The 144,179-nt window shown below is 35.3% G+C and overlaps 8 protein-coding genes and 1 long non-coding RNA gene across 19 annotated transcripts; 4 read left to right on the forward strand and 5 right to left on the reverse strand.

Annotated features, from left to right (window-relative positions):
- Window positions 1–26,766: 26,766 nt before the first annotated feature.
- Window positions 26,767–29,826, reverse strand: LOC140839437 (uncharacterized). 2 transcript variants are annotated; one of them, XM_073206134.1, is made up of 5 exons: window positions 29,488–29,826; window positions 29,285–29,398; window positions 27,829–28,077; window positions 26,904–26,976; window positions 26,767–26,803 (listed from the first exon to the last, which is right to left on the reverse strand). In XM_073206134.1, the coding sequence occupies exons 1-4, from the start codon at window positions 29,657–29,659 to the stop codon at window positions 26,918–26,920; spliced, it is 594 nt and encodes a 197-aa protein (XP_073062235.1). In that variant the 5' UTR covers window positions 29,660–29,826; the 3' UTR covers window positions 26,767–26,803; window positions 26,904–26,917. The 2 variants fall into 2 exon arrangements, with proteins under 2 accessions (XP_073062235.1, XP_073062236.1); XM_073206135.1 differs by having other exon boundaries at window positions 26,767–26,976; window positions 27,829–28,056; window positions 29,488–29,816.
- A 13,287-nt stretch (window positions 29,827–43,113) lies between these two features.
- Window positions 43,114–44,239, forward strand: LOC140837912 (uncharacterized). The gene is made up of 4 exons (XM_073203990.1): window positions 43,114–43,322; window positions 43,426–43,498; window positions 43,591–43,791; window positions 43,896–44,239. The coding sequence occupies exons 1-4, from the start codon at window positions 43,250–43,252 to the stop codon at window positions 43,912–43,914; spliced, it is 366 nt and encodes a 121-aa protein (XP_073060091.1). The 5' UTR covers window positions 43,114–43,249; the 3' UTR covers window positions 43,915–44,239.
- Window positions 44,240–52,301: 8,062 nt separating this feature from the next.
- LOC140839438 (uncharacterized) lies at window positions 52,302–58,762 on the forward strand. Of its 7 annotated transcripts, none has more exons than XR_012119728.1 (5): window positions 52,302–52,482; window positions 52,579–52,634; window positions 53,442–53,672; window positions 54,208–54,891; window positions 58,668–58,762. XR_012119728.1 is itself a non-coding variant. In XM_073206139.1 (5 exons), exon 5 carries the CDS (start codon window positions 54,210–54,212, stop codon window positions 55,767–55,769), a length of 1,560 nt encoding a protein of 519 aa, XP_073062240.1. In that variant the 5' UTR covers window positions 52,303–52,482; window positions 52,579–52,643; window positions 53,452–53,537; window positions 53,616–53,672; window positions 54,208–54,209. The 7 variants fall into 7 exon arrangements, 6 of the variants coding, with proteins under 6 accessions (XP_073062240.1, XP_073062241.1, XP_073062238.1 ...); XM_073206139.1 differs by lacking the exon at window positions 58,668–58,762 and having other exon boundaries at window positions 52,303–52,482; window positions 52,579–52,643; window positions 53,452–53,537; window positions 53,616–53,672; window positions 54,208–55,769; XM_073206140.1 differs by lacking the exon at window positions 58,668–58,762 and having other exon boundaries at window positions 52,303–52,482; window positions 52,579–52,643; window positions 53,452–53,531; window positions 53,616–53,672; window positions 54,208–55,769.
- On the reverse strand, window positions 55,740–60,495 carry LOC140839439 (uncharacterized). Its single transcript, XR_012119729.1, has 3 exons — window positions 60,365–60,495; window positions 57,740–59,267; window positions 55,740–55,867 (listed from the first exon to the last, which is right to left on the reverse strand). It is a non-coding gene; the product is annotated as an uncharacterized lncRNA (long non-coding RNA).
- Window positions 60,496–71,008: 10,513 nt separating this feature from the next.
- LOC140839206 (uncharacterized) lies at window positions 71,009–74,208 on the forward strand. Its single transcript, XM_073205839.1, has 3 exons — window positions 71,009–73,074; window positions 73,243–74,120; window positions 74,186–74,208. The coding sequence occupies exons 1-3, from the start codon at window positions 71,009–71,011 to the stop codon at window positions 74,206–74,208; spliced, it is 2,967 nt and encodes a 988-aa protein (XP_073061940.1).
- Window positions 74,209–94,716: 20,508 nt separating this feature from the next.
- Window positions 94,717–95,779, forward strand: LOC140839207 (WUSCHEL-related homeobox 11-like). The gene is made up of 2 exons (XM_073205840.1): window positions 94,717–95,288; window positions 95,598–95,779. Exons 1-2 carry the CDS (start codon window positions 94,757–94,759, stop codon window positions 95,777–95,779), a joined length of 714 nt encoding a protein of 237 aa, XP_073061941.1. The 5' UTR covers window positions 94,717–94,756.
- Window positions 95,780–99,128: 3,349 nt separating this feature from the next.
- Window positions 99,129–100,318, reverse strand: LOC140837913 (heavy metal-associated isoprenylated plant protein 45-like). 3 transcript variants are annotated; one of them, XM_073203991.1, is made up of 3 exons: window positions 100,181–100,318; window positions 99,967–100,042; window positions 99,129–99,596 (listed from the first exon to the last, which is right to left on the reverse strand). In XM_073203991.1, the coding sequence occupies exons 1-3, from the start codon at window positions 100,229–100,231 to the stop codon at window positions 99,277–99,279; spliced, it is 447 nt and encodes a 148-aa protein (XP_073060092.1). In that variant the 5' UTR covers window positions 100,232–100,318; the 3' UTR covers window positions 99,129–99,276. The 3 variants fall into 3 exon arrangements, 2 of the variants coding, with proteins under 2 accessions (XP_073060092.1, XP_073060093.1); XM_073203992.1 differs by having other exon boundaries at window positions 99,930–100,042; window positions 100,181–100,271; XR_012119505.1 differs by lacking the exon at window positions 99,967–100,042 and having other exon boundaries at window positions 99,389–99,596.
- Window positions 100,319–101,708: 1,390 nt separating this feature from the next.
- Window positions 101,709–105,626, reverse strand: LOC140839440 (protein PLANT CADMIUM RESISTANCE 10). 2 transcript variants are annotated; one of them, XM_073206143.1, is made up of 4 exons: window positions 105,443–105,626; window positions 104,305–104,532; window positions 103,434–103,660; window positions 101,709–102,041 (listed from the first exon to the last, which is right to left on the reverse strand). In XM_073206143.1, exons 2-4 carry the CDS (start codon window positions 104,474–104,476, stop codon window positions 101,874–101,876), a joined length of 567 nt encoding a protein of 188 aa, XP_073062244.1. In that variant the 5' UTR covers window positions 104,477–104,532; window positions 105,443–105,626; the 3' UTR covers window positions 101,709–101,873. The 2 variants fall into 2 exon arrangements, with proteins under 2 accessions (XP_073062244.1, XP_073062245.1); XM_073206144.1 differs by lacking the exon at window positions 105,443–105,626 and adding an exon at window positions 105,278–105,387.
- Window positions 105,627–123,551: 17,925 nt separating this feature from the next.
- LOC140837914 (protein PHYTOCHROME KINASE SUBSTRATE 4-like) lies at window positions 123,552–125,314 on the reverse strand. The gene has a single exon (XM_073203993.1). It carries the CDS (start codon window positions 125,285–125,287, stop codon window positions 123,707–123,709), a length of 1,581 nt encoding a protein of 526 aa, XP_073060094.1. The 5' UTR covers window positions 125,288–125,314; the 3' UTR covers window positions 123,552–123,706.
- Between the last annotated feature and the right edge of the window lie 18,865 nt (window positions 125,315–144,179).

The following is a 144,179-nucleotide window of genomic DNA, read 5'->3' on the forward strand; positions in this document are numbered from 1 at the left end:
CCAGTACTCTGTCAAATGTTCTTGTTGTCCCTGATTTTCATCATAATCTCCTTTCCATCTCAAAATTCACTAAGGACCACCATTGCTTTGTCACTTTTTTTCCCCGATTTTGTGTGTTTCAGGGCCTATCAAATGGGAAGATAATGGGGATTGGTAAAGAAAAACAGGGACTCTACTACCTAAACAACTCCAGCTTGACATTTCTGGATGCACCACCTCATTCCTCTTCACATGTTTCTAGTTTCCCTATGTATAGGTCATTACTTTCTGCTATTAATCTTGATGCTACACCTACTGCTATCAATAAGGAAACACTATGGCACCAACGCCTAGGACATATTTCTTTAACTAGAATGCAAATGTTGCCTTTCTTATCGATTGATTGTCATTTGTCCCATTGTCACATTTGTCCTCTGTCCAAACAGACTCGCATTCGGTTTCCTAATAAAAGGTCAGTTGATTCTTTCATGGCTTTTCAATTGATTCACATGGATGTTTGGGGACCCTTTCATACACCCACATATAATGGGGAACGGTATTTCCTAACCATAGTGGATGATTATACAAGGGCAACTTGGGTATACTTAATGCATTCGAAGCTTGATGTTCTTCCCATGATTAAAATTTTTCTATCCTCTGTTAAAACCCAATTTTCCAGTACTGTTAAAGTAGTCCGCACTGACAATGCGATGGAATTCTTCCAACGTGATTGCACTGCTTTATTTCATGACTTAGGTATTATGCACCAAAGTTCATGCCCTTACACCCCCCAACAAAATGGGCTTGTTGAGCGAAAACACCGTCACATTCTCAATGTTGCTCGTTCATTAAAATTTCAAGCCTCCTTACCTAACAAATACTGGGGTGATTGTGTCCTAACTGCTGTTTACCTCATCAACCGTACCCCTACACCTCTTTTATCCAACAAGACACCTTTTGAGGCTTTATTTGGTGTCACTCCTTCTTATTCTCATTTACGCATATTGGGTTGCCTCTGTTATGCTTCCATATTGCCTCGAGGGGATAAATTTGCTCCCCGAGCCACTGCTTGCCTTTTTTTAGGATACTCCAATTCTCAAAAAGGGTATAAAGTCCAAGACTTAGCCAATAAGAAAGTGTTTACTTCTCGGGATGTTGTGTTTCATGAAACTCTCTTTCCTCTATCCCACCTTCGCCATAATGAAGCTATTTTCCCACCTCCAGTCGTTCCTACACCTGTGGACACACCCACTGTTGATTCGTTGCCCCAAATACCACAACTCCTTAGTTCCCTTCCTGACACTGAGCCTCCTAGACGTTCCACTCGCATTTCCCGACCACCTCTTTGGTCTCAAGACTACATATGTTCCTCTACCTCTTCTTCTTTGCATCCTATATCCCAGTACCTCAATTATGATCAATTGTCCTCCCCATACAGAGCCTTTCTTTCGAACATCTCTACCATCAAAGAACCTACATCTTACCATGAGGCTATACTCGATTCCCGTTGGCGGTCTGCTATGGATCTTGAACTACAGGCGCTGGAAGCCAACCATACATGGGAATTAGTTGATTTACCACTCGGTAAGGTTCCTATTGGAAATAAATGGGTTTACAAGATCAAATATAATTCTGATGGTAGTGTGGATCGTTATAAGGCTAGACTTGTCGCCAAATGTTACACCCAACTTTTTGGCATAGACTTCCATGACACCTTTTCCCCTGTTGCTAAAATCACCACTGTGCGGTGTCTTCTTACTGTTGCTGCCATGTTCCATTGGCATTTGTATCAAATGGATGTCACCAATGCCTTCCTTCAAGGAGACCTTGATGAGGAAATTTATATGGTGCTTCCTCAAGGCTTTCGAAACCAGGGGGAGGATTGTGAGGGCTTTCGAAACCAGGGGGAGACTTGTGAAGGTTTTCGTAGACAGGGGGAGAACAAAATGGTTAAAGTATGCAAACTAATGAAGTCATTGTATGGCCTAAAACAAGCATCAAGACAATGGAACATTAAGTTTGCATCTATCATGAGGAGGGCTGGTTTCTGTCAATCTACACTTGATCATTCACTGTTTGTCAAGAAAGATCAGGCCTTTATTACCATTTTGCTGGTCTATGTTGATGACATAGTTATAACTGGTAATCATCAAGCTTCGATCGACTCATTAAAGCAGCATCTACACAAAAATATCAAGATCAAGGACTTGGGAATGTTGAAATATTTCCTTGGCATAGAGGTTGCTAGATCAAAATGTGGGATATGCTTGAACCAAAGGAAGTATGCTCTGGAACTAATATCAGATGCAGGATTGGGAGGTGCCAAAGTTTGTGACACTCCCATGGATCAGAACATCAAGCTTACTTCGAAGGAATTTGATGAAAGTGCAAGGAAAGATGCTGTTGATGATCCTTTATTGACTAATGCTAGTGAATACAGGAGATTAATTGGTAGACTTATCTATCTCACAGTTACACGGCCAGATATATGCTATGCTGTACAGACATTAAGTCAATTCATGAACAATCCTAAATCATCGCACTTGGAGGCAGCCTTAAGGGTGCTACGATATTTGAAATCTTCACCCGGAAAAGGAATTTTGCTCTCAGCACAATGCTCACTATCTCTGGTGGCTTATTGTGATTCGGACTGGGGAACTTGCCCCATGACAAGAAGGTCTGTTACTGGATATTGTGTTAAACTTGGAGACTCATTACTGTCATGGAAAACTAAAAAGCAAGCAACGGTATCGAGATCATCGGCTGAGGCAGAATATCGAGCAATGGCCAATGCAACTTGTGAAGTAATTTGGGTGGTTGGAATCTTAAAAGACATGGGAATAGACTTAGCACTTCCAGTGGTAATATACTGTGATAGCACCGCTGCTTTGCACATTGCATCCAACCCTATGTATCACGAAAGAACGAAACACATCGAGATAGATTGCCACATAGTGCGAGAAAAGATATGTGACAAGTTGATCAAAACTTCTCATGTCTCAACGGAGGAACAACCAGCGGATTTGTTGACCAAAGCACTGGGAAAAGGCCAACATCAGTATTTGGTGTCCAAGCTTGGAATGATGGATTTGTTCCAAGCTTGAGGGGGAGTATTAAAGTTGCAATAATATTTATTATAAGCGTGTTTTCCTATTCTAGCACTTCTTCCTTGACTTAGTATAAATAAGCTTTGTTCTTTACTTGTATAGCAGCGGGACTACATCTTTTGATTCAATAAACGGTTTACAGCAGTGGGAATTTCCCCCCATATCAATTTCCTTTTCTGTCTTTCAACAATGTGTAAGATATAATATCAATAACGTTGAGGCGGATATCCTTTCTATGAAGCAACTAAACAGGATGTCAATGCCAGTTGTGCCATTGAGCCTGCAGACATGAGGAGCCAGCCAGCTCGAGTACTGTTGCCAGGTATATCAAATATATTTCCCATGCATTTATCACTTGAATTTGATCGATATCTTGGGATATATAGGATGTTTGTCTTGATTTAATTACAACTTTTTTTGTCTGGACGAAACCAACAAATTTATTTCACGAGGAAAAAATATATTTGATAATGAACCACGCAAGTAGTTACAACAATATCAAATAGGTTAATTAATCGAATCCAAGTGTATGCTGTTAATAAGGCCTTGTTTAACCAAAATATGAATGTTGGGGAATAGTTACTCCTACTTATGCCGCTAGGCCGGGGTATACATGGATCAAGCTCTTGTTATAGTGGTTCTGAAGCAAGGTAGACAGTGGCGAAGCTAAAAATATTGCTCTGCAGGAACTAGAATTTTAAAATCTAAAATCTTTTAATATTTTAAATTGATCTACCTAACTAATATCATATTATTCCAAAATTATACAAAATTTAAATATAATTTTTCAAAAAAAAAAATTGGATCACCCGAGTTATATGTATGTGGGTCCGCCACTGTAGGTAGAGATGTAATTATCTGATGGAGTGGACAAAGCTCTCGATATAGTTGTCGTGCTCCGAACTCGAAACTGGGTATCGACAACATTTTCGAAATCATTACACCTATAAATATAAGCTGAAGCTCAGTGAAGACGATGATGAGAGTTTACGAGTGAAAAGAAGATGGCACACATATTGCATATCAGCTTACAAGAGAGAAACAATCAGTCTAGAGGAGACACTTCAATGTGTTATCAGCATAGATTAGAAGCATATTTTCCTCAGTGTGTGAGAACACCTTTTGGGTAGTTTTCAGAGATCAATTCTCACACACACACTCACCACCATTCAAATCCCGTCATGCACACAGACCTAAAACATGTGTATTTAGTTTTTCTCACATAGACGTTAAAGAAGTGTTGGCTGGAAGATGCTGCCTTCAGTCTAGTCTATGTGTTCAGTTAAGCAGTAGTATAAGTCCTAGTTAAGTGAGTTTGTACAAGTAGTTGTATAAATCAAAGTATTCTAGTGGATCCTACCCGAGGTGGTAGAAGGGGTGATGTAGAAGCAGTTGAAGTCTCCGAACATCCATAAACATATCTTGTGTATTTTTCTGATTAATTTTTGTTTTCAAACTGTTTGGATTAGTTAGAGTATTTGTCAGTTCAGTTGTGATCACCATAACTGAACTAATGAATGCAAAAACTAATCTTCCTTTTTTTCATTTAAAAGTATCTCATAAACTTGCATCTTACCCTACGACTCTCGAATAAAATAAAATGACTTGCACTTATCTCCACGACTTGGGACATGACTCAGCCTTGACCAACAGCCTAACACACTGTCCATAGCCTTAGAATCACCTCTAGAACATCTCCAAACCATCTCGAAACAAGAAAAACAACTCTAGACTCTATTCGGCCTCTTTTTTGACATGTTTGGGTTCTATATGACTCGGAACTTACCACGGCTCAAACCAGCCCTAGACCATGAGCTTAGACCCTAAACAAGTCGCTGATATGGTCCTTACCAACTTAGGTCTCATGTGGACGTTGTGGAGCAACCGGCCGTGACATGCCCTTGCGTGCGCTTTGCACTCGTGCTGCACCTTTTTATCTCAAGCTACTTTCCTACCTGAAAAGCCCATAAACGACCAAGATCAAACCACCTTAAAACCCTAAGACGCGGTCCAAACCCTAGCCACGAGCCATAGCCCAGCCCGACCTGCCCCAACCAGCCGAAAACCAAAAATAGCCCCATGCGTACACTGCGGCAGCTTGCACTCCACCATTTCTTTCGCGCGACCAGACCACTTCCTACCCTTCAGGAATGATAAATAACTTCTAAACACATCCTAATACATCCTCATAGACATCAACAACAGCCCGGACGTTCCACATGAAGACTATGCTTCAAAAACTCATGGAATTGCAAAAAACTTGTGCATAAAATTTCAGCATGTAAATAAACGACATTGATTCAAATATTTCATGTAGGAAAATATTTTTCATGCATATTTATCATTAAATAACATTATATAACAAGATTGATGCATAAAAGAAAGGTTTAAAACATACCTTCGCGTTTAAACGCTCGAATAAACGGATATCGGCGCGAGGGAACATCGAGGATGAACAAAGGACGATTGCTAGACGTTTTCCTTGCCAAAAACTTGTGAAAAACCCCAAAATATTGAAGGTATGTGTGGAGGCTACTTGGAGGCCAAACCCTAGCTTTTCACTTTTTGTGTGTGTTTTAGTGTGTATTTGTGTGTGTTTTATTCTTTTATTTAAAAAAAAAACCAAAAAAATCGAATTAATTAAATACTAATTAAACAAATTTATTAAATCTTAACATAGTTTAATAAAATATTAAACAACATGCCCTGGAATAAAATCTCTTAATTATGGAAATTTGGTAATATTATATTTAAATATTTTAATACATCTAATAATTTACATTTGACTTTAAAATACCAAAATTCATAAATCATTTAAAATAAATAATTTCTTGGCTTAAATGAAAATATAACATTTAAATTTTAACACCTTCATCATCTCCGGTCTCCTCTCCTCGGCCAAGCATGTAATATTCCTCTGAAAATCTTAAACTCGAGAAATACAATTAAATCCCAAGAAAATAAACATATAAATGTTTAAAATAAATTAAACATATTGAATGCATCATTCAATCTATTTAATCATTTAAATTAATTAACTTACCAAATTATACACGTGATTTACTTTTACTGGTTTTTGGACCTTACAATTATGTATATAATATCTCATTTTTCGATACAATTCTCCAAAAATTTTTTAGTAAAAAAATATTACGTGAAAACCAGCAATCCCAAATGAGCAGTACCCGAATAATTTGAAATTTATCGACATATTTAGCTAAGACTATTGTTTTTAAATTTTGTACCTTTTTGTATATGAAGTTGACATTATTCTAGCATTAATATATATGGACCATTGCTTCCAAAAATAAGATAAGATGCAATTAGAAATCGTAGAGGCTCCCATGTGAAATTGTCTGGATCACATTCATCGCTTCAAATCATGTTAAATTTGATGCATGGAAAACAAAAGGAAAGAGTACGTCCCCTGTTTTTCTTCGAGCAAGTTAAAGATGACTTTTTTTGGCTAGACATGTCAATTAATGTCCACTATCTTAACTTATACATTTAAACAATTCTTACTGTCACTACAAGAACTTTTTTTTTTCCGCGGCGCAACATTAAAAGCACTCCGTTATTAATATTATGAAAGGCATGCATATTCATATGTGCTACTGATATTATTAACTTGGAAAAAAAATAAACTTTCTCGGCAAGACATTAATAGTAAAATCACGCCATTAATACTATTATTAACGATGTGCATATTTACGTGCGCAGTGAATACTTGATGCAACCGACGACGTGCAAAAATAGACAAGTTGCAAATGGTTTCATTTAATATCTACAGTGTGTTATATGCTGCGAATGACACTACAAGAAAATATGCGCACAATTTTATTTTTATGATAGATTGCAAGTATTTAGCTTGGGAAAGCTAAAATTAAGAACCGTGTGAAATCCCCTTTTTCTCTGATACGCGTGCCCAACCCTTCATCTCCGATTTCTCTCATGGCGCTTCAAGTCTGGCATGGTTGCAGATCTATGTGAATCCACGAAAAAAAATTGGGAGTGGCGCTTAGCGTACGAAGAAGAAATCGGGAAATGGTGTTGTCCGTAAGCAATTAGTCAATACCAATTAATTTCAACATCTTTTAATTGTACAACGTGCAATGTGCATGCAGAAAGTCGTTTACTCGTCGCAAAAAGTCATTTTTGTTGTAGTGACTTATAAAAAAAAGATTAAAAGAGAAAAAGGTCATAGAAGGGAAAAAAGAGAGAGTTGGAATAGAGTGATTCAAATCTGGGTGTCAACGAATGCCTAAAGCTTTTGTCCGTTATTAAGATACATGTTATTTTTCTATTATTTGATAGGGTCATTTAATTATATATATTCAGTTTCTCGAAAATAACATATAGCTAGTAAGAAAAATTTAAAAAAGATGGGGGGTTGTGGCTCTCCTTGACCCTATGTGGATGTATCCCTACAAATAAGCAATATACAGTGAATTTAGTGGATTCGAAGAAAAAAAGAAGTATAACTCCAAAAACTTTTAATTCGGTATATGAAAACTAAACTTTGATAAGGTACAAAATTAAAATTCAAAACAAACCAATTTACCGGACTAAAATTGATATTTTTCCCCGATAGATACTATGATGAAGAATCGAGAGACAGACGTTCGATTATCTTTGCCTTACTTTCTAGTTTCTTGAATTTAAATGTGTTAGGCTTGGATTCGGGTCTAAGCCAAAGTCTTGTATTGAGTTTGGTTAGTCAAGTTTCTACTAAATTCTTGTAATCTTGTAACCACAAAATGCATTTTACCCTCTTATCATCTATGAAAAAGAATAAAACCATATTTCAATACAGATTGAGGAGAGTCGTTCCTATCAAAAACAAAACAAATTAAATAGTAAGAGATCAAAAATTAGTTCACCCTATTTTTCAATGAGTACCGAGATTTTAGTGTGTATCTGGGAAGATCGCACGCAATATGAACCAACCTGCAGTGTGCCGTATAATTTTATCAGATGATTTTTATCTACGGATGTGGCTTCGTACCCGTCTTACATGAATCACAGAACTGAACTCTAATTTATGGCCACAACCACATTTTTGCCTAACCTCAGATAGAGACATATGATCGAAGGAACTTGTATGAAAGACATACGAAGATGTTATGCGCGCCTATCAAGAATCTAGGAACCCATGCACGTGTGTTGCATTAAATTCACGTCCCCATTTCACAATCCACACATGGATGTGTGAGCTGCCTATATTTGTTCCATATCTCTGTCACATCATCCAACTCTTGAACCCGTTGGACGTCAGAGTACTTAGCTCCAAGTTCTTTTTTTTTTTTTGAAGGAAAACTGATTTATTTATTCAAGCTTAAATATTTCTTCCACACTTCTGAACAATCGGGTTATACCTTTAGCTAAAATTTTGATTTAATGTAACTATAAATTTCAAAATTTATATTTGACGCGAATTTCCATAATGTGTATTAAAGTTGCAATAATATTTATTATAAGCGTGTTTTCCTATTCTAGCACTTCTTCCTTGACTTAGTATAAATAAGCTTTGTTCTTTACTTGTATAGCAGCGGGACTACATCTTTTGATTCAATAAACGGTTTACAGCAGTGGGAATTTCCCCCCATATCAATTTCCTTTTCTGTCTTTCAACATGGTATCAGAGCCTCAACTCCTTTGGATTTGATTCTCGGATTAATCGATCGTGTTCGATCGCTTCTCTTTCTCATTCTCGGTGAATTTCTTTTTCCTTCGTATATCTGATGGCTTCGTCCTCAATTGATGTTTTGGATCCATTGTATGTTAGTTCTTCGGACATCCCAGGGATCAATTTGATCAATGAACAACTGATTGGCACTGAAAATTACGGGATCTGGAGTCGCGCGATGCAAATTGGTTTGCGAGCTAGGAATAAACTTGCTTTCGTAGATGGGAGCTGTCAGAAACCAGATCCAGGATCAAATAGGGTTCTCCAATGGGAGAGATGCAATGCGATCGTGCTCTCTTGGATTATGAATGCAGTGTCGAAGGAAATTTTCAGTGGAATCGTATACTCAACAGATGCGAGTGTGGTATGGAACGATCTCCGTGAACGATTCGACAAGGTGAATGGTTCACGCATATTTGCCCTTCACCGAGAAATCAATGGTCACATGCAAGGTAGCAGCTCAATTTCCACTTATTATTCCAAGTTGCGACAATTGTGGGATGAATATGCGTCTCTTGTGACACTGCCTATATGCGCTTGTGAATCCTCTACGAAATTCATTGCCTTCGATCAGCAACACAAACTTCTTCAATTTCTCATGGGACTCAATGAAAGTTTCACTCATATGCGGAGCCACATACTGATGATGGATCCCCTTCCGACTGTTGGCAATGCATTTGCTATAATTTCACAAGAAGAGTCTCATCGAAGTCTAATCAGTGTGCCTCCCCAACGGGTTGAACCTTCTGCATTCTTTTCTATCCAAAATAAAAAGAAGACCGACATTCGATGTGAGTATTGCAATATGCTTGGTCATAACAAAGATACTTGCTACAAACTACATGGTTATCCATCCGGTAACAAATTCTACAAAGGACCTTGGAGAGGAGGAAACCAGAGATTTGACAGGGAAGGATCTGATAAAGGAAGGGTGATGGGCAAGGCAAATGCTACTGTTGCTGGTATTGACAAAGTTGAGCACCCCAATATGGCTCCAAGTGCAGGTTCATTCTTTTCACCCGATCAATATGCAGCCATTTTAAAGCTTCTGGAGAAGGAACAAGTTACTGGTAATCAGAATGATGTTGCTGTGAACATGGCAGGTACTGATCTTACATGGATTATTGATTCTGGTGCTAATGATCATATGGTTGGTCTTAATGGATTGCCTCATGTGACTAGATCCAATGTAGATGCCAAGGGGTCGATACAATTGCCTAATGGTAGTGCCATTAAAATCAGTAGCTTAGGTATCGTCCCCATAAACCAAACCAGTACTCTGTCAAATGTTCTTGTTGTCCCTGATTTTCATCATAATCTCCTTTCCATCTCAAAATTCACTAAGGACCACCATTGCTTTGTCACTTTTTTTCCCCGATTTTGTGTGTTTCAGGGCCTATCAAATGGGAAGATAATGGGGATTGGTAAAGAAAAACAGGGACTCTACTACCTAAACAACTCCAGCTTGACATTTCTGGATGCACCACCTCATTCCTCTTCACATGTTTCTAGTTTCCCTATGTATAGGTCATTACTTTCTGCTATTAATCTTGATGCTACACCTACTGCTATCAATAAGGAAACACTATGGCACCAACGCCTAGGACATATTTCTTTAACTAGAATGCAAATGTTGCCTTTCTTATCGATTGATTGTCATTTGTCCCATTGTCACATTTGTCCTCTGTCCAAACAGACTCGCATTCGGTTTCCTAATAAAAGGTCAGTTGATTCTTTCATGGCTTTTCAATTGATTCACATGGATGTTTGGGGACCCTTTCATACACCCACATATAATGGGGAACGGTATTTCCTAACCATAGTGGATGATTATACAAGGGCAACTTGGGTATACTTAATGCATTCGAAGCTTGATGTTCTTCCCATGATTAAAATTTTTCTATCCTCTGTTAAAACCCAATTTTCCAGTACTGTTAAAGTAGTCCGCACTGACAATGCGATGGAATTCTTCCAACGTGATTGCACTGCTTTATTTCATGACTTAGGTATTATGCACCAAAGTTCATGCCCTTACACCCCCCAACAAAATGGGCTTGTTGAGCGAAAACACCGTCACATTCTCAATGTTGCTCGTTCATTAAAATTTCAAGCCTCCTTACCTAACAAATACTGGGGTGATTGTGTCCTAACTGCTGTTTACCTCATCAACCGTACCCCTACACCTCTTTTATCCAACAAGACACCTTTTGAGGCTTTATTTGGTGTCACTCCTTCTTATTCTCATTTACGCATATTGGGTTGCCTCTGTTATGCTTCCATATTGCCTCGAGGGGATAAATTTGCTCCCCGAGCCACTGCTTGCCTTTTTTTAGGATACTCCAATTCTCAAAAAGGGTATAAAGTCCAAGACTTAGCCAATAAGAAAGTGTTTACTTCTCGGGATGTTGTGTTTCATGAAACTCTCTTTCCTCTATCCCACCTTCGCCATAATGAAGCTATTTTCCCACCTCCAGTCGTTCCTACACCTGTGGACACACCCACTGTTGATTCGTTGCCCCAAATACCACAACTCCTTAGTTCCCTTCCTGACACTGAGCCTCCTAGACGTTCCACTCGCATTTCCCGACCACCTCTTTGGTCTCAAGACTACATATGTTCCTCTACCTCTTCTTCTTTGCATCCTATATCCCAGTACCTCAATTATGATCAATTGTCCTCCCCATACAGAGCCTTTCTTTCGAACATCTCTACCATCAAAGAACCTACATCTTACCATGAGGCTATACTCGATTCCCGTTGGCGGTCTGCTATGGATCTTGAACTACAGGCGCTGGAAGCCAACCATACATGGGAATTAGTTGATTTACCACTCGGTAAGGTTCCTATTGGAAATAAATGGGTTTACAAGATCAAATATAATTCTGATGGTAGTGTGGATCGTTATAAGGCTAGACTTGTCGCCAAATGTTACACCCAACTTTTTGGCATAGACTTCCATGACACCTTTTCCCCTGTTGCTAAAATCACCACTGTGCGGTGTCTTCTTACTGTTGCTGCCATGTTCCATTGGCATTTGTATCAAATGGATGTCACCAATGCCTTCCTTCAAGGAGACCTTGATGAGGAAATTTATATGGTGCTTCCTCAAGGCTTTCGAAACCAGGGGGAGGATTGTGAGGGCTTTCGAAACCAGGGGGAGACTTGTGAAGGTTTTCGTAGACAGGGGGAGAACAAAATGGTTAAAGTATGCAAACTAATGAAGTCATTGTATGGCCTAAAACAAGCATCAAGACAATGGAACATTAAGTTTGCATCTATCATGAGGAGGGCTGGTTTCTGTCAATCTACACTTGATCATTCACTGTTTGTCAAGAAAGATCAGGCCTTTATTACCATTTTGCTGGTCTATGTTGATGACATAGTTATAACTGGTAATCATCAAGCTTCGATCGACTCATTAAAGCAGCATCTACACAAAAATATCAAGATCAAGGACTTGGGAATGTTGAAATATTTCCTTGGCATAGAGGTTGCTAGATCAAAATGTGGGATATGCTTGAACCAAAGGAAGTATGCTCTGGAACTAATATCAGATGCAGGATTGGGAGGTGCCAAAGTTTGTGACACTCCCATGGATCAGAACATCAAGCTTACTTCGAAGGAATTTGATGAAAGTGCAAGGAAAGATGCTGTTGATGATCCTTTATTGACTAATGCTAGTGAATACAGGAGATTAATTGGTAGACTTATCTATCTCACAGTTACACGGCCAGATATATGCTATGCTGTACAGACATTAAGTCAATTCATGAACAATCCTAAATCATCGCACTTGGAGGCAGCCTTAAGGGTGCTACGATATTTGAAATCTTCACCCGGAAAAGGAATTTTGCTCTCAGCACAATGCTCACTATCTCTGGTGGCTTATTGTGATTCGGACTGGGGAACTTGCCCCATGACAAGAAGGTCTGTTACTGGATATTGTGTTAAACTTGGAGACTCATTACTGTCATGGAAAACTAAAAAGCAAGCAACGGTATCGAGATCATCGGCTGAGGCAGAATATCGAGCAATGGCCAATGCAACTTGTGAAGTAATTTGGGTGGTTGGAATCTTAAAAGACATGGGAATAGACTTAGCACTTCCAGTGGTAATATACTGTGATAGCACCGCTGCTTTGCACATTGCATCCAACCCTATGTATCACGAAAGAACGAAACACATCGAGATAGATTGCCACATAGTGCGAGAAAAGATATGTGACAAGTTGATCAAAACTTCTCATGTCTCAACGGAGGAACAACCAGCGGATTTGTTGACCAAAGCACTGGGAAAAGGCCAACATCAGTATTTGGTGTCCAAGCTTGGAATGATGGATTTGTTCCAAGCTTGAGGGGGAGTATTAAAGTTGCAATAATATTTATTATAAGCGTGTTTTCCTATTCTAGCACTTCTTCCTTGACTTAGTATAAATAAGCTTTGTTCTTTACTTGTATAGCAGCGGGACTACATCTTTTGATTCAATAAACGGTTTACAGCAGTGGGAATTTCCCCCCATATCAATTTCCTTTTCTGTCTTTCAACAATGTGTAAGATATAATATCAATAACGTTGAGGCGGATATCCTTTCTATGAAGCAACTAAACAGGATGTCAATGCCAGTTGTGCCATTGAGCCTGCAGACATGAGGAGCCAGCCAGCTCGAGTACTGTTGCCAGGTATATCAAATATATTTCCCATGCATTTATCACTTGAATTTGATCGATATCTTGGGATATATAGGATGTTTGTCTTGATTTAATTACAACTTTTTTGTCTGGACGAAACCAACAAATTTATTTCACGAGGAAAAAATATATTTGATAATGAACCACGCAAGTAGTTACAACAATATCAAATAGGTTAATTAATCGAATCCAAGTGTATGCTGTTAATAAGGCCTTGTTTAACCAAAATATGAATGTTGGGGAATAGTTACTCCTACTTATGCCGCTAGGCCGGGGTATACATGGATCAAGCTCTTGTTATAGTGGTTCTGAAGCAAGGTAGACAGTGGCGAAGCTAAAAATATTGCTCTGCAGGAACTAGAATTTTAAAATCTAAAATCTTTTAATATTTTAAATTGATCTACCTAACTAATATCATATTATTCCAAAATTATACAAAATTTAAATATAATTTTTCAAAAAAAAAAATTGGATCACCCGAGTTATATGTATGTGGGTCCGCCACTGTAGGTAGAGATGTAATTATCTGATGGAGTGGACAAAGCTCTCGATATAGTTGTCGTGCTCCGAACTCGAAACTGGGTATCGACAACATTTTCGAAATCATTACACCTATAAATATAAGCTGAAGCTCAGTGAAGACGATGATGAGAGTTTACGAGTGAAAAGAAGATGGCACACATATTGCATATCAGCTTACAAGAGAGAAACAATCAGTCTAGAGGAGACACTTCAATGTGTTATCAGCATAGATTAGAAGCATATTTTCCTCAGTGTGTGAGAACACCTTTTGGGTAGTTTTCAGAGATCAATTCTCACACACACACTCACCACCATTCAAATCCCGTCATGCACACAGACCTAAAACATGTGTATTTAGTTTTTCTCACATAGACGTTAAAGAAGTGTTGGCTGGAAGATGCTGCCTTCAGTCTAGTCTATGTGTTCAGTTAAGCAGTAGTATAAGTCCTAGTTAAGTGAGTTTGTACAAGTAGTTGTATAAATCAAAGTATTCTAGTGGATCCTACCCGAGGTGGTAGAAGGGGTGATGTAGAAGCAGTTGAAGTCTCCGAACATCCATAAACATATCTTGTGTATTTTTCTGATTAATTTTTGTTTTCAAACTGTTTGGATTAGTTAGAGTATTTGTCAGTTCAGTTGTGATCACCATAACTGAACTAATGAATGCAAAAACTAATCTTCCTTTTTTTCATTTAAAAGTATCTCATAAACTTGCATCTTACCCTACGACTCTCGAATAAAATAAAATGACTTGCACTTATCTCCACGACTTGGGACATGACTCAGCCTTGACCAACAGCCTAACACACTGTCCATAGCCTTAGAATCACCTCTAGAACATCTCCAAACCATCTCGAAACAAGAAAAACAACTCTAGACTCTATTCGGCCTCTTTTTTGACATGTTTGGGTTCTATATGACTCGGAACTTACCACGGCTCAAACCAGCCCTAGACCATGAGCTTAGACCCTAAACAAGTCGCTGATATGGTCCTTACCAACTTAGGTCTCATGTGGACGTTGTGGAGCAACCGGCCGTGACATGCCCTTGCGTGTGCTTTGCACTCGTGCTGCACCTTTTTATCTCAAGCTACTTTCCTACCTGAAAAGCCCATAAACGACCAAGATCAAACCACCTTAAAACCCTAAGACGCGGTCCAAACCCTAGCCACGAGCCATAGCCCAGCCCGACCTGCCCCAACCAGCCGAAAACCAAAAATAGCCCCATGCGTACACTGCGGCAGCTTGCACTCCACCATTTCTTTCGCGCGACCAGACCACTTCCTACCCTTCAGGAATGATAAATAACTTCTAAACACATCCTAATACATCCTCATAGACATCAACAACAGCCCGGACGTTCCACATGAAGACTATGCTTCAAAAACTCATGGAATTGCAAAAAACTTGTGCATAAAATTTCAGCATGTAAATAAACGACATTGATTCAAATATTTCATGTAGGAAAATATTTTTCATGCATATTTATCATTAAATAACATTATATAACAAGATTGATGCATAAAAGAAAGGTTTAAAACATACCTTCGCGTTTAAACGCTCGAATAAACGGATATCGGCGCGAGGGAACATCGAGGATGAACAAAGGACGATTGCTAGACGTTTTCCTTGCCAAAAACTTGTGAAAAACCCCAAAATATTGAAGGTATGTGTGGAGGCTACTTGGAGGCCAAACCCTAGCTTTTCACTTTTTGTGTGTGTTTTAGTGTGTATTTGTGTGTGTTTTATTCTTTTATTTAAAAAAAAAACCAAAAAAATCGAATTAATTAAATACTAATTAAACAAATTTATTAAATCTTAACATAGTTTAATAAAATATTAAACAACATGCCCTGGAATAAAATCTCTTAATTATGGAAATTTGGTAATATTATATTTAAATATTTTAATACATCTAATAATTTACATTTGACTTTAAAATACCAAAATTCATAAATCATTTAAAATAAATAATTTCTTGGCTTAAATGAAAATATAACATTTAAATTTTAACACCTTCATCATCTCCGGTCTCCTCTCCTCGGCCAAGCATGTAATATTCCTCTGAAAATCTTAAACTCGAGAAATACAATTAAATCCCAAGAAAATAAACATATAAATGTTTAAAATAAATTAAACATATTGAATGCATCATTCAATCTATTTAATCATTTAAATTAATTAACTTACCAAATTATACACGTGATTTACTTTTACTGGTTTTTGGACCTTACAATTATGTATATAATATCTCATTTTTCGATACAATTCTCCAAAAATTTTTTAGTAAAAAAATATTACGTGAAAACCAGCAATCCCAAATGAGCAGTACCCGAATAATTTGAAATTTATCGACATATTTAGCTAAGACTATTGTTTTTAAATTTTGTACCTTTTTGTATATGAAGTTGACATTATTCTAGCATTAATATATATGGACCATTGCTTCCAAAAATAAGATAAGATGCAATTAGAAATCGTAGAGGCTCCCATGTGAAATTGTCTGGATCACATTCATCGCTTCAAATCATGTTAAATTTGATGCATGGAAAACAAAAGGAAAGAGTACGTCCCCTGTTTTTCTTCGAGCAAGTTAAAGATGACTTTTTTTGGCTAGACATGTCAATTAATGTCCACTATCTTAACTTATACATTTAAACAATTCTTACTGTCACTACAAGAACTTTTTTTTTTCCGCGGCGCAACATTAAAAGCACTCCGTTATTAATATTATGAAAGGCATGCATATTCATATGTGCTACTGATATTATTAACTTGGAAAAAAAATAAACTTTCTCGGCAAGACATTAATAGTAAAATCACGCCATTAATACTATTATTAACGATGTGCATATTTACGTGCGCAGTGAATACTTGATGCAACCGACGACGTGCAAAAATAGACAAGTTGCAAATGGTTTCATTTAATATCTACAGCGTGTTATATGCTGCGAATGACACTACAAGAAAATATGCGCACAATTTTATTTTTATGATAGATTGCAAGTATTTAGCTTGGGAAAGCTAAAATTAAGAACCGTGTGAAATCCCCTTTTTCTCTGATACGCGTGCCCAACCCTTCATCTCCGATTTCTCTCATGGCGCTTCAAGTCTGGCATGGTTGCAGATCTATGTGAATCCACGAAAAAAAATTGGGAGTGGCGCTTAGCGTACGAAGAAGAAATCGGGAAATGGTGTTGTCCGTAAGCAATTAGTCAATACCAATTAATTTCAACATCTTTTAATTGTACAACGTGCAATGTGCATGCAGAAAGTCGTTTACTCGTCGCAAAAAGTCATTTTTGTTGTAGTGACTTATAAAAAAAGATTAAAAGAGAAAAAGGTCATAGAAGGGAAAAAAGAGAGAGTTGGAATAGAGTGATTCAAATCTGGGTGTCAACGAATGCCTAAAGCTTTTGTCCGTTATTAAGATACATGTTATTTTTCTATTATTTGATAGGGTCATTTAATTATATATATTCAGTTTCTCGAAAATAACATATAGCTAGTAAGAAAAATTTAAAAAAGATGGGGGGTTGTGGCTCTCCTTGACCCTATGTGGATGTATCCCTACAAATAAGCAATATACAGTGAATTTAGTGGATTCGAAGAAAAAAAGAAGTATAACTCCAAAAACTTTTAATTCGGTATATGAAAACTAAACTTTGATAAGGTACAAAATTAAAATTCAAAACAAACCAATTTACCGGACTAAAATTGATATTTTTCCCCGATAGATACTATGATGAAGAATCGAGAGACAGACGTTCGATTATCTTTGCCTTACTTTCTAGTTTCTTGAATTTAAATGTGTTAGGCTTGGAATCGGGTCTAAGCCAAAGTCTTGTATTGAGTTTGGTTAGTCAAGTTTCTACTAAATTCTTGTAATCTTGTAACCACAAAATGCATTTTACCCTCTTATCATCTATGAAAAAGAATAAAACCATATTTCAATATAGATTGAGGAGAGTTCCAATCAAAAACAAAACAAATTAAATAGTAAGAGATCAAAATTTAGTTCACCCTATTTTTCAATGAGTACCGAGATTTTAGTGTGTATCTGGGAAGATCGCACGCAATATGAACCAACCTGCAGTGTGCCGTATAATTTTATCAGATGATTTTTATCTACGGATGTGGCTTCGTACCCGTCTTACATGAATCACAGAACTGAACTCTAATTTATGGCCACAACCACATTTTTGCCTAACCTCAGATAGAGACATATGATCGAAGGAACTTGTATGAAAGACATACGAAGATGTTATGCGCGCCTATCAAGAATCTAGGAACCCATGCACGTGTGTTGCATTAAATTCACGTCCCCATTTCACAATCCACACATGGATGTGTGAGCTGCCTATATTTGTTCCATATCTCTGTCACATCATCCAACTCTTGAACCCGTTGGACGTCAGAGTACTTAGCTCCAAGTTCTTTTTTTTTTTTGAAGGAAAACTGATTTATTTATCCAAGCTGAAATATTTCTTCCACACTTCTGAACAATCGGGTTATACCTTTAGCTAAAATTTTGATTTAATGTAACTATAAATTTCAAAATTTATATTTGACGCGAATTTCCCCGGATCCATAATGTGTAAGATATAATATCAATAACGTTGAGGCGGATATCCTTTCTATGAAGCAACTAAACAGGATGTCAATGCCAGTTGTGCCATTGAGCCTGCAGACATGAGGAGCCAGCCAGCTCGAGTACTGTTGACATGGTATATCAAATATATTTCCCATGCATTTATCACTTGAATTTGATCGATATCTTGGGATATATAGGATGTTAGTCTAGATTTAATTAAACCTTTTTTGTCTGGACGAAACCAACAAATTTATTTCATGAGGAAAAAATATATTTAATAATGAACCACGCAAGTAGTTACAACAATATCAAATAGGTTAATTAATCGAATCCAAGTGCATGCTGTCAATAAGGCCTTCTTTTACCAAAATATGAATGTTGGGGAATAGTTACTCCTACTTATGCCGCTAGGCCGGGGTATACATGGATCAAGCTCTTGTTATAGTGGTCATGAAGCAAGGTAGACAGTGCCGGAGCTAAAAATATAGCTCTGTCCGAACTAGAATTTTAAAATCTAAAATCTTTTAATATTTTAAATTTATCTACCCAACTAATATTATATTATTCCAAAATTATACAAACTTACATATAAATTTTTAAAAAAGAAAAATTGGGTCACCCGAGCTATATGTATGTTGGTCCGCCACTGTAGGTAGAGATGTAATTAACAGATCGAGTGGGTAAAGCTCTCGATATAGTTGTCGTGCTCCGAACTTGATTTATTATGAATTTCCGATAAAGTTTTTGCAACTAACGAACTCAAAACAACAACGGAATTGAAATCTTGGTTCCAAAAGTAAGCTGAATAACCAATAACAAACTTCCAGCAACGGCAACAACGTTATTGTAAAATCCCGATTTTTTTTATCATGATAATATTTTGTATCAAGATTTTCGAGATTTTCAGGATTTGTGATTTTTGGAATTCAAGAATAATATCGTGTGTATTTGTTTCAGAATTTGAGATAGATAGAATTTTACCGGATAAAGATTTAAACAAGAAGATGACTTAATCTTGGAACCAAAAAAAAAATCTTGAGGATTTGTCAAGGGATTTTCGAAAATAATAGGGGAGAATATTAAGTGATTTTCGAAAATAGTAGATAGAGGGAAAAGTCTACACGATAAAATGCAGCCTTGGGAAAAATTTAAAAGTTTAACTACCGGGGTTTTAGGAGAATAATCAAAATTTGAGTTGTAGAAAAATACCACTAAATTTTGGATTTAAGTAAGCAAATTTGTGGGATTTTAGAAATATAATTTTTATTATTTTAGGAAGTCAAAAATCTACCGAATATTGGGAATTAGACACAAAAGTCGAAATTTCATAGACTGAGCAAGGCTTAATTTCGAAAATTAGCTTGGATATAATTATAAATTTCGAAATTTAGGATAAAGAATAAAGGTAGATTTGATCACGATTTTAGATGAAGATTTGATTCAGAATCAACGCGATTTGATACACGATCAGGATAGCAGTCAACCCCTATAAATAGGAGGGCATGGATCTCGAAAATTCACACCATTCTACACCTCATATTTTCGAGAAACACACCTAGTTTCTTAGGATTTTTTTTCGTGCACGGCGAAACGCTGCCGCAGTCCAGCCACCGGAGTTTTACGTTTTTCTTCAAGAAGCTTAAGGTAAGTGGGCTTGTTTTAATGTTGAATTTCGTGTGATGCATTTTCGGTTTTATTAAATTTCGGTCGAGTACAATTCTTCTTCTACCCCTTCTGGTTATGTATTCTGCATGAGTTTTATGTTGACACTGTGAGGATCCAACTTGATATGGGAGGGAATCCCAACTATGACATGACCCTCATACGGTGGGGATATAACCGATTCGGCCTCGCCCCCTTAGAGGAATAAAAATTAGGGACTGACGTCAGTAAACCATTGAAAGTAGAGGAATCTCAGTGTCAAGTCAAGTATACGAATGTGATATGAGTCAAAGTATGCATGGTGTGTGTGTGTATATTTTCGAATTGTTATATGCATGTTGTTGTGTACTCGAACGGCCCCCACTTGCTGAGTATTTCCCAAAATACTCACCCCCCCTTACACCTCCCCAGATAAAACTGAAGATAAATCAGAGGAACAGGTCGAAGAAGAGGAGTCGGACCAGTTTTGGGGCTGGTGAAATTATTATATTCGATTTATGCTGCAAGATTTAAGGATTTTAGTTGGTTTATTTTATTTGTAAACGCTTCCGCAATTTATTCAATTTATTCAGTTGTAAAGACAGTGGTTGTTTTTGGCGAATTTATGAAATAAACTGGTTTCGGTTTATACTGTGCTACGAGGCTTGTCGTTTTTCGATTTTGTGATTGATGAGCGACGCCGGTGTCAATCCCGAGTTTCGGGGCGTGACAGTTATGTTCTGGTCCTTTATTTTGTTTTCGTTCTTATTTTCTGGAAGGAGTGAATGAGTGATTTCATGAGATTTCACTTATGGAAAAAATATATTTTATTTTTAGTATTAAATTTGTATATCAACCTCGTAAATTTAATAAAAAAATTCATATTTAATAAAATATGATAAATTCACACACTTTATTTTAATATATTTTGAGAAAGTTATGTACAAATCAATTAAATATTTTAATACTTAAAAATGTTTTTTAAGCTATTAAAAACCTTGTTTTAAATATTACAAGTTTAATTTATCAATATTTGGTCAAAACCTCATGTTGGAACATTTTATGTTCGCAATCTTGATTTTGATGTTACGTAAGTGCGAAGAAACTGAAACTGATCAGGATTCGAACTGGTGAGTTATCGAGTCAAAACTGAAGCTATGGAAGAATGCAAACTGGAAGTACCCACTGATTAATCAAATTGAACCAGTTCAATTGATGAATCGTAAACCAGTTCAACTGATTGTCCAGCTGATAGGTGGTTCAGCAGAAGACCTTCAGATGCCTGGTCAGCTGATGAAGAATTCAACTGATGAAAAGCCCAGCTGACTAGTTCAACTGAAAGAGTGAAATCAGTTCAACTGACAAGTCAATTGATTTCACCAGCCCAACTGAAGATCAGTTCAAATGACCAGTTCAGAGCATCAGTCAGAACCAATCACTTGCAGAACTCGACAAACTTATTCAATGGGATCCAGCTATGCACAAAGGTATCCAAGAACAATAATAGACGCTGCATCAATGTTTAAAGCCTAAACGTTCCAGAATGGCTATCGGAAAGTATAAGACGCATTTCGAGGAATATATTCAAAATGCAACAGATACAATAATTGAGTCTCACCGTACGATCAAGCTTCGCGCCTATAAATAGAAGATGAAGATCAGTGCAGATATGATGAACAAGAGGTGGAAAAATAAGAGAAAAAAGAAAGGGCACACTTATTGCATATTGGCTTACAATGAAGCAATCAGCCCAGTCGAGGGAACACTTAAAAGTTATATCAACTTAGTGTAGAAGCTTATTTCTCTCAGTGTGTGAGAACACCCTTCGAGTTGTTTTCAGAGATCAGTTCTCACACACACGCTCACCACCACCCATATACCGTCTTGCACAAGACGTAAAACTTGTATATGTATTCTTTGACACTTATACGTTAAACAAGTGTTTGCAGGTTATTGCCTTCGGTCTAGCTATTATTTCAGTTAGGCAGTGTGCAAGTCCTAAGCTAGGTGAGTTTGTACAAGGTGTTGTATAAATTAAAGTCTTTTAGTGGATCCTATCTGAAGTGGTAGAAGGGGTGACCTAAGAGCAGTTGAAAGTCTCCTAACATTCATAAACATATCTTGTGTATTAACTGTTCAACTGTGTTTCTTAAACTGATTTGATGAGTTCAGTCCTGTCCATAGCTGAATTGATAGAATCCCGAACTGATTCCCCGTATTTCAGCTGATCAGTTTACAAAAGTCATTAATTTTCAAAATCTTTCAGTTTTTCTTATCAAAAGATTACTTCGAATGTTTTCCGCTTAATTTGAAACCAAACTCGATCTAATTCATCTGTGTATACATTCTTAGAACACGCGCTATTGCAGCTCATTGAGAATATTGTGTTTGAAGCACCCTCGCAGGTGCCCTCACACGATCCATCACCTCATGCTGAAATTTTTTACCAAGAAAAAAATCAAACTGGAGTATCAGTTGCTGATAGATGTGGAGGCCAAGGGATTATTAGCTAAACCAGGATCTTTTGCTGCTTTAAGTGTTGAAAATTTTCAAGTGACGATGGTCATAGTCAAAGGTATAAAGATCAACTGGTCCTTCATTCTATTCAACACTATGAAGAGTATGGTGTAGCACACTAAGAGATCATTCGGTTTTGTTGTTCAGTTAAGGAAGTTGTTTGAGAATGGTGGAATTCCACTCAATGTAGCAACAACTATCCACAAACCCAAAATGATGAATGCACATAATATCATGGCTTTAAGGCCCAAGAATATTTCACATGATAGTTTGTTGAAGGTCTAAAAGGAGATCGAAGAAAAAATGACTCCATCTAAAAAGTCCAAGGCTTTGAAGAACAAAGTCTGTCTTCCTCTCATGCTTAAAGCCAGGAGGAAGTTAATCACTTATGAAAGTGATTCTAATAAGATACTTTTTCCATTAATTAAGAAGGCTAGGACAACTAAGACAAAACCAGTTTCCACCCCAGGCAAGCTAGCACATCTGTCTATGGGAAACACAAAAGAGAAGAAGGAAGAGAAAAAGATTGTGCTGAAGCAAACTGAACTGACCAAAACTGATTTCAAGACAACTACTCTTAAAGCAACTGACAAGGAAGTTTCTGTTAAGCCTGCAAAAAATCAGTTGTTCCACCTACCATTCTACCAGAAACACAACCGAAGGGTGTAGTTATTCAAGATCCCATTGAGTATACCAGATCTGGTTTGGTTTAAAATATTCTTCCAAAGGGATAGAAAGGAAAGACAAAGAGAAAATGGTAGAAACTGAGGAGCCCATACGATTGTCTGCAGTACAAACTCAGATTGACTTATTAATGGATGAAGTAAATGAGTATGCTGATACCAACTGCATTTTTTGTTGAATAATATTAGTTTAGGTAGTCACTCCTGCTCGAAAATTGAAGATGGATGAAACTTTGAAAAAAATCATTTTCCTTGATAAGATTGTTATGGAAGTTGTGGAAGCAGCAGTAGTGGCTCACGCTTTGGAAAGAAGTGAATACTTATTCTATTGATGAGAAACAAGAAGCTGAATTTGATTTGTGAATAACTGAAAAAGAACTATGATCCGACCTGCCCAACTGCTCACGTGACATAGCAACATTTACTCGGTTGGATGTGAATTTAATCTCCTTCTAAATGAAAGTAAAATTCTAGGATATGGATCAACAATTATTCATACATGTTGACCCCAAAAGCAAGAAGAATTCCAAGGACTATCAATATCAATAAGTTCAAAGAGTTTTCTTCAATACAAGTCCAAAAGAGTTCAAACTAAGCTAGAATATCATTAGTTTGGCTGAGCCATCAGTTGACTCAACTGAACCCACAATCAATGTAGCACTAGAAGTTCAGCTGAGGAATGCATCAGTTGAGGATGTTTCTTTACTCAATGTCGATGAGATCCCCAAGACTGTGACTGAATATATCACTAAGGATTTTGAAGATGGCAATGAGAAAACTGATGCAACATTTATGATAGTCAAAGAACAGAGTTTGGTAGCTTCTGATCAAGAGAAACATATGATAGTCTCAATTGAAGTGGAGTTTATGCACGACACCGTTTCATTTTCATAATCACTTCCATCACCAGTTCAATCAGATGAAGTCCCAATTGCTACAGTCACAAGCCCTGAATCATTCTTCATTTCTAAATCAACGAAGGGTCAGCTTGCTCCGAACCAATCAATGGTTGAAAAGTCGGTTGAAATGGAAAATCAAACAAAAATCATTACACCAGTTAGTAAAATGTCACTCCATCAGCTGAACCAATTGCAAATACTTCTGTAGAGTAAGTTTACCTTGCCAAATCAAGTCATGAGCTAATCATCTTTCCTGATCAAAAAGCTCATTTGATTACCGATTCACCTGAATTAGAGCTTGGAGAAGAACTTACTTTGGATAACATTATGTCAAATCTAACTGAGATCAATGTGTTGCTTACACAAATCAAGACATGACAGAGACCGGATGCAACTAACGTTGAAAATATGAGAGACAAGGTATTCAAAGAGTTCAAAGACATATCTAAATATGTCAAACACATTATTTATCAAGCAGTCCATGACAAAGAATTGTGTTTCAGCATCACAAGTATCCATTTCTCGTTATGCTCTTACATAGAAGATGAATTTAGTGCATGACAGTTTTAATTCGAAGATAAACTCAGTTCACACCCAGATCTCTGCCAAATTCGACACGATGTCTATACAAATGACTTTAGTCGTACATATTCTACAAAGATACAAAAAGAAGTAATCCTCAAGGGCAAAACTGATAAATCTAAAGATGAATCGTCTTCAAAGAAGTTAGACAAAACTAGGGAAGACAAAAATAGTTGTATTTACATCTATCAATTTACAGAAGTTTTACTTCAGTATTAGTTCATCAGAATTTTATATCGATACAAATTTTAAATACAGTCAAGTGAACTTATTGCTTGATTTTGTCAAACACAAAAAATGAGTAAATTGTTGGATCAGTTAAGGTTTTGGGGTTAAACAAATTTGAAGGCAAAACCGAAATATGCAAAATTGAAGTAACAAATTCAATGAGTTAAACTAAATTACTTAAAACTGGACTAAGTTGAGCAGAACTGACTCGGACCTAAACTGAAATATATCATAATAGTTTAATTAGTTTAGCAGCTATCTTCATTCAGTTTTAAGGACATCAGATTACATCATAAGGTTAAACTGATCTTTTTGATAAGTTTTTCCATATCCTGCTGACACAAATAGTATCAATAGCATTACACTTCGTAATAATTAAGTGAACGGATATTTTGCAAATTGCTTGTACCATGCAAATTCTTCTATAGTATGTCTTCCCAAAAATAAGAAGATGCGACATAAAGGCTTAAATTCTCCGAACATCAAAAAAAACTTGCCTACCTCACTTTCATTTTAGCATTCAATTTATATAATCAAACTATGATTTGATTTGTTCATTCAATTTACATTGTCAATCCATTATTTAATTTTTTTAATATGTCAGTTTGACTTCTTTTCGCATATATCAATTGACGTTGACAATCGAGAATACACAATTAGTTGTCAACCCGACTAGAGTAATTTTTTTTAAAAAAGAGTGTTTATAAACTTTTTATGAAAACACTTCAATTGATGCAAATAATAGGAAAGAAATTTAAAAAGAAAAATAACGGCTACTTACTAAGTAGGAAGACAACTTCCCACTTGCCTATACAATCGAGTTACTGGACTTCATTGAACAGACTTTACATGAGGTTAAAATTTCCCCAGACATTGAAAAATATGTTTTTAAGTAATCAAAATTGGATGCCCGAATATTTTGTTTCGTGAAAAATAAAAGTCTAATTAAAATATATACGTAACATATAAACTGTACTTCAATTGGAAGAATAAATACCTTAAAACTATAAGTTCGAAAATTTTCCTCAAGCCGGTGCTTTAAAATTGAAGCGTACCGGCAGTATATATATATTAACAATATTTCTCACGGATTCGAAGCCCCGTAAAGTAAACCCGAAATTGAGACAAGAATCCCCTATTTTTTTGGGATTTTTTTAGATCCCCAAAATACTTCGATGCAAGTATAGAGATACTATCTCAATCTCGAAGCTCGTCTCGATAATATCGATATTAACATTAATAACAGAGACCGAACATTAGTTTTGTCTCACCCCTTGTACGACTTGAGTTCGAGTCACCACCCTATGGATTAAGATTTTTTTTTAAAAAAATAGTAAGTTTTTGTACGACTTGAGTTCGAGTCACCACCCTATGGATTAAGATTTTTTTTAAAAAAAATAGTAAGTTTAAGATTCAAGAACCCTCGAACACACAGTCTCATTAATACTTTTGAAAAGAAAATAGGGGCGGAGACGAGGATTTTATTACTTTTGAAACGAAGATAGGGACGGAGAGGAAGATTTTATCCTCACTGGTTCGGGATTTAGGCGGGGACAGGTTTTCCTTGACGGGGATGAGAAACAGCTCGTCTCGCCACGGCCCCATCCATGTGTGTACATAATGAACCACTTTAAACCACGCTGACGACAACGCGAACAAGTGAAATACACCACATCATCTACCAAACATAGAATTGCAAAGACATACATTAAGGACACAGATTAGAGTCTGAATTGAGGAAATCACTTCGTTATGCATGTATCAGAAGCGAATCACACCTAAAATAATCATGTTATGCATGAGTTCGCTCGATCGCGATTTTATGCGTCTCTTTCTGAAACAGCCCTTTTCCTGCATCAGAAAACACCACACATAAACCTCGTAAAAACGCAAGTTTTCATATTTTACAATCAAGTATAAACACGATTAGTGGTCGACAATTTGCTTTTCATTTATACTGGTAAGCTCCATACGCCAATGCCCAATTACGGAAGATGGTAGAAATGGAAAATTTTCAGTGGAACCAATAATAATAATAATAATAATAAAAGAACGTCCAAATCGCATGGGGAAACAAAGACAAATGAACCCAAAAGCACGAAATCAAGCATTGCACGCTAAAACCACTGGGCTTCATATGTTAACGTTGAGCATAAAACTGTCACTTCTCCAGCATAGTTGAAACATTTTTGCTGCAGACTCAACCAAAAAAAAGAAGCATGTAGTTTGAAGTTTTGTTGCAACTATAAATAGCTAGCACAATGTCAAATGAATACGAACCCTGCCAATCTCGAATTGAGGAAGATCGAATTACAGTCAAATAAACATAAATGTCTCGCAATGAGATCCATCGGGTGAATCGTCTTTACCAACAACATTCTAACCATGATATCTGCATTTGATACTGTTTACGTTTTTTGGTTACGAAGATTCAAATACACATAAACCCATCGATCCGTGTAAAATCAACCAGTAGCTTAACCATTTCATTCATCTTATGTTCAACAAAGTAAACATAGGCATTACCCATGATCACAAAAATAAAAACAAAGGAAATTAGTCACTACTTGTCAAGAATGAAGTCGAAAAAATATGTTCAAAAGCCAATTTTTTTCCCATTATATACAAATATATCAGCCATAAATCTCTGGCAAACAAAACAATTATAATATCCACAAAAATTATCACTAACGTAAGACTTGCCTGGTACAGACATAGGGCGGCAGTTTTGGTGAACCCCATGCTTGACCCTTTCCTTCGGCGCAAGTGCCCGTTTAATAGCTATTCGCCTCGTGGAAGCATAGGAGTCATCACGCACATTCTCTCTCAAGCTGTCCATCCCGTTTCCAATATCCAGCATAGTTTTATCACTGCTTTTCCCAATCAGATCACAACGCACACTAGGGTCTTCCTTTCTATGAGAATGCACTCCTAATGTACAGAGCAGGAAATCTTCTCCAAATGTAAGAATCAAGAAAAATATGAAACTAGACTCTTAGGATATGTAAAAACCTCCCTAAAATATTAAATAACATAGTCGAATGCTAATTAAGTGGTTCGCAAACTTGCTGGTAGCATTATCCCATGTTTAAGGAAAAAGAACCAAACTCAACATGTTCCTGTTAAAGAGAATTAATTTGCAATTTGACTTTGGAATATGGAGTCTATGCTTTGGGAGGATGAAGAGCTCTTAGAAATAGATGAATCTCCTAGAATGTTTCAAGGCTTCAATAATCTTACACCTCTTTGTATCCAAATCAGTCCAGGGATTTCTCCTAAAATATATACGTATGTGCTTGTCGTCGAGGTGGAGAAAGGTGCAGAAAACACAAGTAAAAAAAATACTAGCAACCAAAAAATGTGCTAAAGTTTATCAATAAAATAAAATTTCTTCCTACCATTGCTTCGAAAATCCGAACCCAAAATTTCCTTATATCCTACATCTAACACTTCATGCTATGAACTGAGATCATCCACCAATGCAAGAACGTTATTCCATCCTACCCGCAAGTTGAACACGATTGAACTAGGTGCTTTCATTTTTAAGCCATTTTACGGAAATCAAAACTTGAAATAGACTTTGACGTGCAATGTTTTTTTCTTCTTCCCATAAACAGAGCGTTCAGCAGTCGGATCGGTAATAAATTGGAAAATATTTGGTTTTATAAAATGCTTCACACATGGTTCTAAAACACTAATGGTAAATGCTTTTAAACACCACACAATATCAGGTTTTAAAAGGTAGCTTCCGGGGTAGACCCAGAAACCTTTGGAAGAGATGGCGGACAAAGCAGAGGAAGGCAATATGATGTGATATGCGCTAATAGGCTCCACCCCTGACTGTTTTTCATTTACATGGACCAAGAAATTTTAACACAATTCTGAAAAAAGAGCACCCTAATATGATTTTTTTTAAAAAAAATCAGATGCCGGATGTCAAAATTCGTTAGCCTGGCCTACTCCATATAGATTTCAGGTCCACTACCCAGTAAATCACCCTTCCAACAGATTGCCTAGGTCCTGCATACGCTTCTCATTCATGTTCATTATGCGCATATATATTACTTAAAATTAAATTGGACTTTCAAAGGAAAGCTTCAGAATTTCTACAATCACATAAGTTATCAGATATCAAGAAGCATCCTCAATCCAATTGCACCTGTAGGAGCACTTGTAGTTTCCACAGCGGAATCCAATACCATCGGGGCATACATGAAGCAATCACATTTCAAATACTTGTCACGTTTCTTAGTGGGTTCACCCAATCTTTCACCTACAACAACAACAACAACAACAAAAACATTACAGCGAAAACAGAAACTGAACCGAAGCAAAAAAGGGAGCAAGATTCAGCATCTTTACCCAATGAAGCGGGTGAAAATGTGGCAGACGATTGAGGAGAAATCAAGGGCGAAAACATATAGGTGTCCGATTTCATGTAGTTCAAGAATTTCCGGAAAACAGTTCTCAGTCTTCTTCTTTTGTTGCTACGCTTGATGGGTTTCTTGGCATAGGACGCAACTTTCATGGTCATCGTTAAAGAACACAAAACACCAACTTGGGTTGCTTCGCAGTCACAGAAGTTCGAGAGGAATGGAAGACAAACGAGGAACAAGGAATGGGAAATAATCTTTGTATGGAGGCGGTTGTTGACATGTGTTCAGTGGACAACGTTTTACGTTGTACGGTTGACAGGTGCCTCGAAACTTTTATTTGACCATTTATTAATTGGCACATGATACTGCCATTTGTCCTTTCAGAAAAAAATACCACAAATTATAAATTTAATAAAAAAAAACTATCGAATTTTTTTTTTTTGGAATGGCATCCATTGAAGATGATATAATCAATTGTGGTCTTAATTTAAGTCGTTTTTTCAAATTAAATTTTTAACTATACCAAGATATAAATATATTTTTAAAACTCTATTCTCACCAACCATCATCAAATTCTCATTTTATTTTTTTCTCCGACAATCATATTGACTCATTGATATTAATCGTGACAAACTCTGAATATTAGATATGACGAGTTCAATTTCTATCTTATTATCTTCTCCCATCATAAATCATATTGACTCGTTCAATTGTGGGTGAAAAAAGATAAACCTTAGATCCCTCATTGTGACTAATTTTCTCAAAAATTTGTACCACTATGATTTGGTAGTTCGATATAGGAGTAGACCTGCAGTGACATTTGAGGGAGGTCGAACTTTGTTATAGGTAAATGGCTTTCTTGCGGGTATGTGATTTCATTTCCACAGAGCATACCAACAAAATAAAAAGTGGAAGAACATGTCGATGCTAATTAAAAATTGCATCCTATTGCTTGGGAATAGTGGATTCTGAAAATGAGTCAACATGGTTGTGGTTTATACATGCCAAAGTTGAAAGAATAAATGGATGACTTCAACTAATAGGTATTTATATTCGATAGACACAAGAGTGTTGCTAAAGCCATAAAAATGATATTTTACAGTTGAAAAGGAAAAACATGTCTTGTCACGAAATAAATAGTTTTTTTTTAAATTATTATTTTTACGTGAATTTTGACTTTTTAGACTAACATTATTTATGATAAGATTTATATTAACTTTAGATACAATTTTTATTTAAAAGAGTTTATTTCTTAATAAAACTCTAGTTTACATGTTTTGTAGGTATTTGTTCAAGGATTCCTATCTAAGGTCTACAGAAGAGATGACGGCGAGAGATAGAGTAAGGAAGAAAGAAGAACATGTGTGTTTCTTCAGAAAAATCAAGTGATGGAGTCTCATCATGTTTTTGTTGTTTGTCGTGAAATATTGAAGACATTCGAGGTCAATAATTAATTAAAGTGTAGATCAATAATTGTTTATTCTACTGAATTTTGGTTTACAGAATTTGTATCCATTGTGTTTGGTTATTTCTGATGATTGAAATTTAGGATGCAATTTGATCTGTCAAGGGAATTAGCTTTTTGTTATTCATAGTATTATTTTGGTATGTAATTAAACTGGATATCTTTTTAATGAATTTTTTGCTCTGAAGCACCACACAAGTATGTTCACTTTTTCATAATTAGTTGCGTCTTGATTTATTTACCTAAAGTTTTGTGTATTAAATTATTATGTTACATGTTGTCTTTAAGTGTTACAACACCACATTCAACACTTAAATCTAAAACACACAATGCCTCAAATATATAGTGTGAGAACCCGAATTCCCAGCATTTCAGTAGCAATGCAAAATTTCCAGCAGAAGATAATATTTTCAGAAGCTGGTATTTTTCCAGCAGACATGTATTTTTCCAGTAGACAGAATCCAGCAGCAGCAGCACGAAATTCCAGCAGACAGTTACCAATTCAGCCATGACTTGTAACTGAAGCATTTAACACGGAATAAAGATTGTTAATGGCAGATTATGGCCATTAATAGGGAGCCTAACAGTCAGATTATGGCCTATAAATAACACCTCAAGTCTCTGAAATTGGTGTTACACAAATTCTGAGTTATCTCTTGAATTTTCGAATTAAGAGGGTGCTGAATTTCGAGCAGTAGATCCAGTAGCGAGGCAAGCATATTTCAGTAGATTTCAACCCAACCGAAACTCTAGCAATTTACAGTAAGTGGGCTTATATATAAATATCTTGAAATCTGTTTGATAATTCTGTTTTAAAGTTCAGTTTCTGCATGATTTCTGATATATGATTTTGAAGCACTGAAACTCCCTAGTGAACTAATGGTAGGAATATATATTCTGAACATTTCTGAATTCTGATTCTGATTCTGATTCTGGCCTCACCCCTTAGAGGAGAGAACATATAGGGGACTGATATCAGTTTAGCCATGAAATTCACTAACGTGTTCAGTGCTTACCAATTCTGATTTCTGATCTGAAACCTGAAGTTTCTGAATTCTGATTTATGTTATGAAATACGAGTTTTTCTGTATATTACTGTATTACGGTTTCTGTATTAAAATGATGTTCGAAAACTGGGAGTTATTCCCGCCCCCGCTTACTGAGTGACAACCATATCACTCACCCACCAAACCATTCCAGATAAGAACGATGAAGAAAGGCTAGAAGAAGAGGAGCAGATCCAGTTCTGGGGCTGGTGAAGAAGATTATTGTTTTCAGTTTATGTTATGTTATGTTAGTTCCGCTGTATCTGTTAAGGCAATGTTATGATGTCTAGTTTTACATTTCCGCTGTAAAACATCAGTATCAGGGTTGTAAGAGACAATTGATTTACTTCGTATTATGAATAAAAGACTGGTTTATGAATTCTGTACTCTGAGGCTTGTTGTTTTCGAATGTAAATTTGAGAGCAACGCCGGTGTCAACCAACCCCCGTCCCGGGGCGTGACATATAGTACTTTTATGTTAAAAAATTCTTTTAATTGGTATCAGACCGACATTTGACGTAACTAAGTGAAACTTTGGTTATTTTTGCTTAACATGAAAAAAAAAAGTACTATGGATGTGCCACTTGTCAACAATGCGCTTCAACCACCAATTCTAGATGGATCCAACTACGATCTTTTACTACAAAAAAACACTTTTACAGAAACGGTTTTTTTCAATTTTAAGATAGGTTTTTAGCCGCTCCAGCACTTGTACCACCGGCTGCAAAAGCGCTCTTCTTATTGATGACCTTATATCTTATAGAAGCGGTTTTTTCAACCGGTGGTACAAGTTGAAGAATCGCTTCTATTGTTTATTTTAGGTGCGGTTTGATAATGCTCGTACCCATAACATATTTACAACAGTTTCAAACCGTTTTTGTAGTTGTGTATTTAGGAACCGTTTCAAAGTGTTCTAAAAGGCGTGAAGTGTAAGAACGGTCTTACACCGCTCCTACATGCCATGGATATAAGAGCGATTTGCAACCGCTATTGGTGTTGCCAATTAAAGTGCGGTTTGAAACCAATTGTACATATTGTGAATATTACAACGGTTTTGGACCGCTCCCGGCTGTGCATTTAGGAGCCTCTTCAAAGCGTTCTAAAAAGAGTGAGGTGTAAGAACGGTCAATCACCGTTCCTACACGCCATCAATATAAGAATGCTTTGCAACCGCTACTGATGGTAGCAACTGAAGAGCGGTTTGACACCGATCATACACGTCGTGCATATCACAACTTTAAGAGCGGATGCAAATCACTCCTATATGGCATCAATATAGGAGCAAGAAATATATGACCGGTGTCAAACCGCTTTGGACACAATTTGAAATAAGAATGGTTTTTCTCCGTTCCTATACGTTGTCAATATGAGAATAGTTTTCAACCATTTCTAAATCTCTGAATTTAGGAGCAGTTGTAAACCACTTTTGAAAAGATACTGGACGTATGAACTTCTTGGATGAAAGACTGGATTCTGAGTTTTATACATAGAAAACATTTTAAATTTTTACAATTTTTTTTTCCGATCAGGCACCTTGCTAAGTTTATGTTTATAACACTTCGTTAAATTTTTTTGAATTCTATTATATTACTTGGATTATAAGTTACTATTTATTGTTATATGTATTGTAAACTCAGCTCGGGCTCGAGACAGAATACTTAGAGGCAAAAGTGACAGGTCATTTCATTGAGACTTAAGTCCTAAACTATTACAAGGAAAACAAATTTTAAAAATAAAGATCAGGGCTCCTAGGTGCTCGCAGGCTCTTCCTTGGTCTCATCCACCTCAGAAACCGTTCCCTCCTTGGGCATATCCTAAATGGCCTTTACTAGATTCCAAATAACCTTTATCCTGATATTGGACCAAATATCCACGAAATACCTGCTCGAAATATTCGACTGTCGTGTCTAAGCTAAAAGGTTCGAACTCTTTTGACTTTAAAAATCATCTATTTTTATTGTTCCAAATAGCCTCTGTAATGCCCGGTTACTCGTACAAATGATAATAATGCGTTTATGTCGTTTATTATGTAGTTATCTAGCTCGTTAGATTCCACGTGATGATTGAAGTATCAATATTGAGATTGAACATGACTTTTATATTCCCATGGTATATTGAGGATGAATATATGTCTAAATAGTTAGAGTAAGATGTGTAGGTGATGATAGTGTAATGGAAGTTGTGGGAAATGAGATGTAAATATGGTAGTTCGTACGGGTTTTAGCATAATGATTTGAATATTGATCCAAATTGTGTGAGGCCTTAACCGTTAGAAAGCTAAGATATAGTGCTACAACTTTCACGTTTTGGGTTTTGTCCAAATCATTGTGGAAGACAAGCCAAAAACGCCCTGAAGTGGGTCGTGTGTATCGTCACTCCTACAATGACACATGTTAGGAGAATGGGAATAACTTTTTACTCAGACCTCCAAATGACCTGAAACCAGTGGGAGATTCAAGCCAAGACATAGAGCTACAACTTCCTAGTTTACCATTTTTTCAGATTATGAACGGAAGAGACGTTTCCGGAGCAATCTTCGATGAAGTAGCGCGCAGAAGCAGAACAGGTGGCGCCCGAGCGCCGGTGTATTTGAAGTTCAGTATTTTTCCCAAACATGTGGCGCCCGAGCGGTAGAATATGACCGCCCGAGCGCCAGTGCACCAAAATTTTACGTTTTGGACAGAACATTCCGTGCTCGAGCGGTAGAAAACTACCGCCCGAGCGCCGTCTTTCATACAAGAAGATAAGTTTCGAATTTCTGAGCCATTGTATCAGTTCTTTCCCCTTTCTTTCACAGCAAGGCACGAAAGAAAAACTTATAATCTTCCTCCAAAGCTCTCTTTCTTCATTTCCTTCATTGTTTTGAAGTGAGAACTTAGTTCTCCATCACAAGAGCATCATATAGGTGTAAGTTTTCTTCTCTTTTAGTTGTTCTACATGTAGAGGAGTGATTTTCACCTAGTATAGATATAGTGAATGGATTTTTGATATATTTGACAGCATAGGAGCGAGATACATCGTCTCAAACAAGTATTCGTACGCTTGGACTGTAAGTTGGCATGTTCTTGAAGTAATACATGAGTAATATTATGAATTTCAAATGCATCTCATTGTCTATTGATATATGTACATTGTTAGTATGTTTATTGATGAAAACATAGCACCATATTCCATTGTTATGTATTAAATATGTAAGGAACTCATGAATATTGATGATGGGTGCTATGTCATGAACAAGAACATGAACATGAAAAGAAAAGGATTGATTTACATGATATAGAGCTTGTTGACATCATGGGTGGTTTTAAGTCCACCAAAGCTATTGGCCAATATATGTTCATGGGGCGTGGGGTTGCCAAAGGTTGCTCCCTGACGTCCAACACAGTAGTAGCTATATAATAAAGCAAGCACAGTAGTACAGGTCAACTAATGAGGCTTAAGTACAAAAATGAACATTGAATATATGCTACGGTATGACATGTTTTTAAGATTCATTGTTGATCACGACTTGATATGTATGTTCCTTCGATGCATATTGATACGTACAAGTACCAACTTATTGAGTTTATAAACTCACATAGCTCATGTATTACAGGATCAGGTAGTGAAGATGCGTAGGATGTCGGTTCGCCAATGGATGCTAGTGACGTGCCTCACCTCGACAAGAACCGGGCTTCTTATTGTATAGCTTCCGCATATGTATTATAATGAATTGAATGTCAGGGTTTGAAACAAGTTTTACAATGTTTATGTCTAGGGGTATGATGGTACAAAATATGTTTGTGTGTAAGAATACGATTATATATATATGGGTTGATGTTGTTGCTTGGTTTGGGCTTATACAAAATATAGGGACATCATGCCAAAATTTTTACAAACCGTCAAAGTGATGCCCCTTGTTTGATTTGATTCATAATATAGTTATATCATTCAAACCTTATTTTGATTATGGTAATTATGCTAAGTATAGAGAAAGGGTGTGAAATTTTTATGGTATCAGAGCCCACGGTTCTTTGATAGGGAAGACACACTGCACTTCATCCACATGGAGAACTCGGCAAGTAAGTATCTTTGTATCCCATAGTTTATGCTAAGTTATGTGTCTATGTATCCTACATGTAGGTTAAGATAAGCAACGATGCCACCGAAACGTAAAGTACATGAGGGAAAGTCATCTAAGGGCAAGGCCCCAGCAATCGAAGGTGAAGGTAGTGCGCCACGACCTGTAGATGACTTCGCCCAATTACTCCAACAACAAGCAAAGGTCCATGGTGAACAAATCCAGCAGCTACTGGAGATACAACGGACTACTCATGAACAGGCACAAGCTCAAGCCATAGTACACAGACATGTGCATGTTCAGACAGACGTATATGATCGGTTTCGACGTTTGAATCCTCCGGAATTCATGGGAAGCACCGATCCAGCAGTAGCAGAAGAGTGGATTAAGTCATTGAAGTCCATCTTCTCCTACCTTCATATGGAAGATGTTGACAAAGTGACTTGTGCCATCTTTTTATTAACAAAACATGCAAGAATTTGGTGGGAGAGTGCAAGGTCGCATTACCGGTTGGACCATTGACATGGGAAACTTTCAAAACTGTGTTTTACAACAAATATTTCAGTAAAGACGTACGAGCCAAGAAAGCTAGTGACTTCTTGAATTTGAAGCAAGGGACCATGTCAATGACGGAATACATACAACAATTCGAAGCTGGAGTCCAATACGTACCATATATTGCACAAGATGACACCAGTAAGGGCGAACATTTCATGCGGGGACTTCGCTCTGAAATTAAGAGAGATGTAAGGATGTCGAAAGTTGCTACATACGGGGAGATAGTAGAAAGAGCACTTATGGCAGAACAAGATGAACATGACATTGACAGGGACAGGCAACAACGAAGGCAGCAATACTTTCAGAAGAGCCAAGGAACAGGACAAGGCAAAAAGAATGATAACAGAGGTAGTAGACCAGAGGAATCACGTGGCAAAGGTCCCCCTCCACATAAAGAACAGGACAGACCACCTTGTCCTAAATGTGGCAAACTTCATGGCGGGGAATGTATGCAAGGTTCTAATGTCTGTTATCGTTGCAAGAAGCCAGGACATCTAGCCAAGAATTGTCCAGGAAGTTCAGAGAAAGTACAGGGACGCCTTTTCTCCATGACCAAAGAATAAGTGGATGCGGATACATCGATGATCACCGGTATGTTCTTGATTTCTGGTATTACTGCTATTGTTTTACTAGATTCAGGAGCCACACATTCCTTTATTTCGGAATCATTTGTAAAGAGACTGGGCATTACAGCAAGTACACTAGAGACACAACTCGCCATAGCCTTACCTTCCGGGCAAGAATTACAGACAGATCAGATTGTGTGAGGATGTCCAATATATGTCCAAGGTCATTAGATGTATGCTGAATTGATTGTTTTGAAAATGAACGATTTTGATGTGATATTGGGAATGGATTGGCTCTCGAAGTACAGAGTTAATATTGACTGTGGCCTGAAGATGATCAAGTTTGCACCAGTAGGAGCTGAACCATTCACAGTAGCAAGTGCAGGTATATCCTTACCTCTTCGGATAATCTCTTGTATGAAGGCTTGTAAATTATTACAGAAGGGGTGTCAAGGATATTTAGCATCTGTTTTAGTTATTGATCCACCAGTTCGTGAACTAGAAGATACAGATGTTGTGTGTGAGTTTCCAGAAGTGTTTCCTGATGATGTAACAGGCTTACCCCCAGATAGAGAGATCGAATTTGTAATCGATGTTGTGGCAGGAACTCCTCCGATCTCAAAAGCTCCTTATCGATTAGCTCCTACAGAAATGAAAGAACTGAAAGAACAGTTACAGGAGTTGCTTGATAAAGGGTTTATTAGACCGAGCTTTTCATCGTGGGGTGCACCTGTTTTGTTTGTTAAAAAGAAAGACGGTACCCTCCGTCTGTGTATCGATTATAGGGAGTTGAACAAAGTGACAATCAAGAATAAGTATCCACTCCCCAGAATTGATGATTTGTTTGATCAATTACAAGGAGCTGCCATCTTTTCGAAGATTGATTTACGATCAGGCTATCATCAATTAAAAGTGAAGTCAGATGATATTTCAAAGACTGCCTTCAGAACAAGGTACGGGCATTATGAATTTCTTGTAATGCCATTTGGACTAACGAATGCACCAGCTGCATTTATGGATCTAATGAACAGAATTTTCAAGCCATTCCTAGACAGGTTCGTGATTGTGTTTATAGATGATATTCTCATCTACTCACGAACTGTAGAGGAGCATAGAGAACATTTGCAATTAGTTTTGCAGACTTTGAAGGATAAACATTTATATGCAAAATGGAAGAAATGTGAATTTTGGCTTGAACAAGTATCATTCTTGGGTCATATCATTTCAAAAGAAGGCATATCAGTGGATCCAAGTAAGATTGAAGCTGTTAATAACTGGCTACGACCTACCACTGTTGCCGAGGTACGTAGTTTTCTTGGGCTAGCTTGTTATTATCGTCGGTTTATAGCGGGATTTTCTAAGATAGCATTGCATTTGACTGCTTTAACTAGAAAGAATGTGAAATTTGTATGGGACGAAGCATGTGATCGCAGTTTCCAAGAGTTAAAGCTAAAATTGACTTCAGCACCGGTCCTTGCTATTCCAGAAGGATCAGGAGATTTTGTAGTGTATAGTGATGCTTCGAAACAAGGTTTAGGAGCAGTCTTGATGCAACACGGGAAGGTGATTGCTTATGCCTCTAGGCAATTGAAAGAATATGAAAAGAACTATCCAACACATGATTTAGAACTGGCAGCAGTGGTATTTGCATTGAAAATATGGCGCCATTACCTGTAAGGTGAACGGTGTGAAATATATACGGACCACAAGAGTCTGAAATACTTATTCACGCAAAAAGAACTGAATATGAGACAACGACGTTGGTTGGAATTGGTAAAGGATTACGATTGTGTTATTAATTATCATTCAGGCAAAGCCAATATTGTTGCAGATGCGTTAAGTCGAAAGTCCAGTTCTATTGCTGCAATGCAAGTACAAGAACAAATCCTATGGGATTTGCAGAACTTGAAGCTTGATGTTATTCCAAGGGGAGCTGCAATTCAATTATCATCTCTCATAGTTCGACCAACACTTGCAGACAGGATCAAGGCCGAACAAAATACAGATACTGAATTCTAGCAATTGAGACAGCGAGATGAGGATAAAGGACATTCGAACTTTTGAATTGAACGAGGAAGGAATATGGACATATCGGGGTAGATTGTGTGTGCCAAAACAAGGAACAATCAGGAACGACATTCTTATTGATGCTCATGCTACTCCCTATTCGATCCATCCAGGAGGCACAAAAATGTACAAGGATTTGAAACCATTATTTTGGTGGCCAGGTATGAAAAAGGACATTGCTCAATTTGTTGCACAATGTTTAACTTGTCAACAGGTCAAGACTGAACATCAAAGACCAGCAAGACTCCTGAAACCACTACCCATTCCTGAATGGAAATGGGAACACATCAAGATGGATTTCATTCTTGGTTTGCCAAGAACTCAAAGAGGGTTCAATGCTATATGGGTTATTGTGGATCGACTTACAAAATCAGCTCACTTTCTTCCGGTGAAGACCACATACACGATGAATCAATATGCTGAAGAATACATCAAGGAGATAGTGAGGCTTCATGGCATCCCCGTGTCCATTGTATCAGATAGAGATCCAAAATTTACATCTCATTTTGGAAAAGCTTGCATCATGCTATGGGAACTCGATTGTCATTCAGCACAGCATTCCACCCTCAAACTGATGGACAATCAGAACGAGTGAATCAGATCTTAGAAGATATGTTGAGGGCATGTACTATTGACTTCCCAGGTAGTTGGGACAGTAAACTACCGTTGGCTGAGTTTACATATAAAAATAGCTATCAGTCAAGCATTGGAATGGCACCATATACTGCATTATATGGTAGAAAATGTCGATCTCCAGTACATTGGGATGAAATAGGAGAAAGGAAATTGTTAGGCCCTGAATTGGTACAACAGACAGCTGAATTGGTAACCAAGATCAGAGAAAGAATGCACACTGCCCAGAGTCGACAGAAAAGCTATGCTGATGTGCGACGTCGTCGATTGGAATTTCAGGGTGGTGACCATGTATTTGTAAAGATAACACCATTGAAGGGCATTTTGCGTTTTGGTAAGAAGGGAAAATTGAGTCCAAGATATATCGGTCCATTTGAAATCTTGGAAAGAATAGGAGACAGAGCCTACCGAGTTGCTTTACCTCCGAACTTGTCAAATGTTCACAATGTTTTTCACGTTTCCTTGCTACGAAAGTATTTGGCCAATCCTTCTCACGTTCTTCATTATGAACCATTGGAGCTTGCATCGAATCGCTCATATGAAGAACGACCGGTCCAAATCCTCGATAGAAAATCAAAAGTGTTACGAGGCAAGGAAATACCCTTGGTGAAATTATTATGGCGCAATCATGCGATTGAAGAAGCAACTTGGGAGAGAGAAGACGAGATCCAACAGAGATATCCTGAACTATATGGTACGTAAAATTTTGAGGACGAAATTCTTTGAAGGAGGGGAGAATTGTAATGCTCGGTTACTCGTACAAATGATAATAATGCGTTTATGTCGTTTATTATGTAGTTATCTAGCTCGTTAGATTCCACGTGATGATTGAAGTATCAATATTGAAATTGAACATGACTTTTATATTGCCCATGGTATATTGAGGATGAATATATGTCTAAATAGTTAGAGTAAGATGTGTAGGTGATGATAGTGTAATGGAAGTTGTGGGAAATGAGATGTAAATATGGTAGTTCGTACGGGTTTTAGCATAATGATTTGAATATTGATCCAAATTGTGTGAGGCCTTAACCGTTAGAAAGCTAAGATATAGTGCTACAACTTTCAAGTTTTGGGTTTTGTCCAAATCATTGTGGAAGACAAGCTAAAAGCGCCCCGAAGTGGGTCGTGTGTATCGTCACTCCTACAATGACACATGTTAGGAGAATGGGCATAACTTTTTACTCAGACCTCCAAATGACCTGAAACCAGTGGGAGATTCAAGCCAAGACATAGAGCTACAACTTCCTAGTTTACCATTTTTTCAGATTATGAACGGAAGAGACGTTTCCGGAGCAATCTTCGATGAAGTAGCGCGCAGAAGCAGAACAGGTGGCGCCCGAGCGGTAAGATTTTACCGCCCGAGCGCCGGTGTATTTGAAGTTCAGTATTTTTCCCGAACATGTGGTGCCCGAGCGGTAGAATATGACCGCCCGAGCGCCAGTGCACCAAAATTTTACGTTTTGGACAGAACATTCCGCGCTCGAGCGGTAGAAAACTACCGCCCGAGCGCCGCCTTTCATACAAGAAGATAAGTTTCGAATTTCTGAGCCATTGTATCAGTTCTTTCCCCTTTCCTTCACAGCAAGGCACGAAAGAAAAACTTAGAATCTTCCTCCAAAGCTCTCTTTCTTCATTTCCTTCATTGTTTTAAAGTGAGAACTTAGTTCTCCATCACAAGAGCATCATATAGGTGTAAGTTTTCTTCTCTTTTTGTTGTTCTACATGTAGAAGAGTGATTTTCACCTAGTATAGATATAGTGAATGGATTTTTGATATATTTGACAGCATAGGAGCGAGATACATCGTCTCAAACAAGTATTCGTACGCTTGGACTGTAAGTTGGCATGTTCTCGAAGTAATACATGAGTAATATTATGAATTTCAAATGCATCTCATTGTCTATTGATATATGTACATTGTTAGTATGTTTATTGATGAAAACATAGCACCATATTCCATTGTTATGTATTAAATATGTAAGGAACTCATGAATATTGATGATGGGTGCTATGTCATGAACAAGAACATGAACATGAAAAGAAAAGGATTGATTTACATGATATAGAGCTTGTTGACATCATGGGTGGTTTTAAGTCCACCAAAGCTATTGGCCAATATATGTTCATGGGGCGTGGGGTTGCCAAAGGTTGCTCCCTGACGTCCAACAAAGTAGTAGCTATATAATAAAGCAAGCACAGTAGTACAGGTCAACTAATGAGGCTCAAGTACAAAAATGAACATTGAATATATGCTACGGTATGACATGTTTTTAAGATTCATTGTTGATCACGACTTGATATGTATGTTCCTTCGATGCATATTGATACGTACAAGTACCAACTTATTGAGTTTATAAACTCACATAGCTCATGTATTACAGGATCAGGTAGTGAAGATGCGTAGGATGTCGGTTCGCCAATGGATGCTAGTGACGTGCCTCACCTCGACAAGAACCGGGCTTCTTATTGTATAGCTTCCGCATATGTATTATAATGAATTGAATGTCAGGGTTTGAAACAAGTTTTACAATGTTTATGTCTAGGGGTATGATGGTACAGAATATGTTTGTGTGTAAGAATACGATTATATATATATATGGGTTGATGTTGTTGCTTGGTTTGGGCTTATACAAAATATAGGGACATCATGCCAAAATTTTTACAAACCGTCAAAGTGATGCCCCTTGTTTGATTTGATTCATAATATAGTTATATCATTCAAACCTTATTTTGATTATGGTAATTATGCTAAGTATAGAGTAAGGGTGTGACAGCCTCGGTCTCCCGTCGGGCTCTCTCCCATTCAGCCAAGGTGGCTTTCTCACGAACATTTTTCAGCTCAGCAAGAGAGAAGCCTACTCTTCCATTGCCTGATTATCCGCGACATGGATCTGCTGCATCAACACCCCATGCCGAGCCCACACACCATCCATGTCCCTATGATGGGACTGGTAGCTACCCTTGCACGAATAGAGTACTCTCCAGCAAAGAACATGCCTTGCACGTGAAAGAAAAAGAACACAAGTAAGCAAACTTAGGCTAGAGAGTAATATAATAATAAGAAAATAAAAGTAGCTAGGGTATTCACACCTAGGAAGCTGAGAAACATAATGTGAGAGCCAAATAACTATTTTGGGCCCAGCCCATTTCCATTTAATTATTTAAACCCAACCCATTTGATAAAAAGATAGTAGATCTTTATTCCACAACAGAAATAAAGCTTCTCCACCCTTGCAACTCGTCACCTTTCCTTCTCTTTCTGCAATAGTCGCGCAGCGTCGCCAAAGGCCGGAAAAGTGGGGGCAGTAGCTAGCAATATTTTTCCTCCATTCTATTAGCTTCTTTCCTGCCATGAATCGGAATATTTCAAGCTCGATCACTTGTTTTCCATATCCTGTGAGCGTGAGATTTGATCCGGTTTTAGGTAAGGCTTTGGTTTCGATTCTTGGTTGCTCTTGGTGGATTAGTTTATATAAGTGAAGTATTAAGCTTTTTCCTTATCCAGCTTGTTTTCTTACCATGAACAGAATTTCCGACGACTTTTCTGGTGAGCCACCCTTCGCGAGATCACCGTTGTGCGTTTGAGCCTCGATTCTTGAGGTATTAGTCTTGAAATTCCAGATTTTTGAATGGATTTATAGGCTGCCGAAAATTAGATTTTTTACCGCTCCGATTTAAATTATTTTAGTCAGATGGAATGCAGATGACAAGCTAGGGATGAGCGACTTAGCTACTCGCATCCTCGATAATACGTGCATGGACGAGCGACGATTTGATGCTGCATTCCTGGCACAGATGGCCACTTTTACTGTTGATGCTATTCTTTGGACTCCGTTTGATATCCGTTATTCTATTGTTACCATTCAAGTATCATATATCATTGCATTTCCTAGGTATTATTACATGTCTTTTATATACGTCGTAATTTTACTGTTTTGTCGTATTGGGGTCTGACCTCTGTTTTTTTATGTTGTGGTTGTTTTTTATGCCATAGCAGGTCATTCCAGGGGATTTGATGCGTCTGGTGGAGCGTCAGCCTGTGGTACCCAGTACTCAGTTTTTTGGTATCATATTTCCCAGATATCTATTTATATGATACTAGTTTGATACATTTGCCAGGGAGACTCCCTGTGTAGCTGTATTGTGATGTTTTTATGTTGTATTGGACTGTTTGTGTTATGTTGTGTCAAGTCCTGGCCAGTGCGGCTGTAGGATATTGGTTTGTTTGATTGTGAACTCGATATTATTTTCGAGCGTATATTGTTATTGTTGTGTTTTGAAATTTTTGGGATGTTCTGCTTACGAAGAAGTTATGCCGAAATTTTTATAAATTAATACTTTTAACTCAGTTTTCGTTGTTTACACTAATTAATTCTTGTTGTTTGGTAATTGAACATTAATTAGAAGCACGGGCCCTCACAAGAACATATATTATGCCACTTCCTGGTCGGAAGTTCTCTATATCATCTGCAGTTCGGCTTCAAAGATCAAGTTTTGCAGTAAGCCCAACGCCATGGGATCATATGATTTTGTCAGAGAGAAAACCTGAGGTCGTAGATGGCCTCTCGACCTGAGCTGGGGCACGATCGGAGAAGCTGAGTCCCGAACATCAATCATCTGGCTCTTCTGAGCAGCCCGGGCATCTTTCGTACAAGAACCCTGATGAAATGGCCTTGTGCATGGAGAGTGGGGGGGCCTTTTTCTTTTTCCCAACAAGCTTCTCTGGGACTCAGGGGAAGGCTTCTCGAAAGCCTCTCGCTACTTGACCTTTTTTACTTTCAATTCTTTTGACATCTCAGCCCTCCTTATTCTATTGTCTGCATGGGAGATACATAGCCAGGATGTAAAAAATAATATAATAAAAATAAATATAAATAAGAGCAAGATTTGAGCTCTACCTACGTCTCCCTCTATCTCGGCCTTTTTTTACGGAAGCCAAAATTTCACAACACTCCGTCCTTCATCAAGCTCGTCGTTTGGAAACACCGAGCTAACGTGGTTGCTAGAAAAAATTTAATGCAGGAATGGGTTCAAGTTTGGGATATGGTTGAGCATTGACCTCTCGGCCCAATCCATCTTACAGACCAGAGCTCTAAGATCTCAAACTGAGAAAAACATGTTAGGCCACCCTTTTTAGAAGTGGGATTTCTCCAAAAAGACTGGTATTTTGTTCGGTATTGATATAGAATATACTTGGGGCGATTTTGTTAATACTTAAAAATTTTAAAAGAAAATCCATCCTAACGGGGATCCCAAAATACCCAAAAAGTACACCTAATGAAAGAAGGGTATATTATGAGTTCGGAACCCATTGGCTCAGTCAAACACGATAATTCTTGCACATTTTTTGGATTAGAAGGGGGACAAGAAACCTTAAATCCATATCTAGTTTGTCTATATAAAAAGATGTGAAAACCCTCTGGAGGGTTGTAAGCTTGGTCATCTATGTCGAGCATGTGATGGTCGAAACCAGCTGCATTCCAGACCTCCCCCTAATCTCATCCCCCTCTCATGGTCTAGGTAAGACAAGCTACCTCATACCAAGGGAGCCCTGACAGCCCTCAGCCGAGCTTCGTTGGCCTTAACCTTCTTAAGCCTCCAAGCAGTGAGGAGGAGCATCATGCTTGTGACTCAAACAATGCTCGAGGGGGTAAGACAACATCTACCTCTCAGTTACCTCACTAACTATCCTACGATCAGGGCTAGACATCTTTTTAAAATGAAAAAAAAAATTACTAAGTGATCGAATAAAACTAAAGAAAATAACCTAGTAGAAATTTTTGTTCGGGATTTGCTAAACAGTGCATCAAAATAATGACATAGAAAAAAGAAAAGTGAAAATGACATCGAGGGATCTTGTATTTACAGGAAATGGATGATCATAACCATATGACCAAAAATGATATGCGGCCCAAATTTGGCGGGAAGCCGAACAGACGTTCAAGAAGGTAAACGGGTGAGAGATCTCAACCATTCGTATGAATATCAACGGCCAAGAAGAGAAGCACAAGGATCAAAATATTGATCATTGATTTTAACGGCTGATATGGTATCCAAACAAATACATATTTGAAAGAAACATAGTGTGATGATTTGGATATTGACCGTTTTTTTTTTTTTGTGGTTTGGATCTAGCCTGAATTAACACAAATTTGAAAAAACACGAGTCTAGAATCAATACATTTTACTCGGATCGGCCACGTCACGGTTCAAGTCACGGTTCCAATACTTGGTCTAAACATCATTTTTCTTTTAGACCAAAAATGAGAGGCACTTTTGATACCCTTACAACCAACCCAACATGAACCTGACATGAACGGTTCAATATCCAAGCCCATTTACAAAGCTGGATAAGTCCATATTTAATAAAATCAAATCAAATTAAGGGCTCAAGATCTTACACAAAACTCGAACTTTTCTCTACTATATCTCTACTAGGGAAAAATGTCACAGAAGATGGAAATGCCCGATTGCTCGAGCATGATCGTCTGAGCCGAGCTCAATTGAGTAATTATGGAGGTGAATACACTGGTCTTATTAATGCAAAATACCTAGTCAAATATACTATAAATAAAAAAACTTCAATGATATTATGATACCTTATAAAATTCGTAATATATTAAGATAAGATAAGATTAGGACAGATCTCTCTACGAATCTGGTATTTCATCAACTTGTCTCATCGAGATTTCGTTTCCTACAAAATATCTAGCTCCTCCGATAAGTTATCTATCATGATTTTTATGCATTTGTAACCAAATAAGAAAATCACATGCCTTGCCTCATGTGTTGTGCTGGCCAATCATCGATCTCCATGTGTAATCACAACATGAGACAAATTTCCAGTTAAATTAAAGAACGGGCCTAGGCAAAAACTTATGGACAAGAAAACCCAACACACCCAATCTGTTAATAAATTGATATGAAATAGACCAATTCAAAAGGTTATGTAAAAAAATTAAACAAAACTTGTAATTAATATTATAATTAACAAATCCATTTAAAAAAATTGTAAAATTTTTTTTAATAAATTGACACATAAAATAAAAAGGTTATGTTAAAAAATAAAATAAAAATAAAATTCCATTGTAGAGGTGCTCTCAAACTTTGAAAATTAATTTACATATTTTAAATATAATTTTATTATTAATTAAAATATTAATGTGATCATAATTAAACAAAGGCGACATACCAGACATTTTGGTTCTCTCTTTTGGGCACACAATACATGACGATGGACACTTTTGGTTTGAGTGCTATACACACCATGTGAGATGCTGTAGCTGATGGCTCTATAAAAATATTTGGCAAAAACTTATGTGAGACAGTCTCACGGGTCGTATTTATGAGACGGATCTCTTATTTGGGTTATCAAAAAAAAATATTACTTTTTATACTAAGAGTATAACTTTTTAGTGTGAATATGAGTAGAATTAATCCGTCTCACAGATTAAGATCCGTGAGACGGTCTCACATAAGACCCACTCAAAAATTTAGAGTTGGCACATTCTCAGGCTATAGCTATAGCTATCACATAAGTATTCTACGTCGTTTTACCAAAAATTAAATCAGTCATAAAAGTATAAGTTTAATTTTTTAAAACCAAACAATAGCAAAAAGTTCAAGAATAATTATTATATCTAACAAGATTATCATTATATTTAATTCACGTTTTCAACACTTACCATATTATCATTTTTTTTATCTTAGTAAAATATACATAGTTCTAAAATTCCGAAATAGCTCATACCTTATCATTAACACAGAAATTCTTGTGAGACAGTCTCATGAGTCAATTTTGTAACATAGATATTTTATTTGAACCATCCATAAAAAAATATTATTTTTTATTGTAAATATGAGTAGAATTGAATCGTTTCACGAGTGATGATCTGTGAGTCAGTCTCATATCAATTCGTTAATTAATCAGCAACATTATAGATATGTCGATGCAGATACAATGTTATCGACCTAAATCTTGTTTTCATTTGGATCACTGTCTGAAGAACTTTTCCCCTCTTTTTCTTCGAAACATTAATAAAGTAATTTATATGAAAAGGTGATTAAACAAAAATGTCATAGTCTATGCACAAATAATGGATTGAAGATAGTATAAAAATATTACTTTATCAGGCGTGCGAATGGCAGTCAATCCTTATCAACTCACTCTATTTCTCTCTAATAATTGAAAGGCAAAAATTTGTTTGCGACGGTCTCACGGATCGTATTTGTGAGATGTATCTCTTATTTGGGTCGTCCATAAAAAAATATTACTTTTCATGCTAAGAATATTATTTTTTATTGTGAATATGAGTAGGATTGACCCGTCTCACTCTTATTGGAATTGGGACCTCTTCTCGCAACAAATATATTAAAACTCATTTCAAAAAAAAAAAAAAAGTATGCTAAGACCTGTGTTAAAATTAAATCACCTGTCATGTTAAAATTAATTAATTAATTAATTAATTAAAACGCCTGTTTCTGAAAAAAAAAAAAAATCTACAAAAAATGGCCATTAGGCTGTGATTACTTTTTAAAATTTGTTTAATTTATATATATTCATTGTTTTATCTGCTAAAATTAATAACTATTTTGACATAATTTATTTATTTTGCATAAAAAAATTTATTAGTCAAAGATCTAGTAATCAAAATACTTTATCTTAATGTAATTGATAAATTAAAAATCTGCATAGTTTATATATTGTTTGTCGAAAAATACATATTAATTTAATTTCACATGATAAAATTATCTCCAACCATTGCTAGTAAAGAGAAGCGTATTTTTTTAATCAAATATTTTAATTTATACTTTAATTCATAAAGAATAATTATAAATAATTAAACTCGTGGGACAAAAAATGTAAGTCCACGCACATACTTCCTTTTGTTTCCTATCAAATACAAATTAATTCCATGGCGCATGTGCGACAAAGAGCTCCAATCACTTTGATGATCAAAGATTCAAAATGCAGACTATCCAGTAATAATATTTCATATGTATCTAATATGTCTGGATAGTACTGTTGGACGTATATAAAAACTAGATGTCTTTCTCGTCCAAAAAAAAAAATTAGATGTCTTTCTTACAAGCATGCAAAATTATAAAATTTCGATATATATTTACATATAATAAATAAATAATATTGATTCATTTTCGGCGCAAGTCTTATTGTCATTAGGTCGAAAGTCGTAGTAATTAGTAAAAATAATTTTATTTCCTTGTATTTGTAACAACACATGACCTAATATTGAGCGACGAGTAGACATGAGATACTACACTTACTTGAGTGCAAGTAAGTCGTGATATTAGACGCATCAGCCCATACACCTTTCATAGAATAATTTATGTTGGAAAATGGAATTTTGGATTTTAAATTTGATTGAAACTTGTGGGTCATGAATATGATCATGAGTGTATTTGGGCTCTCTATATTTTGAGTTAATTATAGACTTTTGGCTCTACTCATTTTTGAGTTAATTGTAAATTTAATTAAATATTTATTAGAAAAATTAATATTTCATGACTTTTGGTGTGTCTTTTGGAGCCAATAAATAATGTGTTGATGTTCACAATCTACACACACTCAAGATATCATTCGCATTTCATATTGCTAGTTTTTTGTTTGAAACCAATTAAGTTTTGGTTATAATGTGAAAGTACTATTTGATGTTCGTCATAGTAGTGATTTTTTGATTTACTGGTTATTGGTTAAATCATTGTATTCGGATAACGGACTTCTGTGTCTATCCACAAACACATCGTAGAAGTGACAAATATGTTTTAAGTAAACTATGAGTCTCACCCGCCTTGATATTGACAATGTGTTTTTTTTCAACATTTTATTTATGTTTTTGTGTGACTGAAGTGTAGGTGCATATCGCTCAATTGATTATTGATAAAAGTTGAAATTATGCTTTTGTAAAAGTTACTACTCAACTAGTTCAACATTTACTTATGTTCGATTGTAGATATTTTGACTTCACATCCAATTGTTAGAGTTAGCCAATAAATTAATCACTATTCAATTATTTATTTATGTTTATTTAATTGAATTCCAACTTTATCTCAATTGTAATATATTATTATTGTTATTCTTGTAATTTTTTACAATATTACTGTTATTCTTGTAATAACTTTATCTCAAAGATCACATGCATTTATCTATTAAGATCTCACATATTATTTTTCAACTCATACAACCAACAAGATCATATATTAACAGCAGCAGTTTAAAACATTATATTGTTCGAGCTTTTTAGAGAGTCAGAGTCACTCATCTCAACACTACTTTACCCGCACAAATTTAAACCAACAATAAGATAAGTTCTTGAGAAGAACAACCAAGCTTGTGGCATTCCTTTTCTATTAGGAAAAGCCTAATTAGCAAATGAAGTGATCGAGTATGAGCATTAATCCCTCGCATCTTTAGTTCTTAATTAATAATAATACATAACTAAAAAAATCATATCTCATAAATAAAAAAATTTTGTTAAAATTTTTTTATAAGGTTTGCCATTTCAAATTTTAATTTATGTATGCAACTTTTAAATAAATATCGGTCCCTTTGTCAAAATATTCTGCACTGGTGTTTAAAGCCAAAGTTCGGTTATAGTTTGACCTACAAGCTAAAGCCATGTTGGTGAAAGATAATAAAAAAAATTATAATATGGTAATCGAAATTATTTTTTAAAATTAGTTAATTAAACTATATTCTATAATTTGACAGGTTTTCAAACCGTCAACTCATGCTGCAATAATTTCTCGAAAGAAAAACAAAACGACTAAATGGCAACAATCCGTTGATTAATCTGTCCAAAATAATTTAATTAATTTGGGCAAAGCATGTGTAAATGTTTGTAATCATGCATTACAAATGAAGCATAAGCAAACAAGGACAGACAATTTCTGACAATAATAATAATAATAATAATAATAACAGCAACATTAATGCTAATATCATTCCTCATATTAATAATATTTTTTAAAAAATGGATAATTATAAGGAGGAATATATATGTTTTTAAAAAATTATTTGATGGTGTCTGTCATTTTATAAAAAATTATACTTTATAATATTAATATAAATCAAATATTAAAAATTATTTGATGGTGTTTGTCATTTCATACAAAAATATACTTTGTAGTATTAATATAAATCAAATAGTTTTAAAGTGTCTAAATTGTTTTTAACTATACGACAACTTAAGATCTAAGTGTCGACCGATAAAGACAATTATTATAATTCGATAATCTCTTCTCAATAATTGTGTTTATTTTTATCCATTAGATTAATAAAAAACACGACATTAACTTTAATACGGATTATAGAATCGAACTATTGTAATTTATAAAATTTATAATCAGTAATAAAGATATAGTTAGGTTTAATTATATATTTTAAACCGTAAAATAATTAAATTGCAAACAACTTTCGCTCTCCCAACAATCGTAATTATTGTATCCAACATTATTCATTCGAGCGTGAATTATGGTTTTACGCACCAATTTTAATATTCCATTCTATGAATTAATACTAATTTTTTCACTGCAATGATTGGTAATTAACTCTTAATTACTGGCCAGCTGGGATTTGATCCATTTTTGGTGACCGTTCATTTAATTCTCCTAACGTTACTTACGGTTTCACACTTCTGTACTCCTTTATTTATATATATACTAGTATTAAACTCGTGCGATGCACGGGATGATATTATTAAAAATTAGTGAAAAATGAATAGACCATTTAAATTGAAAAAATAATATAATTATAAAAACTATTTTTTCGCTAATTTTAATTTTTTTAAATACAACGCATGTAGATTAATTTTTTTTGCTAATAATCACTATCATATATCAAAATTTTAGATTGTGTTAGCTTATGACAATGACATGATGCTTAATGTAATTTATGTTTCCAACAGAGATTAGTTTCAATTTAAATAAAAAATAAAGAACATATAATACATAAATTATATTTGAATTAATATAAAAATAAATTAAATTCAAATTTGAACTAAATGAATTGATATAGTCAATTTCAAGCAATAATTGAGCTATTATTTATTGCAGCACACATATTTATGATATATATTTTATTTTTAGAAATGACATTTTCGTGAGAAATTACTATTTTTGACAAAAATTCTGTTTTTATATATATATATAAAAGTAAGGCTTTTTTTTAATAATATTATAAATAATAAAACTAATCGTAAAACTATTGCAAATGTAAAAGATTTACAAATATATTGTAATCCGGGACTCACTGTCCCGGATTCTGACATTTTATTAAAAAAAATTAAAAAAAAAAAGACACGGTGAGAATCCGTGGGACACTGCCACGGACCGTGGCAGTGTCCCACGGATTCTCAGAATCCGTGTACATTCCGCGTAATCTCCACTTTAAATATAATGGTTTTTCTCTTCGGTGTGTGTATCATTCCATTTCTCGAAAATATTTGTTCCTCGTGTTGCGAGAAATATACCGAGAAATATGGGCAAAATCTATCGTTTTCACTTCGATCTTTATTAATATTGTTTGTTGATTTTATCATCCTTCTCATTTGAAGATATATAAAGAGGTAATGTTTAATTTCGTTGTTAATCTTATAATTATATATTTAGAATAATATTTAGTTTTGTGTAGTTTTTTTTATAATACTTGTAATTAATTTCAGATATTAGCATTGTCCGTTGATGTTATTACAAGTTTCGTATAATTACGTACGAGAAGGTAATTTAAGTATTTTTTTAATATTTTGTTTGTCTTATTTATATTATATTAATATAATTATAATTTTGTTCACTAACATTATATGATTAAGTATAATTTAATGAAATATTATAATTTTAATATTAAAAGCGATATTAAAAAATAGTTGTAATTTTAAAAAAATAATAAATATGACATTGTGATTTTTGAAATATTTGAATGTTAGTATTTTTAATATAATTAATTTATTTAATTTAATATAATAATGAGTTAATATTATTGTACTTAGTAGTACTGAAATTATAAATTATTTTCTTACATTTTTTAAATAAATTTTTAAAAATTTATATATGAAATAGTATTTAGTTACTCTATAACTTTGGTCACTTTAATATAATTTATATAATATTATAAATATGTTTATGTTAGTGCAAAGTAATATAAGAAATTGATAATTGTAATTAAAATATTTTTATCCAATTATATATTTTGAAATAACTTACTTAATATTTTAAAAAATTTATCCGTGAAATAACTTACTTAATATTTAATATAATTTATATAATATTTTAAAAATTTATCCGTGAAATAACTTACTTAATATTTAATATAATTATTTTAAAATTTTTGAATAACTTACTTAATATTTAATATAATTTATATAATAATATAAAAAATTATATATAAAATATTTTTATCCAATTATATATTTTGAAATAATTGTAATTAAAATATTTTTATCCGTGATTCTCCTCCTTTTATAAATTGCGTCGATCGTGTTATTATCGAAATTCCTAATTTGATTTTATCGTTTATGTTGATTATCAGAATTTTTGAGAATTGCGCCGAGTCTCAGCAATTCATCATTTGATTTGGGAGAATTGTGCTGAGTATCAGAATTTGAGAGAATTGCGCCGAGTCTAAGTCGAATCTCTGTTTTTTCTTTCTATGTTGAATTGTTGTATGTATATTGTATCTGATAAATTTTTTAATTTATTGCAGATATTAAACTCCGGTAGCTGATTTAATTACAAAATCCGTACAACGACATTTGAAAAGGTAATTTAAATAATTTTTTATATTTTAATTGTTTTTTTTATGTTGTATTAATGTAATTATTATTTTTTTCGGTTGTATTATATTATTTTATATACTTTTGTTACTAGTGACTTTTTATATTTATTTCAAAGTTTCACATCTCGACAGTATATGTATATATTAAAATAATAATAATAATAATAATAATAACATATTTTTATTCAATGATATATTTTGAATTTATTTACTTAAAAGTCTTATTTTAGTAATTAAATTAAGTTTTAAGGTACCAAAAATTTTATATGTAGTAAAACAATTTTGAAAAATATAAATTTATCTTGTAAATTGTTAATTTGTTTTTGTTTATTATATTTTTATTTTTATTTTTAGATTTTTTTATACACTTAATTGTTTAAATTATTAATATAAGAAATTAATATATTTGAAAATTTTAATTACACATTTTAAAAATCTAAATTGTTAATATAAGTCATAACAATTTTTTGTATTAAATTTTGTTATGATTGTATACATTATGTCATATTTTTTGGTGCAGAAATGGATACTGTGAGAGCCTTACTGTATGTAGGTGGTTATGTCATTATTGAAGATGGTAGGGTTGGATATAGTATCCCCGCGACAAGGCCCATTAGAATCTCTCGGTCTACTACATTTTCTCAATTGGTGAATTATGTGCATCGCAAGCTGGATATCGACCCATCAAAATTCTGCATCAAGTTGTCAACGAAATATTGTTATAGCTCGTTGGCTCGTTACACTGAAGAGCGTGTCTATATCACAGATGATGATAGTCTACAATTTATGTTTGAGTTGCCGACACTGGATTGCATGTACTTGTATGTTGATTCATCGCCAGTGTTACAGAACGTAAGTGATTACGATTTTGATGCAGTCATGCCAGTAATAACGCAAGGTTTGGGAACAGTAGGTTTGAATGAAGCGGGACCTTCTATGTATCACGTCGAGGAACAGTCAGGTCATACATACTCTGGGATCGACACTGGTCCTTGGGATCATCATATCACGGCTCACACTGAAGAAGACTATGCATGGGGGATGAATACAACACGAGAATGGGATTTCACTTCAAGGGGTTGGGATCATCATATCACGGGTCCATCAGGAGTTGATGTCGCATGGGGTTCTAGTAGAACAGGTCAATTGGATTTAAATTCATGGGCTAATGAGGAAAACACCACAAATGTTAGACATTTTGATAGTTCTACTGTGGATGCAAATATTCCCGCCCCAATTACAGAACACATGCTTGAGCAAGATGATTTATTTGGGGACAGCTCGCATCATGTCATGCATAGTGATGATGATTTTTATGCTACTTCAAGTGACGGAGAAGATGATCATCATGTTGACAATGCAAATGAAGGGACATCGACGCGTGTGTTAATGTCTGGAGCAACAATTACAGAGAACATTCCTATTGCACCGGAGCAACATTTACGTGAAATTCCCCAATTTTTTAATGAAGTCTATCTTGAACAAATTCCAGATTCATTTGGTATTCCTTCTGCATCACGAACAAACTTTTACAATCCTGAAAGGCCAGAGCTCGGTGTAAAAATGGTTTTTAAGAGCAAAGGTGAGTTAATAGCTTCTGTGAAGGATTTTTGTGTTCGTGTTTTGAGGCGTGAATATATCGTTGTCGAAAGTTCTCCGACAATTTGGAAGGTCAAATGCAAGAACTGGTCCGAAGGTGTCAATTGTGGGTGGGGACTTCGAGCATCGTTCAAAAAAAGTTTAGGCTACTTCATGATCACAAAATATGGTGGTGATCACACATGCATGTCTACCCAAGTCGGTATAGATCACCACAACCTTGACGTAAACATGATAGCCAATACACTTTTGGGAATCGTACGTTGTGATCCTGCATATGAAATAAAATATGTGCGAGAAAGTATTAAAGAAAAATATGGGTATGATATATCGCATGCTAAGGCATGGCGGAGTTTGAAACGCGCGGTGGAGTTAGTCTATGGCACATGGGAAAGCTCTGTAACTTTGCTTCCTAAATATATGGGAGCTTTGTTGAAGTACAATCCAGGAACTGTTGTAGAATGGAAGCATCTTCGACCGTAGGACCATCCACATAAAGTTTTGAACTTTGTGTTTTGGGCATTTAGACCATGTATAGATGGTTTTCGACATTGTCGCAACGTAATCAGTGTAGACGGTACCTGTAATGCCCGAGACTTAATTACTGTAATCATACGTTGATTAATTTCATGATTGAGGTGATACGAACTTGAATGAAGAAGTCGGGCATCGTTATAATATAAGTCAAGATGTTCAACCGAACATCTCGAGATGTTCGGCCGAACATCTCAAAAGAAATGACCGGCGCACATGCGCGAAGAAACACGCGCATCTGCGCGAGGGGTCCAGAAGCCCTCGCGCATATGCGCGAGATAATGCGCGCATATGCGCCGGCATGCAAAACGGGGTGGTGCCACTTGCCATTGCTAGCGACGTGGATGTATATATATATATACATACCAACGTTAATCAGAAGGAAAAACGAAGAAATGGGGAAAAAGCTCTCAAATTTCCTCCGAAGCTTATAGTTACGATTTTATGAAATCCGTTCGTCTGATTTCAAATCCGACTTCGGTACTGTGTTCCTATCAACGCAGGCTACGACTGGACGTAAGTTTTGTTACGTTTAGACATGATTTGAAATTATGATATTGTCAGAATTGAATATGATTCAGATATGGTGTTTCTGCTACTGTAGACCTTGTATAATTGAAATCAGATCGAAGAACAGACTGTGTATGTAATTGTTATGATTTTCAGAGTCGATTTGACTGAGATTTGATATCAGATTTGTGTTATCGTTGAGATTATAAATTGTATTAATACCGATTATGACTCGTGGTATTATATATGTGGTGTTCAGAATGACGGGGTATTCAGATTGTATTGTTATGCCGTCGAAACATCAGTTGAGTTAAATTGATCAGATTCAGATATGATTTCGATTAGATTGTGATATTATTGATATGACTCAGATTGTATTTTGTTCAGATATTGATCAGAACAGGTGTTGAATTGAGTTATATACTGATGTTGTATTTATATGATTGTCATTTCCAGACTGGGTATGGATAGATCAGAATACGAGACTTCGTCTTCGTCAGACCGGGAAGACAAAGGTATAAATTAATGTTGAGTTGGGATTGCACAACTCAAGTTAGGTTTGACTTGAGTTTCCCTAAATCACATACTTTATTTTATTGCATAGATATTTGAAGATTATCAGATTGATATGTTAATGGATTGACTTAGAATAGAGTCAGAGTCCGAGTCTAGGGCTGACAGCCTAACTAGGGCAGAACCGCCGAGTCTTTCTCAGAACCGATAAGACTCTAGACTTACGGTGTATCGACGAGCTTCAGATGTAGATCGACGTCTATCTCAGACACACTCGATACAGCATACCAAAGTCTAAATTAGATTGGGATCCCTAGATTAGAATGAGAGATGAGTCAAGTCTTAGATAGTGAGACTAGAGTTTGATTTACAGATCCGTATTAATTATGTTTCGTAGATTACGATTCATGTTTTATTTACAGACTTGTATTGATACATGTTGTTGATTATGCTACATGTGATAAGATATAATTCATCCTTTTTATATGTTTTATATGCTTGCATGATTACATTGTTTATACTGGGATATTTATATCTCACCGGAGTTATCCGGCTGTTGTCTTGTTTGTATGTGTGCATGACAACAGGTGGGGCAGGATCGGGGTCCAGAAGAAGAGGAGAGATCAAGATTAGCGTGGTGATTCCGGACTTGGATATAGATAGGTTTTATTACTTGAAATTTAGTAGTCGAACCTTAGATTAATTGAAAGACTATTGTACATTATTATATTTTTGTACTGAAACGTAGTTTATACAGATATGTATATTACGTAGATGCCATTACCTTCCGCGAGTGTATTTTAAAAAGAAAAAATTTTAGACCATGTTTATATTAATTGATAATTAAACCCCAAAGATGATTAAGAAGATGATTAGCGTCCGAGTCCCCACAGTACCCATATGTACACCAAATATAAGCACAAACTACTCATAGCAGTAACATTGGATGTCAATAACCAGGTTTTGCCGTTAGCATTTGCGCTTGATGATGAAGAAAATTATGAGTCTTGGCATTGGTTCCTCGGTAATGTTGCACGACATGTTACCAGAGGGTGTAGTGGTGTGTGCCTTATATCTGATAGACATGCGGGTATAACAAGTGCAGTTCAAGATCTCCCTGACTTCAAGCCTCCTCTTGGTGTTCATCGTTTCTGTTTGAGGCATGTTTGCTCTAATTTCAACAGCAGGTTCAAAAACATTCATTTAAAAGACTTATGTTGGGAAGCAGGGATACAACACCATGTAGCAAAATTTAATGCGACAATGGAGGCAATTAAAACAAATAATGCAGCAGCTTTCACGTATTTGTCAAACATTCCAAAAGAAAAATGGTCATTGGCTCATGATGGTGGATGGCGACGAGGGATAATGACGACGAACATGTCTGAGTGTATTAATGGTGTGTTGAAAGGGGCGCGACGTCTTCCAATAACTGCGATAGTGGAGATGAGCTTACAGCGTTGCGTGTACTATTTCATTGAACGGCGAGCTCGCAGTGATAAGATGATGGAAAAAAATCAACCATGGACCGACTATGCATACTCTAAATTTGATATGTGGTCAAAGAAGTAGATCGTAGAAGTGTAAAATCTGCAATAACATACAACAAAAATAGTCAAATCATAAGGAAAATTAATTATGATGGTAAATAAAATGACCGTAGAAGTGTAAAATTACCTGCAATATCTGAACAGGGCCACACAAAACAACTTTTACTCCCATTGATGTGTCGCACAACTCTCTATAAAGGTATGCCAACACAGCAGAACCCCAGCTAAACGTATTCACTATTTCTATGTCCTCAAGAAAATGCAAATACATAAGTTTAACAGCAACACCTTCCGAGTCCGGAAACATACATCCACCAATGATCATCAATGCAACACAACGGGAATATTGTGTTACGTCATCTTCAGTGCTTTCATCATTAATCATATTATTTAGGCAATGGTCTAGCAACGCGGTCAGATAAAGATGTGCACCTTTAATCTGAGAAGATGTAGGCATAAAACCCAACCAAGTAGCGCAGCGCTGTTGTAAAGTATTTTTGTTGTACGCGGTATCGACACCAGTGATGGGCATGCCATCAATATTCAACCCCCAAATAAGGGCAACGTCCTGTAGGGTGATTGTTGTCTCGCCCACTGTAAGGTGAAATGTGTGTGTCTCACGACGCAATCTCTCAACAATGGCTGTAAGTAAATGATTATCGTAATATTTAATTGGACCACACTGAATGACACCATAGAAGCCAATGCGTGCAAGACATAGGCGGACACGGAGGTGAATCCCAGCATTAAGCAATCTCCAAAGACATTTGTCAGATCGACGTGGCGGAATTAGTTCATCCATATTTTCAGATTTGATATTATTTGATATGTGTCTATCTCGCAAATACAACACATTGTCCGTATTTTCAGCCATCTTTCAAACAAAAAATCATTAGTTAGCAAATATTAAATTTTATATTGTACAAAATTTAACTACATATTTTATACTAAACAAAATTTATTTGCAATTTCTCCGGCGAAAAAATTAAACGTATATGTTGATAATAAAACTAATTACTATAAATTTATTAATTTCTTTTAAAAATCAATAATACATCAAAAAAAGTAACATGTAATTATAATACATAGATTATTAATAGTTATTTTTAAGTATATTAATAATTATAAAACGTATACATTAGTAATAGTTATTTAATATAACATGTAATTATAATAGTTATTTATTAGAACATTTATTATAACATTTACTTATTAAGTATAGTAGTAGTTATAAAACGTAGACATTAGTAATATTTATTTATTATAAACAATACAGTAGTAATAGTTATAAAATGTATACATTTATTGTAACTAAATTAAGTTTAGTGTATTATTTATACCATTATTATTATAATTATTCCAATAATAAAATTACTATTATAACTATTACGTGTTGCGTTCATCACTACACAATTATACAATTAATATTATATAATTAATATTTTATTTATTCCAATCTAATAATTATATATTTATTATTATGGAATTAATAGTTGAATTAATCCAATAGTACAAGACGTATACATGTTTTATAATTAATTTAAATATATTTATTATTATACAATTATTATAGTAGTTATTTCTATAATACAAAACGTATATATTTATTATAATTAATTTAAGTATAGTTATTATTATACAATTATTATTATAAATATTACGTGATGTGTTTATTATTATACAATTACACAATTAATATTCTAATTAATCAAATATTATAATTATATAGTTATTATTAAACAACTAATATTATACCTAATTCAAATAATACAATTACTATTATAATTATTGTAATCAAATTAAACATAATTATTAATATTACTCAAAAATTTTACGATACGTGAACATATATATTGTAAAATATAGTATTATAATTCTAATGAATAAAACTTACGTTAATGACGAAAGAAAAATGCTCAAACGGAAAAGTATTATAATTTAAAAAAAAAAAATTTAATGACGAAGACTTACGTAAATGAAGAATTCTGAAGATCCGTGCCGGAAAAAAAATACTCGATGCTCGGTGATAGAAATAACAATTCGCCCGAGAGAAAAAGAAGAATTGTTCGGTGCAAATGAGGAGGAGCGCACAAGAAAGGCTTGGTGATGAAAATGAGAAGGTGCGAGCAGGGCCGATCCTACCAATATTTGGGCCTGAGTCTAACTTTTAGAAATAGACCTCTGAATCATAATGTGTGTTCATATTTTTTTTAGTTCGATAGCAATTTTTCAAATTAAACCAATACGTTAAAGACAATATAAAAAATTAAATGAATAAAAATATCAAACATGTCCAAAATGATCACTAAAAAACAACCCGTCTAACAGTTTTAGAGCTAAAAATACTAATCAAGTATGTACAATCAAGTTGTTCAGTAATTTCTTTCTCAATCGATAACATAGCCAATCCATTCAATCTTTCTTGTGACATGGTTGATCGGAGAAAAATTTTGATGAGTTTTAACTTTGAGAAACTTCGCTCTGCATTTGCTACTGTGACCGGGACAGTCAACAAGATTTTATAAGCAATATGAGCATTTGGTAAACACCCATCCATTTTCTTCAAGTAATTCACTACATCAATGGCCGATTTTGCTTCTCTTGGTAATGAGCACCTCAAGAATGTCAACTCCGAAAATAGATCATCCCCATTAATATCAGAACAACCCTTATGAGTCAAAGAATTTTCAAGATTTTTGCAAGACCTCAACAAAGTTTCATCGTCTGTACGTTGTAAGCAACTGATTAGGGGAGAAAGCATTATAATACAAATTATTACTGAACATAACATTAATACACTTACAAGGGTGAGCAACTGATGCTGGAGTCGAAGATGGAGAAGACGAAGGATAGATATCACTTTGGCCGTTGTTTCTGTCTTTCTCGCCAAGTTTGGGATAAGCAATTTGACAATATTTTATTTGATATTTTATTATTCTTTATATTTTAATATTTATAAATTAAAAAGGCAGTATATATAATAAATTTTTTTAAAATTTTTGGGCCCCAAAACAAATTGGGCCTGAGTCATCCGACTCTCACGACTCCAAAGAAGCACGGCCCTGGGTGCGAGGGAATTTAAAGAAGGGGAATCACGGGAAGGAGTCACGGATTCTTTGAATCCAGCTGCACGGATTAGAATCCGCAGCAGCCTGCTACGGATTTTGACAGCAAGTCACGGATTCAAAGAATCCGTGACTCTTTTTTTATTTTTTTTTAAAAATTCTGAATCCGCGGCAGTTAATTGCGGATTATAATAGATTTGTAAACCCTCTCATTTTGCACTATTTTTGTAATGATTTTTATAATTTATATTATTTTTAAAAAAAAACCTAAAAGTAACGTCAGGAGAATTAAATGTATATATATATATATATAAAAGTAACGTCAGGAGAATTAAATGCAACACAAATTATTGCATGCACTTCGTCCAAGAACACCTATCGCACTTTTTCCCCTTTGACGTTAGGGGAATGAATATAATATAATATAATGTAACAATAATGTAACAATATAATTGAATAAATTTATAATTGTGCCAATTATCCGTTCACAGTGGACGAGAAAATTGATATACTGTTTTCGTCGTTTATTTAGTCATTGTTTCGGTTTAGGATAATAAATTTATTTAATTTTTTAAAACTTTATTTTTTTTGTTAGAATATTAAGGGAAAATTGCTCATAAATCCTTAAACCCAAACTTAACTTGCCCCCAACTCCCTAACCATCAAAAACTCTCTTTAACTCCCTAAATCTATAAAATTGACAAAACTACCCTTATTCTTTATTTTCTTCTAGTTGATCCTCCATGCTTTCGAAAATGGTATCAGAGCGAAAGGTTGATTTATTTCAAACACAAATTTTATTATTACTAGTAACTAATTGTATGAGAAGAAGAATTTTGAAAAATTATGAATCCGAACTACGGTTCGAGAAAAATAATTTACAAGGAATATTCCAATATTTTGGAATATAAACAAGGTCATCTAACTATTGTTAGATATCAGAACCGAAAGGGAAGTTACTGCGGTCCCAGGTAAAATCTCAGGTAAACTTATGATTCTAAATAATAAGTTTCTGGAGATAGTTCCAGATTCCTCTAAGATCTCTTCAGATCTTAGAGAAATTCAGAAAACAGTACAAAATTATGGCAATATGCTATATTTTGTACCACAAAGAATTGAGAAATCCTTGAAATCCAGGAAGAAATTCTTGGAATATTAAAGGATATTCAAACAAGAATTCAGAAACTGGAACAACAACCCAGTTCCAGTAGACGAACTTCAGGAGGTTGGTTACCACCATCTTTTGGTACTGAACCTTTGTTACATCAACAAGGGAAGGCCAGAGTGGTGTCAAAACCTTTAACTGAAGAAGAAAAAATGATCAATCTAATCAAGTCGGTTTCAGAAAAGAAATTTATCTGTTGACAACCTTAGAAAGGATTGGTTTAGAGGATCTACAAGAGCTTGCGGAATCTTTCGCAAATCTCAAAGTAGTAGATCTAAGGATGAATACAACAGTAGGTGAAACACCACCTGCTATAACCTGGTCATCCTCTCAAGAACCACCCAGGGAAAGTGTGGGATCTCAGAATGTAAACATGAGAGAAGCTCAATCCGATTTCCATACTGGTGGAGGATCACACCCAGCAGGGACAAGGGCAAGGGCAAGGAGAAATCAAATTCATTTGCACCAAACACCCTATGGGAAAACTGTTTTGGATCCTATATATCCTTACGGGGTTATGCTTAACCTTGATGTATTAGACTTCAAAAACAGAGAAGATCTCATAGATGATTGGACATCTGCTATGATAATTGCAGCAGGAACACTCGATCTCAACAAAGAAGGATTCATTAAACTTTTGGAAATGAGTCTTATGGGATCAGTGAAAATTGCTTGGGACATGACTTCATTAGACATGAAAGAGTCAGTCCTAGCTGGTGAATCTCTTAGTGAGATCGCTGGAAAAATGGCTACCCTATTTAAAGCACATTTTATAGGGGTAGACTATTTCAACAGTCAAGATACAGAGAAGAAGAAATACACTCAAGCTCTGTATAGTCTTGAATTAAATGACATATGTTTGGTGGATGAATACATTATGTTATTCACTAAATATAGATGGAATTCAGGAGTCGAAGAAGATATAGCTATGCAGCTTTTCTTAGATGTAAAGTTTTTCTACAATAAGAAAGCTTAGATGCCCAGAGGGATGGAAGGAGTTAGAAATAGTATTTGACATTACAAAGCAAAGGAATCAATTTCCTTGTAATTCAATATACTATTTGGAACAACCTACGATAGGAACTTACCAAGGACTGATTAATATCGGAGAATTGGAAGTACATATCCAAGGGATTCCAGGTAAAGAATCAGATCGACTGATTCTCGGATTAGAGTTTCTCGAGGAACACAAACCTTGGAAACGTCTAGAATACGGAATGGAGTTTATTGTAGAAGATAAGATGTGGAAAGTCCAATGACCACAAGTCCATTCTCCATATACATTCCAGTAGGAATGTTATATGAACAATATAAGGCAGAATATTTTGCTGCTTATATTGATTCAGGTGCTGGAATCTGTACAGAAAAACGAGGAGTTTTTCCAAACAATTTGGAAGAAGAATTATCCAAGATTGCTGGAAGAGATTTTTCCAGAAGAATCTTAATCTTATGTAAAGGGATTAATGTGACTGAAATTATGATTGGCGGTGCTGGACAAACACATTGGTATAAGGTAAAGACACCAATAATTTATTTTCATGATACATGAGCTGATATATTGTTAGGAAATAATTCCTACAAATGTTCAAGTCCTATAGTCAAGAAAATGAGACTAGAAGATTAGTGTTCACAACACCCTGTGATCACAAAATCATAGTCCAGAGACTACGAGAGGCATTTTACAGAAAATTGCCGATCCAGTTTCGCAGCAAGCGTGGTGATTCAGGACAAATTCTGAACCCAAAAATGAAGGATTCTAGACGGTTTGGAGAAACAGTGCTCCAGTTAAGAGCAGATCAAGTACTCCAACCAGAAGATATAGAATGCCTTAAGATAACTCTACAAACAAATGAAGTAGAGTTTGAATCTAAGGTATCATTGGAAGATGTCAAGAAGAGGATCAAAGAAAATTACAATGAAGATCCCTTGGCATTGTGGGACAGAAATCAACTCAAGGCTTGCCTTAAGATCAAAGAAGGCAAAGAGTATGAATTTGTCCGTTGTAAACCCATTCCAATGAACATCATTGATCAAAGAGATATGCAGATTATAATCAAGGAACATTTGGATCTTGGTTTGATCAAGGCAGGTATGTCACCATATAGCAGTACAGGTTTCCTGGTAAGAAATCATGGTGAGATAAAACGAGGAAAACCCAGATTGGTTATTAATTATCAAGAAATTAATAAAATTCTGGAGTTTGATGGGTATTTTATACCAAGCAGAGAACATCTAATCAGTTGCATACGCAATGCAAAGATATTCTCTAAATTTGATTGTAAGTCCGGATTTTATCAGATTCGGATGGAGGAAGGAAGAAAGAAATTCACAGCTTTCTCCACACCTCAAGGACATTATATCTGGGAAGTATTACCAATGGGATTGGCTAATTCACCACAGATATTTCAAAGAAAAATGGATAATCTTTTTAAAGATTATTTTAAATTTATGTTTGTTTACATCGAGGATATTCTGATAGCATCTAAAGATATAAATGAACATGTTAAGCATTTGGAGATTTTCTCTAATGTTTGCAAGAAATAAGGACTGGTTTTATCTGAAAAGAAAGCAGTCATTGCTACAAGAAAGATTGAATTCCTCGGAATTGAAATCGATGAGACATGAATAATTCTGCAAGAATACATAGTGGAAAAGGTGCAGAATTTTCCAGAAAATCTCAAAGACAAGAAGCAACTTCAAAGTTTCTTAGGAGTTGTTAATTTTGCTGGGAGGTTTATCAAAAACCTAGCAAAACATAGGAAGGTGTTCAGTCCATTGTTGAAAAAAGATGCTAGATTTATATGGACAGACGAACACACAAAATGACTGATCCATTTAAAGGAGGTTTGCAAAAATCTTCCGAAAATGGCTATTCCTCAAGATGAAGATGATCTGGTATTATATACTGATGCCAGTGATCATTGGTGGGCAGCAGTTCTTACTAAGCTCACCCCAGACGGAGAACAACCATGTAGATATTGTAGTGAGTTATTCTCAGATTCAGAAGCCATAAGATGGCATATCAACGAAAAGGAATTTTATGCAGTAAAGAGGGCTTTTGAAAAATGGTCATTATTTCTACTTGCAAAGAAATTCATTTTGAAAGTTGATAACACACAAGTTAAAGCTTTTTTAAGGAATAGAATTGAGTTTAAACCTGAGAAGGCTAGATTATTACGATGGCAAGCACTATGTCAGAATTATATTTTTGATATTGTGATAATTAAATCTCATGAAAATATTCTTGCAAATTTTTTAACAAGAGATGGACAGCATTGACATAGATGCTATTATCAAGATGCAGAGGCATTTGAGGGAACACCTTGAAATGCTTCAAACCGAGTTCAACAAGTTAGCTGTAAACGCAGAAGTTGCGGGAAGGCTACAACAAGCTGATAATAGAATTGTCTCTGATCGAATTACTGTGTGTTTACATGCATATACTCAGTTATGGTCTGTAATGCAAAGGTCTATCCTCCATGGCATTGAGAAACCACTGGTTTCCCAAATGGAGAGTTTTCGAGTACAGGACTCTATACCTATAGCGGGGGATTCAAATATCCCTTGCACAAGTGTTAAGTCGGGATCATCACCAGATGAGTCGGCTAAAACAAAAATTGAGACTCCTGATCATTATCTTGAATCTTCAAATCAACCCTTCACCTCGGGGATTGAAGAGGGAGAGATCAACCTTAGGCCTCGTATTGGCAAAGACAAAACTAAGGTTGATACTAATGAAAGTGTAATTTCTCCATTTCAGGTTTATCAGCAGAATTGGGAGAAATTGAAAACACGTATTGACATTAACCCAGCTATAAACAGGGTTGATGTTTCAGGAAAATATCCCAGGGTATGGATGAAACAAAATTCATATCCAAAGGAGGTCAAGGCATGGTATGAATTCGGGGCTCTTGCCTCAGTTTATACTACATCACCCAGCTTTCCAGAAATTTCAGGTCTACCAAATTGGATCCAGGAAGCTGTTCACGAGACTTGGGCAAATAATGATTATTTGTCCAGAGGAGATGTTCTGGAGCTATACTTGTTTAGTGCAGCACCAGAACCAGCAGGAAAAGGTTCTCATGAAGCCTTTCATTTTATCAAGCTAAGGAGGCCGGATACAAATGTCCAAAAATTTATCAAAGATCCTCCAACAGAAGAAACACCCCTGGTTGCTTCAATTACTGAAGATGATATTTCTACCAGAAGAGCTTGGGGCCTATGGGTCTGTCTCACTGAGATGGACAAAGTCAAGTTTTCGTTCAAATTTTATAATCATTCAGTGAACGGATCATTCTTGTTAAATACCATGACAGGGAAAACCACAAGTTTTGCAGAAGATTTATTCGAGAAAAAGAGAAATCTTGTGGAATAGCAAGCTGCCGGCCAGTAAAGAGACTCGCCGAAAATTCTGTAACATGGCACATATAGGAAGATGGTTAGAAAACATCTGCCTTGAATGCCAAAACCAGAAGGAACCTGAATTCGGTAAAGGATTCAAGCCGAGATCTGATCGGAAACACTTTACCGACACCAGCACAAGTGGGGATGGACCACAATCACGTTTTCCTCGAGGACAGCGAAAACCAAAGATTCCTCGACAAAATTAATAAGTGGACATGTGACTCACCCACAAAAGGACCACCATGTGAGAATTCATGTGAGTGGAAGGACAGGACCACCAATAATCGGTGGAAAAGGACAAGGATCATTGAATACCTAATTTAAAAAAGTAATCCAATGAATAAAAGCAAGACAACTGGTCCCGAAATTTTATCTATAAATAAGGATAGATTGGAACCAGGGAAAACACACCAAGAAAAAAAACCTAAAGAAGATGTATTTTACATATCTGAAGGTTTTGAAAAGAAAACTCAAGTATGAAAGAAGTGAGCTAAAAGCCCTCAGATCAATAGCTCAAATGTACCAAGAAAAGGGGGATGAAATTACAGCTGATCTTTTTCAAACGCATTCCTAATGGCAGTGCGGTGAAATTTAAAAATGAGAAAAGTTGATGTCTAGATTAATAATCTAGAAAAAGACAGAACAAGAAGGGACCACTCAACCACCGCAGGGTCCATACGCAAGCTGTAAAGGCTTATCAAGATTTGAAGTCCGAGTTTCAAATCCGAAGGAGCCTTCTATAAATAAAGAAGCACAAGAAAGATGAAGGCATCGATCAACCTCTTCATTTTTCTTCAAATCTATTTGTAATATTTTCTTTCAAGTTTTATGTGTGTAGTGAGTTCAGCTACTATTAGTAGCTAAACAAGTTTCTCCTCCTCTACAGGAGGTTACCATGTAATAATAAATGTTCTGTGTTTGAATAAAGAGATCTTTGCTCTTAGCCCCTCTCATGTATTATATTCAAAATTTTATCTTTTACTATACGCTCTAAGGTAGGAAACGAATTAGAGTTGTGCTAAGTGTTGCTGAAGGAATCTACTTAGTGACCATCGGTTGCGATCGTGTGGTTGGACTGTGAGGAGCAGTTCGTAAAATACGGTGGATATAACCCGATGGCACTCAGGTCAAAAAGGTATAAGATTTAATTTATTTTACGGAAGCATGATGGGCCATTATTTAAGAAAAGAAATCAATTATTTAAAATGAAGATATAAGGGCAAATTTGGAAATTTGAGAGAAAGGGGGAGTTGAAACAAATTTTTAGTGGGGTAGGGAGTAAAGAGAAGGTTGAGAATGGAAATAGGGATTTTTTGACAAATTCCCCGAATATTAATGTAACGTCGAATAAATAATATTTCTAGAAAATAAAATAAAATGGCTAAATAGATTTATAATCATGATAAACTCAACTTATTAGATTAATTTTGTAATTTTAATTTTTGCGTATGTAAGGTGAAATCAAACTTAATTTTTTTTATGGCTGGGCTGAATTAATCTAGTTTCCCAAAATCAAAATTAATCTGTCATTATGTACGAAGTTTACATTAAAAAAATCATATAGTCTTCGTATAAAAATAAATATGAATTGTTATATCCCGAGGGTAGTTAGACTGCACATATTTTTTAATAGAGTAGGTTTTTTGTGAGACGGCCTCATAGATTTTTATTTGTGAGACGGGTCAATCCTACCGATATTCACAATAAAAAGTAATACTCTTAGCATAGAAATTAATACTTTTTAATGAATGACCCAAATAAGATATTCGTCTCACAAAATGTGACCTGTGAGACCGTCTCACGGATCCTAATTTGTGAGACGTGTCAAACCTACCCATATTCACAATAAAAAATAATATTTTTTCGTGGATGACTCAAATAAAAGACCCGTCTCACAAATATGACCCATGAGACCGTCTCACACAAATTTTTACTTTTAAATCGATATGATTTAGCTAGAATATGTATAATGTATATTACCAGAAAATGTACCGCTAAATATTGGATAATTTGACATATTTTCCATTAATCTATAGCTAATGTTGGTTGACTTTGATGTCGTGGTAGAAATCATTTCTTCTGAAGTTCAAGCTAGTTTGTAAAGTTGGCCTACTCTTTTAATTTATGTAATTTTAATAATTAATTATTTTTAAGTGTTGATGTGATATTGAATGCAAAAAAGGAAAAAAAAAGGACAAAATTTACAAGAAAATAAAATAAAATATAGCGTAGTAAGACTTGAATTTGGAAACTAGGACAAATTTTTTTTAAAAAAAATGTAATATTTGGTTAAGGATGTTACCTTTGAAATTAAGTAATCTCTTTAACAAGTAACATTCATCTGTAATTTATATGTCCTATTTAAATTCCAGTTAAAAGTGTTATTAAAAGTTAGTATCTGTGCATTCTTAAATTTGGCCAATATTCCTATTATCTGTGTTGCTAACGTTTTGAAAAAAATGGTTAAACTAATGACATAAACTAGATAGTTCAGTATTTCAGTATATTTTTCTAATTAATCTTTAATGTTGAAGGAAAATAATGTTTTCTAAGTTTTCGATTGATATAGTTAATTATTTCCCTAGTATATTTTTCTCTATTGTTTTGATTGAGTAAATATTTGATTTTATTTTGCCTTCCTTAGATAATGAGATATTAAAAGATTTAGTAAATTGATAAGATATGGTTTCAATGTTTAAAAAGAGTTTATTCCTAATAAAACTCGTACTTTCCTTTCTTAATAGGTTCCCTTATGAGATAAGGCTCTCATCTATAAAAAAGAAAACCTAGGACGTTGAAGGTGGCTGTTTTCTACTCGAAGTAATACGCACACTTTGCACGTTCTGAATCTCAGAGAAAATCACTGTCAAATGTAGGGATGACAATGGGCCGGGGCGGGGGCGGGTTTGCCATTCCCATCCCCATCCCCGAATGCCATCCCCACCCCCATCCCCGCCCCCATCCCCGTTTTTTCGGGTTCGGGGAATCCCCAAACCCGAAACTTCGGGGATCAACTTACCATCCCCGTCCCCATCCCCATTTCAAAAATATTAATATGGCAAGACGATGACGGATTCGGATATTTTCTCAAACCAAAACTTATTATTATATATTATTATTAGATATAATTTTAATATTAATATTAATATCAATATCAACAATAATAATATTATTAATATTTTAAAAATTATATTATTAATACTAATAATACTATTATTTTATTATTGATAATATATTTTCGGGACGGGTTCGGGGATTTCGGGGATGAGGATAATAATCTCATATCCGCCTCGAACTATATCGGGGATTTAAAAAAATCCCCGAACCCGAACCCAAACCCGAAAAAATCGGGGATCCCCATCCCCGTTTCGGGTTTTCCCCGCGGGGGAAATTGCCATCCCTAGTCAAATGTTGTTGCGTTGAAGACTGCCGATAGCAAGTGTTGCCTTGAATGTTGGGAACATCTGAAGACAACATTTGTGCAGAAGTTGGCTGAAGATGGTTTCGCTTGGATCTACTGTTTGGGAACACGTTTAGCTTTCTTGTTTTAGTTTTTGTCTGGTTGTTTGTTTTTAGAAAACATTTGTTTTCTCAAAGTGTTGAGGAAATTGATTTCTGTCATAATCACTAGTATTAGGTTTTTGTGTAAACATTGTGGTTTTCTAGTGATTAATTTTTGCCATAAGGCACCGCACAAATATTTATACTTGTGCAAATTTAATCTCGTCCATCTATTTTTTTCAAGTCAATTTGTGTTATTAATTTTCCGTTGCACGTAGATGTTGTTCGAGATGTTGTAACATCTGGCACAACACCTAATTCTGACTAAACACAAATTTACTATTTTTAATCTTATTCTGATATTCTTATTATTTGTTATATCTGTCGGACAAAATAATCCTAACAAGTGGTATCAGAGCCAACTCTTGATATACTAAGTGCTGATTCTGGTTTTTGTTTTGTTTGACAGAAAAATATTCAATGGACATTACGTTTGCAAGTGCAACACTTCGACCACCAGTCCTTGATGGTACTAATTACAGCTTATGGAAGGTCAAGATAAGATACTACATAAAATCTCTAGATGAACGGGCGTGGCAGCGTGTCATCAACGGATGGACTCCACCAGTCGCAACAGATCAAGAGGGGGACAATCGACCAAAGCCTGAAAACGACTGGACTGCTGACGAAGTGCAAAATTCAAACCATAACTCAAAGGCTTTGAATGCTATATTCACATCGGTTGATATGAACATGTTCAGTTTAATCACAAACTGTACTTCGGCTAAAAGTGCATGGGATATCCTTCAATGTCATTGTGAAGGGTCTGAGAGTGTGAGACGAACCAGACTAAGGATGCTTACTTCCAAATTCGAGATGATGAGGATGGAAGAAACTGAAAGCATACTCGAGTATGATCGTCGTCTACGGGAGATTGCTAATGAGGCATTCAGTGCTGGAGAATCTATCTCCAGTAAGCGTCTAGTAAACAAAATCCTCCGTTCTCTGCCTGAAAGATTCAATATAAAAATCTGCGCAATAGATGAAGCTAAGGACACGTCTAAGATGTCAGTGGAAGATCTTATCAGCTCACTACGCACGTTTGAGATGAATCTGGACATGCAAAAGAAGGATAAAGGGAAGACAATTGCACTTCAAGCTTCTAATGACTCCTACAATGAGCTTCTTCAAATATCTCAGGAAGTCAATGATTCTGATCTTTGCGAGGATTCTATCTCTTTTATCACAAAAAAATTTGGTGATTACTTGAAAAGAATCCGGGAAAAGAAAAAAGATGCACAACCTTCTAGATCTCCTAGCCTCCCAGAAAAGCCACAAAGGTTCCCTGCGAAGTTACAAATTCAAACTAGGAAAGAAGGCAAGGGACAATTCAAACCAAGGAAGTTTGATTCGGTACAGTGTAGAGAATGCCAAGGGTTCGGCCACTACGCCAATGAGTGTGCAAACAGATTACACAAGAACAAAGGCTACAATGCATCCCTAAGCGATGAAGAATCTGATCTTGTGGAGAAGTCCACTGATGAAGACAACCAAACCTCCCTGACTGCGCTACTGACAGAAACCCGCTGGTTACAAGTGAATCCCTCAGGTGTTGCCCTAGGTGTTGCTACACCTGGCTTCAACATTTGTGAAAAATCAGTCTGTCTCAACTCTACAGTTTCTGGAAACTTGAATGAAGATGATCTGGAGGTTGACGATGAAGAACTTACTCTTGAAAGTGTCCGGGAGCTTTATGAAGAACTGTTTGAAGATTGGACCAAAAGAAACAAGCTCAATGCAAATCTGGTGAAAGAAAATGCCGAATTAAAATCGGCGGTGAAAGAAAATGCTGATCTAAAAGTAGTGGTTGCTAAACTTGAAGTAATTTTGAGCAAAAAAGATTTGGAACTTGGAAAGACCAGAGCAGATCTTCAAAAAGCAACTGAAACCTTGTCCAAATTTAACACAAGCTCATCCAAGCTTGAATCCATTCTTCTGATGGGAAGAGGTGACAAGAAAGGCTTAGGGTTCAAGGACAGTGTGTATGAAACAGGTGAATCTTCCAAGCCTACTGTCTTTGTGAAAGGAAAAGCTGATACATCTTCACAACTTCAATCCAAGTCTCCCATCAAAAGCTCTCCTCCAATAAAACAACCTTCTGCACCAATTTCTAAGAGAAGAAAACGAAGGTATGTATGTCATTACTACTTTAAGCCTGGTCATATCAGGCCATACTATTTTAAACTCAGGGATGATCGCATGAATCAAAAGTCGAGCCAGATGTTGTCCCGAATGTTGTCCAACACTTTCCGCAACACCTCACACCATCGACCTACAGTAAGACAAATTTGGGTCCCAAAGGTAAAAACTCACTGTAAAGTTGTCTACACTTCATTGAAAACTAATACTGCAGGTCATTGGTACTTTGATAGTGGAAGCTCACGCCACATGACGGGCTCTAAAGAACATCTAATCGAGTATGTTGAACAAAAGTGTGGTATAGTGACCTATGGAGGGGGGAGCAAAAGGAAGAATTGTAGGAAAGGGTACATTGAATGTTGAAGGACTGCCGAAGCTTCACAATGTGCTCCATGTTGAAGGATTGAATTCAAATTTAATAAGCATAAGCCAAATATGTGATGATAATTTGTTTGTTAAATTTGATAAACATAACTGTGAAGTCTTTGATGAGTCGAATGTGTATATTATGACAGGTACAAGGTCCTCAGACAATTGTTACCAAATAGGAGAAGATCTTCCTGCAAATATGTGCAAATCACCGAACTTGACCTTTGGCATCAAAAACTCAGACATGTAAATTTCAAAATCCTGAAAAACTTGAGTAAGTACGATGCAGTAAGAGGTATGCCTAATCTCTCCTCTGGTATACCATATGTGTGCGGTGACTGTCAAAAGGGTAAACAGACTCACGTGTCGCATCCAGTGTTGTCAACACCTGGGACAACACGGTGTCTGGAATTACTACACATGGATCTTATGGGTCCTATGGAAGTTGAGAGCCTTGGAGGTAAGAAATACTCTTTCGTATGTGTTGATGACTTCTCCCGTTTCTCATGGGTTAATTTTATTAAAGAGAAGTCAGATACGTTCGATGTATTCAAAAACTTGATCACTAGAATCACTAACCTCCACAGTCTGAAGATAAGAAGGATCAAGACTGATCACGGTAAAGAATTTGAAAATCGCTCATTCTCATCATTCTGTGACAGGAAAGGTATTTCTCATGAATTTTCAGCACCAAAAACACCACAACAGAATGGCATTAATGAACGTAAGAAGAGGACTTTGCAAGAAATGGCAAGAGTAATGCTAACTTCTAAGAACCTTGCAAAGCGTTTTTGGGTAGAAGCCCTTAACACAACATGTCATATTTCAAATAGGGTGTATCTAAGGAGTGGATCAACCATGACCTCTTATGAGATAATTATGGGAAAGAAACTTAACCTTAGATACTTTCTTGTTTTTGGCTGTGTATGTTACACTTTGAATGACAGGGATCAACTGGCTAAGTTTGACTCCAAGAGTGATAAGTGTCTGTTTCTCGGATATGCCACTAATAGTCGTGCTTATCGTATGTTTAATCTTAGAACAAGGACTATTAGGAATAAATTAATGTTGTTTTTGATGACTGTGCAGATCTTAAGAAGAAAACTGCATAAGATGATGTTGAAGATCTTTTGGAAACTCAAATACCGCTGAAAATGACAGATGTTGCTCCAGATGTTGCAACATCCGGCACAACATGTGACATTGATGTCAACGAATCGAAGGAATATGTTCAAAGCGATAATGAGGAAGTCGATGATGGACCATGTATCCCAAGCAAAATCCAAAAGAACCACCCGTCGTCTCAAATCATTGGAGGAATGAGTGAAGATATCCAGACCAGAAAGAAGGATAAAATTGACTACCGAAAAATGGTTGGACTTGTGTGCATGAGTACCATGTACTCGCAGGTTAGATTCTCATGTTTTGTGTCTCAAATTGAGCCAAAAAATGTTTTGGAAGCACTAAAAGACGAATTTTGGACTGATGATATGCATGATGAACTTGAAGAGTTTTTTCGAAATGATGTGTGGACTCTAGTTCCACCCCCTGACCATGGCAATATCATTGGATCAAAATGGGTTTTTAAAAATAAAACTGACGAGTCAGGAAACATCATTCGAAATAAAGCACAGCTGGTTGCTCAGGGGTACACACAGGTTGAGGGGGTTGATTTCGATGAGACCTTTGCTCCTGTTGCCCGCATTGAGTCAATCCGGCTCTTACTTGCCATTGCATGCTACATGAAAATAAAACTTTTCCAAATGGACGTTAAAAGCGCCTTCTTGAACGGGTTCTTGAGTGAGGAAGTTCATGTGAGACAGCCAAAAGGATTCGAGGATCCACATAATCCAAATCATGTGTACAAATTGAAAAAGGCTCTCTACGGCTTGAAGCAAGCACCCCGTGCATTGTATGGGAGGTTGACTGACTATCTCCTTGACATTGGATTTACTCGAGGTGAGGTAGATAAAACACTTTTCATTCAAAAGGCCAAAGGTGAGATTCTTATTTGTCAGATCTATGTCGATGATATGATCTTTGGTTCTTCATCACAAAAGCATGCCAATGACTTTGTTGAATGCATGTCATCTATGTTTGAAATGAGCATGGTTGGTGAGCTAAACTTCTTTCTGGGTTTGCAAATAAAACAAATGCATGACGGCATTTTCTTGTGTCAAAGCAAGTATGCAAAAAATTTGATTAAGAAATTTGCAAATAAAAACACCAAGCACATGAAAACACCAATGGGATCAAATGAAAAACTATTTAAAGATGTTGCGGCCGAAGATGTTGACAACACCCTTTACCGCAGCATCATAGGAAGTCTCTTATACTTGACTGCTAGCCGCCCTGACTTAATGTTTAGTGTGTGTTTATGTGCTAGATACCAATCTAATCCTAAGATCTCTCACTTAAAAGCCGTAAAACGTATCCTACGATACATAGCCGGAACCATTAATCTAGGATTATGGTACACTCACGAAACCAACTCAAATCTAGTAGGATTCTCAGATGCTGACTGGGCGGGGATTTAGTGATAGAAAAAGTACTTCTGGGGGCTGTTTCTATCTTGGCAATAACTTGATTTCATGGCATAGTCGAAAACAGAATTGCGTATCTTTATCCACTGCTGAATCCGAATATGTGGCAGTCAGAAATGCTTGTACCCAACTTCTGTGGATGAATCAAATGATAGAGGATTACGGACTAAAAGTGAACCTTTGATGGTGTACTGTGATAATTCTAGTGCAATTAACATTTCAAAAAATCCAGTACAACACTCTCGAACTAAGCACATAGACATAAGGCATCATTTTATTCGAGACTTGGTGGAAAAAGGATTGATTAGAATTTATTTTGTCGATACAAATAACAAATTGGCTGACATATTCCCAAAAGCCTTAGACTTTGAGAGATTCTCCAATCTTAGGAAATCTCTCAGCATGTGTTCTGCTTGATCATTGATAGATGTTGTCCCAGATGTTACAACATCTCGGACAACACCTAACTTGCATGTGCATTTCTAGGACTTAGGCATACCACATTGCATTCATACTGTGATATGTTGTGTTGAAACTATGTAGCATAAGTTTTCTGACGCCCTCACAATTCCCTGCTATCTTTTAAATCTTCACATCTATACATTTGAACTCTGTCACTAAGATCTTGACGATTGGTCACTTGACTCTAACCAATGTGACAAGTCACCTTAGAGAAATTAAAAAGTAAAGAAGAGGGTCTGTGATTAGAAGGAAGATGGAAAAAGTTATCTAAAAGAGCCCATTGAAGGCTGTGCTTTTAGTATGGGAGCTACCCCTTCTAAACTCAACACAGAAATAGGAGAAAATGGAAACAACTACCTAGGTGAGTCCAATGAAGACCGTTCTCTTAGTGTGGGAGCTGCCACTCCTATGTTCAGAAAGTTGTTAAGTCATCAAGTGTGAAGATAATCAAATTTGTTTTCGGGAATTGTGCGTGTTGTCAGGAGATGTTGCCAACATTTTTGACAACACTTCATCTGTAAACATATCTCATATCAGCTCTCATGGCTCTAATTTTGTTACATTCTGTTTTAGACATAATTAGGTCATGCATAAACATATTTCCGTGAATATTGGCGTGCCACTAAGATTTTAATAATTCGACAAAAGAAAATTCAATGAAAATCCAGATTGTGCGAAAATCTCGAATTTACGAGTTGCTCAATGACTAGTGGAGCGAAAGTCGATGTGGGTTACTTCTGGTAATTTTGAATCATTTTTGTGTGAAAATTTAACTCTGAAATTCATCGAGGTTAACGGCTAATTTTTGATGAGTTTAATTTTTATTACCGTTAGACTTACAGGGAGTTACATTGTGCTTAATTGTGATTATTAGTCTCTCTACTCCACACTTACTTTACAATCACTACTCTAGAAACCCTAAGCAATTGCTCCAGCACTTTCGAATTTCCTTCTGAAATTTGCTTCATGTCTCTGTTTAAAACTTGCAAATTACCATCAATGGAAGGCAAAGGCTTTGATCCCCTTGACATTCAGAGTGAAATGGGGCACACAAAAAATATTGTTCCTAGTGAGACAACATCTGCTACGACACCCGCTGTCGAATCGTCCCTCCCATTGACGCTGACGACTGAAGATCCAGTCCCTTTGGAGGTAATTGCACCAGGCGAACCCGGAAATGCCTTCGATGTTGAGAATCCACCAATTATCCAAGTATTCAATCCTCCGCGTCAACCTGTTCGTCGATCCAAAAGACAGGCTGGGTATAATCCTGACCTTACACCAGGAAAACTCTTTCGGTACAAAGGGCAATCATCCACTCGCCCATCGTTGATTGACCGTGCAGAGACCTCGGGAGATGACTCTGCTGATGGGGACTACGAATTGGTTGCTCGTAAAAAATCTGCACCACGGGTTACTGTTGTCTCGGCATCCTCCTCTTCTGGCCAGGATGATGATGATGCTCTCTCTGAGACTGTCCCCTCTACAACACCACCCTCTCAGAATCCTTCTGAAGAAAGTGAGGTTGAAATGTCGCTGGCCCAATTTATGGCCAACTTGAAAAATCAGAAGGGTAAGGCTCCATCTACCTCTACCGGTCACCATATCTCTCCAGGTCCAACTGCATCTAGTCCATCTACAGATGACTCTGCTAGCGAGGCGGCTTCTGGTGGTGCTAGCCCAGCCAATCACCCTGAACCTATGGATGTCGTCCTCAGTGTCCTCTCGCCCCAGATGTTGAGGACACTGAGGACGACATTGATCTATCTGCATATGACCTGGCCAACAGCTACAACAACATGTTTTACTCTGAGACGGCATTCTCGAACTGGCCTCTCTATGCAAATCGAGAGTTCGTTGCGGAGCGCAATGTGGATTTGGAAGCATTTTTTCGGTACAATTTAATTGAGTTTCTAAAGTCTAGGGGTATGTTTTCAACGTGCTCATCTATTCTCCCTTACTGTCATAAAGCTATCCTCGAATTTTATGGAAATCTTTCTTTAAGTGTTGGCGATCCAAGATCGGCAAAATTTGGACAAGTTTTTGTCCGCAACAGGGTGTACAATTTCACGGCCGATGTAATCAATGCACACTATGGTACACATGCTGTTGCCGAAAGCTCTCCTCCGGATCTAGGAGAGGTAATTTCTGTCCTCACTGGTGGCATGGTCAGCACGTTCCCTCTCCACCCACACAAGGTCTCAGCTGCTACGCTTACATCACTCTATTCGGTACTGCACAAGATTGCCATCCAAAATTGGACTCCGACTACTAATACCACTGTTGTCACCAAAGCTCAGGCCCTCACTTTATTTGCGGTTGGAAGTTCAACCTTAAATTTTGGCCGCCTGGTGTTCAACACAGTTTTGCAGTATGCTAACGGAGGTTTGAAGTCATCCAAGCTTCCATTTCCATCTCTCATTTATGGCATCCTGGAGTCCCAGGGGTTTATTAAGGATATCGTAGAACCTTTGTCTTTGGCTACTAACCCTCTCAAGATTACTTCTGCTCTTCTGCACGGCAAGAGGAAGGTTGATCTTCCATGGAATGCCTCTGCCTCAGTACCCCCTGATAGTGGTGCTTCTCAGCCTCCCACCTCTACCACCTCGCCTCCGGCTACTGGTCCTTCTCCACATACCACCTTCTCTCCATCCTCGTCTGGATATGTGAAGATAGCAGTCCCTGGTGCCCAGATGTTTCTCGATCATGCCCTGAAGAAGATTGCACAAGCCAAAGCGGATTTGGCTTTCTATGAGGATGTGGCTACTACCATCCAAGCACTGTTGGCAGTTGGAGTCTTTCATGGACAAAAAAGGGGAGATGATGTTGGTCCCTCTGGCACTAAGGATGACATTGATACAGATGATGAAGATGATAGTGATGATACTGAGGATGATGAATGAATGACCGTTTTTTGATCTTAACTCTTTTAATCTTCTGTTTTAATTTTAACTGTTCTTATAGTGTTAGTACTAGTGTGTATGCGTGTGTTTATGCTTTTACTATGTTTGTGCGTCTGCTGCTCGTGCATTATTGAAATATCAAGATTTTGTGCAGATGTTGCTGTGAATGTTGTCACTACTATTAACAACACCTCTGCTAACCATATCTTATTGAGGGGGAGACAAACGTTCTTAAACTCAGGGGGAGTTAAAGTGAACTAATAATGATAAATGGGTTTGATCTCATTTTGTCCACGAAAGGCAAAAATGGGGAGATTGAAGGAAAATAATGTTTTTCAAGTTTTCGATTGATATAATTAATTATTTTCCTAGTATATTTTTCCCTATTGTTTTGATTGAGTAAATATTTGATTTGATTTTGCCTTCCTTAGATAATGAGATATTAAAAGATTTAGTAAATTGATAAGATATGATTTCAATGTTTAAAAAGAGTTTATTCCTAATAAAACTCTTACTTTCCTTTCTTAATAGGTTCCCTTATGAGATAAGGCTCTCATCTATAAAAAGGAAAACCTAGGACGTTGAAGGTGGCTGTTTTCTACTCGAAGTAATACGCACACTTTGCACGTTCTGAATCTCAGAGAAAATCACTGTCAAACGTTGCTGCGTTGAAGACTGCCGATAGCAAGTGTTGCCTTGAATGTTGGGAACTTCTGAAGACAACATCTGTGCAGAAGTTGGCTGAAGATTGTTTCGCTTGGATCTACTGTTTGGGAACACGTTTAGCTTTCTTGTTTTAGTTTTTGTCTGGTTGTTTGTTTTTAGAAAGCATTTGTTTTCTCAAAGTGTTGAGGAAATTGATTTCTGTCATAATCACTAGTATTAGGTTTTTGTGTAAAAATTGTGGTTTTGTAGTGATTAATTTTTGCCATAAGGCACTAAATACTTGTGCAAATTTAATCTCGTCCGTCTATTTGTTTCAAGTCAATTTGTGTTATTAATTTCCGCTGCACGTAGATGTTGTCCCATCTGGCACAACACCTAATTCTGACTAAACACAAATTTACTATTTTTAATCTTATTCTGATATTTTTATTATTTGTTATATCTGTCGGACAAAATAATCCTAACAAATGTCTTTATTAGATCTCACTTATATCTAAACGTCACAGAAAAGCTTACGTGAAATTGTCTTAACATATTGAATTTGTTAAACATATTTTTAATTAAATCTGACCAATGAAAAATATTGTTTTTTATATTTGCAAAATATTATTTTTGTTATTTATATTATATATAAAAAGTTGTGTAATATACGTTGATTTGAGTGAGAAGTATTATATTTTATATTAAAAATATATTAGGTAATATATGTAGATCATTTAAGTAAAAATTATTAGTTTTTAATTCAAAAATATTATTTTAATTTTTGATATGAATCAAGTTAACTCGTAGCAAACGTGACTTTTGGATATGAAACTTTCTCGTCTAAGCTCTAACATGTTGCTAACTGACGTACGATTTTATTCCCCGGGAGGCCGGGACCTTTTTAAGTACACTTAGCAAGATTATCCGGGCCGATAATACCTCTTACATGGACTCTAATATATATCTTGTATATGGAAAATAATATTTTTTGTTATTAATTTTTTTAATGTGAGTTTTGATTTATCAAATTTTCGAAGTTGTTTAATTACACTCAATTTTATATTTTTCCTTCGGTCATATTTTACGGAAGTACTTATGTGACCGGAAAAATGATGACATAATATCGACAAAGTAAAAATTGGAAATTTGTTCGATGTTGTGTCGTCAACCGTTTGGATCAAATAATAATAAAAATAATAATATAACAAAATCAAACTTTATATATATATATATATATATATATATATATATATATATATATATATATATATATATATATAAAGGAATACTATATTCCTGAATGACATTTTTCTTTTTGATAAATAATATGCATTAAAATATAGAGTTTTATCTTTTTAGACTATTGATATTTATGATAAGATCTATACTAAGTCTATATATGGTATTATTTAAAAGAGTTTGATTCCTAATGAAACTCTTGTTTCTATATTTTTTAGGTATCTATTCAATGAAGAAGATCTGGAGAAAACAAAGCATATAAATATGAGTGAATAGATGTTGCGATTGATCGATGAATATAGACGCTGCTGGAGAGCAAGCATGGGGAGTTGGTTATTTACTTCGAAGAAATCAAGTGTTTAAGCCAATTCTTATTATTGTGTTCTCGTGAAGTGTTGAAGACAAGTAGATACAACAATCAATCACAGTGCTGATTAGAGATTTTTCAATCAAACAGAATTTTGGCTTCTCAAAAGTTCCATCTGCTGTTATTTGGTTGTTTTTGTGTTAAGAATTTTGGATAGACTTTGCTCCCTCACATTGTTAAGGGAGTTAACTTTTCTTTATTCATTAGTATTTCTTTGTTGTAAATTGACAATATTTTCTAATGAAACTTTTGCCCTGAGGCATACACAAATATATATATATATATATATATATATATATATATATATATATATATATATATATATATATATATATATATATATATTTGCATGATTAATTCTATCTCATTTTATTCATCAAGAGTAATTGTGCATTAAATTAAATTATTGTGTTGTATGTCGTGTTAAGGTGTTACAATACTGCACACAACAACTATACATGATTCACAAAATTATCCACTTATTTAGTACTTTTACATTAAACATCCCTTCAATTGGTATCAAGAGCGACACTTGACGTTTACTAAGTGAGATTCTGGTTATTTTTGTTTGAACGAGAAAAAAATATTATGGATGTGTCAACTGCTAACATCGCACTATGACAACAAGTTTTGGATGGATCCGACTATTCTCTTTGGAAAGTTAAGATGATGATCTACATCAAATCCATTGAAGAAATAACATGATAACGTGTTATAAATGGTTGGACTCCACCAAATACTATTGATGAAGATGATGGCAATTTAGTTAACCATAAAGTGCATGGACAACTTATGAAGTCCAGATTTCGAGCTTCAACTCAAGGCCACTCAATGTCATTTTCACTTATGTTGACATAAACATGTTCAGTCTAGTAACCAACCGTGTCTTTGCCAAGGATGTATGAGAAATTCTTCAAAGGCGCTGTGAATTCTGAAAGCTTACGAAGAACTAAGCTAATGATGCTAACCACGAAATTGAAAATCTGGGAATGGAAGAAACCGAGAAAATTACTGCATATGATCGTCGTATTCGAGACATTAGCAATGAAGCTTTTAGTCTTGGTGACCTGATTTCAAATGAGAGATTGGCCAGCAAGGTTTTAATATCTCTTTCAAAATGCTTCAACATCAAGATTTATGCAATTTATGAAGCGAAATACAACACTAAAGCTGGATTGGATGATTTAATAAGCTCCCTTAGAAAGTTTCAGATGAATATTGATATATTGAAGAAAGACGAACTGAATACTTTTGCATTCGAAGTCTCAAACGATTCCTACAAAGATTTATTTCAACTCTCTCAGGAAGTCAATGAATCTTATCTATGCGAATAGTTCATCTTGTTGATCACAAAGAAATTCATAGACTACCCGAAGAAGACAAGGGATAAAAAGAAAATATGCCAACCACCCAAACTGCCAAGTTTAGTTGCTCTAGATAAAACTCAGAGATTCTCACCCATTCAAGGACAGTTTCAACCAGGAATGGAGGAAACAATAAATTAGTTGTCAATAAGTTAGACTCGGTTCAATGCAGAGAATATTCTGGTTTTGTACATTATGCAAATGAGTGTGCTAATAGACTTAGCAAAAACACATGGATGAATGTTTCTTTAAATGATGGAGAATCTAATGAAAAACAAAAATACAATGAAGGGGAAATCACTCTTCCTTGTCTCTACTGAAGGAGAAACGTTCAATGCAAGTTAATCCACTTGGTGTTGTCTCTGGTGTTGCGACACATGGTAAAAAAAATATCTCCAAATTCATCAAGTTTAAGATGCCTCGATTTGACAACTTCCACCGATCCGAGTGATATGGAGACTCTTGAAGTTGACGAAGAAGAAATCACCCTGGAAAGAGTATACAAACTTTATAAGGAACTATATACTGATTGGATCAAAAGAAAAAAAAACTGAACCCGACTCTCTCAAAAGAAAACATCGAGCTAAAATGTTGTGTGGCCAGACATGAAGTGATGTTAAGTAAGAAAGACTTGGAATTGTGCAAGACTAAGGCCGAACTCGAAAAGGTTACAAAGACTGAACTTGACAAGGCTACAAAGACACTTGCTAAGTTCAACTCAAACTCATCCAAATTGACTCCATATTGATGATAGGAAAGGATAATACAGCTGGTCTATGATGCATCATCAGTGTGTTTGAACATGGAGAATATTTCAACTCTAAGTTACAACCAACTGTCTTTAAGAAAGGAAGTGTTGATACTATTGTTCAACCAAAAGTCACTCCTTCGATCAAAAGTCTACAAACCAATAAGCGAGATTTTTTTTCAAAAACTTAAACATAAGAGACGTCGTTTTGTATGTCACTGCTGTTTTAATCCATATCACATAAAACTTTATCTTTTCAAGATGAAAGAAGACTAAATGATCTAGGAAGAAAATCAGATGTTGCACAAGGTGTCACACAACAACAATCGCAACATTTTCATCAAGAGAACTTCAGTGAAGAAGATTTGTATACCTAAATCTGAAATTTGTTGTACCGTTGTTTATATCTCTTTAAAAACTAACATTGCATGTATCTGGTACTTCGATAGTGAGTGATCATGCTGCATGATAGGTACAAATGTAAGGTCCAAAATGTGATAACGTAATCCAACTGCATGCAAATCTAGGATAAATGGAAAATGTTTAATTAAATTGTTTTAATTGTATTTATTGAATGAGGTAGGCATGTTTACATGTTTAAAATATGATTTTATATTAGAATATATAAAACTGTGTTTTAAAGGTTATTCGAGACACAATCGAGGAACGAAGACCGAGGACCGTAAAGGAATTTTTTTTATTAAATGATATTTTTCACTGTTGCTTGTGAATGTATATATATACTACTTGTTGTCATTGTTAAGGTTTGTTGAGTTAATAGACTCAATAGGTGTGAATGAGAATAATTTTGATGATGATGAAGGACTTGATGGTTGAACTAGTTGGGCTGATAGTGCACATAATCTGAGGACCTTTGCTAGTTTTTCTGCACTTTTATGATTTAAGATTACTTTAAAGATTTTAACTAGGAGAGTCCAATGAAGACCATTCTTCTAGTGTGAGACCTACCACTTTTGAATCAAAATGTAATTTAAATAGCCTAAAAGTGTGTAGAAGAAAATACATTAAAATATTTTTTTATATAATGTTTAAGGCATAATTAGTTCATGCATACTATTGGTTATATGAATTTATCTTGATAAGTGGCTTACCATGTTTAAATTGTGACATGTGGATAAACTCTAATCTTTCTAATTTTGAATATTCTTGATTTCTAGTGGTGTAGTGGGTTGAGATGAAGAGGAGTAAAATCTGGATGTTTAACTTGAAAAAATATCGCATTGGTTCGTATTTGTACTGCTGGTGCAAAGATTAAAATCTTGACAGAAACGAGCGATTTTCTCAGCAAATGATTTTGTTACTGATGGAAGAAAACATAGTTAATGTTTAACATAACTACACAATTTCATCACTGCTAATTGTTCTTACTTTTCAATTCAAACTCTCTATGCCCTCATCATTCGTGTTCTATTTGCAATTTTTCGTTGTGTTTATCTCGATTTCCTTATGTAATCATCGTGTACAATGGTAGAAAATAGATAGGATCATTAGGATATTCGAACCAAAATGACTGCAAGATTAGTTGTTCTACCACATCTGGAAACACCGCTACAAATTCTCTTACTTTGAACCTCTTCAAATGGTTGTGGTCATCGAGGACCCAATCATTATTGAATTCATTGCCCTTGTAGAACCGGACAACGAAATCGATGTTGAAAATTCTCCGAATTTAAGGTGATTAATAGGGTCTTCCATGTTCCACCGCAACCAAGAAGATCAAAGCGTCAGGCTGGGTATGACCCTGAATTAGTTCCATCCAAGAAATTTAAGCATAAAGAAGAATCGTCCTATTATGACAAAAAAAGAACGTCAACTCTGGTGATTCAACTATGGATGTTGTAAGACCAAGTGATCTTATTGGCGATGAAGAATATTCTTGAGTTTCTCTTTCAATTGAAAAAGTATAAAATGTTGAAGAAAGCCTCTTCAGAGGTTGAAGAACCTAATGAAGAAATATTGCAAGAATTCGGTGAAAATCGCCTAGGGAATTCTGATTGTTCAACTTCTAATTCTGATTCTGATTTTGAAGATATGTTGATGATGAAGAGGGTGGTGATGAATAACATGATGATGTTGTTGCTATTGTTGATGTTGAGGAAGGTTTTGAAAACACTCCTGAAAACAGTTATACTGCTGACAATGACTTTAATGGGTCATTTTCTGCTAAATTCTACTCTAAATTATCCCTATGTCTATAACCAATGTACATCAATAAAAGACTAATTGATGAGAAGAACATTGATTTGATGCCTATGAGAGGAAAAAATTTGACTCTGTTTCTGACCAATCGAGGGCTCCTGTCAATAGTGGCAGCAGTGGCACCCTACTACCGAAGGCCAATTCTGGAATTCCTTTAAAAAATTTCATCCAGTGTGGGTGATGAGAGATCAATGAAGTCTGCATGAATGTTTGTCCGTGATAAGTTCTACAACTTCAATCATTCACTTATCAATGCATTCTACAACACTCCTATCGAAGAAGAAAGAATGACCCCGGATATCAATGAAATTACTGTTGTCCTCACTGTAGGCCTCATCAAGATTTGTCCAGACCATCCCAAAAGGCTGTTTGCAGCGAACATAACTTCTTTATATTCAATGCTGCACAAGATGACCATCCTCAATTGGACCCCGGCAATGAATACAACGGTTTTTACAAGAGCTCAAGCTCTTGTTTTGTTTTCCATTGGAACTGAGAATACATTCAACCTCGCAAAGCTTGTATTCAAGATTGTGCTTCAATTTGCTGACGGATGACTGAAATCAACAAAGCTATTGTTTCCATATTTAATCTATGGTATTATGTAATATTCAGGTTTTATCATATATTGATGACGATCTCTATGATGTTGGTGAAAAGCTGAAGATCTCCCCAACTTACTTAAAGAGGAATATGAAGTTGGACCTTCTCTGGTCTGCTACTGGTGTTGCCCCCGGTGTTGGCAACATGACATCGTCATATATCGTGAACCTTACGAGTTTAATGTTGTCTTCCTATGTTCTACAAGATCAAATTGAATTTGACATTAAGCAAATCAGCAATGCGAAATAGCTCATAGCTCATTATGAAGCTAAAGTAGCCGAGAGCCTCTGTTCAGAGTGATTCCAATTATTTTATTAATTCCAAAAACGCTTACTTTTGGAGGTTGCAGTGCATTTTGGCTAAAAAAAAAAGAGCAGGAGAAGCTGCAGTAAGTGAATGTGTTGAAGCAGCAACAAAAATGGAAGAAGAATGATGTACTGAAGAAGAATTAGATAGAGTTGGAGTTGAAACTTGTGGGGCCCTTAACTCTTAATCGTTATTACAATGTAATTTGATTAGGGTTAATTAATTACTCACAGCGAAAACGAGTTTAAATTTTCTTTACAATGAGCCCAAAATATCTAATTTGAATACTAAAAATAGTATTTCATCTCATATCATAAAATATGCCTACACATAAACACACCAACCACATACAAACAACTCATATCCTCGTGACATGTCCTGGTATATAGATACATATACATATATACTGGGAAAGACCACGAAATCTCAAATCAACCTTGAATCCCTCCAGAAGTACCATCGCCGGCCTCCTGATATCCTGGAGTACCTGCCATTGTCCACACACAAAGACAATAACAGCCCTTGGGGGTGAGCAAATCTCAGCCTGAAGCAGCCACAATATATACCACAGATATCTAAACAATGATATATGATATGCAATGCATGTATGTCGTGGAGGTATCAGGTCAAATGCCCATCCACTGAGCACAGGTCAGGATCAATCGAATCGCTATCAAATCAATGCTCGAGCTGGCACATCGACCTCAATCAGGGATACTCGTATGATAGCGTCGACAAAGCGCCATCAAATCCCAAATCTGAATCAATCATCGGGACCACTAATGTCTATGTTTTAAGGGCCACATAATTCCAAACATAGCATCGTGTTCACAAGCCCTAGAATCAAATTCAATCATATCAGGGTATCCAAGATCATAGCTCAACGTGCATGTCATGTATGCCACATCAACTCAACAAATAAGACATATAGACATGTAATCTCAATCCAATCAATCAAACATATATCATATAATACAGATACATGTCGTATGTTACCCGATCGCAACATACCTCAATTCTTCGTTCCAATTGATGTAGCTTGAAGATATCAGTATAATAATCTATCTACATCAAATGCATATTCATTTAAATCAATAACATCATTCAAAATCAACAATATAAGTTTCAAATATCTTTTGAATCTTCGAAAATTCATATCAAATTCAAATCATCGCATAATTACATTTCGACTTCAAAACTTAGTTTCTTGTCGGTTATTCTATCGCATATATTTATCAAAATTAATAACAACTGATAAATAATTCTTCAATCTTAATCCAACGATTAAAATTCTCTAATTATAATAAATTAGGAATAATTCAAAATAATATCACTATAATCATATCTTCTTCGTGAAAATCATACACTATTCAATAATCTTCAATTTCTATATGATTTAACAATTTATCGGATTTATTTTAAAAATCGACGAATTTCAAACATCACCAAAAATATAAAAATTATACATTAAATCGAAGACTTCGTGTCAACGATCCCAGAACTGAAATCGCTTCGTCGATTGGATAAACCGATAAATCACAAGATCGAAAAGAAAAATAAAAAACCTTATCATCTCCTCTTTCCTCTAACCTTTCTTCAAAACTTTCTGATTCACGTAAGTTTGTTTTCAAATTTATCCTTTTTTTTAATATTATATAATATAATATAATATATACTATTTAATACTTTAACATCGGTATATCCTTTGGACCAGTCAAATAATCCAGTTTTTCAAAACTCAAAATATAAAACTTCTATATCTTTGAGTTTTCTACGTTATATTCAAATTTCAAATCATTTGGACTTCATATGACAAAGATATATATCATTAATTATCATTTTACTCTTAAAATTAATTCATTATTTTTAAACTTATTTATGAAAATGCCATCAAAATAAATTGAATATTTTTCAACTTATTTATCAAAATACCATCAAAACTATTTTATTTTTGGGGTCTCACAAAACTACTCTTTAGTTTGTTTTAATTTTTATTTATCTCTGTACTTGTTGGTTTTAGTAATGATATTTAGGTTTTGTTAGTGTTTTAATCTTATTGAATAAACTGCTAAGTGTTTTAGTCCCGTGTTGCAACACTGCTAAAACTATCTCATCTATCAAGGCTAAATTCAGGTGGAGATATGCTCTAACTCAGGGGGAGTTCTGCTGATTAACATCTTTTTTGTGTTTCATCCAGTTGAATATTTTCACTATCGCAAGTATACGGTGTCAAGTTTTAGTACTGGTTTGAGTACAGATATCGATCCCACGAGGAGTAGTTATTTAAAACTGTATATCAAGTACCATAAATTGACATAGTTCATGAGATAGTTTATAATCGATTCAAAGAAAATAACGAATCAGGGAATTCTTAGCACGCAGTTGAAGTTCAATGAGTAAATCAATCTAGTATATGATTTCATCTGGTTTCCCCTATGCTAAATTAAAATTGACTAACATATTATTAAATTGCATCATTATTACTAACAAAGAACTCGCAATTTTCCTATTCCCTTTTTCAAGTGATAAATAGAACTGTATTACCTATTACTGATTTTACTATGTCTATTCAAAATCACGTAACACGTAATAAATGCAAACAAGGTTCTCTTTATGGACGCGTCAGAGTTATATGTCTTTTGCACGCTATAAACATCTAACGATGTGATTTACTTTGTCCTAATTTCAATCCCCTCTCTTGAGTGTTAGGTCTTAATTATTTGATCAATCGAATTATGACCAGTAATTCAAAAGCATTAACGACAAGAAACCACAAATAAACACGATGAATTAATTCAATGAAAATTCAAAAAGTTAATAACATAGGTTCAACCAAGACCAAGTCAATCTCTAAAAAATAAAATTAGTTCATATTCGAATTTAAATCAATACAAAACCTGTTTGTAATCATTAAAAAAGTAAAAGTAAAGAACCGAATTAGAAACGTGTTGAGGAAAGATGAAAGCGCGTCTCCGTATCCGGATTCAATGTCTTCTATCTGCGTTCTTCGCGTTCCGTCTTCCGTGCGCTCTAGTTTTTTAGTCTCTTTCCGTGTTATGTCAGTCGTGCTTTTTTCTCTTCTTATTTTTTCCTTATAAAGCCCACGTCGAAACCTAAGAAATCTGGAAATCGCATCGCGCGCCCAAGCTCGCGCATATGCGCGGGTCCTTCTGTGCCCGTGACTCGCACATATACACGGGTCTTTCTGTCTCTACGCTGGGGCATGCGCACAAATTTCCTCTAAGCGCCATTTTCACTCCTTTCACGCCCATCTAGAGCTTTACCTAGGTTCCTGCAATCACACCAAAAATAACAACAAACCCATAATTCCGCTCAAGAAAACTAACAATCTATATGAATTATAAGGGTAATTTAAGTGCACAAAATGCACTTATCACATCCAAAAAAAGAAAAAAAGAGAGATTGAAAGGAATAATTTATTCTTGAATGATATTTTCCTTTTTGATAAATAATGTTCATTAAAATATAAATTTTTGTCTTTCTAGACTACTGATATTTATGATAAAATCTATACTAAGTGATTTGTATTCATTTCAGAGCTTTCTTAAATTTTTCAAATGATAGACTTTTATGGATTTGATATATCTTTATTGACTTTTACAGAATCTCACAGATTTGTGTGGATTCATGTAGACATTTTTGCAATATTTTTAGACTTTTGTATTTTTTTATAGAATTTTATAAATTTCGTACTTAATTATAACATATTATTTTTTATTAATTTCTTTGAATCAATAATAATTGACATATATAACATATTCAGTCTGAAATAGTTTTTCAATATTTATATTAATAAATAAATTTACTTATTTAAAAGTTAAATCATTTAATCCTTACATGTGTATATATGTGGGTTTGTATGCATGTTTGTAAATTTTAAAAATACATCAATTGATTAATCTGTAATTTTTGTTTTTGAATTGATAATATACATGTGGAAAAAAATATTATTTATCATTGTATGGATATAATTTTGTATAAAAATATCATATCTCACATATTAATTGAAAGTGCTACAAATATTTTGAAAAATCATGGTTGTTTCGAGGTTATTCAATTATTAAGAAATAAACGGCATTTTTTTGGATCATTTTTTTATTATTATTGAATATTACATTAATTTGTGTAAACCATAATTAAAAATCACAAAATCAATTCTAAAATTCAAAATTTCTATGATATTAAAATAAAAAATTATTAAATGAACAATTAGCCAAAAAATGTAAATTTTGAAAAAGAAAGATGAAAATATATATAGATGAGATGCGATGTGAACCGAAGAGAGAGAAATAAATAGCTTGTGCATGAGTTAAAAGTTTTAAAAATCTATACAAAAGTCATTAAAGTCAATAAATCTCCAACATTGAATACACTAACCTAAGTCTATATATGATATTCTTATTTAAAAGAGTTTGATTCCTAATGAAACTTTTGTTTCCATATTTTGTAGGTATCAATTCACAGAAAAATATCTAGGGCAAAAAAAGCTTATAAATAAGAGTGAATAGATGTTGAGATTGATTGATGAATATAGATGTCAAAGAACAACAAGCACGGGAGTTAGTGATTTACTTCGAAGAGATCAAGTGCTCAAGACAATGCTTATTGTTATGTTGTTGTGGAGTGTTGAAGAAAAGCATACACCACACCTAATAATAGTGTGTTGTTCATCAAACAGAATTTCGGTTTTGTAGAAGTTGTATCTCTCATTATTTGGTTATTTTTGTGATAACAGTTTTGAATGCACTTTTCTAGTGAATCTTTTGCCTCGTGACACTTTTTATTCATGAAGAATAGTGCTGGCAAAAACCTTGATATTCCCGACCATACCCCATTCTCATCCCATTCCCTTCCCGCAAAATTCTCGACCCGCTTATTTCCCGACCCGCAGGTTCGGGATTTTTCCAGTACCGATTCATTTCGGGAGAAGGATATGGTATATAATCTACTCCTGACGGGATTCCCGTCCTGACCCGAAAAAATATTATTAAATTTTATATTATTTATAATTATTAATATAATTATAATTAACATTTTCATTTCCCCCATTTCATTTCAGTTTCCCGATTTCTCTCCATTTCAGAAATCTCACCATTAAATCCCCAAATCTTCTCCTCTAAAATCCTTAATTCAAAATCTCTGCACCACATCTTCTACGAATCCCTTCACTATCTCCTCTTTACGAACCATTACCCGCCATGTTGCAGGGGCTGACACCATCGCCACCCATCGGAGAACTCCCAGCTTCGTCTCCAATCATTTCTCACCATTCGTGAGCCTTAATCCGTCGCCCAATTTCCACACGCAAGTCCCTTTCCCAACTACTTCTTCACACACTTTTTCGTCCACGGTTTCACCCGTGACCTTGGCCGAGTACGCAGCCACTGCCACCAATCTCTTCGCTACTGCTTCTTGTCCAACCAATCTTCCCTCTGCAAGTTAATCGTACGTGAACATGATTCCCCCGTCGCATATTCCAGTACTTCTGTTTGTTAGTTTTGTGGCCCAAATAAGAAATCAACAATAACCTTTGTTGGCTGGTGTTCTGTGTTATGGGAGTTATCTGAGAAAGAAGGGTGTTCAGTTTTTTAGGATAATATAGTTTTAAGCGAGTATTTGTTTTCAGATTTATGGTAACGGTCGTTGGCTTCTCACTAGGGGTTTTAACTTAGGTGTGGATTAATAATCTTTTAACAAGTAAAAAGCAATTTGTAGCTTTGATCTACGGCTAAATACCAAAGAATTAATTCGAATTAGAATTAAGGTCTCGAGGAAGATGATTGTGATACTCTATTTTATTATGAATGGTCAGTTAGAATCAAATAGAATCCTTTTCTGCTTGGCTTCTTTTTCTGATCATGTTCTGATTTTGATGATCTTCAACTTTAAGAATTTGGAAAAATAAATAAATTAAGGACGGAGCTTGAAGCATTTTAAATGAAACATGAATTTTAAAAGTTATTATATGCTCATAAGAAGTGTGCCTGACTTAAGGTGAGTCTCAGTTTTTTACCTTGATACTAGCTAGGGGTACATCCATTTGATGATGTGTAAGCCTTAACCATGAAGCAAGCGCATGATAAGCACACAATAAATGCAGTATGAGTAAATTCAGTGTGAAAGAGTCAAGATAATAGTTATTTATTTTACTTGTAGATGGATCAAAGTTTGTTTGTTTATTGACATTTAATAACTCATAAAGTAAATACTAGCTCTATGTATTGACATTTTCGTCAAAATCTTGTTTGTGTTCATTGGATAGATGCAAAGAATTCCCAGCAAATCTAAGTGATACCAAGATTGTTCATTGAGATTACTATTATTTGATAATTATATTTCTTATTATTGTAATAAAATGTACTATGATTACTAATATGTGTCATTTGTTATTAATTAGGTGCACATGGATGAATCAAGTGGAAGTGGCAGTGTTCATTCCACCACTCAACCTCAAACACTATCTCCATCCAAAACACCAATCATCCATGATGAGTAATAGATATTGGAGCCAAAAGAAAAAAAAGTAGCGGATGTGTGGTCACACACCAAGAAAATTATAAGGAGAAATGACAAAAATGAGGTCATTGTTGTTGTTGCCGTTTGTAATTATTGCAAAACTGAAGTCCTGCCCATAGCAGAACACATGGGAATAATGGCATTGATGGGCATGTGAAGAAATGCAAAAACAATCCTCATAACGTGGTGAAGTCAGGTTCTTCTCAACCGATCTTAACACAATCGTCCATGAATAATGTTTTGACACCTCACATCTTTAGCCAAAAAAAACTTGAAGATAAGGTTGTCACATTTGTTGTTAAAGATGAAATGCCGTTTAGGGTTGTGGAAGGGGCGGGGTTTGTAGAGATGATGAAGGAAGCTCAACCTCGATTCAAGATTCCCAACCGAAAGAAAATTGCAGCTCTTGTATGGGATTTGTATTCAGCAAAGATGGCTAAGATAAAGAGTGTAATTAGTGATCAAAGGGTAAGTATAACTACTAATACTTGGACCTCGGTTCAGAATATCAACTATATGGTAATTACTGCTCATTTCTTGGACAATGATTGGAAGTTGCATAAGCGAATAATAACTTTTACCAAGATCACCTCTCACAAAGGAGATGACATTGAAAAAGTTTTAGAAACACGTTTAAGAGTCTGGGAGATAGATAAAGTTTTCACTATAACAGTTGATAATGCTAGCACGAACGATAAAGCAGTAGAGTACATGAGAAAGAGGCTAAAGGAAATGGGCACTCTATTATTTGATGGTAAGTACTTGCATTTGAGATGTTGTTGTCATATTATAAATTTGATTGTCAAGAGTGGGTCGAAGTTTCTTAATGAGTCAGTTGAGTCCATTAGAAACTGTGTGAAGTATATTCACTCTTCCAGGGCACGGTTGGACCAATTTAGAGAGTGTGCTATCCTATTAAAGATGGATAAAATGTCGACTGCTCCAATGGATGTGCCTACTAGGTGGAATTCCACCTATACAATGTTTTCTGTTGCATACAAGTTTAAGAAAGTTTTTGATAGGATGACAGAGAATGCACAATTTGTTGAATACTTTGAAGAGGTAGAAGGTTCGGAGAAAAAAAAAGAGTGGGACCTCCTACGAAAAAAGATTGGGAGAAGGTACAAGTCTTTGTGAAGTTTCTCAAGAGGTTTTATGATGCTACATTGCAACTTAGTACTACCAAGAAAACTACATCACCCTTGATTTGGGAGGAAATAGTTGCAATGAGGACAATCATTGATGAGACAATACTCGAAACTACAGATCCTTCATTGCAAAAAGCTGTTAAGAGAATGGAGAGTAAGTTCAAGAAGTATTAGAGTGATCTTGAGAAGGTAAACAAGCTTGTTTTCCTAGGTCACATTCTAAATCCTCGTTATAAACTTCAAATGATTGAGATCCATTTCGGAGATATAAGCATAATATATTAAAATGTTATAATACTTCACACAACACGTAAATATCATTCCCATAATTATCCATTTATATAATATTTTATGTAAAACAACTTATTTGCTTATATTCAAAAAATACAAATACGAGTTATATGCTATATCCGTCGTTCAGAAAATGATTAATACGAGATATTACAAATCAATCATTCACTCTTATTGTCAGTCTCAATATTCCTAATATTATTTGATAGCTCCACGCAGCTGGTCTTTAAATACTACTCCAAATATTAAGTAACAGGTACTCGTCGTTCTCTTGAATAAACATGTACAGTCAGGCCCAAGACACTGCCACACGTCCGAGTCACGCTGTGGAAGCCTCCACCGACCCGAGACACGAGCCGGTGCGGTCACGGTGGACTCCAAAGCCCGAACAAACCCTCTTTCTTGAATCAATCTTCAACAGCGGGATGGTCAATCCATCCAAAAACGAGACTGTGAGGATTCGAAAGATGCTCGAGAAGTTCGGATCCGTCGGCGACACCAATGTCTTCTACTGGTTCCAGAACCGCCGCTCCCGGTCGCGCCGAAGGCAGCGACAAATCCAGGAAAGCCTCGCCACGGGAGAGCCGCAGCGGGGGATTCAGAATGAAAAGAGAGCCGTGGCAGCTGGTGGATTTGCAACAAATTCTTTTTGTATTAACACAGGCTCCTGCAGTTTGGTGGACTCGGGCTCTTCCTCATCTCGCGGGATTAGTACCGATCATTATTTTTTCTCGTATCCGGGACTTCAAGAACTTGGCGGCCAAAACTCAATCTTTGGACACTCCGATGCTACGAATTCGCAATTCCGATCTGGTACATATATATTTCTTATGTCTTAACCATCAAATCTAGCACGCAACAGTAGCTGTGGCCTGTGAAAATTGTGATAAATTAATAAATATATTTTAAAATCTCATGCATGTCATGATATAATTATTCATTATCAACCAATTGTTTTTAATTAACATATCCAGCCCCAACTAAATTATTGAGCTTTTATAAGATGGAAGATCAAACTTCATCCCACTTCCATGAAAACTAGCTTTGTTTTTTTCGAAATAATATAACCATTAACTACAATAATTCAAATAAATTACATCTCATATAAACTTTATATTTCAGGAGTGATTACAGTGTTTGTAAATGGAGTAGCAACAGATGTGAGTAGGGGGACTTTTGATATTAAGGAAATGTTTGGGGGAGACTTTGTGTTATTTCATTCGTCAGGGATGCCATTGCAAGTCAATGAGTATGGATTTCTGGTGCACAGCTTGCAGCATGGAGAAAGCTTATTTTACTGGTGATTAATTATATATTAAGTTGACTATTCGTGCATTGTTATTTTTTTTTTCTCTCATCTATTAAGTCATTTATTTATAATTTATGAAACTTGTAGCCTTGGAACTTGTGTTTCCTAGCTGAAAAACGTCATCAGTTATACATTAATATTCAAAAGGGATAGATATCTACACGCACTGAATTCCCATGATTCATCGCCTTTCGAGAAGTGAGATATACTATGATAATCTTGATGTCATGGGATATATATATATTTTTGTTTTAATAAAGTAAGAACTCGTAAGCATGATCTTTCATGTGCATCGTATAAATTTTTTAAGTAAATCGTTGAAATATAGTTGTAACTCGTTTGAAAAATATTATAAGAAATCAAATTGTTAGCTAAATAATCATGATTCATATTCTCGTTTTCACGACAAAAAAATCCTATACGACAACGGATTCGAGCCATTTTAAAATGTTGTGAAGCAGTGTTAAATCGCTCAAGACAACGTTAAACTTGTTTTTGGCAACAACTCTCAAAAATATTATATCACATTAAAACCGTGCGCAATTTGTGAGTTATGTGATAGCTTATATTTTTTTTTTCCTTCAAAAAGTTAAAAATGATTAATTTTTAATCATTTGACTTTCTTTATTTCTAGAATTAATACCCCACAAAATAAATTATATATTTGACCCCAAAATGTCTTCTGCTTCGTAAAATTTAAAATTTTCATTAGTTGATCTTGAGGTAATATGGAAAATTTCTCCCATTATATACATCGTTATTTGTACTTGAGATCTTTGTATTTACCATATAATTCAAGAATAAATTGGAAAATATTATTAATATATATTAGCATATATATATATATATATATATATATATATTATATATATATATATATATATATATATATATATATATGGCAAACACTTGTGTGAGACGGTCTCACGGGTCGTATTTGTGAGACGGATATTTTTTGGGTCATCTTTGAAAAAATATTACTTATTATGCTAAGAGTATTACTTTTTATTGTGAAAATGAGTAGGGTTGACCCGTCTCACAGATTAAAATCCGTGAGACGGTCTCACATGAGACCCACTCTATATATATATATGCAAAAAAATTTGTGAGACAGTCTCACGAGTCGTTTTTTGTGAAACGAATATCTTATTTGGGTCATTCATAAAAAAATATTATTTTTTATGCTAAGAGTATTATTTTTTATTGTAAATGTCGATAGGGTTGACTCATCTCACATATAAAGATTTATGAGACTGTCTCACAAGAAGTCTACTCATATATATTTATATGTATATGCAAATTACACAAAAGTAAATTGGAAAATGGTATCTATCTCCAACTTGCATGCTTTTTATTGAATTTTGAAAATAAGAATGTGGTAGATTTTGTAATTGGCAGCTGTTTGACCACGTGTACAGTACTCTAATAATCTGGATCAATTGTCTTTCAATTCATTTTCAGGTCCCAAGAAATTCTTGATTTCAACTGCACGAAACCTGCTTTTGGGGATTCCTAGTTTTTTTTTTTTTGTTTCTGGAAAAAAAGTTGGAGAGAATTTTAAATTTGTTGTTACCATAATATTTTGTGTGATGTATTGACTTTATTTTCCCTTTAATCGTTACATTCTGTTGCATTCCGGAAATATTGAAATTGGTGTACCGTAGATCAAAACTAGAAATTTATTATTTTAATGCTCAAATATATATATATATATATATATATATATATATATATATATATATATATATATATATATATATATAAATTTATTGTCGAGGGATGATTTGCCTTCTGATTGTCATAAACCAAAATTAATTGCTAACATTTAATAATGTGTGCGAGAACAAAAGGAGGTTCACATGATTATTATTGATCTGTACACAGAAGCCGATATATCATTAATTAACAAATTAGCTTATCAATAGTTTTCAAAACAGAATGTCATAGATATGTGTAAAGAATATTGTTTTTATTCAATATACAGAAACATTAGATATATTAAAAAATTAATTTAATTGATGATTAATCATTTAATACAACACCCTAACTAATTTACTACAACTACGTTTTGTGTATTTAAATGCAAAGGATATATACTTTAAGTGTGACTAGTTACTTAATAATTAATGAAGTATAAATTGTTGTTTGATAAGTATGATCAAGTAACTTGGTAACTTGTAAGTAACTAATTACTTAGTGAGAAGCTGAAACTTTAATTTGTGATGCATCATATTTTGGTACACAAAAGCTTTTGTGAGACGGTCTCACGAATCAATTTTGTAAGACGATGTTCTATTTGGATGACTAATGAAAAAAATTATTTTTTATGTCAAAAGCATTAATTATTATTGTAAATATGAGCAGAGTTGATCTATGAGATCATCTCACAAGAGAGCTGAGTTTACAAATCGATCGGTCCATCTTACACTAGTCCTCTAGGTCTTCTTACACGGCCCGAGCTGAGACAGGAGCCCAGGTTCACTCGAGCTTTTGTTAGCCCTGATCAGCTGTTTCTGCGAACTCAGGGATGACTTCTCAGAAAAGCACTTCGGCCTTCACTCATACTGGTCCAATTCCTAGCTTCCTCTTGCTCTCGGTCATGTTCTTCTGCTCGAGTCCCAAGATGGCTCGGGTTCTTTCCCTTCCTGGGGTATAAAATAGTTTTATCAGTTTTCTTCCAATAATATTCTTTAAATGTTTGTATGAATGTCTTGGTTCCCTCCCGCATCCATTTTATCTTTGTTCTAAATAGATCATTTGATTATGATCAGGTGAAAAAATAATGCACTAATTATTCTTATTCTCCATATTTTAATTGTGGGGTATCAATACACCTCAAAGAGCACATCATTATAGTTAGGGTGAGAAAAAAATATCGAAACTTCGTATATCATAGTTATCATATTGAAAATACTGAATTTACCGAAATGTTTGGTATATCGAATATTTCGGTATTGTATGGTAATGATTACCGAAATTTTTTGTACGGTAACGGTATGAAATTTGAAAATTTCGATATATACCAAAATACCGAAACAATATATAGAAATTTAAAATTACATAATATTTCTAAACAATAAAGTAATAAAATAAAAAATATAAGAGTTTTTTCCGATATAAAACGGAATACCGATGCCTTACTGAAATCAGTATACTGCAAAATTTTGGTCTAATCGATATGCTAGTTATATGAACCTATGGTATCGATATATATTTTCTTATACCGTAATTTTTCTATACAGTATATGGTTTTCGATTCGATACGGTACGGTACGATATATCACCCCTAATTATAGTTAATGTTGTATTATAGAGAGAGAGATCCGGATGCACAAGATAATATATAATGGAAACAAGCTATGACCCCAAACATAGAGATTTTTTACAACTTTTATTCTAAACGTAGTGTATTCTTAGAGCAGATTTGAAGTGAGCATGCACATATCATCATCTAAATGAGTAATTAGAAGATTGATACATGTATAAAAAGTACTACATGATCATGCAAGCATGAACATTTTCTTCATTGAAACTATACGTGATCCTATCGTCGATGGTTTGGTACGGGAGCTGAGGGAAGTAGCCGTGCACACTCTCGTTGTATCCATGGGTGTAGTAATTGTAAGAGGAAGCGAAATTGGATTCATCCAAATATTGAGATGCATAAGGGTAGTATTCAGAATCATACGGAAATGGCCAAAACTCAGCCTTTCTTCCTGTTCTTCTAACAAGTTTTAGGACTCTTCTCTTGTCAACATATCCCGTCACGGTCACTTTCTGCCTGTCCATGTCTATCTCTAAGCTGTCAACACCTGCATTATATTATGTATCATTGATTTCAAACTTGTATGGATAAACAAACCGGAATTTTGGGACGAAAAACTTGGATTTTTACGACGATTGCTCGCGATGATGATATGATGAATGACATATTGTATGTTTAATTCATTTAAGAATATAATTTTCGAAGTGTTGCTGTACATGCATTGTATAGACTTAAAAGGTGGTTGATCGCAACAATATTTTAAAATTTCTGATTGTGTCGGGTGATGAATGAGAGCAGTCGATCATATTCAATGATTTGGGCAGTTTTTGTTCCTTAAACTCAAAATAAATAATTTTTAAAAAATGGGTTTAAATTAAACCCGATCGAATGGTGATATGTAGAGGCAAAACCCTTGCCATCCAATTTAGAGATAGCTCTTCGTATCCTTTTCTGGCATCCTTCGCAATCCATATGGACCAAAAGCTCCACAATCTATACATTCAAAAAGTTATACTCTCTAAATTTCTTAAATTCTAGTAATTAATCCATAAGTTCATTCTCGAAAAATACTAATAATAATAATAATTACAAAGGTTGAAGATATATATATATATATATAGGATTACTTACAGACATAGCATTAGATATAGGAGCTTGCAGCTTGAAACAACCACCAAACATTATCACAATCTTATCATTTGTACGTAAATTAAGGTGGTAATATATAGTTGATAAACATGTTCAAATATCAAGAAGTGGTATACTACAAATCGTGAGAATCTTGCAAGTTGGTGGAATTTATCTCTTCATTTTTTTTTTCCATCTTTATCTACTCTCTCTTTAAACATGCTTGTATCAATATTTGCCGATGAAATTTCACCTAAAATTCGTTTGTTCGACAACCACATGAAGGTACTACTTACAACTAATAACGTAGACAGCCAACAATTAGAAAGCGCGCAAATTAGAGGTTGAATTTGAATTCTCATATCAATTATCATGGTCACGTATACACTTGAGATTTAAGACGAACAAAATCCGAAATCCAATTATCTTGTCGATTGATAACAAGATTTTGATTTTTTTTATTATAATTATTATACGCGATGTAGAGTTTTCAGCTATCAGCTGTGATCAATACGGTTCTCTTCTCGATATTATCTTTACATCTAATGAGAATCATACATCTCTATCTATCCGAGTGAGTATACAAAACAACTTGAGTTGATTGATGGAATTAGATTCTCAGCTGTCTCCTATTATTGTTATTTCTGATCTTTCGTTTCATGGAAATCGGAACTAGTGCTGATTCTTTCGCCTTCACTGTCTTCCCCTACATGATGGAGAACCCAGTATCCCAACTCAATGTCCACAAGATTTGAGAACAATTTGATTGAACTTGACGAGAATTACGTGCACGAATCTATGAGCAAGACATCCTCCGGCATCTTGCCGAGTTGAGTAAAACCACAGTATTTATCGTGAGCGAGTATCCAACGAACTACATTTATTCTTGTATACAAGGTTCATGATATTGTCTATGGATCCCACATATGATATTGAATAAGGACGATAAGATGCAAACTTAAAATAAAGTTAGGATCTAATTAATCAAACAAGTGTAGGACAAAGGCGTAAATGATGATCCATGGTGTATAAGTTGAAGAAAAAAAACTCTATTTTGTTTACGAATTTGCTTTTATTCAAGACACATTCCTTGTTACCAGCTTAAAGATCAAGTGTCTCATTCAAGTTGGCCTTGTACAAGATTGATTGCTACATTGGTATAAAAGAATTTATACGCTAAGGGTCCGTGATGCTGTGAATGCCATCCAGCCAAACTTACACGTGTGCAACATAAAATCATGAATCTTCTACCCCCCAACATACAGAACGTGTAGCCGATTATATCAGTGCAACTCGAATCTTTCTTAAATAATAACAGTTCAAATATCATGTTTCAAAACATATTATGTCAACACAGGGCGAATCTATGCTCTGCTCCAGGATTAAAACTTCTTCCCACATATATTTACATGGTAGGACGAGCTTTTACTCCAGATAAGCATAGAAATAACTGTCATGCATAGCAAATGATAATTAAGAGTACTAGCCGAACTAACCACTCACTTGAGGTTGAAAAAAAAACGGGAAATAATGAGATGCCTTCACACTGAAAATATATGAACTGAAGGCTGCAAATTTTCGGCAGTTTAAAAAACAGAGAGGAGGAAAAACGAGGTAGCAATACACACATAATAATTAACTAACAGTACAACTAACTCATCATCAAATAGAAGTAATACTAGTTGGATAATGGAGCTTATTTCGATGAAATCAATTCCATTGTCTGCAAGGTAGGTGCCGTAACTTCCAACGTCTGACTCGGAGGATTTGAGCTTCCAGACCTCTCCCGAATTTCTCTATATTCTTGACATATGGCACATAAATGGCAGCAGAAATGAGTGATGAAATCTCCGCATGGCGCTTCCTATATCAAAGAAACCAAGAAATCATGGGAAAGTTATTTGATCTGCAAAGTCAAAAATCACCATAATTTCACAAGATTATAAGCTACTTTGGCATTGTTACTAACATAATGCTGAGAATAACCATTCATCATTCCCTTCTTCAATTAAATAACACGGTAATTTAGCTGCACAGCTGATCGCTCATTATCGTCAATGGTCATAGAAACGTAATGAGTAATTCTGGCAAGCAAGATTTCTACAGAATATTCATACATTAGCAACTAGAGTTATAAATAATATGCTGCTGTATCAAGGTTTATTACATATCCTTCCTGACATTTGGACACATATGAGAAGGTAAACAAGGAACATCATAAGCTTATCCAGGAGCGTATTCTCCAAGCATAGGAACGATAAAAATTAGAGCTACGACGGAAGAAAGAAAAATTCGGAATAAAAGCACAATCCAGATTAAAAAGTACTGAGGATAATAGAGGCACGCTGATGCCACTCTATATATATATATGTTACGAAAATTGCCGAATTGCTCATGAAAAATACAAGCTTTCCCTACTGTATTAAATTTGATCAATTTGATCGCTCATCGGAATCAATTTCCTCTAAAGAACTGGTTGTAAAATGGCATAAAATCACCAGACAAGTTTTCTTTCCGCCAGAACTATGCTACACAGTTTTAGTGGCATGTAGCACAAGAGATTAATAGACACTTTCAATTAGATAAAGGAAAAACAGAAACCATAAGCCCAACATCCAAGATCAAAGGTGTAGAAAATGCTGATATGTCCTACTCAAACAAGAATCTAATTTGAGGACAACAATAGCCAAAGCTAGTTGAATCCAAGGGGATGACGCAACTAGTGAATTAACCTTTTGGAGTCTATATCATTGGGAGCATTAACCTTTTGGAGTCTATATTATTGAACCAAATATTCGACACCGTCATATCAAACCATATTCACTGTAAAACTCCCACATAAATCCAGCAGGTGGACAGTTGACAAAAAGACAAAATTCTAAGTACTCCATCACCATGCAAAGGCAATTGATCGATCATGCTAGAACACATTGACCATATTCAAAGTAATTGAGCCAAATGTTAAGTTCAGGAACCAAGTCTTTCTTGGAACTAATGCAACACTTTGTATTATCAACACGGATGGATTGTCAAGGCACCAACACTATGGCCAACACTTCAACTATCAGAGCGACATTAAACAACCAAAATCACAAGACCAAGTCAACCATCCTTGAACATCTACGGTAGAAAACTTGGCCGCAATTGTTAGAGAAGATACACGCATACATGAAAGTTTACATTTTTTTGTTTTCATTTTTTTAGATTTCATGAATGATGAAATTTATACATGAAAGCATGAAATGCAAAGATATACCTGCAAGTTGTACTTTGACCTTAATGTCCTTCGGTACCCACACGCATAGCATGCAACAAAGCATCCAGGTAACCCCCACAGAATGCCATCAGTCAACACACAGCAAACGGAATTAACAAGAGACCACAAAATAAAATGAGTTGTACAAGATCCCATTAGAGTTCCGGACCCCAAAAACTCTGCATTCTTGGCAAAAAGATAGCACGGGCAAATTAAGCCAACACAACCTGAGTAAACGCTGAAGTTAGTTAAGAAATAATATAAATCAGGGTGAGATATCACGGAGTCATATTAGCTCTGGTAAAACACCAGAACACCATAAACTATTTTGGAAAGATAATTCTGACGTGATCCAACACAATTCATGTCCAATTATAAATTCAGTTTACTAAAAAGGAATTCTTATTGATGTCATGCTTGACCTTGAGTAATCTCTGTCACACAGTGAACCAATGATTTCTCAAGTGTGAAAACTTCCACACAGCTCAATGAACTTTCTCTAGAAACACATCTCTCCATTTTTTAAAAAGAAAATACGTCACAGAAAGAAATAAATGTTAGTTTCAAATTATTTGCCTCTAGCGGACATTAAACAGTTATCATAGTCTCCACAAGGACTTCCACAATAGACTACATTCAAAAAAGGTGATTCCAATCCGCATTCAACTTCTTTTGGGCATAAGTAAACAAAAACAGTATTAAAATACTGCTCAGTTATGCATTAACAGATTATGAGACAAGCCTTCTACCCAGATAGAATAAAAAATAAAGAGATGATTATCACATATTTCTCGTACTACTCAAAAAGGCACCTTCCATTCACTTTTTTTGCTTCTTATAAATCAAGATCACAAGGCAGAAAGTAGCGTACAGCTCTGCATATCATCACAACAAGCACAGATTCCAGAAGACCACTCTTCAGGCACATTATTCATGTGCTGTTGAACAGGCGTTGCATCTACAGGGGTTACTGTTTCTGCTTCTGCATCTGACTGACTCAGAGGAATATAAGGTGGGGGTACATAATTGGTTTGGCTCACCATTGAATCTCGGATGCAAGCTTCACAGCTTTAGTTGATTGAACAGCTTGAACTGTTATCTGCAGCAAAATTATAATGAGAATTCACCAAAGTTTCCACATAGGACAGCAGAGGCTTCCTATACCATCCAAACTACATCCATTCATCATGCCAGAAATTGCAAAAATATTGAATATATACGTGTTCATAATTATATAGGGTTGTCCTTTAAACAGGACCAAAAAATCGACAATGATGTAAGATGCTAAAAATACATTGCAGGCATTAAAGAAAATGACTGGCTCAATCATCCAGTTAAACATCATGGATGATCATTCAAGTTCCAAATCAGAGTAAGTCCAAAGGAAGAACATTGCAAACGTTTGAAGAAACCAAGATGGACAAGAATCAACTTCCTCCACGATAATCTTCACTGATAAGCTCTAAATATTGGTTTAGGATTAATTAACCACTTGTAAGCACTCTTGCATGGTTTCAAAGGACATAAATTTGTACAAACTTTAAAATGCTTCCCGAGTCCAAAATTCGATAACTGCATGTCGAGAAATACACTGTGTTTTCGTGCACATTCTTACAGAGAGAGTGTTGCATCAGATTCTCAAACACATAACAAATAATTGTCAGCAAAAGCTCATCTTGCCATACGAAGTTTCACCGTATTGTACATTTAAAACCAATGTGATTATAATCATAGTACCGCCTCACGAAAAACAAATACAAATAAAGGGACAAAATTACAGAAGTTCGACATTAAGAAACGGGCATAATTCCCCTCATTACCAAAAAAAATAATCAAACTTCTACCAAAATGATTCAGAAAGTGAAGTTTCTTCTAGAAAACTTCGTTACATGAAACAATTGAAGATTAAAATAATTTTTAAAAGAAACAATTGAAGGTTGAAACTTGAAACCCAATCCAGTTTTCTCAATCATTCAAGAAAATCAATGGAATTGAGCGCGGGCACTAACCTGAGATAGAGAACCGTAGAATCAACAAGTGTGGACTTTCCAATTTGGGGAATTAGATTCCAAATTCAAATCAAATCGCGTAAATGATGGATTTGCTCCAGGCCAAGCAAAAGTGCAATTCTACAAACCAAATTCGCTTCGTGTTTTAATAATCTCAACATATTTTTCTGTACAGAGAATATTTTCAATATATAAAGTTGTGAGAGTCTATTTTCTCAAGAGTGAAAAATAAAATTATTATTTTAATTTATTAATTACTAATCAAGAAAATAAGGCATCCCACACACTTCGATTTTAATATATTTATGTATATATATATATATATATATATATATATATATATATATATATATATAATTGAAATTTGACCATACTTATTATCAAAATAAATCTAACCATGGAGGAAGTTTTTAGTGATCCGACTTCGTGACATCAATTAGTTTTTACGAAAATACTTGTTAATTTAGATGAGTAATGTTTTCATATAATTTATTCAGAACTACAATAATATATATATATATATATACCAAAAAAATAATTGAAATTTGACCATACTTATAAATCTTTGGGTTGTCAAAATGCAACACGACCCAACAAGAAAAAATCAGGTTCGGGTTGGGGTTTTTCGGGTTCGGGTTGGGTGGGTTTGGATTAGTATCAGTTTAGAGGGGTTTCAGGTTTGGTCGGGTTGGGTCACGGGTTGACCCGAGTTTTTTTTTTTTTTTTGAAAATATTACCTATATTTTTATATATTGTATGTTTGAACAAAATTTATTGTATATTTATATGATAAATTTAATCATTTAATATTTACTTTGTATATTTTTTATTTTTTTAATAATTGTTTATTTGATTTAATAAATATACTTTTAATTTTCTACCATTAAACTTTCAAGTTTAAATCGAAAATTTTGTTATTACGTGTTTAAATTAAAATATTATTATTATTTTATTATTTTTTCGATTTTTTTCATTAATTTTTTGAAAAATAAATAAATAAAATTCGGTTAGGCGGGTTCGTGTTCGGGTTGCTTCGGGTTCGGGTTGAAAAAAATAAAAAAAATTCATGGGTTAACCCGAAACCCAACCCACCCGACACGATTGACACCCCTAATAAATCTAATAATGGAGGAAGCTTTTAGTAATCCGACTTCGTGACACCAATTAGTTTTTACTAAAATACTTATTAATTTAGATGAGTAAAGTTTTCATATAATTTACTCATAACTACAATATATAATATTATGAGATCCTGCAGGATTTACCTACTGATTCTGGTCTTGGTGAGTCTTCAGGTGTTGTGAAAACGAGTCCCATAAAGGTCAAGTCTCTCCTAAGTAAGCTTGCAACGGACCAGAACGCTAGAGGAGGTTATCTATCTCCAGTAGTTGTGGCTCCAGTTATCTCATCTCAGGCCACTGATATGGTTGAGGTGGTGTCTCCTGCTGTTGCAGTTGTTTCTGCACCTGTGGTCGTTTAGGTGGTTGACCCTGCTCCTGCCGTTCAGGACTCTGTGGTTGATACTCATGTTTCTATTACATTGCTTTCATTTGCGATGGGTTCCGGGAGTGTGGGCTGTGAGGAGGGTGTTGTGTCTTCTTCAACCACTGCCTATTTATCTTTACCGCTTCCCGGACGTACGTGATCTCAGCAGCGGCGGTATTACAGACAGAAAGCGGCTCAGGCGAGTTTTCCCTATGGACGACCTCCTGATCCAGGATGATATTGTTTTTCGCCTTTTGGGTGATATGTGATGGGCGTTCACCGCAGAGTTCTCTTTGCCCATCGTTGTGCCTATTTTGCTTTTGCCATATTCCAGGGTGCCCTGTTGGACTTGGTGTGTTTTTTGGTGGTTTTCAGGCTCTCTGTTGTAGTTTGTCTGTATTTTGTTATCATGTGATGATTGTATAGCCTTTGCAGAGATCTTGGCCTAGTCCCCCTTCGTTAGGTTTTATTTGTGTTGATCTTTTGTTGTATATATACAGGTAGGAGTCTGTCTAACCCCCCGCTTCCGGCGGTGTTTTTAATATATATATATACTAAGTTCATATATTCTCTCCACAAATTATATATTTAACATAATTTCATCATGGATATCTAAATAACAATTAAAAGTTATAACAAAATTTTATGAATCAACTCGATTTATTAATTATCATTATTCATATATGTACTAGTCATTATTTCAAACACACATCGAAAATTTCGTTTGCTAGTAAAAATAAACAACAGAACAAGCCTATACAACCAAAATTATAATGTTTATTTAAAATAATTCAAATGTTAAAGTGGGAAATCTAAATCTACCAAAAACAACTTTTCAGATCCAACTCATTTGTTCTAGTAACTAATCAAGCCAATTGAGCATTACACAAATCTTAAACTACTCGAATTGGATTTACAAAATAAGTAAAGTATAAAATAAATTTTCTTTCCCACAAATTACATTTGTTCTCCGTGATTTAGGAAAAAGTATCCAAAAATCAATATTTGTCATTCAATTAACACATTTAACTTAAATAGAAAACTTTTTTTTTATATAGGAATAAATCAATGAGCAGGTCGTCTCTTATGAGACGATCTCACGAATCTTTATCTGTGAGACGGGTCAATCCTGTTGATATTCACAATAAAAAATAATACTCTTAGCATAAAAAGTAATACTTTTTATGGATAACTCAAATAAGATATATGTCTCACAAAATACGACCTCACACACAAATTTTTGCCTAAATCACTAACTTTTTGGTTTCACTACTTTTTCACACTCCTCTGGATTGTGGTTGTTCTATAAACTTTACTACAAATTCAGAACTTATAACCTCATCAAACTTATTTACCAAATAAATTATGTTGAACCGAATCTTTGTGATTTGTGGGGAATTTAAATTTGAGTAAGTATCTTGTGATACGGTCTCACGGATTTATATTCATGATAGACTCTTATTTACAATGAAAATTAATATTTTCGACATAAAAATAATATTTTTTCATGGACCAGATCGGAATGGAGATATGTCTCACAAAATTGACTAATGAGACAATATCATGTGAGTTTTTGTGTGCTAAATTTTCATTGATCAGACCGCTCGCCAGCTTGATTGAGAAGAACTACTTATACAATAATATAATTATGTATACAATCATATATATAATATATAATGTGATTAATTTGGTATGCACATGGGGTGTGGCCACTTAAGTCTCCCTTTGAAGTTGCATGAGTAGAACATACACATTTAATTATACAATCTTATTAGGCGATAATGTAATGAACAAAGAGAAATTCAAGCATCGTGATATGTTATGAATAGAAGAGGGGCCTGCAAAGCTTGTCTAATGCATGTTTTTCAACATTGGGGGAGAAGGGTGGTCTACATGCACACAAGCCACAAGGGGTCAATTAACCCCTAAAAAACCTATATATAGCCATGTGAAATGAAAATTATTTTTTTTTTTATAAAAAGAATAACGACAATTGAAATTAATTTTCCGGCCTTATATATATAGATCGTAAGATGAGATGATGAATTATGTATAATGATAAATCACACACACACATATATGTATATGTATAACATAATGGTTTGGAAATTTAATTATTTGTAGAACTTCAGTTAAATATAAATATAAAAAAATATTTGATGTAAAGGAATATGTGTAAATAAGAATATAATTTTTTTTTCGTAGTAAAGTTGAAGTAATGGATTGTAGATAAATATTATGAACGGAGCAAATTTTACACAAATTTTATTATAAAACATATGTTGAAATAGACTCTTTGGCCGGAAATGGCATGATTTACAAATAAGGATTTTATAGTTTAGAATGCTATACTTATGGTTTTTGTTACTAGTGGAGTGGTTTGCCAAAAATTCATTAACAATTAGTGACTAAAGCAAAAAACTTATATGATATGAATCAATTTTGTGAGACTATATCTTTTATCCGATCTCAACCATAGAAAATATATTATTTTTATGTCAAAAATATTATTTTTCACTCTAAAATATCACAAATATGGATCTGTGAAGTAATTTCACGAGAAACCTACACCGATAAAAAGACATTAATGGTATAACCAATAATCAAATACACCAAAGATATTGTCTAAGGCATAGTTTGGTACACATGATAGGATAAACATGTGATAAATAATATAAGGATAAGTTAAGGATAAATAAGATGTATGATATTATATTTAATGTTTGGTATGATTTTAATAAGAGTGATTAAATTTATATATTAGATTGTAATGACAAAAGTAACATTATCATAATAAATTTTATAATTTCAAATTTGTTGCTTGAGTTCATATTTTTAATCTGTTCATGTGCCGATAGTGTAGAACCCGAAAATCAGATTACATATAAGCCATGCATAATTGTTATTATTTAAATTAAGAATGAATTTTTAATTAAATATATGAAGTGTTTAAGTCATTTTAATAATTTTAAATCATCAGGAATTATTTTAAAACGTAGATGTTTAGCTTTGTCTTTTCGGGATAAATATGTGAGGCCGGGCCGGAGTTTAGAGATTAGAGATAAGATTAATAATATGAAAATATTTCTAAATTTAATTTAAGTCAAGGAATAATTTAATTTAAAGAAATAGAATGTTTAGGATTTATTTAAATTAATTAAGAGCTAAATTATTAAATAAAGTTCTTTATGTTAATATATAATTAAAGCTCAAATTAAAATGTGTAAACAAATGAGGATGAATTAATCTAGTAATAATATATTCAAGAAATTAAACATAGCATTTAAATACTTAAATTTTAAACCATATAATGCCATGCAAGAGTTTATTATAAATTAATGTGTAAATTCATTAAAATGTATAATGGATACTTAAAACCTTAAACAATTAAAATGCAAGATTTAAACCATAACATACCATGCAAAAATTTTAGGAATTCGGTCAAGACATTTTAGAAGTGTAGTAAATCCATCCTAGTCACCCTTAATGCTCATTAAATCGAATTCATTCTCTAATTTTAACTCACTAATTGATAGTAGATTCAAATACTATAATTCATATAATTTCCCTCAACCTATTAGAATATGAAATGAGCTTGAATGTGTTGCAAGGATTCGAAGGACATGCAATGGCAGCTAGGAGAGAAAGCATTCAAATGCTATTCAAAGCTTTCACTTGTAACCTCCCACCTTAATGTATTTTATGGCATCTTTAACACCTCTTGTAGCCATCATCTCCCATACATAACATTCCTACCTCCTATATACTCGAAATTATCAGAAGCAATAAACTAATGAAATCGTAAATTGACAGCAAGGAGGAGGGAATAAGAACAACTACAGCTAGGGAAGGAAAACAATTCAAGTTCCTTTCTATTCCTTCACATGTAACTCTCAACTAAATGCACTTCAATGCCTATTTATCACCTCCTATAATACTCATCTCTATTGTCTAGCAATCACACACCATTACATTCGAAAATATCAGAAAAACAGTAGCTTAGAATCGTGACAGAACATCAGCAGAAAAGTAGGAAAGAAAAGAAGATCCAACTCCGCTATGCCGCGCCGTATTCGTCGTATTGATTTGTTTTCTTCAAAACAAATTCCAGGCATGTATATATTGTTTCTTTTCTCTTCAATCAAGTACTATAAATATTTTTAAACATTATATGTGCAAAATTCATGATGCAAAACGAATTTGTGGCAGCAACATTTTCAAAAAAATCTGCACAGATTTTCTATGCTCTTTTGGTTCAACTTCATGGTTTGGTTGCTTTTCTAGATTACAGGTAGTTGCTTCGGTTCCACGCTCTCAAGGCTGATTATAGGCATGATTTATAGTATGTTATGGTGTTTTTGGTGCATTTGTTTCAGTCCATACAGTCAAGAACGAAGCAATGACAACATCGTTCTTTCCTTAGCAGCAAAATGAGTCACGGTTTTGGTTCTTTGAATGGTTAAGGTGTGTGTTCGAATCTTGGCTGTCCTAGGGACTGTAGCCCCGGTTAGAACACTCCCTTAACATGTCTAGGACGTGACCAAGGTGTCCTTTCTAAGCTTGGTTGACGGATCTTTAAAATTTCTGCATAAACAAGACATGAGTCCTTCGGTTTTAAGATTTTGAAATTCTGTAGGAGTATGCTTTCGGTTTTTGGATGTTGTGTGGATTATGGTTGACTCCTAGCCCATAGACATGGTACATACAACACTCCATCATGTTTAGATCGAGCCACGATCGATTAAATGGCCACTGGAACGACACAAGACAACCAAATATTTCATTACATCACACTACACCCCAAAGGCTGCTCTCGGGTGGGAGCTGTGTGTGTCATAGGTAATGGCTCGGTTTGTGATTGGCTTTTAGCCCTTAGCCATGGTCCAAGCCATGCCTTAGAACGTTGGTAAGAGTCCTTGGGCGGTGGTTCAAGCCATTGGTCAATAAATTTCAGAGTTACACTGTTAGAGTAGGTGCCCGTCGAGCCAAGTGTTGCCCGAGTGTTTACAATGAAACTCTATGTATAAGCAATCTTTATTTTAATAATATTTGAAATTATTGTTTTGGCAAATCTTTATCTGTATACCCATGCTAGTTGCATAGATAAAGCCCTTGAATATAGAAATAGTAGAAAGAATATGAGATGCTCATATGATGAGTATCATGAAACTCATATTTGAAATACTGTATATTCTAAATAGTTCCTAGTCGATTCAGCCGCCGCTAAGAAGGATATAGGCCGCTAGAGTTCGAGACTAGTATCTGCGATGTGAGTACCATGTTTTATTGGTAGGGGACATTGTGATGTCCGAGCATGCAGATAGGTGCTCCTGGTAGAGTGCACTGAACAACCCTCCTTAAAGGACTTTCCAAGTGGTTCTCACTTATCGAGTGGAAAAGTCCTAGTTTATGGTTGTACACCATTAGTCCTTATGACCCGAGACAACATTGAGACTCTATGTGCTAGAATTACACTTTGACTTGTTTACCGACTCTCATGGGGTCATCAGGTGGCAAGGTTGGGTGTTCTGTCGAAACATATAGGAGTCGATGCATTGTAGTCGGGGATTCACCGCTTACCTTCGGGTATGGATATCCTGTGTGTTATCATGTGTATGTAGGTTGAAATCTCTGATCAGAGTATGGTGGTAATTATGAAAGAGGTTTCATAGATTACACCATCGATGCAACTACGACATGACACATAGTATCGATTCATTGACAACTCTCGATAAACCAATGGTTGTCGAATCGGTCGGGATATATGAGTTGAAGGGACTGTACTGTACGCTAACCATAATTGAATGGTTCTTGCAGGCACTATCATTTGATACCTAGGGAATCATGTAAGCGATGCTGCTAGGCATTTAACATGATTGGTTGGGTACTATCAGACTTGAGTTCTGACGTTCTTGTTATCAAGGAGTTGATAAGTAAGAATGGAGCAATTGGGGTATACTCATATAAGGACATGTTTAGTTCGAATCACATGGAGATGTGAACCCACGGCTAGTTGTATCAGTGAACCATTGAGGGCCACACAAGTACTAGCTTTCTAGATCCCGTTGAGAAGTTAAAATAGTTCAAAGTGTTGAACGGCTTATAAATGAGTTTATAAGCGTAGGGAAAAATAGAAGTGTGACTTCTATGAGAGAAATGTGACTTTTAATTTATGAATGTGTTCCTAAATTAAAAGTTGGTCAAATAAATAATGTATTTGAAAATTGTGATTTTCATAAACATTATTATGGACTAAATTAAATTAATTCAAGTGTTGAATTAATTAAACACTAGTGGGCCTAGTAGAGTCCAAATAATTAAATTAATTCAAGTGTTGAATTAATTAAATCATATTGAGTCTTGTAGAGCTCAATTTAAATAAATTATTTAACTAGTGGACTTGAGTAAATTCAAGTAATGTTTAATTAATCTAAAAAATGTTTGAGATAATTAAATTAAGTCCATGGGTTTTTAATTTGTTAAAAACCATATAATATATGCATGCATAGGAGGTGAAGGGTTGGAGACTACTTTTTGGGTTATCAAGGCATGGCATGCAAAAAGGTGTTTTTGCTTTTAGCTTTTTGCAAGTCCAAGACAAGTATCTCTTCCCCCATTCCACAAGATGTTGGCCGAAATATTGAGGGGAATTCTCTCCCATTTTCTCTCAATTTTTGTTCTTCAATTTGTTGAGGAAACACTTCACTTCTCCTTGAAAAATCCTCATATTTTCTAGTGCAAAATATGAGGGGATCTACCTAGTTGGTGGTGGGCTTGATTTTTGAACAAGGAGTGTTCAAAGGAAGCTTGAAGATAGTTTCTACCATTGAAGAGCTAAGGTGTTTACACCTTAGTTGGAGCTATACATCAATCCTTGTGATTGATAGATACATTTCTTAACACACTATGAATGTCATTTTGTGTTTATTGTATTTGCTACACAAAATAATGAGGTGGCCGAAATTTCTTATGTAAAAATTCGATTTTTAAACTTCTGTTGCGCTTCCGATCACCTTAACTGATCCCCTTTCAAGTGGTATCCGAGCTATGGTTACGATTTTGTGTAGCAATTACTAGATATTATGTTGAGATCGATTTCTAACCGCATGAGAACAAAATTTTGCATCAAATCAAGGCCGGTTTCGGGGGGGATTTTGGGCAGCTAGTTGCTGCCCATTTCGGGCAGCTCGGGCTACCCGAGGGGTTGCCCGAACAGCCCCATGTTTTAAATAAAAAAAAAATTTGGTAAGTTGGCCGGAATTCGGCGACGGAGCTCCGGCGACGGCGATGACGACTAGGGTTTCCAAAAGTATTTTGGATAATCAAAGTGTCATGGGCCTTGATGTTGTTGGGCCATTAGATGGTTAACATATTTATGAATTTTAAATGGGCCAAAATATTTTTGGTGAAAAATGAGTTTTTGGGCCCTTAAGTTTAAAATTACAAAAGTTGCAAATATTTTCTCATGAAATAAATATTTTAAGTTGGACTTTAAATATTTATAGTAAATGGTGATTTACAAGAAATTCGGTTATAAATAAATTAATTTAAAAGTACACAAAAGTGTTTGTATAATTTGTTAATTTAGTTTATAATCGTGGCGGTTAGTGATTGGATCAAGATATATAATATTGGATCAATTAATTATTGTGATAATTAATTGATGGTGTATGATATGTGATATTGTGCATGAAGGAGGATCAAAAGCCCAAGCCCAATTTGCTAGGTGTATGTTAGGATATTTTGTGTTGAATGATTGTAATAATTATCAAATTTAAAGTGGACTTGGTTTATGGCCCGTTCCCACCCCCATGAGATGTATCTCTATTTGCCATGGATATTTATTTGTAAATATTAGTATAGTGGATGATCAAGATTGGAAGATTGTGGCTATGATGATTATGAAGATCGAAGACATGTAAATATTGGAAGCTAATGTAATAGTTGCATTTGCATCTCATGCATTTCCCTAGGATTGGACCTAGGCCCGTGTTTAGCTCACACGGGCCGTTATTATTGGGGCGATTGATCATCCTTGTTTTGTTTACTGTTTATAATATATGCATGATATGTTATAAATAATGAGTATGTGCGTTATTATTATGATAATAACAAAGTTGCATGAATCCGGCAAACATACGATCAAACATGACGAGCTTTTAAATAAAATTAATGATGAGACCTTTCAAAATTAAAAACCCTCATTTTGAATAAGATTCAAAATTAATATCAAGCCCGAAAAGGGGAATTATAAATTTGTTTATAATTTCCATGTCTTCCATCGACAATTGGTGCATGATGAACGCTACCCGTACTCGGGGCTCGGCTCATATTATTGGGGGGGGGGGGGGCCTGGGCGCCGGAAAGCTGTGACATCCATTGACATGGTGATGTGAACTACGTGGAACTCCCATGATTTCGGCTCATATTATTGGGGGAAGTCATGGCGACCGTCCATCAAGGTTCAACATCGATGGGTAATGCTTGACACGTGAAGATGAACGACGTCATATTATTGGGTCCAATCACACGTGAGACAAAAGTTTACGTAGAGGGTTGCATTATGATGCAATTGGAAACTACATTTTAGGAATTGTGATTGGCTGATATTATTCGGGATTATAATTCGCTAATTGGACCTTACGTACCTACTGAGGAAAGGAGTTTCCCGTTTTCACTAGAGGGTAGTGAAAGATGTCAAAACAGTGGGAGCAAATATTTATGAAGTAAAAGTCCAAACTTCATATCTTACTAATTATTTTAAAATAGTCATCAACATTTATCTGTTTTTAATTTTCAGTACAAATTGACAATTTCATCGATTCGCAATCCGATATCCGTAATACTCGACAAACACATATTAACTGGACCTAATTACCTCACTTGGCTAAGAAACCTGAAAATCGTCTTGAATTCGGAAAGGGTAGCATATACACTGACTGAGTCGCCCTCTGTTGAGGCTCCGACTGACTGCACTCCTGAGGAATTGCAGGCTTACAAGGAATGGTGTGACCATGACTTGATAGCCAGGTGTTATATGCTGACTTCTATGAATGATGAGTTGCAGATCTTGCCTTCGGAGTTGACCACCGAAGTGTTGCTGTTATCATTGCCTAGCTCATTTGATCCTTTTGTGGTGAACTTCAACATGAACAAGATGGAGCCGACCCTTGAGGAGTTGGTGAATATGCTTGTTACGTTTGAATCAACCATCAAGAAAGAGAAGTTGGTTCTTTATGTGGGTTCTTCATCTGGTATGAAGGTAGATCCACATGGGAAGGGAATGAAGCGTTCTTTCCAACGTCCCAAGAAGAACGTGCCCTTGATGAGGCAATCTCCGAATCCCGTTGTGGCAGCCATATCAGTTAACGCTGACAAGACTGCTGATGAATGTCATCACTGCAAGAAGCCTGGACATTGGAGGCGTAACTGCAGAGAATATCTTGCCCAGAAAGGTTCTGGAACTGGTATGTTCTATATTGAAGTAAACATTTCAATTAACTCTACTTCTTGGTTATTGGATACCGGTTGTGGCTCACATCTCTGTAATGAGTTACAGGTGATGGGAAGAAGTAGAAGGCTTAGCGAATGTGAGACTTTCTTGAGGGTGGGCAATGGAGTAAGAGTTGCTGCCAAGGCCATAGGAGATGTTTACTTGCTGTTGAACAATGATTTTAAGTTAATTTTAAGAAATGTTTTGTTTGTACCTGAATTGGTGAAAAACATTGTTTCCATTTCTATGTTGATAAAGATGGATATTCTTGTTTCTTTTGCAAAGGTGTTTGCAATATTTACAAGAATGAATGTTTGATTGGTACTGGTGAATTTGAAAACGATCTCTATAACTTAAAATTGAAAGATATTCCACTAAATATCCATTTAAAGGCAGACACCATATGAGATATGGATGGATAAGCCACCCAAATATTCTTATCTTAGAATATGGGGGTGCCCTGCTTATGTGAAGCAGGTAGTGGGAGATAAATTGGATAGTCGATCCATTTTATATTTCTTTGTGGGATATTCAAAGAATTTTGTTGGATATTATTTCTATCATCCCCAAGAAACAAAGGTGTTTGTTTCTAGGAATGCAACCTTTTTGGAAAAAGAATTTTCTATTGGATAGAAAAGGGGAGATGATAGAACTCGAAGAGGGTCGGGAGACACCCACAATTATAGAACCCACACCCGAAGAGCCAAAAAAGGAGATACAAGCTCCTAGAAGATCCGAGAGAGTCTCGAGACCACCTATGAGGTATGGTCTGCTTCTTAAAGAGGGCCATGATGAGCCTAACCATGGATGTGATCCAAGGACCTTCAAGGAAGCGTTATCTGATGCCGATTCATCCAAGTGGCTTGAAGCAATGGAATCTGAGATGAATTCCGTGCATTCGAACCAAGTGTGGAATCTCGTGGATCCACCTGAGGGAATTGTTCCCATAGGGTGTAAATGGATTTACAAGAGGAAACTTGAAGCGGATGAGAAGGTATTGACCTTCAAGGTGCGATTGGTGGCAAAAGGATATACTCAAAGACAAGGAGTTGACTTTGAGGAAAACTTTTCACCAGTTGCAATGTTCAAGTCTATAAGGATATTGCTAGCCATAGCTGCATGGTATGACTATGAGATATGGCAGATGGATGTCAAGACAGCCTTTCTTAATGGGGATATTAAGGAACTGAAGGGTTTACATCTGTCGGAAGTGAGCATATGGTATGCAAACTTCAGAGATCTGTTTATGGTCTAAAACAGGCATCTAGGAGTTGGAACCTCAGATTCGACAGTACAATCAAAGAGTTTGACTTTGCTAAGAATCCTGAGGAACCCTGTGTGTATAAGAAGGTCAGTGGGAGTGTTGTGACATTCCTGGTGTTTTATGTTGATGACATTCTAATAATTGGGAATGATGTAGGAATGTTGCAATCGACTAAAATATGGTTAGCAAGTAAGTTCTCGATACAGGACTTGGGTGAAGCATCTTTTGTATTGGGAATACAGATCTATAGAGATAGATCAAGAAGATTGCTTGGTCTCACCCAGTCCACATACATTGATACCATCGTGAAGTGGTTCTCGATGGATGAGTCCAAGAGAGGACATCTACCAATGTGTCATGGCGTGTCCATATCCAAGTCGATGTCTCCCAAGACTGATGCAGAGATAGCGGCGATGACACGCATTCCGTATGCTTCGGCAATTGGTAGTATCATGTATGAGATGATATCTACACGTCCTGACGTGGCATTTGCACTAAGTGTAGTGAGTAGATATCAATCGAACCCTGGTCTTCCACACTGGAAAGCTGTGAAGACATCCTCAAGTAGTTGAGAAGGACCAATAAATTGTTCTTGGTCTATGGGGTGGAGAACTGAAATTTGAAGGCTATATCGACTCTAGCTTCCAAAGCGATATCGATTACTCGAAGTCAACCTCTGGGTTTGTATTCATTCTCAATGGTGCTGCTATCTCTTGGGAGAATTCCAAGCAAGACAATACTGCGGATTCCAGCACAGAGGCCGAATACATTGCTGCATCAGATGCAGCAAAGGAGGCGGTTTGGATAAGGAATTTTGTCCAAGAGTTGGGCGTCATTCCTAATGGAGTTGCTCCTGTCCCGGTGTTTTGTGAAAACACGGGAGCTATAGCTCAAGCAAAGGAGCCAAGGTCTCATCAGAAGTCCAAACATGTATTGAGAAAGTACCACTTCCTCAGAGATTGTGGAAAGAGGAAGAAGTGTCTTTTGACATAGTCGGCTCCGCAGATAATGTTGCTGATCCACTAGCTAAGCCTTTACCTGGACCATTATTCGAGATGCATCGCGAATCAATGGGTTTGAAGCATAGGGGTAGTTGGCTCTAGTGCAAGTGGGAGATTGTTAGAGTAGGTGCCCGTCGAGCCAAGTGTTGGCCGAGTGTTCACAATGAAACTCTATGTATAAGCAATCTTTATTTTAATAATATTTGAAATTATTGTTTTGGCAAATCTTTATCTATATACCCATGCTAGTTGCATAGAAAAAGCCCTTGAATATACAAATAGTAGAAAGAATATGAGATGTTCATATGATGAGTATCATGAAACTCATATTTGGAATACAGTTTCATATTTGGAATACAGTATATTCTAAATAGTTCCTAGTCGATTCAGCCGCCGCTAAGAAGGATATAGGCCGCTAGAGTTCGAGACTAGTATCTGCGATGTGAGTACTATGTTTCATTGGTAGGAGACATTGTGATGTCCAAGCATGCAGATAGGTGCTCCTGGTAAAGTGCACTGAACAACCCTCCTTAAAGGACTTTCCAAGTGGTTCTCACTTATCGAGTGGAAAAGTCTTAGTTTATGGTTGTACAGCATTAGTCCTTATGACCCGGGACAACATTGAGACTCTATGTGCTAGAATTACAATTTGACTTGTTTACCGACTCTCATGGGGTCATCAGGTGGCAAGGTTGGGTGTTCTGTCGAAACATATAGGAGTCGATGCATTGTAGTCGGGGATTCACCGCTTACCTTCGGGTATGGATATCCTGTGTGTTATCATGTGTATGTAGGTTGAAATCTCTGATCAGAATATGGTGGTAATTATGAAAGAGGTTTCATAAATTACACATCGATGCAACTACGACATGACACATAGTATCGATTCATTGACAACTCTCGATAAACCAATGGTTGTCGAATCGGTCGGGATATATGAGTTGAAGGGACCGTACTGTACGCTAACCATAATTGAATGGTTCTTGCAGGCACTATCATTTTATACCTAGGGAATCATGTAAGCGATGCTGCTAGGCGTTTAACATGATTGGTTGGGTACTATCAGACTTGAGTTCTGACGTTCTTGTTATCAAGGAGTTGATAAGTAAGAATGGAGTAATTGGGGTATGCTCATATAAGGACATGTTTAGTTCGAATCACATGGAGATGTGAACCCACGGCTAGTTGTATCAGTGAACCATTGAGGGCCACACAAGTACTAGCTTTCTAGATCCCGTTGAGAAGTTAAAATAGTTCAAAGTGTTGAACGGCTTATAAATGAGTTTATAAGCGTAGGGAAAAATAGAAGTGTGACTTCTATGAGAGAAATGTGACTTTTAATTTATGAATGTGTTCCTAAATTAAAAGTTGGCCAAATAAATAATGTATTTGAAAATTGTGATTTTCATAAACATTATTATGGACTAAATTAAATTAATTCAAGTGTTGAATTAATTAAACACTAGTGGGCCTAGTAGAGTCCAAATAATTAAATTAATTCAAGTGCTGAATTAATTAAATCATATTGAGTCTTGTAGAGCTCAATTTAAATAAATTATTTAACTAGTGGACTTGAGTAAATTCAAGTAATGTTTAATTAATCTAAAAAATGTTTGAGATAATTAAATTAAGTCCATGGATTTTTAATTTGTTAAAAACCATATAATATATGCATGCATAGGAGGTGAAGGGTTGGAGACTACTTTTTGGGTTATCAAGGCATGGCATGCAAAAAGGTGTTTTTGCTTTTAGCTTTTTGCAAGTCCAAGACAAGTATCCCTTCCCCCATTCCACAAGATGTTGGCCGAAATATTGAGGGGAATTCTCTCCCATTTTCTCTCAATTTTTTTTCTTCAATTTGTTGAGGAAACACTTCACTTCTCCTTGAAAAATTCTCATATTTTTCTAGTGCAAAATATGAGGGGATCTACCTAGTTGGTGGTGGGCTTGATTTTTGAACAAGGAGTGTTCAAAGGAAGCTTGAAGATAGTTTCTACCATTGAAGAGCTAAGGTGTTTACACCTTAGTTGGAGCTATACATCAATCCTTGTGATTGATAGGTACATTTCTTAACACACTATGAATGTCATTTTGTGTTTATTGTATTTGCTACACAAAATAATGAGGTGGCCGAAATTTCTTATGTAAAAATTCGATTTTTAAACTTCCGTTGCGCTTCCGGTCACCGTAACCGATCCCCTTTCGTACACCACAAACACACAAGTGCCACTGCTGGATTTTTTGACAGCAAGTTTCATCTTCGGTTTTGGAGGTGGTTTGAGTTCTTGGTTGACTTTTAGCCTATGGCCTTGGACTGGACAGTACCACAATGAGTTAGAAAAGTCATGTTTTTGGCCGTTAGTGATTTGGTCGAGTTTAGAGGTCGTACGAGAATTTACGGTGAAAGGTGCCAAAATGACTCTCGAAAGAGTGTTTTATGTTTTTGGATTCCTTTCACCTGTTTTCGTGTTTTACAGTTATTATGCTTATTTTTCAGTATTTTTGGGGAATTTTTAATCATGGTTAAACGTCGGTTTAATGTTGGTTCGGGTTGGTACGAAGCCATGGTTGAAAATCAAGTTGTTGGTCCGAATCGTCTCGTTTTTGGTTCTATTGTTAAGTTTTTTGTCAAGTTAAGATTTATTGCATGTGTCACATATTAGAATTCAGTCGCAGCAAGTCTGGGAACGATTCAACTCATCCGGTAAAAATAAGGTTATAATGATATTACGTGCATAAAAATATAAAATGTTTATTTTTGAGATATATGCTATATGTCTTGTGGCCACCTTATGCTTATGGGTTTGGAAGTCGGTAGGCGCAACCGAGGACCTCTCCGCCCGGTGACTTACGACCGGTTTATGATTATGTATGGGTACGGACATGCAGTCCAAGGGCTGTGATTGATCTCTACCGCCCAGTATACTATGGTTAGGCCTGATCAGGCGCTTACGCTATGTTATGGGCCACTTACTTAGAAACATTATCTCTACCAGAAAAATTATGATATGAGATGACAGAGCTCTATTGAGCAAAGCTTTTACGTATGATTTTCAGATATGCACGTAGATATAATCATTCATGATACGATTTTCACCGTACGCTTTACGATACTTTATTTTTACGTTGAATGCGATTTTATGATATATGTACTTGTTATTCACGATATATACATGTTAAGTCTTTAGACTCACTAGACTTGATTGTTGTAGGTATTGATGAGGTCGAGACCGCGGGCGGAGACCAATGAGCGATCTTGAGACATCAGTTGTAAACCCGAGGACCTCATGTTTTAATTTATGCACCTTTTATTATCAAACTCAGTTTTAATACATTGGATTATTTTTAAGTTGATGTTTACGTTGGATTATTTTTAAATTGTTGGTTGAAAACGATATTTGCTCCCGCTGTTATTTTAAAGTTAAAATTATTTACATGTTTATTTTAATTAAATAAGACAAGATAATTATTTATTTAGAAAATTTTTAATAATTCCGCAAAATTATGAATACGAAATACGAGCCTTGACAGATAATACTTGCATGATTTATTTATTTTTACCTAATTTTATATATTATATAATATGATAATTGAGCCCTTGATTTTATGAATCAAGTCAAATATCAATTTTTAAGGTTAATCGAGTGATACTAATAATTTTATTGAGATTTATAAAAATTATTTATATAATTATCTCGAATTCATTTATATAATTATTATATTATATAATATATAAAAATAAATAAAATATTTATTTGATTTTAATTTCTACTACTAGCATAGATTTATAAAAAAATCATTTATAAATTGAGGGCAATTAAGTCATTTGCAGTGTATTTTATCATTAAATTAAAATTATCACACCTTTTATTAGGGATATTTTATCTTTCTAAAAAATTATTTATCAAGGGTCAATGATATTATCATGAGCTTTTTAAAAAGGTACCAAACATGGGATAAGGAGGATTATTTATCAATCTTTCTCTTATCCCATGTAACAAACTATGCCTAAGAGTTGTAATTAAACAAACACCGACATACCCTTTTCACCACTTGTTGATATCTAGTTATATTATATTAATAGTTGAGGAAAAAATGAAAAAATTTAATGAGAAATTCTTAGAACTACTAATATATACATAAAACCAAATCTACATATTTATAATATATAATATAAGAGCAGATTTGGATTAAAAAAAATTTGTCTTCCCTCTAATAGACTCGACTATCATATATACTAGTACCACCACACACACACAATATGCCTCTGAGTTTGTACATCTCAAATAATGTATAAATAAATTTAAAAGATATATATATTTATATATATATATATATATATATATATATATATATATATATATATATATATATATATATAGTTTTGATATGTTGTATACATATCGTACATACTTTTGTGAGTACTGATGATACGAAACATATTTATTTGATGTATTGAAACATAGAGAAATTGTAAATCTAATAAGTAAGTGTCATCTCATCGATGTTTACATAGTGTATAAACATGTCGTAACTACACACGAAAGGTTGGGTTTTCAACTTGATTTCTTAATTGGTGGAATGTTTGTAACTTATTTTTAAAAATCAAAATATCTTGCCAATCTTATTTTGAAGTAGCATCAAAATACAATTAGATCTATTTTAAATATATAATATATAATTAAAATATATATCTAAATATTTTTTTTATTATTTTCAAATTAATGATTTTTTATATTTTTTATTTGGAGTGATAAACTATCTAAATTTTGAAAATATAGAGAATAAATTATATATATATACATGTATGTATGTATTGTAATTGTGCAAAATGAATTTGATCAATTTACGGGGATCTTAATTTTATTTGATTATTCTAGATATGAATTTCTCAATTAAGAAAGATAACAATCCTAAACATAAAAATATAATACAAACTTTTTTGACAGACCCCACATCCTACCGATTCAATTCAAGAACCCAAACTCGTCCCGCTGCCACCACCTGACATGCACAAAATCTCATGCTGCAAAAGCAAGCGACAGCCGCGCCGCTTTAGAGCCGCCGCCCGCTACCCTCGTCGTCTTAATAGCCCGCGGTGGCCTACCACCCACGTGCAGTGGGAAAATCGGTGGACCCTCCGCAACACATTTCACCGGCTGGGGCCCCACGCTCACCGCCTTCTCCTGTCTGCATCCCATCAGCAACAACCCTCCGTTCCCCTTCCTCTTCCCGCCGTCGCCACCATCTCCCTCCTCCTGCTGCGGCAGCCTCTCTCGCAAGCAATCCACGTTCCCAATTTCTGAAGCGGACACAGAGAAATTGGTGACGCTCGCCTTATCGAAGCCCTCGGCCGTGGTGACACTCCAGTCAATGCTCACTTCACTCGGCGCGTAGCACTCAGTATCCGCCACGTAAGGCGTCGGCGGATCGCCGAGGCTCCTCATTTCAAACTGTACATTACCGCTGTTAATATTAATCCCATGCGCAGAAGCAAACCTTCTTGCACTGAAAGTGAGAGGAGCTGATTCTTCCAGGGAATCGCTCCGACGGTACGTTGGATATGAAGTTGGGGTCGACAAGCTTTCGATCTCGAACAGGTCCGAGCTCGCGTCGCTTCCAACATCGTCATCCATGTTCGTAAGACGAGAAATCGGGCTTCCCGGAATCTTGAATTGGGGTCGATTCAGCATGGAACTATGATCTGGTCGTAAAGCAGATGAAAGTTCCAACATTGCCTGGAAAATTTCCAAAGATTTCCGGGGAGGATCTTCCAGGACACTCACATTTGGTTTCTTTACAACATCCTTCAATCTATTACTCTTGTTACTCGGGTTCAAAATTGGAAACGAGAAAGGCCCTACTCCATCGAGAAACGGCCTGCCCGACGCCGAAACAAGGTGCTGACGTGGTGATTGAACTGATTCAAGATAATTCCCAGGGTTTGGACCTTTGTGGATAACCAAATCCGTGTTACTGATGCTTTCAGTATCAGGTCCTGGATTCTCGTTCTCCGAGGTTGTTTCCTTAACCTGGACAGATTTTTTCCCAATGCAGCAGCTTTTTGAGTTCAAGAACCACTTTTTACCGGACGAGTTTCGTTTCTTGCACCCATCCGTCTCAAAATTTTTCAACGAGACGCTAACCGAACCCGGAGGATTCGCCAAAAGCCCCGTTTGACTGTTCCAGCTCGCCTCCGACGAAGCTGTGGGCCTCGTCTTAAATGATCTTGATCGATGATAATTCCTGTCATATCCATCTGCAGAAGAATTAACAGATGACTGCCTTCGAATCGATACCGAATCTTGTTCAGCTCCCTCTTTCTGCTTCTGCCGAATCGGTTTCTTCGGGTCGCTTTTCGAGTCATTGGTCTCGCTGAAATACTTCTGCGCATCAAAAATACTTATTTCTGTGTCATCAGTGGTGGAATTGGTCTCATTTTGTTTATCTTTGGGTTTGAGGTAAGAGGAGAAGGATAAATCTTCGAATGGAGAATTATTCTGCGCAAAAGTGGTGAAATCAAGGGGAGTTTCTATAACATTAAACATGGGCTGTTGGGTTGAATCGTACATGAAATTTTTTAGTATTGTTGCCGAAGCCATTGAAGGAAACTGGAAGCTCTTGCCAGCTTTAAGTAGACAAAGACTTGATTGAATAAAAACAAAATTTGCTCTAAAATACAAAAAAAAAGAGTAACTCATAGTTAGGTAAATGAATAGTTCCAAACATTTCAATTGTAATAATAAATTAATGATTGATTATAAATGAAAAAGAGAACATTGAATTGGCAAAGACTGGTTGAATTATTGTTGCGATATACTTGGACTATTCTCTTTTTTGAGAGAGTCTAATTAAAAATAATCTCACGGATCCTAATTTGTGATATGTGTCAATCATATCCATATTCACAATAAAAAATAATATTCTTAGCATAAAAAGCAATACTTTTTTATGGATGATCCAAATAAAGGTCTGTCTCACAAAATACAGACCGTCTCACACAAGTTTTTGTCTTTTTTTATGCTCCTCGAGGTACTTACTTTAGCTTACGGTGAGGTTCTTTCCACCAACGACTTTAAAATCCACTTCAAATAGTGGCATAATTATATTAATTTAAACTCATGAACGGCACTAAGAAAGTAAATTTAGAAAAATGAGGTCGAATTTTTTTTTTAAAAAAAAAAATTTACTTAATTTAATAGAGTTATCTCAAATATATAATATTTAATTCTAAAAATATAACACGGAACAGAAGAGACATCTGTGCATTTATTTTGAGATTTATAAGAGGGAAAAACCAGATTTGGTCCCAAATGTCTATTGTCTCAATTTAGTCCTAAATCTTTTAAATTACGTAAAAACTTGTGTGAGACGGTCTCACGGGTCGTATTTGTGATACAGGTCTATTATTTGGATCATCTATGAAAAAGTATTACTTTTTATGCTAAGAGTATTATTTTTTATTGTAAATATCGGTAGAGTTGACCCGTCTCACAGATTAAGATCCGTGAGATGATCTCACATGAGACTCACTCTTTAAATTATACCCAGTGATACCCCAGGGATCAACCTTTCATGATCCGGCCAAAACTCCCGGCCCATCTCTGAGGCCCACAGGTGACTGGTCCATGACAAGCCCAGGTATTCTCCTATAAATACCAGGTTTGAGCGTATGATAATGGATTCAATATATCGTTTTCAGCAGCACCCTTAGCTGCTCCCCCCATATATCCTCAGTCACTGATTTGAGCGTCGGAGGGGCTACGCCAGGACACCCTCCTGGCCCCCTTTAACGGTCTTTTTCGTGATTTCAGGCTCGGGACAATTCCAAAACCCTGCGTCTGTACTAGTGACACTTGCTGGAAGCGGACCCTAAATTTCCCGTGAGTATCGCCCAGTTTGACCATTTAAGCTTAAAAAACATTCAAATATACCAAAAATACATATGGTTTCATTATCATTAGAAAATAATTACATTGGGCCATTAAAATTGTCTCAAAGTTTAGGATTTTTATTCCATACATACTAAGTTATTATTATTTAGTAACTTTTCTTGATGATGAGGAAATTTTTCTCAAAATATTGATTCGAAGATATGTTCGAGATTTATTATTTTACATGTTTTATTTCAATACCTTGAAATATTTGAAATAAGAAGATCTAACCTAGATTAAAATCAAGATAAACAAGAAATATATCATAATCCTACGGTAACTTTTTTATTCGAAGTAATAGGTTTCTAGAAATATTAATGAATTCATCTAAACTCTTTGGAGACTTTAGATAAATCTAAAAGACGGTACATAACTATGACAATCAATTATACTATATACTAGGTAAATTGAATAAATACGTGAAAAATAAGATCAAATTATTGAGACATTAAAGGATATTCAAACTATAATTCAAAATCTATAACAACAACCTAGTTCTAGCAATAAAATTACCGAAGGAAGGTTACCACTTACCACAATATTTTGACACTGAAACACTATTACATCAAATAGAAACGACTAAGATGAGGCAAAAACCTTTACCCGACGAAGATAAAATTATCAATCTTATCAAAACTGTCTCATGGAAGAAAATATTCTAATGACAACCATAGAAATGATTGTTCTAGATGATCTTTAAGACCTTGCAGAGTCTTTGCAAACCTCGAGATCATATATCTAAAAATGAACACAACTAGAGAAAATTACAACCCTTCAGTAGCAGAGTACCTCGTATGAACCACCAAGGCAGGAAAGTTGGGATCCTATGATATATACATGAAAAGAACTCGAATAGACTTCCAAATCAGTGGAAAATCACAACCAACGGGACTGCAGTGAAGGAGAAATCAAATTTTCTTGGACAAAACACCTTGTGAGAAGATTGTTTTAGAACCAATACATCTTTACGGGGTTATGATTGACCTTGATATACTGTTATGTGACATCGGATATGAGAATCACATTAGGAATACTCGATCTCAATAAAGAATGATTCATTAAAGTTTTAGAAATAAGTATGATGAGATCAGTCAAAATTGTAAGGCCCGAGAATTTGATTACCGTAATCGGAAATGATTTGAGTACAATTACTGTAATCTGAGATTTATCTGAAATGATTTATTGTTTAATCAAGGTAATTATAGACGGATCGGATCAGACCGGGAAAGACGAGAAAAGAAGTGAAATATAAGTGCGAGTGTGTGCATTCGCGCACATGCGCGATGTGTAAGCGCGCACATGCGCATAATGTCCAGAACCTCTCGCGCATATGCGCGAGGTAGGTGAAAGGCCGAGGAGAAACTCCAGAGAGCTCGGCGCATATGCGCGACGGAAATGGCGCACATGCGCGTGAGAGACAGAAGGTTCAGCGCATATTTGCGGGAGTGATGGCGCATATGCGCGAAGAGATAGAATACCTGGCTGAGAGTTCGGCGCATATTTGCGGGAGTGATGGCGCATATATATATATATATATATATATATACAAAAGCAATTCTTCTTCAGAATAGAAAGGAGAAATCGAGGGAGAAGCTAGAGGAAAGAGAAAAGGGTTCCAAATCGTAGAATTTCGATTTTTACGAGATCCGCCCGTTCGATTGTAAATCCGACCTCAGTACCGTGTTCCTATCAACGTAAGCTATAACTGGACGTAAGTTTTGTTTTGACATGTTTTGAAATTAGACTATTGTCAGAATTGAATAGTATTCATATATGATGTTCTTGTCATGTTAGACATCATAGAATCGAAGTCAGATTGAGAAACAGATTGATTATGTAATTGTTATGATTTTCGGAGTCGATTTGATTGAGAATTGATATCAGATTTATGTCATCATTGAGACTATGATTCCTACTGATACTGATTACGAATTCTGGTATTATATCTGTGATGTTTGAATTGACGGGGTTATAGAGACTGTATTGTTATGCCATTGAAACATCAGTTGATTGATATTGATCAGATTCAATAGTGATTTCGATTATATCGTGATATCGTCGATATGGATTAGATTGTATCTCCATTGACATTGATCAGAGTATATGTTTTGATTTGAGTATTGATCAGAACAGGTTCTGAATTGAGTTGTGTATTGATATTATATCTGTTCGGTATTGTTATTACCAGATTGGGAATGGACCGAGATAGAGTCGGGACTTCTTCTTCTTCTTCTGAGCGAGAAGATAAATGTATAAATTAATGTTGAGTTGGGATTGCACAACTCGAGTGAGGTTTGACTCGAGTTTCCCTAAATCACATACCTTACTTCATTGCATTGATATTTGCTTTGAGTTGATTGATATACTTGTTCTCTTGAATTATAGATGACAGGTGTTAGACGAGAATCTTGTGACAGAAGTTCCTGATAGTGGTGGAATCGCCACGGGAACATTGCACGATGTCTCAAGATAGGATGTTATCGATAGAACTATAGTCCATGACGGTTAGGTCAGGACACCGGATGTTTGGTTATATCGAGTAATAGGATTGGAATTCTTCTATTACGGAATTCGATATAGGAACACCATATTTGGTTATATCGAGTAATAGGAACAGAGTTCCTTCTATTACGGAATTCGATATAGGAATACCACATTTGGAAACCGGGATCCCTAGGCTAGGATTGAAACTAGTCTAAAACATGGAGTCACGAGTTTGAGTGACAGTGATATCGATTGATATTGATGGATGTTGAATTATGTTCCTGATATTGGTACATGCTTAGAATATGATTTATTCTTGATATTGAATTATGTTTCGGATCAGGGTACATGTTTAGAATATGACTTATTCTTGTTAATGATTCATATCATGATTTTGATATAGGATATGATTTGCTGTCTTATGCTTTTATATTGTTTATATGATGGCATGTATACATGATTTATACTGGGATATTTATATCTCACCAGAGTTATCCGGCTGTTGTCTTGTTTGTATGTGTGCATGGCAAGTGGCAACAGGTGGGCTAGGATCAAGGTCAAGAAGAGTACGAGGCTGGACTAGATAGCGTGGAGATCCGGGCTTTGAAGCAACTTAGGATTCAGCACTGACTTGTAGTTGAACCTAGTTGGATTATTGTAGATCATACAATAATTGTATGTTATGTTTAATATGTAATTTGAATTTAATTACATTACGTTTCCGCTTTGCTTTTAAAAAAAAAAAATTAGACCCTGTTTATACTAATGGATTAATTAGTCATAATTATGGTTTAGAACGTGATTAACGTCCGGGTCCCCACAACAGGTGGTATCAGAGCATTAGGTTTCAGAGCTGTAGGTACTTGAACTATAGTTTCCTTAGCACTGAGATAGAGAAGAGTGAGCGGGGTAGAATGAGTTTTCTTTCCTTGCATGTGATTGCTAGCATGTGATTGATTATAATGTGGAATTACATTGTATATGCTAGCATGATATTATGTTTTACTGCCTGGATTTATATGGCAGATGATTGAATATAATGTTGAAATTACATTGTATATGTTAAGATTTCAGTATGTTTTTACTGGATATTAAGCTACATGTTACCTGAATATGTGAGTTGATTTGGTAATATGTATTATTTGAAACTGGATCAGAACCAATTCTTGATCAGAGGTAAGCTGATCAGGATTGGGATTGAGACGGATTTGTCTCCTGTTACTACTAACATCTGTGATTATCAGATATTCCTCCTAGAAGGATTCCAGAAAGAGGCAGTACTTCGTCTGATCAGATAGATGTATCAGAAACTCATATGGAAGTAAAGCTGAGAGAGTTTCAGTTACTGCAACCGCCGATTCTGAGTGGTGTCGAGACGTCTGAAGGTTGTGAAAACTGGTTTGATGACATAGAAATACTGTTTGATTTACTTGATTGTACAGATGAACAGAGAGTTAAACTGGTATTCCATCAGTTGCAAGAGGCTGCCAGGAGTTGGTGGATTACAACCAAAGGAATATTAGAACTACGTGGTATTGTGATCACATGGGAAGTCTTTAAAGCTGAATTTTATCGAAGATTCTTCTCAGGATCGTACCGAGAGGACAAAAAAGTAGAATTTGAGAATTTAAGCCAAGGTCAACTGAATATTGAAGGATATGTTGATAAATTCTCTACTCTACTGCGTTTTGCTCCTCATGTAGCTGGGAATGATGAAGCTGTAACGGCTCAGTTCATTAGAGGATTGAACTCGGAGATAGTTGCATTGATGAATATGCAGCGGCCGCACCATTTTGCTGATATACTGAGTAAAGCGAAGAGAGCGGAGACGAGTCTGATTAGACAACTAAAAAGGTTGTGTACGGTGCAACCCCAGACACAGCAACCTTCTCTCCGGGTTGATCGTGGTAGTACGAGTGGAAAGCAGAATTTGCTGAAAGCTTGAAAGAAGCCATTCAAGAAAGTAGGAAGTGGACTGAGTGGTTCATCTAGATCCAGTGGTTCTAGTCCGAGTTATACGGGAGTTTATTGCAGGAATTGCGGTGGAAGACATTCCACGGAGCAATGTCGGGAAGTAACTGGTAGGTGCAATATCTGTAAACAGCAAGGACATTTCGCTAAAGCTTGTCCACAGAGGGGTCCCCGAAGATTTCAAGGAGCAGAATCCTCTGGTGGGAGGGATCGAGAAACAGACCCAGGACACACTTGATGATACAGTGACAGGTACTGATCTTTTATGATTATGATGCATATGTATTGATATATACGAATGCATTCTTGATGTTATCTTTGACTGAGTTGCATTGATATATGTTGTACCTGTTGGGTCTGTATTACTGAAGTATTGACCTTTATACCTTTTGGGGAAAAGAATTGATAACAATGAATTCTGTGATATATTATATACGACAGTAAGTTGAGAATAAAAACGAATTAAACTGTGTTGTACTTGTGTTGCCTGATTCGGATTACGTTATTGATATTGATATATATATCGAACAAGTACAGAGCTATTTTAGATTCTTGCCAGGAGATGGTAAGATTCGGACCTGAAATGGCCAAAAAATGAATGATATACGGTAAGGATTCTTGATTTTGAATTCCTTGATATCCGTATTATATATGATTCGATGATTATCGAAAAGAATGGAGTAATTCCTCGTATATACGTTGATTTCTGAAGATGAGCCTATCATGAATGGATTTACTAGTAGCAGGAAGTTTGCTATAGTCTGGCAGATGAGATTTCAGGTTTGTCCTGTATCAGGGAGAATGCCTTGATGTGATTCCAGGTATTGGTTTCATTTTAGAATTTCTTTTAGACTGATACTGATTGAATTGAGAGAATTGAGATATCAGTTGAAAGATTTATTGCCTGAAGATTTAGAGTTACATATGATTATATGTTTCTCTGTAAAGTACTTCAGTTCCAATTATGGGTTGATAAATCCGATATTCAGAGATATTCTCATGATATATGCTCGTTTTATCTATGATATTTTGATATATTCGCAGCGTATGATTGATTGAATCACACAGTTGAAATTTGTATTTAATATTCTGGGAACTGAGATTGTTATATACAGAATTGTTCGGATATGAATCGGGATCAGAATGTGTGATATCTTAAGATAGTATACTGATTGATTGTGCACAGTAAGACCGTGATCAGTGGCTGAGAACGACATTGAATATGGCAGAATTTTCGAAATATCAGAAATGGCGTTCTATGCAGTTATTAGATCAGTATTGCGTATTGATATTTTGAATCTGATCCGATATTATTATCATTCTGAGTTCGTGTTTGATACCGATTGTTATGAACCGTTGAGCTTATATACAGTTTAGTCGAGTCAGAACTGATTTTGAAGATTAAAGCAGTTCAGAAGTTTGATCAGACTGTTCAGAACTTGATTTTGATAGTCAGAACCGAATACCAGGTAGGTATTTTTCTTTAATTTATATTATTAGCTGATTTGTTTGTGTCAGATATTCGAATTTGCAATGACAGGTATTGTCAGATACACACAGTAGTAGATTCAGTATTATTCTGGTAACAGGAAATATGTGATAATTCGAATAGACAGTTTTGATATAAACAAATGAAATCAGTTATGTCAGAATTTGTATTGAAATGTCTAAATCGCTGACAGATGATGACAGAAAGATAGAAATTGTAGATTAATGATCTTGAGTATTGATTTCTAAATAGAAATGAGAATACATTTCTATGGATTGTGTGATGACACTACTGCAATCTTGCCAAGATAGTGATTATGATTGAACGATTGTTCAAATCTGTCTAGGTTATATGGTACAGGATGACGTACAAATATGACCAGACGACTGAGAGGTATGTCAGAAACATGAGTCAGATTGTATTGAATGCCAGAATTGATTTTATCAGACTGTGATTTTCGTTTGATTTTATACTTTTGGCTGAGTGTATGACATGATTTTTCATCTATAATTTATAGATTGACGGATAGACGGAGTGAACTATCCTGATACTGGAGGATATCCAGGAAAGGTAGTGCTGGATTATAGCACTAGTTGACATGATTCATTGTCACTTTTGAATTATTGTACGATAAAAGCTACTAAACGAGTATCGAAATAGCTTGAGTTGAAGTATTGTACAGTGAAAACTGCTATTTTCCTTCTTATAGGAATGATATTGCAGTGATGCCTAAGATTAGAATTAATGGGAATAGAAATCTGATAAGAAAAATGAAACTGATTAAGAAGAAATGAGGATAGCTCGGAATACATAGACTATTAAGCCAATGTCGGACGATGACTGTTGGTATTTGAAACCGAAGATTGAGTATATCTCTGATCGGGATATTGATTGTTATGAGTTGTTGATTGGTATATACGGATGTGGTATAGCCATTGTTCTGAAATTACTTTTATCACGAGTTATTTCGTTGATATGAGATTATTGTCGTTGCGGTATGTCTCCTTCTTATATCTGATTTGAGATATGATTATCTGTATTACACGAGTGAATTGCTTGTGATTTCGAGGACGAAATCGTATCTTAGAGGGGGAGAAATGTAAGGCCCGAGAATTTGATTACCGTAATTGGAAATGATTTGAGTACAATTACTGTAATCTGAGATTTATCTGAAATGATTTATTGTTTAATCAAGGTAATTATAAACGGATCGGATCAGACCGGGAAAGACGAGAAAAGACGTGAAATATATGTGCGAGTGTGTGCATTCGCGCACATGCGCGATGTGTAAGCGCGCACATGCGCATAATGTCCAGAACCTCTCGCGCATATGCGTGGGACAGGGCGCGCATATGCGCGAGGTAGGTGAAAGGCCGAGGAGAAAATCCAGAGAGCTCGGCGCATATGCGCGACAGAAATGGCGCACATGCGCGTGAGAGACAGAAGGTTCGGCGCATATTTGCGGGAGTGATGGCGCATATGCGCGAAGAGATAGAATACCTGGCCGAGAGTTCGGCGCATATCCGCGGTGCTGAGCGCGCATATGCGCCAGTCATGCAGAATGTAAGGGTGCCACTTGCCATTGCATGCGTGAAGGTGTGTATATATATATATATATATATATATATATATATATATATATATATATATATATATATATATATATATATATATATATATATATATATATATATACAAAAGCAATTCTTCTTCAGAATAGAAAGGAGAAATCGAGGGAGAAGCTAGAGGAAAGAGAAAAGGGTTCCAAATCGTAGAATTTCGATTTTTACGAGATCCGCCCGTTCGATTGTAAATCCGACATCAGTACCGTGTTCCTATCAACGTAAGCTATAACTGGACGTAAGTTTTGCTACGTTTTGACATGTTTTGAAATTAGACTATTGTCAGAATTGAATAGGATTCATATATGATGTTCTTGTCATGTTAGAAATCATAAAATCGAAGTCAGATTAAGAAACAGATTGATTATGTAATTGTTATGATTTTCGGAGTCGATTTGATTGAGAATTGATATCAGATTTATGTCATCATTGAGACTATGATTCCTAATGATACTGATTACGAATTCTGGTATTATATCTGTGATGTTTGAATTGACAGGGTTATAGAGACTGTATTGTTATGCCGTTGAAACATCAGTTGATTGATATTGATCAGATTCAATAGTGATTTCGATTATATCGTGATATCGTCGATATGGATTAGATTGTATCTCAATTGACATTGATCAGAGTATATGTTTTGATTTGAGTATTGATCAGAACAGGTTCTGAATTGAGTTGTGTATTGATATTATATCTGTTCGGTATTGTTATTACCAGATTGGGAATGGACCGAGATAGAGTCGGGACTTCTTCTTCTTCTTCTGAGCGAGAAGATAAATGTATAAATTAATGTTGAGTTGGGATTGCACAACTCGAGTGAGGTTTGACTCGAGTTTCCCTAAATCACATACCTTACTTCATTGCATTGATATTTGCTTTGAGTTGATTGATATACTTGTTCTCTTGAATTATAGATGACAGGTGTTAGACGAGAATCTTGTGACAGAAGTTCCTGATAGTGGTGGAACCGCCACGGGAACATTGCACGATGTCTTAAGATAGGATGTTATCGATAGAACTACAGTCCATGACGGTTAGGTCAGGACACCGGATGTTTAGTTATATCGAGTAATATGATTGGAATTCTTCTATTACGGAATTCGATATAGGAACACCATATTTGGTTATATCGAGTAATAGGAACAGAGTTCCTTCTATTACGGAATTCGATATAGGAATACCACATCTGGAAACCGGGATCCCTAGGCTAGGATTGAAACTAGTCTAAAACGTGGACTCACGAGTTTGAGTGACAGTGATATCGATTGATATTGATAGATGTTGAATTATGTTCCTGATATTGGTACATACTTAGAATATGATTTATTCTTGATATTGAATTATGTTCCGGATCAGGGTACATGTTTAGAATATGACTTATTCTTGTTAATGATTCATATCATGATTTTGATATAGGATATGATTTGTTGTCTTATGCTTTTATATTGTTTATATGATGACATGTATACATGATTTATACTGGGATATTTATATCTCACCGGAGTTATCCGGCTGTTGTCTTGTTTGTATGTGTGCATGGCAACAGGTGGGCTAGGATCATGGTCAAGAAGAGTACGAGGCTGGACTAGATAGCGTGGAGATCCGGGCTTTGAAGCAACTTAGGATTTAGCACTGACTTGTAGTTGAACCTAGTTGGATTATTGTAGATCATACAATAATTGTATGTAATGTTTAATATATAATTTGAATTTAATCACATTACGTTTCCGCTTTGTATTTAAAAAAAAAAATTTAGACCCTGTTTATACTAATGGATTAATTAGTCATAATTATGATTTAGAACGTGATTAACGTCCGGGTCCCCACAAAAATCTTCTGAGATAAAGTTAGTTTTGGTTGACGATTTTTTTATACTTCGAATTACCTTCTTTTGGATTTTCAAATAATAGTTGGTTGTTTTATTTTTAAATGGTGTAAAATTATTTTAGAAATATATATATGTGTATGGGTTCAACCGAATAGATGGGTAAAAAAAATTTACTAATATATTTTAAATAAAAACGAGTAGTGGACGTTTCAGAAACAATTTATTTCCTCCTCTACAGAAGATAACCATTGTAATAATATTTAGTATATTTAAATAAAATTTCTAAGTTTTGCCTCTTTCATGTATTAGTTTTCAAAATAAATCTATTACTATACACCTTGACGTAGGACGAAACAAGGTATTGCTAGGAGTTGCTGAAGTAATCTGCATCAGGAACTATCATATGCGACTGTGTGGTTATGTTGTGAGCAACAGTCTGAAAATTTTGTGTAGTCTTATACACTTCAACAGACTCGATATATATAATAATGTCACGTACTACGATCTAAAATAAATAAATAATGAAAACAAAGGTAAAATGAGAAGTTATACTAAATTGGGTCAAAATCTTGAAAAAAGATTAAATCAAGATAAATTTTCAAGACTTATACCATAAAATCCAAACACATGCAGTAGAAATGTATTGGATGTCGCAACATTTGTTAAGTGAGTGGTCAAAACTAAGCCATGCAATCACATTTCTTGAAATCTCCCACCAACCAATGTGAGGATTCATTAGATATTTTAAGGTTTAATTAATGTTTTATTTTATTGAAGTAAGATCTTAAAGTATCTGTTTTTTTTTGGGTAAAGATCCTAACATATCCCAAAAAAACTCAGATGTAAAATGTTACTTAATCTAGGATTGATGTGGCGATTGTGGTATCCAACTTAACACATACACTTTGGCAACTTTCTAAATCCTTTTCTTCCAATCAATTGTTAGTTTGCAAGATTCTTTGAAATAAATAAATGAAAGCTCGTTCTCTAAGTGAGTTATATATTCTTTCCTAGGTGCCTCCAATTGCTTTATATACTCTTTTTATCTCATCTTGATTTAAACTTCTTATTCGACACGTGCATTGGATACATATATATACATATATACATATATATATATATGTATATATATATATTGTTTGTGAGGTATTTGTAATAGTAAAAAAATTTATGTGAGACTGTCTCGTGAATCAATTTTGTATGATTGATATTTTATTTGACTGAACCCATAAATAATATTTTTTTTAATGTCAAATGTATTATTTTTCACTTAAAATATGAATTAAATCGGCCTATTTCACGAAAATAGATAATTGATCGAGATCGTCTCACAATATACTTATTCCACAATTAGGTGTGAAACCTGATACATCATATCAACTTGTGACTTTAATGTCATATATATATGTTATTTATTATATAACATGATATTTTTTTACTTTTAGATTTTGTTAAAAAAATCAAGAATAAAAGGAAGAAATGTTATTGTGAATGTTGGCTTTTGTTTTGTTTTTTTAAAAGGGGGTAATGGTCATTCTGTAGGAGGAATAAAAAAAATATTTGAGAATGGTCGGATTTTTTTTTTTGGTTGGCCCTTATGGATACCGATTGCCTTGATGGTAAAACATAGGACTGACAAAATTTCTTAAAATCTCACTCAGCTTGAAAAAAATTCTCGAGTCGCGCAATATTTCTCATCCCGATTAATATCGAGAGAGAAGTCGAGAATTAAATCTCACGCCGATTGGATCGGTATTCTCGACCCTAAATAATATCATTATAAATTTTATTAATAATTTCCTTAATATATTGAGTTAAAATAATTGGGTTGGGCTTAAGCACATATAGAAATTAATAATTTAATATTGTTGAAATGATCGAATAGTAAAATCACGAATAAACTCACCGAATATTGGGTTATTTTATGTTCATATTTATCCCAACTTATGACTTATGAAAATGACAAAAATTTGTGTGAGACGGTTTCACTGGTCGTATTTGTGAGATGGTCTCACGAGTCGTATTTGTGAGACGGATCTCTTATTTTGGTCATCCATGAAAAAGTATTATTTTTTATGCTAAGAGTATTATTTTTTATTGTGAATATGAGTATGGTCAACCGTCTCACAGATTAAGATCCGTGAGACGGTCTCATGTCTACGAAAAAACTCACCCAATAGAGAAAATCAAAGTTTATTCAATCAATGAAATTTCCTTTCATTTTGGAAATTTGACATTTTTAATCTCCTCAGTTTTATGCAGTGGCAGTTCAATAATCTTATATATTTCGTTCTGACAATATACACGGGTCACGTTGAAATTTTAGTCGTTGTCCCCACTCATTCCAATCAAAGAAAGAGATGAAAAGATTTGATCCGAAGTAAAATACAAAGCACTATCATATTGTATACAGAAAAAGGTGTCGTAATTTGTTTCCAATCTCTTTGAACAGCGTAGTGCATGATTTTCAAATCTATACCCATACGCACCAAATAAAACAACACACATTACGAAGCCTTTTTGTCCGTCAATTTGAATGACATTTACGCTAAAATAGATGATAAAAACACAAAAACAAGAATCGAATTAATTTGGAATCGAATTGAAATAAATGTGAAACAATTTTAGACATTTACTGATTGAAATATCTCGGATTAAACATGGGGAGACGGCTCTCCGAACCATCCGAGAAAACTTGCAGCAGCCACATTGGTAAAGTAGGGCGTAACGACAGGCGAGTACTCAAGTTTTAGACCCACATAACCCCCAAGAAATTATCCACGCATGTTCTAGACGTGGGAACTTCAAAAGGCATGTCTCACATCAACTAAACATGCTGTTGCACATTAATGATTTATCAAAAAAACAATAGGTAAGGGTGAGGGAGTGTGAAGATCCGGACTTTTAAAGAACGAAACATCTTAAAGTGTACAAAATTCAGCATAGTAGAGCCCGAGACATAACAAAAACTGTAAGGCAGAAGTCGAGTATCTCGAGGATGTAAACCCCTAGCTCATTAATTTAAAACTTTAGCTCAAAGAAACTTCATTCTTATGTCCTAAATAAACCAAAATTATAGTCAAGTAAAGAGCTAAGAGACATGACTAATTTAACGTACAAGAAATGACATTTAACCAAGAGTCACTTTGGTTAATTCAAATGGCATTTCTTGCACATTAAATTAGTCATAATTTAAATCAAGGTTCAGTACTTGAATGAAGCATACTCCTTAGATTAAAGCAGAATCCTAATGAACTTCAAACACTCCAGAATTTTAGGGCACCATGCAAGTAAAAATGCGAGGTAATATTCATTCATTTTTGCTTACAGACTGATAAATTTTTATTTTATTAATTATAGTTTGACAGTTCGTAAGTATATCTTAATGACGTGCTTAAATTTTTTTTTTCCAAATAAAAAAGCAAGGTAATAGTCAATTGATCATTTGCCCTCATCATTTGCTTTACTCTTACACTCTACGATAACCATATGGCTTTCGTGCCATAGGCCTATTAGCTATGTCACTCACCTTCGGTGACAGGCCCAAAAAAAAAAAAAAAACAGAAATTTTTACCTTCAACTTTCTTATAAATAGATAACTACTGTTAAACTTCACCATCTTCCAGAAACATATTTGTCATGCCCCGAGATCAGGGCCGTCTTCAGAAATTTGGAAGCCCTAGGCTATTTTTTTAAGTGAATGTTTTATATAATTTTTTTTAAAATTAAATATACAAATATCACATAAAAACTGATGATTAAATGCACATAATTATATTAGAGGCCCTAACAAAAAGAGAGGCCCTAGGCACCCTAGGCGGCTGCCTAGGGCGCTTACCCCTAGAGCCGGGTCTGCCCGAGACATGGCCTTCACCTACTTGACTACACAATGTGTCTTTATAATAACTATTTCGTATTCTCGATTTATGAGGATGATTAACTCAAGTTGCTATAAAAGTCCATTGTAGCTTATTATAAACTCATTTTAAACATTTAAACTAAACATTTAACGATTCTCCTATGAGTCTGTCAACTTAGTTATAAAATTCATGAATTTTGTGTCAGCTTCGTAATGAGGGAGTTTAGTTTACATTTTTCTCACCCTTACTTTCTCTCATCACCATCATCCTAGTAATTTGAAAATCAATCCAGCAAACTGCATAAAATATTCACTAGTAGGTATATGGGCCAGAAATGCTTATATTCCTCATCTAATTTTCCGACGAATAATTCTATTTGGATATCTGTATACCCATGATCCACATCATTAAGTTGCGTGATCCGTAAAAATATCATTGCCGCGAAATTAATTCCTAGAGATAAGAGACTAGCACGCCCTTTCGAACAGCGAATTAATCTCACGGCACCCACTATCGTCAGGACAAACAATACTATATCCAATACCATTAATACTACCCTCGATGAAAATCCTTTCCATGAACCACTATGTAAACGTCTGTGAAAATTTGTTCCTATATATGTAGGTAAAATAGTGAGATATTATTGCACCAATGATCAGCAAAAATAAGCTATATTCATCGCAATAGAAAAAATCTTAGGTCGACATATTTGGTCAATGAGAATGTCATCAGCGGTGACATTATGACTTACAAAACAAATTGGACAAAATTAAGTATATTATAATTTGACATATCACATGGGTCAAAGGTTGGTTCGTTGCCGTTTTCTGCATAAAAACATAAAATCATTACAAATATCATGACAAACAAGAAAACGATAAACTAATTTATGAAATTTTTATAATCCTTTCTATATCGCAGTGTCGCACTCCATCACTAAGAACTACACTATCATTGACATTATCATTGTTGTTCTCATCATCATTGACATCGATTTCATCACAATTGACATTGTTGGTCTCATCATCATTGACGATGATTTCATCACTATTGATATTATCATCGTTGTTCTCTTCGTCATTGTCACGGCTCAACTCATTTGTGAAATTGTCCGCTTCGGTCTCGGGCTCACGGCTTTAATACACGTTACAAGAGGTTGCTACACTCGCATTTAAATGTCCAACATCTCTCCCGTGTTAAATCTTGAATCGCAAAACCACGGGAGAAATACTGGGCATTTATATAGGAGTGTAGCAACCATTTGTCACGCATTTTAAAACCGTGAGTCTTTAGGCCAAAACGGAAAATTTCACGAGTGGACTGAACCATTATAATAGGTTTAGTTTACAAAACATTTAAACTAAACATTTAACGATTCTCCTATGAGTCTGTCAACTTAGTTACAAAATTAATGAATTTTGTTTCAGCTTCGTAATGAGTAGTTTACATTTTTCTCACCCTTACTTTCTCTCATCACCATCATCCTAGTAATCTGAAAATCAATCCAGCAAACTGCAGAAAATATTCACTAGTAGGTATATGGGCCAGAAATGCTTATATTCCTCATCTAATTTTCCGACGAATAATTCTATTTGCATATCTGTATACCCATGATCCACATCATTAAGTTGCGTGAACCGTAAAAATATCATTGCCGCGAAATTAATTCCTAGAGATAAGAGACTAGCACGCCCTTTCAAACAGCGAATTAATCTCACGGCACCCACTGTCGTCAGGACAAACAATACTATATCCAATACCATTAATACTACCCTCGATGAAAATCCTTTCCATGAACCACTATATAAACGTCTGTGAAAATTTGTTCCTATATATGTAGGTAAAATAGTGAGATATTATTGCACCAATGATCAGCAAAAATAAGCTATATTCACCGCAATAGAAAAAATCTTAGGTCGACATATTTGGTCAATGAGAATGTCATCAGCGGTGACATTATGACTTACAAAATAAATTGGACAAAATTAAATATTTTGTGATTTGACATATCACATGGGCCAAAGATTGGTCGTTGCCGTTTTCTGCATAAAAACATAAAATCATTACAAATATCATGACAAACAAGAAAACGATAAACTAATTTATGAAATTTTTGTAATCATTTCTATATCGCATTGTCGCACTCCAACACTAAGAACTACACTATCATTGACATCATCATTGTATTGACATCGATTTCATCACAATTTACATTGTTGGTCTCATCATCATTGACGATGATTTCATCACTATTGATATTATCATCGTTGTTCTCTTCGTCATTATCACGGCTCAACTCATTTGTGAAATTGTCAACTTCGGTCCCGGGCTCACGGCTTTAATACACGTCACAAGAGGTTGCTACACTCGCATTTAAACGTTCAACATCTCTCCCGTGTTAAATCTTGCATTGCAAAACCACGGGAGAAATACTGGGCATTTATATAGGAGTGTAGCAACAATTGGTCACACATTTTAAAACCGTGAGTCTCTAGGCCAAAACGGAAAATTTCACAAGTGGACTGAACCATTATAATAGGTTTAGTTTACAAAACATTTAAACTAAACATTTAACGATTCTCCTATGAGTCTGTCAACTTAGTTACAAAATTAATGAATTTTGTTTCAGCTTCGTAATGAGTAGTTTACATTTTTCTCACCCTTACTTTCTCTCATCACCATCATCCTAGTAATTTGAAAATCAATCCAGCAAACTGCATAAAATATTCACTAGTAGGTATATGGGCCAGAAATGCTTATATTCCTCATCTAATTTTCCGACGAATAATTCTATTTGTATATCTGTATACCCATGATCCACATCATTAAGTTGCGTGATCCGTAAAAATATCATTGCCGCGAAATTAATTCCTAGAGATAAGAGACTAGCACGCCCTTTCGAACAGCGAATTAATCTCACGGCACCCACTATCGTCAGGACAAACAATACTATATCCAATACCATTAATACTACCCTCGATGAAAATCCTTTCCATGAACCACTATGTAAACGTCTGTGAAAATTTGTTCCTATATATGTAGGTAAAATAGTGAGATATTATTGCACCAATGATCAGCAAAAAGAAGTTATATTCATCGCAATAAAAAAATCTTAGGTTGACATACTTGGTCAATGATAATGTCATCAGCAATGACATAATGACTTACAAAACAAATTGGACAAAATTAAATATATTATAATTTGACATATCACATGGGTAAAAGGTTGGTTCGTTGCCGTTTTCTGCATAAAAACATAAAATCATTACAAATATCATGACAAACAAGAAAACGATAAACTAATTTATGAAATTTTTATAATCCTTTCTATATCGCAGTGTCGCACTCCATCACTAAGAACTACACTATCATTGACATTATCATTGTTGTTCTCATCATCATTGACATCGATTTCATCACAATTGACATTGTTGGTCTCATCATCATTGACGATGAATTCATCACTATTGATATTATCATCGTTGTTCTCTTCGTCATTGTCACGGCTCAACTCATTTGTGAAATTGTCCGCTTCGGTCCCGGGCTCACGGCTTTAGTACACGTGACAAGAGGTTGCTACACTCGCATTTAAATGTCCAACATCTCTCCCGTGTTAAATCTTGAATCGCAAAACCACGGGAGAAATACTGGGCATTTACATAGGAGTGTATTAACCATTTGTCACGCATTTTAAAACCGTGAGTCTCTAGGCCAAAACGGAAAATTTCACGAGTGGACTGAACCATTATAATAGGTTTAGTTTACAAAACATTTAAACTAAATATTTAACGATTCTCCTATGAGTCTGTCAACTTAGTTACAAAATTAATGAATTTTGTTTCAGCTTCGTAATGAGTAGTTTACATTTTTCTCATCCTTACTTTCTCTCATCACCATCATCCTAGTAATCCGAAAATCAATCCAGCAAACTGCAGAAAATATTCACTAGTAGGTATATGGGCCAGAAATGCTTATATTCCTCATCTAATTTTCGGACGAATAATTCTATTTGCATATCTGTATACCCATGATCCACATCATTAAGTTGCGTGAACCGTAAAAATATCATTGCCGCGAAATTAATTCCTAGAGATAAGAGACTAGCACGCCCTTTCAAACAGCGAATTAATCTCACGGCACCCACTGTCGTCAGTACAAACAATACTATATCCAATAACATTAATACTACCCTCGATGAAAATCCTTTCCATGAACCACTATATAAACGTTTGTGAAAATTTGTTCCTATATATGTAGGTAAAATAGTATCAAGTAGAGATATTATTGCACCAATGATCAGCAA

Source organism: Primulina eburnea, chromosome 8, assembly GCF_022965805.1.
Source record: "Primulina eburnea isolate SZY01 chromosome 8, ASM2296580v1, whole genome shotgun sequence".
In the NCBI taxonomy this organism is placed as follows: Eukaryota; Viridiplantae; Streptophyta; class Magnoliopsida; order Lamiales; family Gesneriaceae; genus Primulina; species Primulina eburnea.

Bases quoted from the DNA above. Each gene is read 5' to 3' on its own strand.
- LOC140837913 (XM_073203991.1), bottom strand. From the start codon at position 100,231: ATGTTTGGTGGTTGTTTCAAGCTGCAAGCTCCTATATCTAATGCTATG. The intron at 100,043-100,180 runs GTAAGTAATCCT...TTGAATGTATAG, and splicing joins CTATATCTAATGCTATGTCT to ATTGTGGAGCTTTTGGTCCA. The intron at 99,597-99,966 runs GCAAGGGTTTTG...AATATAATGCAG, and splicing joins AGCTATCTCTAAATTGGATG to GTGTTGACAGCTTAGAGATA.
- LOC140839440 (XM_073206143.1), bottom strand. From the start codon at position 104,476: ATGGTGAGCCAAACCAATTATGTACCCCCACCTTATATTCCTCTGAGT. The intron at 103,661-104,304 runs GTACGCTACTTT...GCGTTTACTCAG, and splicing joins TTGTGATGATATGCAGAGCT to GTTGTGTTGGCTTAATTTGC. The intron at 102,042-103,433 runs GTATATCTTTGC...TCTTTGATATAG, and splicing joins GGTCAAAGTACAACTTGCAG to GAAGCGCCATGCGGAGATTT.
- LOC140839206 (XM_073205839.1), top strand. From the start codon at position 71,009: ATGGACATTACGTTTGCAAGTGCAACACTTCGACCACCAGTCCTTGAT. The intron at 73,075-73,242 runs GTACATTGAATG...ATATTATGACAG, and splicing joins AGGAAGAATTGTAGGAAAGG to GTACAAGGTCCTCAGACAAT. The intron at 74,121-74,185 runs GTATGTTTAATC...ATGACTGTGCAG, and splicing joins CACTAATAGTCGTGCTTATC to ATCTTAAGAAGAAAACTGCA.
- LOC140839437 (XM_073206134.1), bottom strand. From the start codon at position 29,659: ATGACCATGAAAGTTGCGTCCTATGCCAAGAAACCCATCAAGCGTAGC. The intron at 29,399-29,487 runs GTAAAGATGCTG...TTGTTGTTGTAG, and splicing joins ATTTTCACCCGCTTCATTGG to GTGAAAGATTGGGTGAACCC. The intron at 26,977-27,828 runs GCAAGTCTTACG...TTTCTGATGCAG, and splicing joins CCGCCCTATGTCTGTACCAG to GAAAAGGGCTGTTTCAGAAA.
- LOC140837914 (XM_073203993.1), bottom strand. From the start codon at position 125,287: ATGGCTTCGGCAACAATACTAAAAAATTTCATGTACGATTCAACCCAA.
- LOC140837912 (XM_073203990.1), top strand. From the start codon at position 43,250: ATGAATCGGAATATTTCAAGCTCGATCACTTGTTTTCCATATCCTGTG. The intron at 43,323-43,425 runs GTAAGGCTTTGG...TACCATGAACAG, and splicing joins GAGATTTGATCCGGTTTTAG to AATTTCCGACGACTTTTCTG. The intron at 43,499-43,590 runs GTATTAGTCTTG...TATTTTAGTCAG, and splicing joins TTTGAGCCTCGATTCTTGAG to ATGGAATGCAGATGACAAGC.
- LOC140839207 (XM_073205840.1), top strand. From the start codon at position 94,757: ATGTACAGTCAGGCCCAAGACACTGCCACACGTCCGAGTCACGCTGTG. The intron at 95,289-95,597 runs GTACATATATAT...TTTATATTTCAG, and splicing joins GAATTCGCAATTCCGATCTG to GAGTGATTACAGTGTTTGTA.
- LOC140839438 (XM_073206139.1), top strand. From the start codon at position 54,210: ATGGATACTGTGAGAGCCTTACTGTATGTAGGTGGTTATGTCATTATT.